Raw genomic sequence first — 123,122 nt, forward strand, 5'->3', positions numbered from 1 at the left:
GAAAGCCGTGGCCTGGGCTCCTGGAAGGCAGGCAAGACTGAGTCACACTTCCAGCACAGCCCTTATGCACCAAAAACTCCAGAAGTATTTGTTAGAATGTCCCTACTCTGGTTTGCCCCAAAGCCTGGAGCTTAAGACTTAGTTGTACTCTTGACACCTCAGTCCTAAAACTATGGAAGCTTAGGTGAGCCAGGAGAATTTATAGAAGAGGCTTAAAGAGATCATGATTTGTTTAAACTGTAGAATAAGGTAAAAAATAAAACCCAGCATTTTAGAGGTCCCAGAAGACCCCCTGCCCAACCTTTCTCTGGGGTATCATGGTTATTGTGAAATAAGGGTGTTGGGGTAGGAAGTGGGGTGAGAACAGCCTGTCAGTTGTTTACAGAGTCCTCTGCTGAGCCTGACCTGAGATCCAGCTTATGGGCTTTATCCAGGTAGGAAGATGATGGGGACATGTGTGGATGGTTTGAAGAGAGGGAAGTCAGGGGACCAGCCCCACAACTTCGGAGAGAAGGTCCAGCCCTCTGAGCAGGGACCAGCCCTGAGGCTTAAGTGAACTTGCATAGACATGTGTATGTGTCTGTGTATGTATGTGTGCGTGTGAGAGAGAAGGAGAGAGGGCGAGAGAGAGAGTGAGAGAATGAGAGAGGGAGAGTGGGATGGGCACTCTGTGGAAAGGGGAACAGTCTCTCATACATGGGTGAGAGGCTGGAACCCTCCAACAAAGCCTAGTGATTCAACATGTTGAAGTGTGGGTTTGGGGGCTGAACATCCTTGGGAAGCCCTGAGGGGCTGCTGAAGCAGGGTTCCTGGTCTCCTCGGAGGCTGGGCCTCCCCTTGATGGGGGCTCACAGAAAGTCAAACAGCCCGAAATTCTTGGCTGCTCCAGGCCCAGGAAAAATTGAGGGAAGAAAAAAGAAAGAAAAGAAATGTTTCAGGCCCAGAGGTGAGATGAGCCTGCTGGTTAGTAGGGTTAGGGGTCGGAAGGAACCAGCACACAGGGTAGGCATGGGGGTGTGGATGTAGGGGTAGAACAGATATGCTTCCTGAAAGCCACTAGCAGCTCAGGCAACTAAGGGGGTCCTTTGGGCCTCTAGTGAAGGCCAGCACAGGCAGGGATCATGTGGATGGTTATTATAAGTGACTATAGCTCTAGGGTGCAGGACTGGGGCAGCGATGGGGGTGGGGTGGGCAGTTAGGAAGAGGAATAAATGGAGCAAATATTTTTTGGTGTCAGTATTGTGGGGGAAAAGTCGAGATTGGCACACATGCTTGAGGAGATGCAGTTAATAGAGGGCTGATGTAGCTGACTGAACAGTGCAAGGTTGCTGCGGGGGGAAAAGGCGGGGAGAAGGGGGTGAGCAGGGCCTCAAGGGCACCACTGGGGTAACTCCTGAAGTGTTTGTGGGGAATAAGGAGCAGCACCAGCAAGTCAGGTCCCAGTGACACGAAGGATCCTGGCAAGTCCTAGGCAGCAGTTAGTCGAGCAGAGGGACAAGCTGGGGCTGATGGCAGGTTAGGGGCCGCAGTGGCGATCGGTGGGTGCACCCCGCCCTCGCTGCGCCCAGCGAGCAGTTAGCGCGCCTGAATTTAGTTCAATTTATTTCCCTTTCAGGTACCAGACAAAGTAAAAAAGACGGACGGATGGAGAGAGGGACGCAACCGCCCAGGGGTGGGAGTGGGATGGACGTGGGGGAGGGGTCCTGTTCACATCACATCCACAAAGAACTCACTGGGGTTTCCCATGGCCATGCGGAAGGACTGTCTGCTGGCTGTCAGTTCGGGGGGCACGGAGGCCAGGTCGCGACCCGGAGGGGCTCCTGGGGGCCCCATGGCCGCGGGCGGAGGGGGCATCATCAGCATGGGGGGACCGTAGAGAGGGGGCACGCCAGGGGGGCCGTAGCTCGGGTGCGTGTGGTGACTGCGCAGGCTGCTGGCCATTGAGTGGTGACTGCGGTGGCTATGCTCGCTGGCGGCAGGACCTGAGCGCTCGCTGGGCGCCCGCTCCCGCGGCCCCCGCAGGCTGCTGCGGGTTGTGTGGTCCGACTCGCTGCCGCTGCCGCCAGACTTTGAGTCCCCCGCCTTCGGGTCCTTCTCCTTCCGTCGGTCACTGCCGCTACGGTTGGAGCCACTGCTCCGGCTGCCTGTAGGGGACAGGCAGGGACAGGATGGGGGATGCTCAGATCTTGCAGAAGCTTGGGGCTCATCTGTGCACCCCCACCCCCAAGCCCCCTGCCTTACCTTCACTGTGCTGACTGCTGGCGCTGCCCCCACCATAGCTGTACCCCAGCTCTGGGAAGCCTGGGTGAGGGTTGTAGGGGTGCGGGGGCGGCGGGTACTGGTAAGGGAAAGCCATGGGCCAAGGGGCTGCCCCTGGGTGTGGCAAAGGGGCCAGCGTGTCCTGGTCAGAGGCGCCGCTGGAGCCATCGTGATCATGGAGGGACAGGTTGGCCATGTCTGCAGAGGGGAGGGGAGGGCCAGATGAGCTGGGTCATGCCCCTAGGTCAGGAGAGAAAGGTCCCCCAGTCTAGGTAGGGTGGGTACATTTGCGATGACACCAACAGCAGTGGTAGTTTGTCCCCCAAATGAGAGGAGGCACAGGTCAGAGATCTCTCACTTCTTCACACCCCCTCTGCCACCCACCTGAGATGGTGGAGAGGGAGACCCTATGGACACAGCCCCAAGGAAAACCCTCCTCAGGAGGGCCCTGAGCCACCACTTCAGATGCTCAGTGCCAAATCCTTACGCTCAACTCCCAGTCTCAGGGAGGCCCCCTTCCAAGTGTTTGACAGTTTCTCCTCCTTCCTTAGTGGGCCACAAGGAGCATAACTTTTAATTGGTAATTTTCTCCTTTGTTCACTTAGACGGTAAAGGTAGGGGAATGTGGGAAGCTGAAATACCAGGCAGGTATTGCATACCTGCGATTCATTAGGCACAATACAAAGCACTTCACCTCATGCAAATGTTATCACATTTTTTCCAGATGAGGAAAGTGAAGTCCAGGGAGGTTAAATGACTGGCCTGAGGTCAATCCAAATTGTAGCCAGAGCAGAAGCTAAGAGTTGCTTCCTTTCTTCTTACCTTTCCAGATGAGTCATTAGTAAGGAGTAGGGAACAGTTTGGGGAAATTTAGGTGAAATTTTGCCCTCTCCTTTCACCTAGGACTAAAAAAAAGTACCCATTATAGGCCAGAAAGAACACAGGCCTTTCAGATTCTCCCCATACAAAAGCCCTTGGCCCAGATAAATTTTCTGGTGCTGCTGGAGAAGGTGGGAAGGGCTCAGAAAGAGAACAACTTAGGTGCCTCCTCTGTGCCCTCCACTCTATTCCCAGGGAGGCCTCATCCTTCACAGCACTCATCTCAATGTATTAATGTGACCTGGTCAGGAGAGGGGGATCTGAGGGGGCTGAGGCAGTCTGTGGAGTCTACCAGCTAAGCCATTGACCTGTTAAGGCCTGCAGCTAGCACAGGGCTGGGGGTGGGGGTTGGTGACAAGCAAGGGCCTGCCTTGGCTCATGCCCCAAGAGCTGCTGACTATTTCAGCCTCCAGGTTGTTGTCCTGAGGGGAGTTAACTGTGGACTCCTGGGGCTGGCTAGCCAGGTCACCAACTCTTTCCTTTGAGTCTGCCACATTCCCAGCTGAGGAGACCTTGGCCAGTGAGAAGAGAAAGACCTCTGTTAGCATATCCCTGAACTGGCCCTCTGGGGGCCTTGGCCCATGGGTAGAAAGAAGACCCAGGAGGCCCAGGGATAGAACAACATCTCTTGAGCAAAAACCACAGCTGTCTTGAGAAGCTTTAGGTGTCCCTAGACGTTTGGGGCTAGGCCTCACTTCTGCTAATGATGGTAATAATAACCATATAGAATTGAGTCTAAGAAGCCATTAATTTTAAGGTGTTCCCCAACTTTAGAGATATTGCAATGTGAAAAAAATGTTCACCTTAGAATCAATTAAATATATGAAAAATGGAGAACTTTTTTTAAGAGCACTTACAGTGGGCCAAACATGGTGCTAAAAGCATTATACACATTGTCTTAACCTCAAAACAGCTCTAAAATAGGTTCTACTATTACCTCCAAATTACAGATCAAGGAATTGAGACAATGAGGGGCAGTGTCACTTACTCATGTCTACATAGTCAGGGCGGAGTTAGGATTTGAACTCAGAGCTATCCAACTCTAAAACCCTATGCATCCACCACAGACTTGTGCTCTGCAGCAACAGCCTTTCTAATCCTAGAACCTAATCTGAAGCATTTTAAAAGTTAGCTTTTGGGGGCACCTGGGTGTCTCAGTCAGTTAAACATCTGACTCTCGGCTTCAGCTCAGGTCATGATCTTGCAGTTTGTGGGTTTGAGCCCTACATCGGGCTCTGCGCTGATAGTGCGGAGCCTGCTTGGGATTTTCTCTCTCCCTCTCTCTCTGCCCTTCCCCTACTGTTCTCTCTCACTCTCTCCCAAAAGAAATAAATAAACTTAAAAAAAACAAAAATAAAAAACAACATACAAAGGTTAGCTTTTGGACTTCAGCCAGCAAGCACCCTTGGCTGACAAAAGGCTCCCTGAGGCAGAGGTGGCTGCTGGGAATGCTCCAAGTCCTGAAATGTCCTGTTTTAAGAACTCCCCTTCCTTCCCAAGGTGTGTCTATGTGCTCAGGAGGAGAAGTGGGGGGGGGGGGGGTGTTCCCTGAGACCTCTCCTCCTTAAAAACCCTCACTGGCTTTGCACTCTCTCAGGATCAAGTCCAAACTGCTCAATGCAGCTTGCAGAGTCCTCTACAAGCTGGCCCTGACAGCTTTTCCAGTTTTGTCCCAAGGTCCAGCCTAGCCTCAAGGGTATGAGGAGGCTGGGGATGTGGGGCCTCAGGGCAGCCCTAGGTCTTGCCCTGGTGGAACCTGCTTGATGCTTAGAGGCTGATCGGGGGCCAACAGGAGGATCTGCGTTTGACTTTGCTAAGACAATGTTTCTGCAAACACACCTAGGTAGCCCCAGATGGTGGTAAGAATGAGGACTCTGGAGCCAGAAAGACCTGGATCCCCAAGGCCTAACTCTGCTTCTGGCTGTGAGAATGGGTGGACTATCTAACATCTCTAAGTCTCGGTTTCCTCAGCTAAAATAGGGATAGTGATCCACCTCACCCAAGGGTAAGGAGGTGGAGGTTGTGAGGACTGAGAGTGATATGCTGCTTAGAAACAACCAGCATGGTGCCAGAAACACATCAGGCACTTAGAAAATGCCAGCCCCAAGAGGGGACGCAGAGAAGGTGAAAAGGCCTGACTTGGCTCTGCTTCTACTAGAGAGGGAGGCCTGTGTCAGGCCTTGAGTTGGGCCCCCAGCTCAGCTGCCTGCTCACGCTTTGTGTGGGTTCCCTGGAGTCTGCTGCCACATCCCTGGGCACCTCCCCACTCCCAGCCAGGAGACAGAGCAAGGAGGTGGGGGAGGCACATACTGCCACAGAGGTCACCGAAGATGTAGTAGCACTGCTCGGAGAAGGTGATCTTGTTGACAGTGTGGCGGATGAAGCCGGCTTTCAGCAGGTTGCTGGCATATTTGCGGGCCTCTCGCCGGTCAGTGAAGCCTTCCACGTTGTGGTACAGCCAGTCCACCACATCTGAGCCTGGAGGCAAGGCAGCCACTTGATGGGGAGGCCCACCTGACTTGGGCTCATCCGACCTCACAAGAGCCATGAGGCTGGGGCTGTTTCTAGCTCAAAGGAGTGGCCTGAGGGCCACTTTAGCCCCCAGCCTGCCCTGCACCATCACTCCCCACCCCGGCCTTCATCCCACCATGGGGCCCTCTCACCGATGAAAGCGTTGGGGATGGTAATCTTGAGCCACATGCGGTCACGGACCTCCAGCCCAGATTCAGGGGAGGCCATGGCTTTTACGATGGCGGCCATGTCACTGTGGATGGATAGGTGGAAGTCGTCTAGGCCTAGGGGTGGGAGGCAGAATGGTGAGGCAGAAAGGGGTTACAGAGTTAGGTAGAGAAGAATTTGCATCGCAGCTCTACCATCTAATAATTGTGGACCAATGTTTGGCACATTACTGATTTCTAGGACACTCAGTTTCCTCTGTAAAAATAGGGACTTTAATATCTATTTCGAGAGTATATCTGAAGAGAGAAATAATATAAATGAAGATGCTTAGCATAGAATATGTGTATTATAATGAAAACAGCAGTCATTTATTGAGTGCTTACTTCATGCCACATATTGTGATTGAGGCTTCACTTATATTCTCTCATTAAACCCCCAGGAACCTGGTAGACTATGTATCATTAGTCCTGTTTTACTAGAGGAAACAGGCTCACTGGATGCTCAATACAGGTCCAGAAGCAAACACTGTTTAGTGAGGGTTAGGTGTCCACTGAAGGAAGCTGCAGTGTGAGGTAGCTAGGATGAACTCCCAGCTCCCTCTCACTTTTAAGCAAGAGTTTCCACGTGGGCCTTCATCAGTCCCTCCCACCTTGCCCCGTCTGGCTGGGCCTAGGGGGCAGGGCTGGACACTCACGTTCTGTATCAGGGATGGAGCTGGTGATGGAAGAGCTGGTGGAGGTGATGGTGCTCAGGGAGGGGCTCATGCCATAGGCAGGGAAGGTGCCGGTCATGGCTGCAGTGTGGGAGACCCAGGCTGCAGGGTCAATGGGCCGGATGGGCTCGCCTGCAAGGAGGATGAGAGGTCAGGGGCCGCCTACCCTGTCCACTGCCAGGCCCAACAGGGTAGGTATGAGGGCTCAAGGCAACACAGAAGGAAGGAGAGACATGGCTCATGTATGCCAAGCACCAGCTTTAGGGCTGAGTACCCATCCACTTACTCCTGGGCAGTGTGAAGCAACCACGTGGACTTGGGTCCCAGCACTTGGCTACAGTCAGGGTGATGGGCCTGAAAGCAAGGATGACCCTAGTGAGGGCAGGATGCGTGGAGGCCAGACCAACCCCCTTGCTTGATAATCAGAAATGCCTGCCCCCTCCTTCCCAACATCCCATCCCATCCGTACCCCGGTTTGTGCACAATCTCCCGCAGTACCCGGACTGCGTCGTCATTACTCATGTTCTCAAAGTTGATCTCGTTTACCTGGGAGAGAGGGCCAGGAGTGGGATAAGCAGCTGGGTTGGGGAGGTGGGTAGGGAAGCAGAGCTTGGTGGATCAGGAGGTCTTCCCCCTACCAAGAAGTGGCCTCTAAATGAGCAGGGTACAGAGGGTAGGAATATCTCCCTTCTCCCCACCCACACCGCCACGCCGGGTGGGCAGTGGTACCTGTAACAGCATATCTCCTGGCTCGATGCGTCCATCTGCAGCCACAGCCCCACCCTTCATGATAGAGCCGATGTAGATGCCTCCATCACCACGCTCGTTGCTTTGGCCCACAATGGAGATGCCCAAAAAGTTGTACTTTTCTATAGAGAGTAATAAGACCTTAAAAGGGGAACAAGGTTCCTACCTAAATTCCAAGTCCTTTATCAGTCAAGGGTGGAAAGGGATGGGAACTAACATTCATTGAACCTGAATCAGGTCCTGAATTCAGGATGGTCAAGAATATTTCCATTTAATCCTTGTTAGTTCTGCCACAGGGACTCTTAGTCCCATTTTACAAAACAGGCAAATGAGGTTCAGAGAGCTTCAATGACTTTTCTAAGCCATTAAGTGGCAGGATTCGAACTCAGGCTTAAATTCCAAGGTTGGGGCTCTTTTCACTATAGCCAGTTATTTCCTAAAGAGAGTGCCTATGACAGACATCAGAGAGCAACAAGCAATGGCTGAAAAATGGGAAGGGGGATAAGAATCAGAAATCACTTCCTCCAGGAAGCCTTCCTTGCCATTCTCTGCTTCTACAACTCTCTGTGCTGATCTCTGTCATGGCCCTGATCATGAGATACTGAAACGATCGGTTTATGTACCAGTTTATGTTTATGAGAGAGAGCTCCTCGGGGGCAGGGAATGTATCTTATGCCTCTCTGACCTCCTCAAGTTTGCCCAGTGTCTGGTATATAAATGTTCAAGAGTTGTTTCACCAGACTCACCCATGTTGAGAGTGACTGTGATGATGTTGAGTGACATGGTGGAGTCCGTGATGCTGCTGAAGGACGAGGACTGGAATAGATAGAGGCCTTGAGCAGCAGGTAGGGGTCCCAAGAACTCACTGCTCCCACCTAGCTCTTCCTCAAGGGGAGCCTTCATTACCCCCTCCCCTCTAAGGCTCTAAGGCTGGCCCAATAGGAGGGGGTCTAAGGAAGCACACACCCTGGATCTGCCTGGACAGGGCTCAGTCTGCCCCCACCCATCCCTGGCATCTCAGGCCCCATACCCGCTCAATCCGCGAAACCTTCTGCTTCCTCCGCCGCCGCTTATGTCTTCTCATCAGGCGTGAGGCGCTGCTCTGCTCTGTGGAGCTGCTGAACCTGGGGGGCCCACAGTCGTTCCCCACCAGGCTGGCCCAGCCCTGCCCCACAAGAGGCACTGCAGGGCCCAAGTCCCCCACGCAAAGCCCACAGCCCTCCCGGGGTCCCAGCATCCTTAGGGGTCAGGGCTCTTGGAGGGGCGGTTACCTGCCCCATAGTACCAATGAAACCAAAGCCCCACCTGCTGGTGGAGTCATCCTCATCCGAATCAAAGAAGCTGGTGGTCTCTAACTCGCTGCTCATAAGGGTAGATGAGCTATCGTAACCCCCTGGCTCTCGCCGCCGCTCCCCCTTTGCAGTTCCATTTAGCCGGGTTGCTGTAGGGAATAGAGGCAGCTGGGTTCACAGTGTCAACGCAGGAGGGAAGGACAGACACAGGGAGGGGCTAGGGGCTGCACCGGGGCTAGGCATATCCAGAGCTCAGAACAGGGCTGAGGGCAGCTGAATGGAGGAGTGGAGAAGGCGTCTGTGTAGGGAAGACGCACTGTGTTCTGGGCCGTCCCTCCTGCGTGGCCGCTCACGCTGGGCTGACACCAAGGAGTCCGTCTCTGTGTCATTGTCCAAGTTCTCCTGGCTGCCTCCACCAGCATGAGGGCTGCAGGGAAGAGAAGACTTGGTGGGAGAGGGGGCAGGGCTGGGGGCTCCCTCCCCCAGCCCTGGGCTGAGCTGATGCGGCCCTTCCCCAAGGGCCCTCTCTACTCTGAGGTCACACTCACTGGAAGGATGGGGGCCGGGAGTCCCCAATGCCTCCTGTGCGTTCCATGGGTGGTGGCAGTTCCGATGGGTTGTCAGCACAGAAGGGAGCAGGCTCTGGGTGTGAGCCCTCAGCAGACACCAACTGATGGGGAAAGAATGGGTGGGTAGTAGGTACAGGGGCGCCTGGGAAATAGCAGATGGATTCTGGAAGGGCAAGCAGACTTGGGGAGAATGAAGCAGGGGACATGGAGGAAGAAGAGACAGGACTGTGCAAGGTCAGCTGAGGCAAGGAATGGACTCCAGCACTGATGGGGGGATGGGAGGCATGGGCTGTTGGAAGTGTCATGGGGGCAGGGAACAAGGGTCAGTGGTCCAAAAGAGAGGTTGGCTGGAATCTGAGGCAAAGTACTTCAAAAGGCATAGGAGACATTGTCCTACAATGTCCCACATTTCCCCCTACCCCCGGCCAACTAACCTTGCACCAAGGCTACATAATCTGAGGGGAGAAACAGTTCAGGTAGAAAACTCAAGAAAGATTCAGATATTGAAGCATAAAACCACCAGCTACAATCTTAGCAATGCTTTTCCTCTGTCCAGCCCACCATAGGAATATAGGAGGAGGGGGTGCTGAGGAGAGCTCCTTACCCAGGACACCACCCGGCCATTGAAGCAGGGCAGCTTGGCATTGTCGTCAGAGATTTCCTCCTTCACCACTCTGCAGGGAAAGGGTGGGGGTGTCAGAATGAGCTTTCTGGGGTGGAAATGGAAGTGTCCTCAGAATCCTAACTCAGGGGGTCCTCCACCCTAACCTGGGAATCAAACCACCAGCCTAAGCCTTTCAAATGGGAGCAGAAGTGGGGGTCACCCAAGGACAGCTCTTTAGCACCACCAGGAAGACACCAGCCCTGCCCAGGCCAGCTGCTGCCCTAGAGTGTCCTCTCAGTCATCAGGTGATTGCAAATTACACCTGACAAATTGCTGTCCCCCCTAGTGTGGCCATTCCCTAAAATCTCGAAAGGGCTTTACCTAGCCCCAACATAGCTCTTTTGGGCTAGACCTATTCTTTCCCTCTGACCCTAAACTAGGAAAAAGTACACCCTTATTTCTCTTTCCCTTCTTAGTTGGGAATCCTGAAATTCTTCTGGAAGGTGTGGATGAGGAGTTTAAGGAAATTAGGAAAGAGAAGGGAAAAAGGTATTTACTGAACATCCTCCACTGCCACTATGGTAATAGCAACAAACTGCTCTCATTTACTGGGCATGTATCATGGGCCAAGCACTAAGCTAAGCACTTTGCTTATTTCATTTCATTTAATACTCACTGCAATGCTGAGATAGATACAGATGGGGAAATTAAGACTTAGTAGGTTCAGAAATTCACTGACAGTCACATCACCAAGAAGAGCTGGAATTTGAATCTTGGTCAGCCTGACTCTTTAGCCTTTATTCTTACCTATTACACCATCTTATCTCCCTATAGTTAGAATGTATAATCTTCACATCACCTTCATTGTGTGGACAATATCCTCTTTTTATGGGTAAAGAAATGGAGAAACATTTAGTAACTTGCCCAGGGCCACAGAGCAGAAAGACATCAGAACTAAAATTCAACCCCAAGCTTGCCTGACTCTAAAACCCATGCTCTTCCCATGGTACTTCGCATTCTTTCCTGTACAGTGAGAGGTGATGTGGATCTGTGGTGGGTAAGGGTTGGGGAGACAGGGATGTGGGGCATGGCAGGGGTGGGATGTGTATACAGGCATGTAGTCTGGCTTGAGGGGTGCATCAAGGCGAGAAGTCAGACTATGACTACAGTTTGGGGACCCCTAGACTGTGTCAAACACCCTAGGAGTACAGAGTTGGAAAGATGCCATCAATGGCAAGAAGAAGACATGTGCCTGGGATTGTGAGCAGAGAGAGAAGATAGCAAGGAAGGAGGCTGGGAAGCCTAGTCCTTCCTTGTTCTTGGAGCAGCTTCTGCCTAGAGCTGGGAACATGCCTGGCTCCTTGTGATGCTCACATTCTTGGACTCATAGCCAAGTTTGAAGACTGAGCCTGCCCTTCTCCCTCCCATCCAGCTCTGGCTCCTACACCATTTCCGACCCCACAAAGACCCCAAGAAAGCATCACAAGTCAGGCCCGTGATGCCAGAAAGCCTAGAGACAGAACATGCTGAAAAGAAGGGACATGGAAGTAGCTCAGACTCACCAGCCAGTCTGGCTATAGGGTACCCTAAACTTGCAGCCCACAAGGGGAACTGGGACTCACAGGAAAATGGGGTATGTGGGCCAAATGGCAGAGACTATGACCTGCTCTGGAGAGGGTCTCCCTGTAGTGGGAAACTGCTGCTGAGTCCCCACCACTCACTCCCCCAGCAGGCCCCACCACACAGCTCCACGCTACAGATGTTTCCTCTCTTTCTAGGGGTCACCGACAGGTCGCCAAGGCTCTGCTGACTCACAAGGATCAGCTGATCTTCAGCAGCAGCCTTGGGGGACCTCAGACAAGCCTCCCCCTCACACCACGGAGATGAATGGTTCAGAGTTCCATGCCACACACGCGCACGCACACACACACACACACACACACACACACACTCCAAGCAGAGTTGGACAAATCTGGGTTCTAATTCTGCCACTTATTAGCCCTCCTATCTCAGAGAAGTTTCTTAACTTTTCCAAGCCTTTTCTTGTCCTAGTAAGTGGGATTTGTAAACGCCTGGCATGGTCTAGGATTACAATAAAAGCTAATTACTAACTGTGTCAATTTTTAGCAGGGTCTATTCTCTCTTTCCAACTATGTGTAAATTTCTAAGGGCAGGGACCAAACAAATCTGCTCACTGTTGTCCATTCAATTAAAAAGCCTTTGCTAAGAGCCCAGCAGGTTTTAAATCCTATGCTGGCCATTGTATAAAACCTCAAGAAGCATCAGACCAGGAGCCTGCCTTGTCCTTGGAGGTTATGGCCCAATGGACAATTCACACAAGTATATGGCAAGTGGGAAGTAGTCAGAACCACAAGAGCAGCAGATGTGTTCATTGGACAGATGTCTGTTGAGTAGGTGTCTTTGGTGTCATGTCCTGGCTAGGAGCTGGGTTGGTATAAGGGTAAACAGGATAAAGTGTCATAACTTTAAAAACTAAACCCAGAGGATGGGAAAATTTGGCCCCGGGAAGACAAGAGGAGTGTGCTCTCAGTACCAAGTGCAGAGGCAAGGCAGTGTGTGACATGGAGTGGACAGGAACATAGTGGCCCAACTTCCCATGTTGCTCCTACCTACAGCTCAAGGCCACTCTAATATTCATCCACCATCTCCCTCAGTGGTGAAAATGTTTATTCTTCCTCCATTATCCAAGTAATTTAAGAGGGTTGGGCCTACCCTAGCTTGACAAATACTTCTGGAGACCAGATGGGAGTTGGGGAGTCCTCAGGCCTTATAAGCCAGAACCTTAGAGGCTGAGCCTGGAGAGCAGCCTTCCTCCTCTGACCCACTCTCCATCTGTCAGCAGAGGTTGCTGGTCTCTGCCTGACACTGGTCTCATGGGGCTAGGATAAGTGGCAACCCTATCATCTCTACAGTTTGCCAAGGCTCAGCATCTCCTTTGGAGAGGATGTGTCTGTTAAATAGTGATAATAATACCTACAATTGTGTGATTAAGGTCTTAGACTTTGGAGCCAGATTCCTGATGTAAAATCAAGCTCTGCCACTTACCAGCTATGTGACCTTGGGTAAATTACTTAAGTTTTCTGTGTTCTAGTTTTTTCATGTAAAAACTGAGAATATTACTACTTATTTCATAGATAGGGCTGTTAAGATGATTGAATGAATAAAGATTTGAAAAGCATTTAGATCAGTGCATGTATACCAAAGTACCATAAAAAGAATTTGTTAAATACATGAAATAAATATATACTTCTTAGCTACTAGTCCTGTGACAAGACAGCCCTACCACGTCTCCTGCTCATTAATCCTTCTGGGGATAAAAACAAAACCAATCTCCTCCTTTAGCTTTGTTCTCAACTCTGTTAAAACAGTCTACTATAACATTTTGCAAACGATGGTTCAAGTACCACTAATGTATGCAAGATCACTTCAGGTGTACCTGATGAATATTTAATGCAATAGTTAAGTATTTTTTTTTAACATATTTTAGAAAGAAATACAAATAGAAAATCAGACCTGTGATTTCATATTACTGACTGGGTCAAGCTAAGAAGGAGTGAGTGGGCTGACAGTGGATTTAAAGAATAGTATTAAGTCAACAGTGAGCAGATGTAACTATGATTGTAGTTAGGCCTGGCTTGATAGCAGCCCGGGTGGAGTGGGAGGCAGCCCAGAGAGGTCTAGGTTTAGGAGGTGGGAGCTAAGCCCAGTGGGTTCAGGGGTGAGTTGGGAGTGGAGACACAGGCCTACCCTAGTCCCTTAAGGCAAATGACCCCAGCACACTGGACTCTAACTGATTTCCCCTATCCCATACCCTGTGGCAGCATCTTGGTCTCTTCCAGCTTTGTTTTTCTCTTACCAGACCAAAGCATCTGCCCCCTCACTCTCACCCCTTGCAGATCGATCGATCCCTCTTCAGAATCTTCCAATCAGGAGTGTCTGTCCCTGGACTAAAGCCAGACAATGATTACTACACTACAAGTACCTCACCCCAGGGTAGGAACAACAACAGAAACGGGACTGGTCAGAAGCTGCATAGCACTTCCCACTGCACAAAGCGTTCTCACACATAGGAGCTCATGGGCTCATCAAACCCTGAGTTCCATGGGGAAAGGTGACAGCAAAACATGCTAGTCAGAAGAGAGAGAAGATGCTTGCTTTCCAGGGCCAGGAGGGCAGGGGTCTTGGAAGAGAAGCCAGAAATATCAACACCGGGGAAGAGAACATCTCCCCTCACTCAGCTCTGGGGCCTCAGCTCTAAAGAGCAGTGCAGGCCTCAGGCTAGGGCAGGAGAGACAGCCTTTAGGCCTAGAGGGCCCCGGGAAGGCCTTCCCTACAGGCCTCCAGGCCCAGTGCCCAGTTAGTGTGGGGCAGGCAAGCCTGGGGGCCTCCCCTTCCCCCAGTCCCCTGGGAGTTATGGGGGGGGGGGGTTGTGAGGGGATGGGCCAGGCTCCCCCTCCCAGGCCAGCTGCTACAGAACCTTCCGGCTCCAACATTCCATCCCCTCTTAAAGGGAAAGTCGCTGCTTCCAAACTCAGCTTGTCCAAAGCCCTGCAGCTGGGTGGAGAAGACCCCGCCAGAGAGGGGAAGATGAAGAACACTAAAAGACTCTTTCTGGCCCTCCCATCCAGGCTCTGAGGCCCTTTCCAAGGTCTCCCCCTTGGCCACCATCAGGAGGAAAAAGGCCCCAGTTCTGAAGGGAAATCAGTACCTAGGCTAGTGGGGACTTCTCAGGGGTCAGGCACTCTGATTCTCTGACAACATCCCGAACACCCCACAAGGGAGGGGAGACAGCTAAATAAACATTAGGTTTGCTGACCTTAGCTTGCAGCCTTAGTCCCTGAGCCCCCCCAACTCCCCCTCCCTCCAGTTCAAAGTCCCCAGCAAAGCCCCTGGAAGCACTACTCCAAATATGGCTCTGAGTCGTGGAGCTGAAAAGATGGAGAAGGAGAAGGCCGAGTGCCAAACATCCTAAGTCTATGCTAAAAGGTGGCTCCCATGGCAGGAGGAAGGTTAGGGACTCTGGCTCTGGAATCGGGTGGAGGGGGGTGTGTGTGTAAGTGGGCCGCTGGTCTCTGAGGAGGTGAGGAGGCTCGGAACTCCGGTTGCTCTTGGGGAGTTGGTCGTCCTCCTAAACTAGGGGGGCCTAGGTCCCCCATAAGAGGCAAAAGGAGAATCCCTAAAGAGGCTGGAACTCCAGCTGAAAGAGGCGGCCCAAATGGCCAAGTCGCCCCTGGAATCCTTAGTACGTCTAGAAGCCAGTGTAGCAAGGGGAGTCCAAACTGGCTGAGTGGGCCGCGAGAAGCCGGAGGGGCCCGGGTCCCCCAGAGGTGAGGCGGGGGCCATCCTCACCCGAAATCGTCGTCCATAGACTTGAAGAAGAACTTATAGCTGGGTCGCTGCAGAACGCCCTTAAAGTCCGCCAAGGTGACGCGCTCGGCGGGCAGGGGCAGCTTCACCAGGTACGGCGTCTCCTGCCCGTCCAGGTGGTAGATGATCTTGGTCTCGCCCATGGCTCCAGCCTCGGGCCCCGGGGCCCGCGCGCGGCCTGCTCCGGCGGCCGGGCCGGGCCTTTCGGGCGGCGACGGCGCTCGGCGCGGCCCAGCGGTTCAGCCTCGCTCGGCAGCCGGCCGCGGCGCCAGCTCCCTTGTTCTCCGGCCGCTCCCGGGTCCCAGCGCCGCCTGCCGCTGCCGCGGCCGCCGCTTCCGCTCCCCACTCTCCCGGCTCGGCTGGCGACTACGACTCTTCCGGTGGCCGCGGCCCTCCGGGTTCTGGGCTGCGGCTGGGCCCGCTCCCCTCCCCCGACCCGGGCGCTGCCCCGCCCCAGCACGAGCCCCGCCCCCGTCCGCCGCCGAGCCGCGCTGGCCTCACCGCAGATGGCCCTGCGGACACCCAGCCTACCCGCCGAGCTGCAAGCTTGGCCTCAGGCGCTCAGGTCCCAGCCCGCGGGGAGATTGGCGGCAGTCGCCTAGGCCCCCAGAAAGGAAGGGTAGATCTCACCAGGGTGGCTACGTTCCCGGACTCACCAAGGCCCCGGCTCTGGACCCAGGGGGGATCTATCGGCTGTTCCTCAGCAGCCTGGGACGGGTGTAACACAGGGGTCACTTTGGTCCCCAGAGTTGGGGGGGGGGGGGAATGTGTGATTCTGACCAGGTATCAATGGAGGAAAGTGACCTCCACATGGCCCTTTAGGGTCTTTTGAAAAGCATAGCTGCTGTCACTGAGTCTGTCAAACTGAGTTCCTTGAGGACAGAATGGGATCGAGTTCTGATTTCTTCTTATAACTTCAATACAATACCTAGGTGCAAAACAGTGGCTTAATAAATGGATTGATGCAGAACGAGTGCAAGAATGAAAATGAGTGCATGAGTGGGACAGTAAGTCTCAAACCAGAACTAGGTGTAATCGGTCCCTAATAGATTTTCTCACCCCTTAGCTTTTAATTCATTCAATAAAGTGTCCATTTAGGTGCAAGGCATACTGTAGGGAATAAAGCAAAACAAGACAGGTAAGACTACTCTCAGGACTTTCACTGATCTGAAAAGAAGCACACAAGCTTGTAATAAATAACTTCAGAGTGACAAATGCTATGAAAAAGATAAAATGGAGCAATGTGATAGTAAAAGGGAGAAGAGAATTATGGGTGCTTGGGGAAGGCCTCTTCCCTTTGAGCTAAGACAGAATGGAAGCAGCAGCAGCTATAAGAGGGTCTGGTGTGGGGGGAAAGCATTCCAAGCAGAGGGCATGGGCAAATATAAAGACTCAAGGCACAAATAACTCTCTCCCAATTTGAGGAACAAGGAGGCCATTGTGACTTTAGTGATAGTGGTAGATGAGGCTGGAAACATAGGCTGGGACTAGACCACATAGGTCTTTTAAGGCCACAGTAACAAGTGTGGGCTCCTCCCACTCTATTTTGTATCGTTGTCTAATTAGCATTTTCAGAGTAAGTACCTCTTCCACACAACTCTTCTGCTCAGGAACCTCTCGACATTCCCCCAGTGCCTTCCAAATATTCTTAGCACTGTATTCAAAACTCTCCATAATCTAAACTGCCAACCTCTACAGCTTTTTGTTTCATAATATGCTGGCTATATTTTTTACTTCAGCAAATCAACCTAATTGCTAGTACCTGCACATATCTTGTGCATTTTCACTTCATACCCTTTTTTAAAAATTGAATATATGTGCATGTTAAGCTCTTAAGAGCATTTCTCTGTCCCATTTTTCTCCCTACCCCAGTATACTTTTAAAGCTTATACTATTTCTTGATCTATACATTCTAGATATTGCATATTACTTCCAATTTTCATTGATGGATTTATTTTTCTTCCACCTTCCCCCTAGCCTCTTAAAATAGTAAAATTATCCTTTTTGGTTAAATCAGTATAGTTTTTAGTATTGACATTTTCACTGAGTAAATGCTTCCTTCACAACTTTTTGTTTCTGCTGGCATTAATCATAGCCCTCCTTTTTCATTTGCTTTTTTATATATCTACCATTAAGTCTTACTACATAATCTAAGTTTCTCAATACATATTGTTTACATAGTCAAATATATTAGATTATCCAACCATTTTCTCCCTTGGAACCTTCCACTCTCTTGCTCTGGTTGGCACTGTTGGCTGTCTCAGCCTATGCACAGCTCTCACCCTGGGACTTCTCTGCATCATGTTCTGAATTACCTCTCCTCTGTGTTGGATCCCCATTTCCTGGATACTTTTTACTCCTTTGCTTTGGTAAAGCACACCCTTTGGTGGCTTACTTTGAGAGTATGGGAAATAAAACCCCTTTTGAGAACTTGCAAATCTGAAAACATGATTGAGTTGAAAGCAATTTTCCTTCAGAATTTTGAAGGTATCACTACATTGTCTTCCAGCTTCCAGTGTTGCTATTAAGCAGTTAGATCTCTATTTTTCCCTAAGGCTTTGCACATGACTTGTTTTTACTCTTTCTGTAAGTTTTTAGAAGTTCCCTTTATTCCTGAGGTTCTGAAATTTCATGGCGATATATCTTGGTGCTTATTCACTGTGCTAGGCACTTAGTGAGTCCTTTCCATCGAGAAATTCAACAATATTTCCTTACTTAGTAACATCACTACTATTTTCCCCATACTTTTTACAACTTGTTAGATGTTGGACCTTCTGGATTCTTCCTTTATCAACCATTCCCTTTTATTTTTGAATGACTGCATCTTTTTGCAAGATTTTCTTAACATTATTTCCAACCTTTCCCCTATCCAATTGGATAGGTAAAATGTCACAACTCAAAATTCAACTACATAAGGATGGATAACATATCCATCCTATTCAGTTCTCTAGTCCTCCAATTCTCAGTAGGAAACAATTTACTTAATTTCTAAAAACTTGTTTGAAAAAAATTTTTGTTATCTAGTTCTCCCTTTTCATAGTACTTTCTTCAGACACAATATTTTTTGAGAATAATTATAGCTCTCCCCCCTCCCTGAGGTTTTCAAATAACTCCCTACTTTGTCATGGTTTTCTCGGTTTCAATTTTGTTTTGGTCTCTGCCTTTCATGTTCAAAGTTTCCTCAAATGTTTGATAACCATTGGCAGTCTATTCACATTTAAGAGTGAAATACTAAAAAGCTGATTGGAAGCTCTGTCGAGGTACAGGGCTTTTTAACTAACAGGATTCACTGTACGATGATCAAATAGGGTAAAGATGGTTTTTTGTTTTGAGAAAACAAAAAGTATAAGTATTGAAAGGCTTTTTTCCCCCTGCACTTATTTCAGCTTGTTTTTGCCTGGTGTGTGCTGATATTCAGAGCCCTACCACTCATAACACTTTCACTTAATCCCTCATTTCCAATCTAGCCCCTCACCCCTATCCCCATGTCTGCTCTTGAGTCCAGAGGCTCTAATATCTTTTCTTTAAAGTTCTGAAATTTCATGGGGCTATTTCATTCATTCTACTGGGCACTCATGAGCTGTTAGTCTGAAAAGTCCTGCCTTTTGGGTTTAAGAAAACTTCATAAATATTTCTTTTATAATTTCCTCTCCATTTTCTTCAGACTGAATCTCCCATTTCTTGCAGGACAGTTGGGGTAATTACCTGGCTAAACCAGATGAGGTAGAAACCTGGGGGGCCTTTTCTTATACAGATCTTTGATTCTCCTGCACCCACCCCATTCTCAGCCCCAATCCTTATCCCCTTTGCTGAACCTCTTCTGGGTTCAAAAGGGCACATTGGGTTTGCTTCTTGTTAATAACCACCTCAGCAGAGAGAACCCATCTCATTCTGCTCTGTTAAATCAACTTTCACTCTTTGATTTATTTTTCATTTTCCAAAATGTTAATGTCTCTTATTCATTGTGATCACCTCTGGTTTTCCTTATTGAGTCATGTGCCTTTTTTGAAGAATTTCATTACTGGCATTTGAATGGGGTTTTTGAAAAAGTAAAACAAAAAACAAAACAAAACAAAACCCCATGTGTTTAGTATACCACATTTAAATGGAAATCCTTTGCTTTGTTTTTAATATCCCCTTCTACCCTTTCCTACTTTTGGGCCACTCAAGTGTCACAATCCTCTAATCCTTCCCTAATTACTCTTCTGGAAGGAATCTCTTCCTTCTAAAAAGTTCTATAGGCCACCTCTAATCTCTGCTACCCATTAGGTACAAATCAGAGATGCCCTAAAGTTATTTGTATTTAACAGCTCCTAGTAGTCCATGCCATAACCTTCATATGCCCTCTAGGCACTAGTTCCTACATATGAAAAAGCAGAAACTGAGATTTACTGAACAAGAAAAGTAAATTAAGCCAAATCCTGTTTTTTTACTCTTTAGAAATACTCGGTACTGCCCATTCACACCCTTGAATACAATTCAGTTTTCTTTTCCTCAGCTTACTCCTTTTTACCCAACTAAAATGAATAATGGCAACCATTTTCTGTGATGTCCAGGAGGATCACTGGTTACCAGTAACATTTGCCACAGTTTAAGTGTCAATAGGGTAAAGGTTTTAGGACAGCAAAAAAGAGCTTAAAAAGATGAAACAGAAGAGCATGTCTCATAGTTGAAGTTAAAGGGGACAAAAGAGCAAAATGGCAAATTCCAGCTTTATCAATGACCAGTTATGGGACCTCTCTGAAATTTAGGTTCTTCATCTGAAAATGGGGATATGACCTATTGTCTACTGTGAAGTTTAAACACATGAAAAGTATTTAGCAAAATGCTTACCATACAGTAAGCCATTTCATAGGATCTTTCTCTGTTCTTAGGATACTCATTGCTGGCTTGGGGTTATATTTGCCTCTGGAGGCAATTTCCCTTCACTGAGACACTGAATATGCTGAAACATAAAGAATTCTAGATTATGAGATTCAAGCCCTTAGCTTTGCTCCTCAAGAGTCTTGAGACCTTAAGCAAACTTCCTTATCTTTAAGATGCTGAATATCCCAGTTTCCCTGATAATTGTACTGGATCTATTGCACAAAGCATGGCAGTTGGTCAATGGACTTTACATATGTTTGGATCATCACCCTCTGGCAGGAAAGTGTTTGCATTAGGACTCTCTATGGAAATAGGCTCAGGAATACTACTCCAGGACCACAAATTGGTCCACAGAGGCTGGAAAAGAATCTAGGCCTTTCACTACCCTTGAGCCAAGGCAATGGTCAATTAGCAAGGCACCACAGTACCACCTAGTGGCAGTAACACCCTTCCTCTCCCTCTCTCCCAGGTGTTAAGGAAAAGCTGCCAGGTTCAGAACTCTTTGGTCACCTATTTTAAGAGCTGATCAGTCAGAGTTGGAGAGAAACCAAATACATCCCCCTCTCTCTCTCTTTTTTTTAATATTAACAAATACAAGCAGCAGAAAGGGCCAGTTGCTCTCTGCTGTTCCCTGAGGGAAAGCCAGAGCACAAAACTATTCCTCTGGGCTTCCTCTAACTGCAGGGCTTGCCTTGCTCCTCTTTAGGCAGAGCTTTGTTCCAGCCCAACTTCCCTTTTCCCAACTCCCCAGTCAGGATGGGAGGCACATGGTTACTGGCGGTGGGAAGAATACTGTAGTTCCAGCCTCTGCTCCTTTAAGTCTCAGCTTGGATGGTGATCACTCATCCTTCTGCAACTAGCCTCTCATTTGCTCTGGTCCAGAAGCCGGGAGGGCTATCAACACACCCGTAGGAGCAGGCGGTGTGACTTCAGTCATCTTCAGATGATTCCTCTTCTGCCTCTTTTAGCCACTGGATGAACCTCTGCAGCTGTAAGGAAGCAGAGTGGAAAGCTATTGAGGAAGGGGAATATAACCCTTCTGTTCTCCTTAGCAGATAAACAGCTTGAGCAGCCAGAGTCCCAGGGACCAACCACTCTGGAATCTATGACCAAGAGCGAGGGACCAGACAACCATTGTGGTCACAGGAGGGCAGCCTGACTCACCTGTTGGTTCTTGCGCAATTGCTGCCCCTTATCAGTCATATCCCTTTGGCTGAACCAGCTCAGGATTGTTTCCTCAGCCAGGATCTCTAGCTGGTAGAAAGCCATCAGCACCTGCAGAAGGCCAGCAGAGGAGATCTCAGGGACCTCAAAGAATCCAGCAAGATATAATAGATAACAGAGAAAGAGGAAGCGAGATCTTAGCACCTCTTTCCACCAAACTATCAGCTTCCTTTTAAACACCAAGCAGTTGCTTTAAAAATAGACAAGAATGAGCTGTTCACTCTGCTACTGGGATAGGTTTAACTTCTGGAACTTTTGTTTGGTTTCTGGGATAATCACCAAATGGTTGCCTTACTAGCCTAGCTCCAAGCTGTACATCCTAGCAAACAGCATGATAATAGGGGTAGATGGTGCTATTAATCAAACCCCATACTGGATTCATGTCAGCCTGTTTTGTGTCTCCATGAAGGCAGCCAAGGTCTGTTTCAAAGCAAATGCAGGACTAGGGGGCTTGAGGTATTCACCTTGGCCAGGGAAGTACTAAGAGCTTCATGCTCCAGGAAGAAGTCCTCAATGGCTGCCAATGCTTCCAAATGATCAGCTGCACGCTTTATGTAGTTCCTAAAAACAGGACTCCAGGCTTTGAGAAGCTATGGAAGAAAGGAGAAGGGAACTGCAATATATTCCTGAGCATGCACCTACATCTAGATAGCAAAGAAAGTCAATATCGATAACAGAGGACTATCAGGATATGGGAAAACAAGCGGGAGATGATACAGGCCTGAGGAATCATGTCAGAGGGACTTGGGAGTTGCTGGCAGTCAGGGTTGGTGAAAAAGAAAAGATTTCCCAGAGAAGGTAAAAGGGGGTCAGATGCTACAGGCTGCCTCAACATACCTATTGCCAGCCTAAAGGTTGATCTCATTCTGTGCTAAATCATTTCAGTCAGAGAGTATAAAAGTCTAGGACTATTCTGGATATATCTTTGGGCTGCTCTTGTACCCAATCTATACCCAGAGGCAAGGAGAAAGGAACCACAAGTAACACATATCCCACAGTAAGACCTTCTACTCCCTATTTCCTTTAAAGTGAAACACAGCAAGAACGATGATCTGCCACCACCCAATCTCTTATCTCCAGCCCATCTTTACTCACGGGAAGCAGCAGGGCGCAGTAACGGTTTGGGTCCAGCAGGGAATCCATCTGTTGGAAGGGGAACTCCAGGACCACGTGGCTCAATACTTGCATCACCTCCTTTAGACTTATGTTGTAGGCGTATCTGTGGGAAGACTGGGGTGACACCAGGGCCTTCACTGGCCCTTTCAGCTTGCTTGTAGGACCATGACTTTGACAGGACACTGGGGGAGTAGTCAGATGGAACAACATGCAAGGGGAAGACTTTGGAAGAGGGAAGTCTATGCTGAGCCCAGAACCTAACATTCTCCTTGAATCATCCTAATTCTCTACTAGCCTTGCTCACTTGGGACGTTGAGGGAATCAGTTCCTATCTGGGAAAGAAACAGGAGAGAACTTCTACCTGCCTGGGATTACCCAGCAGACAGGAGCAGAGGGAAGGGCTGCTCTTACTTGAGAGAGTTGATCTCTAGGACTAGATTGTCACAAGAAATGTTCTCCTCCTTGCCCCGCTGTAGTGTTCCCAGGACTTCATTCTGGAATACTAAAATCAAATGAAAAAGTTCATGAGCCAACATCACTCCAGAATGCTTTAAGTTCTCTACTCCTGACCTTATCATTTATTTATTTTAAATATTTATTTATTTTGAGAGAGAGAGAGAGAGAGAGCGAGCATGAGTGGGGGAGAGACAGAGAGAGAGGGAGAGAAAGAATCCCAAGCAGGCTCTGCACTGTTAGCACAGTGCCCAACGTGGGGCTTGAACTCATAAACTGGGAGATCACGACCTGAGCCGAAATTAAGAGTTGGATGCTTAACCGACTGAGCCCACCCCAGCACCCTATGGGCCTGATTTTATACCAAACCCCTTCTGGGAGAAACACAAGTCTCTGGCTAGTCGATCCAGACAAAGAATGAACTGGAAGTTTTCCTCTTTTGTCCCAGGACACCGCTCCCCTGGCCACTCACCTTTGAAGTCATCCATCTGTGGGGAGCCCGTTCGGCTGTCTAGCTCCTCAGCATCCATACTCTGCTCACTCTCAGTTTCACTCTCTTCTTCCACATTGATTGTGAGTCCTGAGAACCCATTAAGGGTGAGAAACAAGAAAAGGAAAGAGCCATCGACACAGAGTAATCTATCTACCCTGTCTGAGTGAATAAAGTAATAAACAAGTGGTCTGATTCTGAAGTATTCACTCTCCTTCAAAATATTCCAACTTAGGAGTGTGTGTGTGTGTGTGTGTGTGTGTGGGGTGGGGGGGTGACAGGAATAAGGCCTAGCTCACCCCATAGATTCTGCCGTAGTTCTTCTTCCTCTTCCACATTCATGTCTGCAGCTTTCCAGAGGTAGCCCTGGCCAGCAACTCCGACTTCTGCTGGATTGTAACCTGGAAAAGCATTGATCTTTAGTGAAGGCACGTGAGAAGCACAATCACTCTAGGAGGAAATACTGGTTTTCCCACGGGGCAAAGAGACACACAGATGCCCCACACCTGCTAAGCCTCACACCTTTCAGCTTCACTTTCTCCTTTTCTTGGTTAGCCCCAGAATCGTCACTGAACTGGCCATCATCCTCATCTTCCTCTGCATCTGGAGGGTGCAAAGAGATCACCGAGCCCTCAGGCAGCGTGATGTCTGGGCCCACTACCACCTAGGGGACCAAAAAAGAGTAGGTGGCACAGATCCATCAGTGTGTTGGGAAAAGGTACATCCTGACAATGAGCAACTATTTTTACTAAGCTAAGTAGAAGATAAATGAATCCATTGGATTTGCTCTCTCTCCCCCTGTCTCTGCCCCGTGTGCTCACTCTCTTTCTCAGAATAAATAGTTTTCAATTAGCAATAATCGTGCCTCGGATAAACCTCATTGGCTACGATACTGCCACTGCACAAAGCTTCTCTCAGAATAAATAAATAAGCATTAAAAACAAGGGGGGCTGCCTGGTGGCTCAGTCAGTTAAGCCTCCAACTCTTGATTTCGGCTTGGGTCATGATCTCACATGGGATCGAGTCCTGCGTCCAGCTCTACGCTGACAGTGTGGAGCCTGCTTGGGATTCTCTCTCCCTCTCTCTCTGTCCGTCCCCTACTTGTGCGTGTGCAAGCACACGTGCTCTCTCTCAAAAAAAAAAAAAAAGAAAAAAAAAAGAATCCACTGGATTGGGACTCTCAATTCAGGCTGGAACATGGGTGGACATAAGGCCCCTCTGGCTCAACATGACCACCAACCAGTTTGGGGCTTGTGTGCAGTATGGAGATGGTCTTACCTGGGAAGTAAGGACACAGCGTGGCTTCAGTGTAACTTGTTCCTTGACTTCAGCATTGTCACAGAGCAGAGATTGATGGATCTGTGCTCCAGCAGCCACTCGGACACCCTGCCACAGGTAGGCCTGGTCCAGCACCACGTTATCACCTGGCTCAGGACAGGAAGCATTCCTGGTCACTCAGGGCTCCAGACCAGGGCCATTCCTAGAGGACAGGGCTGACTGATAGCAGCACAACTCCCACCCAGCTCTGATACTGCATCCCTAATTCACCAGAAACACCCTCTCCCCTTCTAAGCTCCAGCCTGAGAATAGAAGTGTTTACCACGACCATCCTCCACTAGGTTTGCAACAATCACAGACTATATACTGCACTTAAGTACCTGAGAAACTTCAAGATATCTGGGGACCCCTTTGAACTCAAGATCCTTGTTAGAATCATATCGACATCTAGAAGTAGAACTCAATTTTTCCATCTCTTCTTGTACATTTCAATTTTTAAAAAAGATTTTAAGGGGCGCCTTGGTGGCTCAGTCGGTTGAGCATCCGACTTGGAGTCAGGTCATGATCTCCCACTCATGGGTTCGAGCCCCACATCGGGCTCTGTGCTGACAGCTCAGAGCCTGGAGCCTTGCTTCAGATTCTGTGTGTGTCTCTCTCTCTCAAAATAAATAAACATAATAATAAAAAAATTAAAAAAAAAAAAAAGATTTTAAGTAATCTCTACACCCAGTGCAGGGCTTGAACTCACAACCCCGAGATCAAGAGTCCCGTACTCTGTCGACTAAGCCAGCCAGATGCCTGCTCCTCTTCTTGTACATTTTATTGTTCATTTTATTCAAATTTTATTGTTGTTCTTTTAAAGGGCCAGTTCCATTAAAAGCATCACATTCCTGGGGCGCCTGGGTGGCGCAGTCGGTTAAGCGTCCGACTTCAGCCAGGTCACGATCTCGCGGTCTGTGAGTTTGAGCCCCGCGTCGGGCTCTGGGCTGATGGCTCAGAGCCTGGAGCCTGTTTCCGATTCTGTGTCTCCCTCTCTCTCTGCCCCTCCCCCGTTCATGCTCTGTCTCTCTCTGTCCCAAAAATAAATAAACGTTGAAAAAAAAAAAAAAAAAAAAGCATCACATTCCTATAACCAAAGTGACTTATCAAGAAGCAACCAGATAGTAATGGTAGAGTAAAAAGAATGCTGTACTGCATTCTTCTTGAAACTAGAACAAGCAATCTTAAAATTCATATGGAACCACAAAAGGCCCCGAATAGCCAAAGTAATTTTGAAGAAGACCAAAGCAGGAGGCATCACAATCCCAGACTTTAGCCTCTACTACAAAGCTGTCATCATCAAGACAGCATGGTATTGGCACAAAAACAGACACATAGACCAATGGAATAGAATAGAAACCCCAGAACTAGACCCACAAACGTATGGCCAACTCATCTTTGACAAAGCAGGAAAGAATATCCAATGGAAAAAAGACAGCCTCTTTAACAAATGGTGCTGGGAGAACTGGACAGCAACATGCAGAAGGTTGAAACTAGACCACTTTCTCACACCATTCACAAAAATAAACTCAAAATGGATAAAGGACCTGAATGTGAGACAGGAAACCATCAAAACCTTAGAGGAGAAAGCAGGAAAAGACCTCTCTGACCTCAGCCGTAGCAATCTCTTACTCGACACATCCCCAAAGGCAAGGGAATTAAAAGCAAAAGTGAATTACTGGGACCTTATGAAGATAAAAAGCTTCTGCACAGCAAAGGAAACAACCAACAAAACTAAAAGTAACCAACGGAATGGGAAGAGATATTTGCAAATGACATATCGGACAAAGGGCTAGTATCCAAAATCTATAAAGAGCTCACCAAACTCCCCACCCGAAAAACAAATAACCCAGTGAAGAAATGGGCAGAAAACATGAATAGACACTTCTCTAAAGAAGACATCCGGATGGCCAACAGGCACATGAAAAGATGTTCAGCGTCGCTCCTTATCAGGGAAATACAAATCAAAACCACACTCAGGTATCACCTCACGCCAGTCAGAGTGGCCAAAATGAACAAATCAGGAGACTATAGATGCTGGACAGGATGTGGAGAAACGGGAACCCTCTTGCACTGTTGGTGGGAATGCAAATTGGTGCAGCCGCTCTGGAAAGCAGTGTGGAGGTTCCTCAGAAAATTAAAAATAGACCTACCCTATGACCCAGCAATAGCACTGCTAGGAATTTACCCAAGGGATACAGGAGTACTGATGCATAGGGGCACTTGTAGCCCAATGTTCATAGCAGCACTCTCAACAATAGCCAAATTATGGAAAGAGCCTAAATGTCCATCAACTGATGAATGGATAAAGAAGTGTGGTTTATATACACAATGGAATACTATGTGGCAATGAGAAAAAATGAAATATGGCCTTTTGTAGCAACGTGGATGGAACTGGAGAGTGTGATGCTAAGTGAAATAAGCCGTATAGAGAAAGACAGATACCATATGGTTTCACTCTTATGTGGATCCTGAGAAACTTAACAGGAACCCATGGGGGAGGGGGAGGAAAAAAGAAAAAAAAAAAAAAAAAAAAGAGGTTAGAGTGGGAGAGAGCCAAAGCATAAGAGACTGTTAAAAACTGAGAACAAACTGAGGGTTGATGGGGGGTGGGAGGGAGGAGAGGGTGGGTGATGGGTATTGAGGAGGGCACCTTTTGGGATGAGCACTGGGTGTTGTATGGAAACCAATTTGACAATAAATTTCATATAATAAAAAAAAAAAAAAAAAAAAAAAAAAAAGAATGCTGTACTTAGAATACTCACATCCAAGTCCTAGCACTGCCTCTCATTAGCTAATAACCCTGAGGGAGATAAACCTCTTTGAGCCTGTTTGCTTGGCTATAAACTGAGAATAAATAATACTCACTTCACAAGGTTTTTGTGAGGATAAATGAAATGATGCACGCAAAACCCCTTTGTAAAACTGCAATGCACCAAACAGATGTTATTATTGCATGTTAATTATCCACTTGGTCCTGAATGTGAATAAGGTACTCTGGAATGTGAAGGGTCACCCAATAAGAGGCTCACAGGCCACAAATTAAAGGCCACAAATTTCACATCCCTATTCTGTCCTTTACTAAGGTAGCCACACTAGTTCCTCCTTCTCAGGAAAGATCCCTCTCTTTCTCTGAAGACATGGGGCTCCCCACGTTCCTGCTCCTAGGGTGACCAGTTTGATTTCCCCACCTGTGCTCACCAATGCGGCAGCCAGGGCCAATGACACTGTTGGTAATAGAGCAATTGCTGCCAATGACAGTGCCAGAGCCCAGAAGCACATTTTCCTCCAGGACGCTGCCATGGCCTAGGCTGACTTCAGGCCCTCGGTAAATGTTATGCCGGGAATGAGTGCAGTTCTGGGTTGTGCTGTCAGTGAAGTTTGCCTCTGGCGTGAGTGGGTAGACCCATCGGCGGATGACATCAGCACAGACAGCCGCATACATGTGTAGGTTGGAGACCCGGGCGCCATATTCCCTAGTTGTCACGTGCATGTGGATCTGGTTCCCTAGGATCTGAAAGGGGACAAGGAAAGGGCGGTCACCCAAGTAAGTAAGAGAGGAAGAACACAACGAGGTACAATTCTTTCCTAACTTTAAGTTCCCCTCTGCCTTTCAATGTCCTAGCCAAATGGTCAAGATGTTTCTTTGTCTGTTGCTTCCCTCTCCCCCCCGCCCCACCCCCTAGTTCTTTTCCTTACTCCTAAGGCTCAATAAAACACAAAAGAGGACCAAAAATTATCAGCATGGGATAAAATCACAGCCCTCTTCTAAAGAGGCATGGGAACCTTTTCTTACCTCCTCATTCACTAACAGGCCTCGCACAAAGTCATCTCGAGTTTGGTAGTCAAAGTTGTCTGTAAAGAGTTGAGCCACCTGTGGGGGGGATGTTGGGTGGCACCATGGTAAGTGCTATTCTCTGGAAGCAAAGATAAGCCTCTAGAGACCTATCAGACCCTATGACAGTTGGACAAGGGCCAGAATCCCAAAAAGGCTCCCAGTGGGATCCTGGGGTCAAGATGAAGCACCCGTTTACTGTGGAACTGATAAGAGAAAAAGGGAGAAGAAATATACCCTGGACTTCTAAAGGAGCAATAACATACCTCAGAGTTTTACTCTTTGGATATGCAGCTCTGGCCCTGAAAAGCTCACCTGAGGAGAGCAGATGCTGATGTGACAGTCCAGTAAATCATAGCGAATCTCTACACCATCTCCACTGCCCTGGAACAAACTCTGTAGGGAGAAGTTACAAGCACTTCAACGTGTCTCCTGCTAAAGCCTGTCACTTTCCCATCTCAAGGACCCCAGATAACCACATACCAGAGGAAAAGAAAACCGTCGAAGACCTTGGGTCTTCTGGAAATGAAGAACCCGGTTTGTGGCACTATCCACAGCCACTACCACATTGTCCTCATGGCAACGAGTTGGGTGGCTAGGGGATGACTCTTTGAAGATCATTGTCATCACAGATACATTTTTTTCTAGCTTCCGCCTCAATCTATAAAGGATAGGAAGGAGAGAGCAGCAAAATAGCAGTCTTTGGGCTCTGCTGGTTCCAAACCCTTTGTCCTTACCATCTTCCCATCCTGACCTGTGTTCTTCCAGGGCTTTGGTAATATTGATGTTTGAGATGACATCCCCATACACCAGAAGGAAGTCAGAGCGCACCAAGGCCTTGGCATCAACATCACGGAGAACATCCCCCAGTGATCGATATAATTCTGATGTAATTATTCGAACCACGTTGAGGGATGTAGGGCGGCACCACTTGGATTTCCTAAAGGAAGGCGGATGAGGGGAACGAGCAAATCAAGCATAAAGATTGCGTAGAGCTTCCCTATTTTTCTCCCCCATTCAACATTCACACACCTTCTCTACAGCTTTTCTGGGTTCCTGCCAGCATCCTCTACTTCAAAGAGATTTATGAACTATAATGAATGGTTTCAGCATCCTGTGTCACCAGTCTTGTTTTATGGGTTAGAGAAACATAGTTATTTCTTCTCCATACCCTGACACCTGTCCCCAAACATGGATCTGAATTCAAAATCCTGCTGAGACTTAAGAGTATACAAAGTATCCTGGGAACACACTTTCCATGCCACTTCTCTACTTGCAAAGTCCAAACCAAATTTAGGAGCTGTCTAAAGGACACCATGCTAATATCCTAGTCTTTATTCCCTAAACTTCCATAAATCCTAAGATTCACTCTTTTTCAAGAAGATTTCACCAAACATTTGTTAAGTGTTTATTTACTACGTGCTTTGTACTAAGCTAGGCACTGTGAATACAAAGATGAGGAAGAGCTCAATATTTAGAAGCTCAGTGGCAAAACAAAGATGTTTCTCTCATGACTTCCATATTGGAGCCTTTAAATAAAAGCAAAATCAACACGATCAAACTTTATAAATGAGATTTAGAAAAAATCCAAATGTTATTCTTTAATCTTTGTCACAACTTCAGCTGCTCACCTCCTGATAGGTGAAGAGAATGCCCTTAGTCCTTATGATGGAATCCAAACAGACACATTTTTCCCCCTCACAATTTCTCCTTACTTAGTTACAACCATCCTAAGGAAACTGGAAAAAATGGTGAAATATGGAAAGAAAAGTTGCAGAGTCTTACAGTAAATGTTCCTTGATTTGAGCAGCCTTCCAGCAACAAAAAACAAAGGTTTCCTGTACACCTGTGGCGGTCAGAAATTCCAGAGTGTAGTCAATTAGTGCCACATTGGCCAGGGGCAAGAGGACCTGGAGGGCAGGAGATGAAAAAAGTCTTAATTTTTGAATCCAGAAAGGTCCGCTGGGCACTATTCTTTCCTCCACTTAACCACAATTTTCACTCCCCTACCAGTGTTCCCAAACGCTATCGTTTTACTTTATCTTCTAAAGTTAAAAGAAATCAGGCCCCTACCTTTGATGTTCATGGCATGCTCTAAGCATGAGAACCTAGGATGAGAATGTAACAGCAAGCATGGAATCTGCTTGCCTAGCAACGGACACACAGCTTCTACAGGACAACAGGCCACTCTGGCAAAGGATAATACTAAAACTCAATCTTATCTCCAGAAACGTAAGCAGTGATAAGGCCCTTTCCTCCATAAAATTTCCTTCCAGATCTCTTTCTGGCCATCCCAATCATTTGTCCAAAATGAACAGCCATTAGGCTTTTTGGGAGGTGTGGGAAGTTAGGATTTTTTCTTATCCGAATGCAGCTGTCTCTGAACTAGGGACTGCTGAGTGACCCTGCAATCCCTAAGACTAGCTCAGTCCAATTCCCCAGTATCTAGACAATACGGGGTCTGCTGGCAACAGGCCACTAAACCAGTCCTGTCTTCCTTTTGACAGATGGCACCGTCTGTCATTAAAACCTGGAAAGAAAAAAAGGACACCCTCCGGGATTCAAGACAGCTCTTACTATGCGATCAGACTGTTACCGGTCTGCTCTTTTTTCAGGCATATGACCTCCCTTTTTGCAGGCAAAAGGAAGTGCTGTTCCCATTCACCTAAGGATCTCTTTTTCCATTGCACGGTTAAAGGCAGCACAGCCTCCTCCTGGGGCATTGAATCCCCGTGTGAAGACTTCTCACAAGCACTACTTCTACATTGAGCCCTATACAAGCCTTTCAAACCTGAGGTGGTCAGCATGAGTGCCCATCTGCCAGAGCACTCCCCACTAGGCAGCCGAAAGGATAACCTGCTGTAGCCCGGCCACCTTCGGGCCCTTTGGCTGCTTCCGCGCGCGGTGCTCACCCGAGGCTGGTCCTTAGAGATGGGGAAGAAGCGGCGATTGAAGCTATCTGCCACCAGAACTGCTTGTAGGGGCGGCGGCGGTTCCTCCTCCGACCCTTTGGCTCCCGCGCCGCTGCCGCTTCCCGGCCCAGGGCCGCTGCGCTTGTTGGCCCGACTAGCCACCGCACCAGGCGACGCCACCACAGTCGCCGCCATCTTCTTCCCTCACGGCCACCGCTTCCGCACGGAAGCTGACACCGCTCGGAGTAGGGGACAAAAAGGACCCAGCGCTCGAAACGCGAAGAACCAACGAAAGGAAGGAGGGAGGAGACAAGGAGAGAGCAGTGCGCAGGCGTGTTCCCTAGACGCCGGCCCCTGGGAGGAGCAAGTCGTGGGCCGCCTTTGGGCTCAGCGGATGGAGGCGCGGGGTGGGGTGGAGTCCTAAAGCGCACAGACTCGAATTGCAGGTATGGTAGGCCTTCTTTTATACACGAACTGGCTGAGATTTCTCGAGGGATGATGCGACTTGGGGTCTCTGCTTGATCCATGCGGAATATGTAATCTTCCTCGGCCGGAGCATTTAAAAAATTGCAGTCTTCCATCTACGTTCTAGTCACTTAAATATGACCCAGCACCTTGGGGAGTTCGGAACCCAAACATCTCCTTCCTCAGGGAACTCACAGTCCACCTAAATAAATGCAGAACATGGTATATAGTAGGGAGAGTAGTAATTCTGTGGAGCCTTGATGGTGGCCAGAGGACGATACAAGCATTATCTCATTTAATTTTTCACACATCTTATTCATTCGCTCAACAAACGTTTTTTGAACACTCAGAGGAGCGAACTTCACCCAGCAGCTACTAAGTGGAAGAACTGGTATTGGAACCCGATCTGTCTGACTTCAGAGTTCCACATCTTTCTGCCAGGTTACGTGAGGATAAAAGTTACTATTTTATGATTTCTTCATTTCTTCATTCATTCGGCCTATCAGCATTTCTTGAAACCCTACTGTGTCTTAGAGCGGAGTTGACGTCGATCTAAGGTTGAGTGGGACTGGAGTTAAAGCTTTGAGGCGGAAGGAACTAAGCAGCCCTAGGCTCGAGAGGCAGAGCATGATTGGGGGGAAAGGCGGTGGCTGCAGGGAGAAAACCAGTCCTGCGGAGGAGTCAGACCTTGGGGACGCGGGGGAAGCCAGGTAGCGCTGCTTGGCGGTTATTTGGAAGACTAGTTTTCCAGCAAGGCTCAGCGCCCTTTCTACACAGAACTGTGCGAAATCCATGATCCGCTTATCCGGCAAAGTTTCTGCAAACCTTGTTCTCACCATTGCTGGCCTTGCACGTTGCCATTTGGGGTTCAGAAGGCTTAGATTTGTTGTTTCCACGTGGTCATTGCGGTTTGACTAGAGGTACTCAGGCGCTCCCCTCCTAGGACCACGGAGTCTTTCATTTCTTCCCCATACTGGTTAATGATAGTGCTGAGCAAAAACCATTTCTTAAGGATTTGGGAAAATTTAGGCTGGAGAAGGAAAGGGAGAAGGCATCTCAGTAGAAGTTTCCACTTAAATATATGTGCACTGTAAAGGATGCTGTTCTACTGTCCTACAAATCCATGGGCAGAAAGAGAAAAAAAAAAAAAAAAGGCTGATTAAATTGGATTAGTGATTTGCAGGTGTTGGAGCAGTGGTGGTGGTAGTGAAGCATATGGAAAGTAGGTCCAATTTTAGGGAAAAAATTTATTTATTTATTTTGAGAGAGTGTGTGCATGCAAGCGAGCGGGGGAGCAGCAGAGAGAGAGGAAGAGAAAGAATCCCAAGCTGGCTCTGAGCTGTCAGTGCAGAGCCCAGCTGGGGGCTTGATCCCATAAACAGTGAGATCATGACCTGAGCTGAAATCAAGAGTCAGACATTTAATGGACTGAGCCACCCAGGCACCCGCAATTTTAGAAACTTTTAAATAACTCTTGTGATCCAGGAAAGTGGTGAGTGAAAAGTCTAGAGTCATGAAATTCTGTATACGGATAGCTGGGTATAAGGTTTTTAATGGAGGGGCTCAGGGAGGATGTATGTTTCAAAATTTACTCGACTCAGTAACAACAACAACAACAACAACAAAAATCCAAACAAAAATGGGTCAAATTTCTTGAATAAACATTTCTCAAAAAAAGATCTACAAATGGCCAATAAAGCACATGAAAATATGCTCAATATCACTAAACAATAAGGAATTACAGGTCAAAAGTACAATGAAATATCACCTCACATCCACTGGGATGGCTACTATCAAAAAAACAAAACAGGAGTGCCTGGGTGGCTCAGTCGGTTGGGCATCTAGTTCTTGGTTCGGCTCAGGTTGTGATCTCACAGTTTTGTGGGTTTGAGCCCCGTGTCAGGCTCTGCACTGGTGGTGTGGAGCCTGCTTGTTCCCTCTCTCTGTGCCCTTCCCCCACACTTGCGCTCTGTCTCTCTCAAAATAAATAAACTTAAAAAATATTAAAATAAAACACAGAAAATAACAAGTGTTAGTGAGGAAGTGGAGAAATTGGAATCTTTGTACCCTGTTGGTGAGAATGTAAACCAGTACAGCCACTGTGGAAAAACAGGACAGTGGTTCTTCAAAAAGATTAAACATAGAATTACCATATGATCCAGCAATTCTACTTCTGGATAAATATCCCCAAAAAGTGAAAGCTGGGACTCAGATGTTCGTACACCTATATTCATAGAAGCATTATTCACAATAGCTAAAACATGGAAGCAACCCAAGTGTCCATTGAGGAATAAATGGATAAGCAAAATGTGATATATATGTATAACAGAATATTATTCAGCCTGAAAAAGGAAGGCTATTTTGACATAAGCTATAGCAGAGATGAACCTTGAGGAATTATGCTAAGTGAAATAAACCAGTAACAAAAAGACAAATACTGTATGATTCCATTTATAGGAGGTACCATATTCATATAGACAGATAGTAATACTGTGGTTGCCATGGGCTGGCCAAGAGGAGGAAATGGGGAGTTGTTGTTTAATGTGTACAGAGTTTCGGTTTTATAACACAAAGAGTTCTGTGGATGGAGGGTGGTGATGGTTGCACAACAATGTGAATGTACTTAATGCCACTGAAATGTACAGTTAAAAATGGTTAAAGTAGTAAATTTTATGTTATATATAGATTTTCCCGCAGTAAAAAAAAAGTTGAAAAAAAGCTTACTGGAAAGATCCTAAAATCCACAAGTACATAATCACACATACACACAAGCAAAATTAGTGAAAATCCTTTCCCCTATTTCTGTCATCCTACCCAACCTTGAGAATTATAACCATTATTAATAATTCGGTAGGTAATCTTTCCACTTCTCCCCTAAGTTTATATGTCTAGGTCTGGAGATACATTATATGATTAAACACACAGACACAGACACCCACAAACATACACCATATACATATATTCATACATACATGATATACGTATATTTGCACATACCCAAGCATAGAATTATGTTTAGAGACAGTATGCTATATGATGGTACTCCAGGGTCAGAGAATCTGGGTTCCATTACAGGCTCCAGTCATTTACTAGCTGTTTAACCTTGGGCAGATTACTCATTTTCTCTATGCCTGGACTTCTTCATCTTTGAAATGGGATAATAATAGTATTTACCTCATAAGATTGTTGTGAGGATTAAATGAGATAACATATAAAAAGTTCCCCACCAGGGCATCTGGGTGGCTCAGTCAGTTAAGCATCCAACTTTTGGTTTCAGCTCAGGTCATGATCTTGCCATTTGTGGTTCTAACCTCACATCGGGCTCTGCACTGACAGTGCGAAGCCTGCTTGGGATTCTCTCTCTTCCTTTCTCTCTGCCCCTCCCCTGCTCTCTCTCCCTCTCTCTCAAAATAAATAAATAAACTTAGGGAAAAAAAATCCCTATACCTATTGTGGTGAGCACTGAGTAATGTATAGAATTGTTGAATCATATTGTACCTTGAAACTAATATAACACTGTATGCTAATTATATTTCAATAAAAATATGAAAGGCCTTTAGAACCCTGTGTGACACACTGTCAATGCAATTTGAATATTTGCTAATGATGATACATTTTTGTCTGCAACTTAATTTTTATTTAATATACTGTAGAATGTAGACAAACCTAGCTATTTTCAATGATTCCATAATATTCTGTAGTATGAATATACCATAATTTGCCCAACCATTTCTTTAAAATTTTTTTTTAAAAAATGTTTATTTGTTATTGAGAGACAGAGTGTGAGCATGGGAGGGGCAGAGAGAGGGGGAGACACAGAATCTGAAGCAGGCTCCAGGCTCTGGGCTGCCGGCACAGAGCCCAATATGGGGCTGGAACTCACAAACCTCTGAGATCATGACCTGAGTCAAAGTCAGACGCTTAACTGACTGAGCCACCCAGGTGCCCTGACATCTTACCCATTTTTAAGTGCACAGTTCAGTAGTGTTAAAGACATACACGTTGTTGTGCTACTATCACCACCATCCATCCATAGAACTCTTCTCGTGTTGCAGAACTAAAGCTCTGTCCTCATTCAACAATAACTCTTCATTTCTTTCTCCCCTTAGCTCTGACAATCACCATTCTACAATTTGTCTCTAAGCATTGACTACCCTAGATACCTATGTAAGTGGAATCATGCAATATTTGTTCTTTTGTGACTAGTTTATTTCACTTAGCATAATATCTTCTTTTTAAAGTCTTTTTTAAAGTTTATTTTTGAGAGAGACAGAGCGCAAGTGGGGGAGGGGTAGGGAGAGAGGGAGACAAAATCTTGAAGCTGTCAGCACAGAGCCCAAGCGGGGCTCGAACCCACGGCCCAAACTGAACTGTGGGATCATGACCTGAGTTGAAATCGGACGCTTAACCGACTGAGTCATCCAGGCGCCCCACTTAGCATAATATCTTCAAGGCTCATGCCTGTTGTACCATATGTCAGAATTTCCTTCCTTTTTAAGGCTGAATAACATTCCATTGTATGTATACACCATATTTGTTTATCCATTCATCTTGACACTTAATAGACACTTGGGTTCATTCCCTGTTTTCGCTATTGTGAATAATGCTCCTATGAATATGGGTGTATAAATATCTGTTTGAGTCCTTGCTTTCACTTTTTTTTGGGTATGTATCCAGAAGTGAAATTTCTGTATAATATGATAATTCTATGTTTAATTTTTTTGAAGAACCGCCTTCCTGTTTTCCACAGCAGCTGTACCACTTTGCATTCTCACCAACAGTGCACAAGGTTCTAATTTCTCCACATTCTTACCAACACTTGTTATTTTTTTATAAAGCTTTATTTTATAATCATCATCATAATAAGTATGAAGTGGTGTCTCATTGTGGTTTTTTTTTTCCTTTTTAAAAAGTTTTTATTTATTTTTGAGAGACAGAGAGAGACAGAGCATGAGCGGGGGAGGAGTAGAGAGAGAGAGAGAGAGGGAGATACAGAATCCGAAGCAGGCTCCAGGTGCCAAGCTATCAGCACAGCTGACCCTGATCCTGACTCAGGGCTTAAACCCATGAGCCCGTGAGATCTTGACCTGAGCTGAAGTCAGACCCTCAACCGACTGAGCCACCTAGGTCAAAACCTCACTGTGGTTTTGATTTTCATCTCTCTAATAACTAGTGATATTAAGTATCTTTTCACATGCATAATTATTGGCCATTTGTGTATCTTTTGAGAAATGTCTATATAAGTCCTTTGCCCATTTTTAAATAGTTTTTTTTTTTAAGTTGTAGGAGTTCTTTACATGTTCTGGATAGCAATCTCTTACCTGATAATATCATTTGCAAATATTTTCTCCAATTCCATGGGTTGTCTCTTTACTCTGTTGATAATGTCCTTTGATGCACAAAAGTTTTTACTTTTGATGACGTCCAACTTATCTATTTTTCTTTTGTTACCTGTACTTTTGGTGTCATATCTAAGAAATCGTTGCCAAAATCCAGTGTCAAGAGGTTTTTCTCCTGTGTTTTCTTTTAACTTTTAAATGGCACTTTTTTTTTTTGTCTTCAGGTTCTACTATAAAGATGTCAAAATAATGTAGGATCTGTCCCCTGCAGGGTACCCTTGATACATGCACAAGAGCAGGCCATTTCTAGGCAGTGCTAAAGAGGACTTGGGGATTGCATGCATCAGCTGGTGGATTAGAGCATTTTGACAGGAAATCTTAGAGCCTTTTGTGCTTCTCATCTGGGCTCACTGGTGGCTTAGTAATCCGAGCTGATTGTTCACTGCCACAAGTGTTGTTGTTTATTTTCTAGTTACTTTTGGATCTGGAGTTGTTCTGAAAGCGTTCTAAATATGTTATAGGATAGCTGAAATGTTTACTGTTCATGTCCTAGCTTGCTAGAAAATGAAAGAATAAGTAAAGTTCTGAGTTCTCTCCCATTCTGTTTTCTTTTCTTTTCTTTTCTTTTCTTTTCTTTTCTTTTCTTTTCTTTCCTTTTCTTTTCTTTTCTTTTTTTTTCTGGAATCTTCACTATTATCTCCAGTGATAAAACTAGTTTCTGTAGGTATAACAATCATCTTTGTCTTCCAGGATGAGCTGAGGAAGAAATATCCTCTAAACTTTCTATAGCTCAGGCAAAGCATGCTGGGATTATTCAAAAGAAACTTCACTCAAAAACTTAAGGGAAGGGGTGCTTGGGTGGCTCAGTTGGTTAAGGATCCGACATCAGCTCAGGTCATGATCTCACAGTTCGTGGGTTCAAGCCCTGAGTCGGGATCTGGGTCAGCTGTGCTGACAGCTCTGAGCCTGGAGCCTGCTTCGGATTCCGTGTCTCCCTCTCTCTCTGCCCCTCCCCCGCCTGTTCTCTCTCTCTCTCTCTCAAATAAACACTAAAAAAATTTTTTTTAAAACTTAAGAGAAGAGAAGGGAGAAAAGAGGGAAAACAGTCACTAACACACATAATACTCTGCTTGGGCTGGGCCTTAATAAGGTGCTGGAGGGTGGCTTGGGGAGTTGGGCACCACCACCCTCTGGAGGTCATTGCTGTGTTGTGCACGAACCTATTCTGCAATTATTGTAGACTTACTTAGGTACCTTTTGACAGAGTGTTCCAAAATTGTAAAGAAGGAGCCCAGCCATATCCACAATGTACTTTGAGCCCAGGACCTGGGCTACTCTGTGACCAGTTTTCTTGAAAACAGCTTGAGCTTTGTGGCTGGGGAGAGAGCCATCTCTCTGAGAGTCAATAAGGTTCCTGAGACAGCATTGCCAAGAGAAAAAAAAAGTATGGCTAACGTATCAGCTTGAACATCAGAGTCTTGAATCCTGATGGAGCAGGGATTATAGGAACAGAGGGACACTATACTTGACCTGCTTTTTATCCAGCCTCCCACAAGGGGACATGTGTGCGTGAGGAGGGGCAGAGCTGTGGTATAAAAGAGAGAAAGTAGGTAGGGTGACCAACTGTCCTTGTTATCCAGGACTATGCCAGTTTTAGCACTGAAAGTCCTGCATCCTGGACTCAAGGAAACTCTCAGTCCTTGGCAAACTGGAATGTTTGGTTACCATAGAGGCAGGTCAGTAGGTGCCAAGAATTTTGTTGGCAACTCCCTCCTAAAGAGTCTACCTGGAGAAATAACCAGAGCTTTCCCAATACCTGGACAAGAAGGGGATCCTGAGTCTGGCGGGCCAGAGGATATTAACAACACTGTGGTGCTTACAGGTGGCAGAACTGCAAAACACCAAAGGAAAAAAATTAAAGGCAGCCAGAGGAATATATATTACCTAAAGGGGAACAGGGGCACCTGAGTGGCTCAGTTGGTTCAGCATCCGACTTCAACTCAGGTCATGATCTCGAAGTTCGTGAGTTTGAGCCCCATATTGGGCTTGCTGCTGTCAGCCTGTTGGGGCAAAGACTGCTTCTGATCCTCAGTCCCCTTCTCTCTGCTCCTCCTCCGCTTGTGCTCTCCCAAAAATGAATAAATATTTTAAAAAAATAAAGGGGAATAAAAATTAGATTGACTTCACTAGAGCAAAAATGCAAGCCAGGGGCACCTGGGTGGCTCAGTTGGTTGAGCATCTGACTTTTGCTGAGCTCATGATCACACAGTTTGTGAGTTCGAGCCCCATGAGACCCATGTCAGCTCTGGCTGACAGCCCAGAGCCTGGAGCCTGGAGCCTGCTTTGGATTCTTCATCTCCCTCTCTCTCTACCCCTCCCCCTCTTGCACTCTGTCTCTGTCTCTCTCTCTCAAAAGTAAATAAACATTAAAAAATTATTTTAAAAAATGGAAGCCAGAAAATAATAATAGCATAACATCTTTAAAGTGTTAAGAGAAAATATCGTCAGCCTAGAATTCTCTTCCCAGAGAAATTATCTTTCAAGAACAAGGGTGAAATACATTTTCAGATCAACAAAAACATGCACTTAATCATCAAAAGTCCTTTATTAATGGCACTTCTAAAGTTCTACTGTCCAGTGCAGTAGCCACTAGCCACATATGGCTATTTAAATTAAAATTATAAAACAAATTCAGTAATGAGTCACATTGCCACATTTCAAGTGCTCCATAACCACATGTGGCTAGTGGCTGGTTTATTAGACAGTGCAGATATTGATTATTTCCAACATTTTGAACTGCATATTGAATAGCACAGTTAAAAGATATACCTCAAAGCAGAAGATTCCAGAACAAAGGTTTGAGATGCACAGTGAAAGATCTAGTAAACAAAACAAAACAAAACAAAACAAAACCCTGTAAAACTGTAAATGTGTGAGTTAATCTAAATAAATATTGGTGATATAAAATAATATTAATGTCTGAATTGGGGAGTTAAGAAAAGAACGTGCTAAATTACTTGTAAATATAAGTCAGAAAGGAGATGATTAGAGTTAAAACATTCTAAGATCTTTCTTATTATTCATGTAAAAACTGGGTCAAAAACTAAAATTCAGCAATATCTGTTTACAAATAACACACCTAAACATAAGGACTCAGAATAGCTGAAAGTAAAAAGATGGAAAAAGGTGCACAAGGCAAATACTGTTCAAAACAAATCTGTTAGGAAGTTTTACTAGAAATTGAAATGGTCACTTTATAATGATAAAGCTTTAATTCGCCAGGAAGAGAAAATATTTCAAATTCTGTGCACCTAAAAATGAAACTTCAGAGCATATGAAGTAAAAATTAACAAAACTATGAGAAACAATTGACAAATCCATCATCGTAGGAAGATTTTAAATATATTTCTCTCAGTGTTTGGTAGATCAAAGAAATACATGAATAAGGATACAGAAGACTTGAATATCACAAGTATCCATTTGATTTAATAGATATTTACAGCACACCATTCAATAAGCGGATTATACACATTAGTTCTAGATGCCTGTGGAATGTTTGTGAGCATTAACTATACATAAATTAAATCTCAATAGATATCAGGGAATTGGACTCCTGGGTGTCTTGGTCCGTTAAAACTCCAACTTCGGCTCAGGTGATGATCTCACGCTTCATGAGTTTGAGCCCCACGATGGGCTCTGTGCTGACAGCTCAGAGCCTGGAGTCTGCTTCAGATTCTATGTCTCCCTCTCTCTGCCGCTACCCTGCCCACATTCTGTCTCTGTCTCTCAAAAATAAAATAAACATTAAAAAAATTTTTTTAATTAAGAAAATCTCAATAGATATTAGGGAATTGGTGTTACACGGACCCTTTCCATGAAAAGTATGGTCCATAGAGCAACAGCAGAATCATGTGAAAGCCTGTTAGAAATGTATAAGCTCAGGGGTGGCTGGCCAGCTCAATCAGTAGAGCATGTGACTCTTGATCTCAGGGTTGTGAGTTTGAGCCCCACGTTGAATGTGGAACCTACTTAGAAAAAAAAAAAAGTAAAAGCTCAGGCCCCTCTCCAGACCTCCTGGGTCAGAACCTGCATTTTGACAAGATCCCCAGAGCATTCCATGTGCACATTAAAGTTTGACATGCATTGACAAAGCATGTTTTCTAACCACAGTGGAGTTTAGAAATCAATAACATGAAGATAATTAAGAAAACTCCATGCATTTGGAAATTAAAAACACCTCTGAAGATAGTTATACATACAAATATATATCAACTCACATATGATCATATAAATATATATTTGTATATATGATAATGCTTATGTCATTTATAGACTATACTTGTATATTTGTCAACCCTATAGATTGGTTCCCTGAGTCCATAACCCTAAAACAGAAATAATGCCTCAAACTTTGTGTCATAATACTAATTTAATTGTAGATAATATTTTGAGAGCCAGTAATGTGCTTTTCTTCCTTATCTTTCTGAATACATGACATCATCATAGTTGGTTTGAAGCCTGCATCTGCCTGAGAAGAGATTAGGATTTATAACAAAAAGGAAAGAAACAAGCAGGTTTTTGTTAAAACTCATTTATTTTGAGAGAGAGAGAGAGAGAGAACATACAGGTGGGGCAGAGAGAGAAGGGGAGAGAGAATTCCAAGCAGGCTCCGAACTGGCAGTGCAGAGCCTGATGTCAGGCTTGAACTCACCAACCAGGAGATCATGACCTGAGCCAGAATCAAGAATCGACATTTAACTGACTGAGCCACCCAGGTGCCCCAAGAAACAGTTTTAAAAACATTTTAGAATGAAGTTTAAACATATACAAAACTAGAGAAAGTAGTATAATGAATCCTTGTGTACCCATCACCATGTGACATGATTAACTCAAATCTTATTCCATTTGTATTTCACCTCTGCCCCCCACCCCCAGCCATTTCTCTCTTTCCCTTTGGATTATTTTTTTTTAAATTTTTTTTACATTTATTTATTTTTGATAGAGAGAGACAGAGCACAAGTGGGGAAGGGGCAGCGAGAGAAGGAGACACAGAATCTGAAGCAGGCTCCAGGCTCCGAGCTGTCAGCCCAGAGCCTGACTTGGGGCTCGAACTCACAAACCGTGAGATCATGACCTGAGCCGAAGTCGGATGCTTAACTGACTGAGCCACCCAGGCGCCCCTCCCTTTGGATTATTTTAAAGCAAATGCTAGACATTTTATCATTTCATCTGTAAATATTCCAGCACTTATCTCTAAAAAAAGGACTGTTTATGGGGCGCCTGGGTGGCGCAGTCGGTTAAGCGTCCGACTTCAGCCAGGTCACGATCTCGCGGTCCGTGAGTTCGAGCCCCGCGTCGGGCTCTGGGCTGATGGCTCAGAGCCTGGAGCCTGTTTCCGATTCTGTGTCTCCCTCTCTCTCTGCCCCTCCCCCGTTCATGCTCTGTCTCTCTCTGTCCCAAAAATAAATAAAAAAAAAAAAAACGTTGAAAAAAAAAAAGGACTGTTTAACAAAAAGAGCCATAATGTCACTATTCTACTGAAAAATAACAATAATTTTTTGATATTAAATATCTACTCAGTGCTCAAGTTTCCCTAATTATCTCATAAGGTGCCTTTTCTTTTAATAGTTTATTGTTTCATAGGGCCAAAAGAAAGTTTATATATTGGAATTTATTGAAATGTCTCCCAAATTTCTCTCTTAAAAAAAATATTCATGGGGACACCAGGCTGGCTCAGTGGGTAAAGCCTGGGACTCTTGATCTCAGGGTTGTGAATTCAAGCCCCAACTTGGGTGTGCAACCTATTTAAAATTTAAAAAAATTAAAAGAAATGTTAAAAAAAAAAGGCATATATGGAGAGAAGACAGCCTGAGTCTTTTTAGGGGCACCTGGGTGGCTCATTTGGTTAAGCATCTGACTCTTGGTTTCAACTAACATGATCTCACAGTTTCATGAGTTCGAGCCCCATATGGGGCTCTGTGCTGGTGGTGCAGGGTGTGCTTTGGATTCTCTTCCTCTCTCTCTGCCCTTCCCTGACTTGTGCTGTCTCTCTCTCTCTCTCTCAAAATAAATAAATGAAACTTGAAAAAAAAATATTCACTTTGAAATAATTTTAGATTTATAGAAAAATTGCAAAATAGTATAGAGTTTCCTAATATTCTTCCCCCAATGTTAACAATTTACATGACCGTAGTACAATTATGAAAGCCAGGAACTGGTACAATATTATTAAGTAAGCTACAGAGTTTATTAGAATTTCAACAATTTTGCTGTTCAATATCATTTTTTTCTGTTCTAGGATTCTACCAAGATCCCCCATTGCATTGCATTTGTTTTCACTTCCCCTTAGTCTCCTCCAATCTGTGACAATTCTTCAGTGTGTCCTTGTCTTTCAAGACTTTAACTTTTGGTAAGTACTGGTCAGTTATTTTGTAGAATGTCACTCAATTTAATTTACTTAGCAGCTTTCTAATTACATACCGTATAGTTCACTCATCTAATGTGTACATTTCAATGTTTTTAGTATATTTAACAGAGATGTGCAACTATCACCATAATCTAATTTTGGTACACTTTCATCATCCCATAAAGAAATTTTATACCCATCGGTAGTAAGTCCCCTTTCCTCCCAACCCAATGCTGTCTCCTCCTCCATCAGGCTAAGTCAGCTCCTTGTCTACTTTGTATGTCTATGGATTCTCTATGGATGTGCCTATTTTGAACATTTCATATAAATGGTATGACACAATATGGCCTTTTGTGTATTTCACTTAGCATTTCACTGTCCTCAAGGTTCATCCATGCTCTGGTATGTATAATTCTTTTTTTATGGCCAAATAATATTACATCACATGTATATACCACATTTTATTTATCCATCATCAGTGGATGGACATTGGCTTGTCTCCTTTTCTTAGCAATTGTGAATAATGCTGCTATGAACATTTCTGTACAGGTCTTTGTGTGGACATATGTTTTTATTTATCTTGGTCACCTACCTTGGAGTAGAATTGTTGGGTCATATGGTAACTCTAGGTTAACATTTTGAGGATCCATCAAACCATTTTCCAAAGAGGCTACACCATTTTACATTCCCATCAACAAAGTATTCAGTTTCAAAGTTTCATAGTCAAAGGTTTCAATTTCTCCATGTCCTCACCAATACTTGTTATTATTATTATGTGTGCTGCTGAAGTGAGCACACCAATACTTGTTATTGTCTTCTTAATTATAGCCATCCTTTTTAGTGTGAAGTGATATGTTATTGTGATTTTGATTTGTATTTTCCTAATGACTAAGACACTGAGCATCTTTTCATGTGTTTGTTGGCCACTTATATATCTGTTTTGATAAAATCTTTAATGCACATTCTCTGCTCTATTTTAAAAAATTGATCATCTACCTATTGTTGAATTCTAAGAATTCTTTATGTATTCTGGATACAAGTCCTTTGTCAGATATATGACCTTCAAATATTTTTCACCCATCTGTGGGGTTTTTTTCCCCCACTTTTAAAAAAGATTTTATTTACTTGAAAAGATTTTTTTGATGTTTATTTTAATTTTGAGAGAGAGAGAGCATGAGCAGGGGAGGGGAAGAGAGAGAGACACACACAGAATCTGAAGCAGGCTCCAGGCTCTGAGCTGTCAGCACAGAGCCTGACGCAGGGCTTGAACTCTTGCACCGTGAGATCATGACCTGAGTCCAAGTTGGACGCTTAACCAACTGAGCCACCCATGTACCCCTTAAGATTTTATTTTTAAGTAATCTCTTTCCCTGATGTGGGGCTCAAACCCACAACCCTGAGATTGAGTCACATGCTCCGCTGACTGAGCCAGCCAGGTACCCCTCCCACTTTTTTTTCTTTTTAAAATTATTTTAGAGAGTGAGGGAGGGTGGGGGTGGAGGGGTAAGAGAGGGGCAGAGGGAGAAAGAGAAAGGATCTTAAGCAGACTCTGGGCTCAAGGAAGAACCTAATGCAGGGCTCAATACCACGACCCTGGGATCATGACCTGAGCTGAAATCAAGAGTCAGGCATTCAACCCACTGAGTACCCGGTTGCCCTGCCTCTCCCACTTTCTTGATGGTTTCTTTAAGCACAAAAGTTTTAAATTCTGATGAAGTCCAATTTATCTACCTTTTATCATTTGTGCTTTTATTATTGTATCTAAGAAACCATTAACCAATCCAAGATCATGAAGATTTACTCCTATGTTTTTTTCTAAGAGTTTTAGCTTTTATATCGAGGTGTGTGATCTACTTGAAGTTAATTTTTGCATATGGTGTGATTTGGGGATCCAAAGGCATTATTTTTGCATATTGAAATCTAGTTATTATACTGCCATTTGCTGGAAAAGTTAGTCTTTTTCCATATTGAATTGTCTTGGTCCCTTTGTAAAAAATGAATTAATCATAAATGTTTATGAACTCTCAATTCTATATCATTGATCTATATGTCTATTCTTATGTCAGCAAAACACTATCTTGATTATTGTGGCTTGTAATAAGTTTTGAAATCAGGAAGTGTAGGACTACCAACTGTGCTCTCTTCCATGAAGAGAGTTATTTGAGTTATTCTTTAAGTATATTTTTTTTAAATTAATTTATTTATTTTTGAGAAGGAGAGAGAGAGAGAGAGAGAGAGAGAGAAACAGCAAGGGAGGGGCAGAGAGTGGGGGACAGAGGGTCCGAAGCAGGCTCTGTGATGACAGCAGAGAGCCCGGTTCGGGGCTCGAACTCACAAACTGTGAGATCATGACCTGAGCTGAAGTCAGACGCTTCACCGACTGAGCCACTTGGGCTCCCCTATTTTGGTGATTCTGAGTCTCTTGCATATCCATATGAATTTTAGAATCAGCTAGTCAATTTCTGCAAAAAAAGGCAGCTAGGACTTTGATAGGGACTGTGTTGAATCTATAGGTTAATTTGGTAAATATTGCCATCTTCACAATATTAAGTTTTCCAAATGTAGAACATGATATGTGTTTCCATTTATTTACATCCTCTTTAATTTTTTTCAGCAGTGTTTTGTAGTTTCCAGTATACAAGTCTTGTACTTCTTTTGTTAAGTTTATTCCTAAATGTCTTATATTTTATGATTCCTAATTTTAATTTCAGGTTGTTTATTGTAAATATATATAAATTAATGCTTCTTGTATATTGATTTTGCATCCTCTAATCTTGCTGAACTCATTTACAGTTATATCTCATTTTATTGCACTTTATCACACTTCACAGATATTTTGTTTTTACAAATTGAAGGTTTGTAAAAGGCCCCGAATAGCCAAAGTAATTTTGAAGAAGAAGACCAAAGCAGGAGGCATCACAATCCCAGACTTTAGCCTCTACTACAAAGCTGTAATCATCAAGACAGCATGGTATTGGCACAAAAACAGACACATAGACCAATGGAATAGAATAGAAACCCCAGAACTAGACCCACAAATGTATGGCCAACTAATCTTTGACAAAGTAGGAAAGAATATCCAATGGAAAAAAGATAGTCTCTTTAACAAATGATGCTGGGAGAACTGGACAGCAACATGCAGAAGGTTGAAACTAGACCACTTTCTCATACCATTCACAAAAATAAACTCAAAATGGATAAAGGACCTGAATGTGAGATAGGAAACCATCAAAACCCTAGAGGAGAAAGCAGGAAAAGACCTCTCTGACCTCAGCCATAGCAATTTCTTACTTCACACATCCCCAAAGGCAAGGGAATTAAAAGCAAAAATGAACTACTGGGACCTTATGAAGATAAAAAGCTTCTGCACAGCAAAGGAAACAACCAACAAAACTAAAAGGCAATCAACGGAATGGGAAAAGATATTTGCAAATGACATATCGGACAAAGGGCTAGTATCCAAAATCTATAAAGAGCTCACCAAACTCCCCACCCGAAAAACAAATAACCCAGTGAAGAAATGGGCAGAAAACATGAATAGACACTTCTCTAAAGAAGACATCCAGATGGCCAACAGGCACATGAAAAGATGCTCAACGTCGCTGCTCATCAGGGAAATACAAATCAAAACCACACTCAGATATCACCTCACGCCAGTCAGAGTGGCTAAAATGAACAAATCAGGAGACATAGATGCTGGAGAGGATGTGGAGAAACAGGAACCCTCTTGCACTGTTGGTGGGAATGCAAATTGGTGCAGCCACTCTGGAAAGCAGTGTGGAGGTTCCTCAAAAAATTAAAAATAGACTTACCCTATGACCCAGCAATAGCACTGCTAGGAATTTACCCAAGGGATACAGGAGTGCTGATGCATAGGGGCACTTGTACCCCGATATTTATAGCAGCACTCTCAACAATAGCCAAATTATGGAAAGAGCCTAAATGTCCATCAACTGATGAATGGATAAAGAAATTGTGGTTTATATACACAATGGAATACTACGTGGCAATGAGAAAGAATGAAATATGGCCCTTTGTAGCAACATGGATGGAATTGGAGAGTGTGATGCTATGTGAAATAAGCCATACAGAGAAAGACAGATACCATATGTTTTCACTCTTATGTGGATCCTGAGAAACTTAACAGAAACCCATGGGGGAGGGGAAGGAAAAAAAAAAAAAAAGAGGTTAGAGTGGGAGAGAGCCAAAGCATAAGAGACTCTTAAAAACTGAGAACAAACTGAGGGTTGATGGGGGGTGGGAGGGAGGGGAGGGTGGGTGATGGGTATTGAGGAGGGCACCTGTTGGGATGAGCACTGGGTGTTGTATGGAAACCAATTTGACAATAAACTTCATATATTGAAAAAAAAAATTGAAGGTTTGTGGCAGCCCTGCATCAAGCAAGTCTATCAACACTATTTTATTTTTTTTATTAAAAAAATATTTAATGTTTATTTATTTTTTGAGAGAGAGAGGGAGACTGCAAGTGGGGAGGGGCAGAGAGAGAGGGAGGGACAGAATCAGAAACAGTCTCCAGGCTCTGAGCTGTCAGCACAGAGCCTATGCAGGGCTCAAACCCACAGACCATGAGATCATGACCTGAGCTGAATTTGGACACTCAACCAACTGAGCCACCCAGGCACCCCAGATCAACACCATTTTCAAACAGCATTTGCTCATTTCATGGCTCTGTGTCACATTTTGGTAATTCTCTCAATATTTCAAGCTTTTTTATTATATTTTTTTATGGTGATCTGTGATTAGTGATCTTTGATGTTGATGTTATAATTAGTGATCTTTGATGTTGTGGGTGCCACAAACTGTGCCCATATAAGATGGCAAACTTAATAAATGTGTGTGTTCCACCAACTGGCTATTCCCCCATCTTTCTCCCTTTCCTCAGTCTTCCCTATTATGTCAGACACGACAATATTGAAATTAGGCCAGTTAATAACCCTACAATGGCTTCTAAGTGTTCAAGTGAAAGGAAGAGTCACACGTCTCTCACTTTAGACCAAAAGCTAGAAATGATTCAGCTTAGTGAGGAAGGCATGTCAATAGCTGAGACTTGCCAAAATATGGGCCTTTTGCACCAGTTGTTCAAATTGTGAATGCAAAGGAAAAGTGCTTAAAGGAAATTAAAAGTGCTACTCCAGTGAATACATGAATGATAAGAAAGTAAAACAGCCTTATTGCTGATATGGAGCAAGTTTAGTGGTCTGGATAGAAGATCAAATCAGCCACAGCATTCCTTTAAGCCAAAGCCTAATCCAGAGCAAGCCCCTAACTCTCCTCAATTCTATGCAGCCTGAGAGAGGTGAGGAGGCTGCAGCAGAAAAGCGTGAGGCTGGCAGAGGTTGCTTCATGAGGTTTAAGGAAAGAAGACGTCTCCATAACATAAACATATAAGGTGAAGCAGCAAGTACTGATGTAAAAGCTGCAGTAAGTTATCCAGAAGATCTAGCTAAGATAATTAATGAAGGTGACTACACTAAACAGCATGTTCTCAAGGTAGAGGAAACAACATCATATCAGAAGAAGATGCTATCTAGGACTCTCATGGCTAGAGAGGAAAAGTCAATGCCTGGCTTCAAAGAATAGACTGACTCTCTTATTAGAGGCTAATGCAGCTGGTAACTTTAAGTTGAGGCCAATGCTCATTTACCATTCCAAAAATCCTAGGGCCTTTAAGAATTATGCTAAATTTACTGTACTTGTGCTCTGTAAATGGAAAAACAAAGCCTGGATGACAGCACATCTATTTATCTATTGTGGTTTACTGAATGTTTTAAGCCCACCCTTGAGACCTACTGCTCAGAAAACAATATTTCTTTCAAAATGTTACTGCTCATTGATAATACATGTGGTCATCCAAGAGCTCTAATGAGATTGATATTGTATTCTTGCCTGGTAACACAACATCCATTCTTCAGCCCATGGATCAAAGACTAACTTTGACTTTCAAGCCATATTATTTAAGAGATACATCTCATAAAGCTATAGCTGCTATGGAAATGATTGCTCTGATGGATCTGGGCAAAGTAAATAGAAAACCTTCTGGAAAGAATTCACCATTCTGGATGCCATTAAGAATATTTGTGATTCATGGGAAGAGGTCAAAATACATTACTTCCTAACAACAGTTTGAAAGAGGTTGATTCCAACACTTATGGTTGACATTGTGGGGTTCAAGACTTCAGTGGAGGAAGTAACTGCAGGTGTAGTGGAAATAGCAAGAGAACTAGAATTACAAGTGGAGCCTGAAGATGGGACTAAATTGCTGTGATCTCATGATATAACCAACTGATGAGGAGTTGCTTCTTACTAATGAGCAGAGAAAGTGTTTTCTTGAAATGGAATCTACTGCTGGTGAAGATGCTGTGAAGATTGTGGAGATGACAACAAAGAATTTAGAATATTACATAAACTCAGGATTTGAGAGGACTGACTCCAATTTTGAAAGAAGTTCCACTGGGGGCTAAATGCTATCAAACAGTATTGTGTGCTACCGAGAAATTGTTGTGAAAGGAAGAGTCAATTGATGTGGCAAACTTCATTATTGTCTTTAAGAAATTGCCGCATCTATCACAGCCTTCAGCAACCACCACCCCGAGTAGTCAGCAGCCCTCAACTTGGAGGCAAGACCCTCCAAAGCCAAAAGATTACAACTTGCTGAAAGCTGAGGATGGTTAGCATTTTTTAGTAATAAAGTATTTTTATTTTTTAAATGTTTATTTACCTGTTTTGAAAGAGAGAGAGAGAGAGTGTGAGTGAGGGGAGGGGCAGAGAGGGAGGGAGAGAGAGAAATCCCAAGCAGACTCCGGGCTGTCAGCACAGAGCCTGATGCAGAGCTTGAACCCACTAACCATGAGATCGTGACCTGAGCCAAAATCAAGAGTCGAATGCTCAACTGGCTGAACCACCCAGGTGCACCAGCAATAAAGTATTTTTAAATTAAAGTATGTACATGTTTTTTAGATATAATGCTGTTCCACACTCAATAGACTACAATATAGTGTAAACATAACTTTTATATCTACTGGGAAACCAAAAAATTCATTGACTCATTTTATTGTGACATTTGCTTTATTGTGGTGGTCTGGAACCTAACCTGCAATATCTCTGCAGAGCTCCTGTACAATAATGAAAAAGATGAATAAAAGAGTCTACAAGTAAGACATATGTCTTTAAAAATGTCCAAGAAAATTAAAACTTTCCAGACAGGACAACTGTCACGTTGGACTTGAAGGTAAGAGGATCGTCCGTTGTGAGATCAAAATGCTGTCACAGGCAGAGGGATGCACAGGTGATATTTTGAAACTATCAGTTATGAATAGTTAAGTTTCTACCTCAAAACATGACAAAGAACCAGAGGTCTCTGAAGAATGATTTATTGGGACAAGTAAGGAAGCAGAGGAGGTGGGACTGCTATGCAGAAGACATAAGGGGATCGTAGAACTTCATGAGAGGACTAAGGGGAGCCAACAGAATACAGATACAAGAGGAAAATGTCTAGAGTTGGGTTGAAACTGATCAGTGGGGCTGGATTGAGATGCATGGAATGCAGCAGGGAATGGGTCATCTTTGGGCTGTGATAGTCGATACTCAACAAAGGGTAAAGACCTGGCTGGTCTCTGGAAGCCAGAAGCAGCTCTGGGTGGGATCTGCAGGAGCAAATAGATATCATGCCTAGGTGTTCCAGAGGACGATGACTGTGACCACGGAGGTGGTCATGAAGAGCAGGTAGAGGCGGAAGAGCAGGGTGTCCATCATGTGGCTGAACTGCACCCACAGGTCGACCAAGTGCTGCTTCTGAGTCTCATCTTCCTGCTGGGCCTTTGTTGACCCAGGACACCCATTTAACTCTGTCTCTCTGGGACCTGGCATCTTCCCCACTAACTCCACTGGCTCCTTCACACCTACAGAGAGATAGAGACTCAGCATAGGCCATGAAGTTCACCTGGGGTGGAAGGAATAGGGAAGGAGATAGGAGCAGATAAATGGCTATGTGGGAAGAGGAAATGTGGGCAGTGCTGAATCTCCTTACCAGGCAGGTGGGCAGGGGGGAGGCCCGTGGCTTTATTTCTCTTCTGGAGTGCAGTGGGGCAGCATTTTGTTGGGCTGGTGCAGTAGAGGATCAGAGAATGGAGCCACTGAGGCATGGGTGGGGGCTGGCTGGTAGCCAGGTGCAGCAAGTAGGTGATGAAAATGGTCTCCAGCAGGCTGACCACCATCAGGGACAGACACAGGGCAAAGTAGACACCTGCAGGGAAGGTAGGCCTACATGTGGGTCAGAGGCACCACCTAGGGCTTCTCTCTTCCAATCCCACCCTGGCAGGCTTAGGGCCTCATTTTCCCAGTATATCTCTCTCCCTTGAGCTAGTTCAGTCAATCCTCCCCACCCTTATTTTCCCTAAGGCTGGAGATGCCATACTGATGAGGGGGGTGCCATTGGTGGGTAGTAACTCATTCATCATGAGCAGGAAGACATTGTAGCCCAGCAGAAGGGTTATCTTGAATGGCGCACGATTTCCACTTTCTGCTGGCAGGTAGAAGCTGAGGGCATCGATGGCAACCAGAAAGCCACTGGGCACCAGAAGGTTTATGATGTAGAGTCTGGGCCTGCGCCTGATGGCCACCTTGGGGGAGGAAAGAAAGGGAAGCGGATAAGGGATTTGGAAGCTGCCAGTAATAGTAGTGATTGTTTATGTCTCTGCCTTCCTTTTTGGTCTGATATCACCCTGAGATATATAGCTGTGTAGAATGCAGCTTCATAAGTAAGTATAGAGACTGCCAGTGACAAGTTAGGCCAGAGCAGTGAGCTTTAGGAAAAAGAATGTGGCTGGGCAGCCAAGAGGAAAGGTTTGAATCTGGCAGAAGTAAAACTGAGAAACCCTGAAACTTGAGAAATACCCATTTGGTGGAGATTCTAGGCAAGGGTAGAAGCAAGAAAGAAAGGAAAAATCAAGGACCTCTGAACTCACGTAGAACATGATCTGATCGTATAGGCTGGTGCCCACGGACATCTTTGGGGTGGCCTTGTTGATGCCTAGGAGCTCCCACTCTCCATGGGTTTGAACGATATCCCGGGATGTGTCTGCTATTTCCCACACTTCTTTCTCCATGCCCAGCAACATATTCTCTACTGAAAGGGAGATCCAGATCATTTCCCAAGGATACGGTTTCCTGTTGATTCAACTACATTCTCTTTTTTCATCTTCATTCAACATGTATTTTTCAGTACCTACTATTATGGCAGAAAGTTTGCAAGAGCTAGGAATGGTAATCAACAAGACAGGCTTGGATTTTCCCTTTATGGAAAATATTTAAACATCCATAAGAGCCCTAATTTTTGCTCTACCCATACACCTTAGTCACCATTTATTCATAATTTCTTTATATTTTATTTTCTGTTGTTTAATAGGTTGCTCTCATTCACCCACATCCCTGAGCCCCCACAGCAACTCACCTGTGTAAAGGAATGAACTAAAGGTGAGAGTGCAGTTCTGCTGGTCAAAAGGGAAGTAGAAGATGTCCAGGTTACAGATGCTGGTCACCTTCATGGGTTTCTTATATCTGATGCGACCTTCATTACTCACATATGCTGTGAGGCCTTTTGGGGTCTTATCCACATTCATGCTGTAAGAGAGATGAAGTGGGATGCAGGTGCTTTGTTTTTCTTTTTACCTTTCTGGTTATTTCTCATCCATCTAATACTTTTAGTGTCTCCAATGGCAGATTGTAAATTCTACTGATTCCAGAAAATGGGGCTTCCCTCTGGCTATTCCCAGCCCTTAATACGTACAACTCAACGATGAAAATGTCTGGGAGCCACAGGTTCTTGGTTGCCACACTGATCTTCGTGATGCCCTCACACTCCTCTGGGTTCCATCTGATAAATGGGTTATCCCAGACCTAGAGTCCAGGTGGAGGAGAGGTGAGAGAGCCTGATAGAAATTAAGGCTATTTTTTTCTGTCCTTTGATTTTTCTTAAAAAAAGTTATGAAATATTTCAAGCACATAAAAAAGTATATAAAATAATAAACAGGTTTCTATCACTCAACTTTGTGGAGTCAATATTTTGATAAATTTACTTTGGCTTTTTTTTTTTTTTAAGAAATAAGAATTACAAATAGACTTGAAGCTCTCTGTGTTCATTTCTTCATAAACTTTGATTCCTTTCTTTCTCCATTTCTGTGAGAAATTACTGGTGATTAGAGAAACACTATTTTTTCTTCAGTAGGAATGAGATTTAGAGGTGAAAGATCAGTAACTTAGCCTCTCTGAGCTAGAATTTCCTTAGTGTAAAATAAGGGGATTAGTAGGTATCAAATGAAATAAAGCATATCAATGAATTTTGAAACTGTAATGTTCATAGGTATTATGTATTAGTATCTAGCATGCTTTCAACTGTCTCCCAGACCCCTTTCACCAGTCTTTATTGCAAGGAGACCTTGGACAAGCTCTTGGGTTCTTTGAAGCAAGAGACTTCATGGTCTTCCTTTTGTTGGCAGGTGCCAGGTACCACCTTCTCTTGTCTTTGGGATGACCTTTCCAAACCCTCTTTTCCAAGTTTGGCAACCTTCTTTGGGAACCATTTTCAAGGATTGTCCAATTCTGGGTGGGCTTGTCTAGTCTCAGGGTACTTTCAACAGCAACTGCAGTTTGTAGAACCACAGCCAGAACGGAAGGGAGGTTCTATGCACATTAAATAAAACTTTGTACTAGATCAGTGCTTCCCAAGTCTTGCTTTGCATATAAAACACCTGGGGATCATATTGAACTACATAGATTCTGATTCAGTAGGTGGTGTGACTAACTCATCCTGATTTGCCCAGCATTTTGCTGGTTTTAGCATTGAAAATTCCATGTCCTGAGAATTCCTCAGTCTTGGGTATGCTGGGATGGTTGGTTACGCTGGGTGGGACCCAAGATTATGTGCATTTCTAGGTTTCCAGGTGGTGCAATCAACTGGTGCTGCCCATCTGGGAACTGCACTTTGAGAGCAAGATTAGGTGATTATTAGTATTATTCCCCTCCTCTCTCCTTCTCTTTAACCAAGCTTTTCAAATTGGAAACTTAATTCATTTACTTTCATTTTTTCCCCTCTTGTTTTCTTATTAATACACTTAAGATACAAAATTTCCACTGAGTTATACTTTGGCTATATTCATAGATTTTCATGTGTAGGCTCTTTGTTTCTAATTATTTTGCAATTTCTATTTAATTGTTTTATTTTTACTTTAGCCCAAAGTATTTGGAAGCTTAATTTGGGGGGGAAGTTTAGTTTTAAATTCCCAAGAAATAAGGCTTTCTGGGGGGAGGGCTGTCTTTTCCCAGTTAGTTTCATTTTCTTGTATCGTGATCAGATTGTGGTCTAGATAATTTCTGCTTTTTTGAGTTTGTTGAGATCTTCATCAGTGTGGGAAAATATTGCATTTGTATCAGAAAAGATTATGCATTTTCGTTGGTACAAAGTTTGATGTTTATTAAATCAAGTTTCCTAATTGTGCTGTTAAAAATCACAATGTTTTTTATTCTTTTTCTACTTGATTTTTGAAACCAGTATATTGAAGCCTCTCACCATGATTGTAGATTTTTCCATTTCTCCCTCATGTGTTTCAAAGATATGTTGTTAGGTACGTAAAGGTCATAATTATATCTTTGTTTAAAATCCTTTCTGAATGTAAATGAAGGGAGAGAATAAACGGTATTAGCCATACCATTTCCAGCCACAGGAATGATGACAAGAGCTGTAGATGTTCATCCTGCCAAAAGAATTTCCTGTTTCTAGTATGATGTGGGTAAGAAGTCTGTCCATCCCTCCCACTCCTCATTTTTTTTTTAAAGTTTATTTATTTTGGAGATAGAAAAAGAGTGAGTGCCTGCGAGCGGGGGGGGTGGGGGGGTGGGGGTGGGGGCGGGGAGGGACAGAGACAGTGGGAGAGAGAGGATTCCAAGAAGGCTCTGCACTGATAGTACAGAACCAGACACCAGCCTTGAACCCACAAACCGTGAGATCGTGACCTGAGCCAAAATCAAAAGTCCGCAGCCTAACCAACTGAGCCACCCAGGTGCCCCTCCTACTCCTCATTTTTGTTTACCAACTCCCAATGTATGTAAAAGTGGTGCTGTGATCAAGGTCAACATGTAGGTCAAGGACAAAAGCTTAATTGAAACAGCTTAATTGAAAAGCTTAATTCTCCCATGTGTGGGAGAATTCACAACAGGGCTGGATTAGAGTAGTGCTTCTCAATCTTGGCTGTATCTTAGAATCACTTGAGGAGCTTAAAACTACTGAAGTCTAGGTTCCATCCAATGAGAATCTCTGGGAGTGGAGACTGAACAGTGGTATATGGCCAGGGTAGAGAATCACTGGGTGAGAAAGAAAAGAAATTCTCTTCTATGTGCTGTTGCACCACATCCTGTTAAACCAGACAGAGCTTCTTTGAGATCCCCACTGGGCAAATGACATTTAGCAGTGATGGAGGAAGGTGCAATGTGGACAAGGGCTTTTGGGGTTCCCTTGCCAGGTTGGGAAAAAATTAAGGGCTAGGGGTCAGCACTCACCACATCTAGGATGGCAGACATAGTAAAGGAGATGTTGACTAGGGTGGGGATGCTGAAGTTGGTGACTGGACGGAAGGCCTTCCGCTCAAACACTGAATCCAGAACAGTGGGATACCCTCCATGCTGGCCGAACCCTGAGCAGTTGATGATGAAAGTACTGCCCCTTCCTGTAGAGGACATAGGATGTGTGAGGAGAGGGAGAGAACTCTCCTGTTGCCTATGTGAGAGGGCCCCATGATAGGATCTTGGGGGTAGTCTGTGATAATAACGATAGCTAAGACTTATTGAGCATTGATTATGTGCCAGGTATACTCTAAGCCCTTCAGAGGAAGTCCCTCACTTAATCCTCCCAAGCCCCTATCAAGGAGAAATTATTTTTGTCCTTATGTAATAAATGAGTCAACTGAGATCCAGTAAGAGGAATTAAATCCCTGAGGTCAAATATATAAGAGGCAAAAACTGGACTTGCTCTGAACCCTGGTTTGTTTGATGCTGCTGTAGTATATTCCCCCAATGATGAGATGGAGACTGGGAAAGGAGGATCACCAAGAGGATCACCAGATGCTGGGTGCCTCCCTCCAAGGCCAGGGAGGATGGGTTGGGCTGGAAGGCAAATGATGGAAGCTAATGTGGTAAGCTGAGTTAGGGCTCTGGCTGCCCTTTTAATGTTTCTGTTTCCATGCAAAGCATGCCCAAATCTATATGCAAACTGCCCCTGGGACAGTGATAGCCATCAGATAGGATTCCATTCCCAGGACCCCAAAGAGAACACACCGATTTCACCTTCACTGCCCCAAACTTCCTTCTCCCTATTTTGCTGCTCAACCTCTATCACTTTTCCAGTTTGAGGATTTTGAAGTGTTGCCTTCCCCTTTTTTCTACCCTCTCTAATTGTAGCAATTTGTTAGAGGAACAACAGCCTGGAATGAGAGAGATTGTTGTATGCTAAGGACATCAAGCCTTATCCATTCCCAAAGTCACAGTGCTGTCCAGACAAATCCTTGGATCATTCTATGAACAATGAATATTCATTTGTTGATCATGGCCAGTGAGTGGCCAGAGGAGCATCTCTAGTGTTCTCTACTGAGTAGTTAGTACAATTTGTTCCTCTTCCTTATACTGACCTCTAAAGCTGACTCTGGTTTAGCCCTACCTATGCTCTCTTATCCAGAAGTTATATGACAACCTAAGGGGGAGAGACGACATTTATTGATACCTATCATATGCCAGGCAGGCACTATGCTACTAACTTTCTCTCATTGAATCCTCACAACTCTGCAAGGCATGCCCTATTTTACAGATGAAGAAACTGGAGCTCAGGGAAGTCAAGCAATTTGCCCAAGGTTGCATAAGGTGCAAAGTGAGGGATCAAGATTCAAACCCAGGTCTGTCTGTCTCCAAATCCCATGTTCTTTCCACTATACTATATTAACTTCCTGAAAGAGAAGCATACTCTATTTTCACTCTCCATTTGCTACCCTCTGGCATCTTACCTAACCTAAAGCACTTGGATCCTGAAGGTGGATGGGGAAGTTATGGCTAAAAGTGAGTACTTTGCTACAATGGAGTGGGTTTCATAGCTGCAGAGAAAAAGAATTATACTTGTGTGTAGAAAGATGGATAGACATTAAGTCTAAATAGAAGAGAAGACAATTAGGGATGGGTCCTGGGAAGAAAAATAGTTCCTGTATGATGCATCACTGGAAAGATATATTTTTTTTAGTTTATTTTTGAGAGAGAGAGAAGAGGGAGAGAGAGGGGAAGAGAGAGAGAGAGAGGGGCAGAAGATGGCAGAGAGAGAGGGAGAGAGAGAATTGCAAGCAGGCTCTGCATGGACAGCACAAAGCCCAATGCGTGGCTCGAACTCATGAACTTTGAGATCATGACCTGAGCCAAAATCAAGAGTCATTAACTGACTGAACCACCCAGGTGCCCCTGGAAGGATATTTTCTGTCTTCCAGAGAAGGAAAGTCTATTCAGGCATTATTATAACAAAGTTATGAAATAACAATACCCATTTTAGATCATCTCTGGGAGTTGGAAATTTGAAAGAAGTTTCTAGGTGTTTAACTAGAGACAGTTTCTGCCTCTTTCCCTGTTGTTGCCCTTTTCTTACCTTGAAGTAGAAGACCGAGAGCAAGGAATAAGAGGAATCTCTCTTTGTGGAACCAGCTTCCTTCCATCTTCTTTGTCTAAATTCTTCTCCAGGAGTGTACCAGCACCGAGGAATCCCTAGATTAAAGGAGCACAGGCCACACCTAGAGTCTGATTTTGAATACTGATGGCATTAGTTGACCACTGACATTTGTTACCTTCCTGGAAAGAGAGTTTTGGTTGTCTTTCTTGCCCATGCTGGAGGTTCCATTTGCTCTTAAGACTTTCTCATATATTTCACTACAATGTGTATGGTTGTGGATTAGTTGATATGTATTACATTAAGACCTTTGTGTGATCTCTCAGTCTGAAGAGTCATCTCTTCAATTCTGGAAAATTCTCAGCCATTTAAAAGTATTATATTCTACCTTTTCTCTTATTAGACTTATGTTGGATTGTTTCCTTTTTTAACCTCTCATATTAGTTTCCTACTGCTGTTGTAACAAATCATAAACTTAGTTGGCTTTAAAAAATCACAGATTTACAGGGGCACCTGAGTGGCTCAGTTGGTTGAGCATCCGACTTTGGCTCAGGTCATGATCTCATGGTTTGTGGGTTCAAGCCCCGTGTCAGGCTCTGTGCTGACAGTTCAGAGCCTGGGACCTGCTTTAGATTCTGTGTCTCCCCTGCTCTCTGCCCCTCCCTTGCTCGCATTCTGTCTCTCTCTCAAAAATAAGACATTTTTTAAAAATTTAAGAAGCACAAACTTATTATTTTACAGTTCTGTAGGCCAGAAGTCTGAAATGAGTCTCACTGGGCTAAAATCAATGTTTTGCTAGGGCTGCATCCCTTCTGGAGTCTCTATGAGCAAATTCATTATCTTTTCCAGTTTTAGAGGCTGCCTGCATTTCGTGGTTCATGGTCCCATTTTTCCATCTTTGAAGCCAGCAACATTGGCAAGTCTTTCTCACACTACCATCTCTGCTTCTCATGCTCTTCTCTCCTCTTCCACTTTTAAGAACCCCTGTGAGTGGCGCCCGGGTGGCTCAGTCGGTTAAGCGTCCGACTTCAGCTCAGGTCACGATCTCCCCGTCCATGAGTTCGAGCCCCGCGTCCGGCTCTGGGCTGATGGCTCAGAGCCTGGAGCCTGCTTCCGATTCTGTGTCTCCCTCTCTCTCTGCCCCTACCCGTTCATGCTCTGTCTCTCTCTGTCTCAAAAATAAATAAACGTTAATAAAAATAAATAATTATTAAAAAAAAAAGAACCCCTGTGATTACAGAGGGCCCACCTGGATAATCAGGACACTCTCCCTATCTCAGGGTTAGCCAATTAGCCAATTTAATTCCATCTGTGACCTTAATTCCCCCTTTTCTGTATAACATATTCACAGGTGCCAGCAATTAGGATGTGGACATCCTTGGAGGATGATTTTTCTGCCTAACATATCCCTCTTTCATATTTTGCACCCCTTTATCTGTGTCCCTAGTAATTCTTTCACACTACTTTCCAGGTAGCAGATTTCCTTCTCTATTGTATTTGTTTTTTAATTTTATTTTTTTAAATGTTTATTTATTTTTGAGAGAGAGAAAGAGAGCATGAGCAGGGGAGGGGCAGAGAGAGGGGGTGACACAGAATCCGAAGCAGGCCCCAGGCTCCGAGCTGTCGGCACAGAGCCAGACGTGGGCTTGTACTCACGAACCAGAGATCATGACCTGAGCTGAAGTCGGACACTTAGCCTAGAGACGCCCAGGCATCCTTCTCTATTGTATTTAAACTATCCTCTAATTTTCCACTGAGTTTTCAATTTCAGTGACATATTTTTTGTTTCTATAAGTTGTTTCTGGTTCTTTTAAGAAACCAATCTATTTGGTTCTTTTCTCTCTTTCGCTGCCTCCTTCTTCCTTCCTTCCTTTCTCCCCTTTCCTTCTTCCCTCCCTTCCTCCCTTTCTTTCTTTAAAAAAAATTTTTTTTAAACATTTTTATTTATTTTTGAGAGACAGAGACAGAGCATGAGCGGGGGAGGGGCAGAGAGAGAGGGAGACACAGAATCTGAGGCAGGCTCCAGGCCCTGAGCTGTCAGCACAGAGCCCAATGCGGGACTTGAACCCACGAACTGCGAGATCATGACCCGAGCCAAAGTCGGATGCTTAACCAACTGAGCCACCCAGGCACCCCCCTTTCTTCCTTCCTTCCTTCCTTCCTTTCTTCCTTCCTTCCTTCCTTCCTTCTTTATACTGTTCTTCATTGTGGCTTCTGATATTTCTTTAATCTTTTATTATTTGGAACTGCTAAAGCAAAACCAAAATGGAGACCACAGTTTGGATATACTCCTAGACCAAAAACTCATAATCATGCAACCAAAACCTGAAACTGTCCTGCTTCCCCCAGATACTTACTCTGACCTTAAACAAAAGTTAAGATTTCTTCATGTCAGCATGACCTTAAAGCCTCTTAGCCATGGGGTGCCTGGATGGCTCAGTTGGTGGAGCATGGAACTCTTGATCTTGGGATGGTGAGTTCAAGCCCCACATTGGGCACAGAGCTTACTTTAAAAAAAGAAAAAGCTTCATAGCTAATCAGCTACAAAGTAAACTTGCAATAAAAAAGAATGTAAGTTTCTAGTAACCAATCCACAATAGAAAATGCACTTCTGCATTTATGCTTTATAAACTGAGCTGTAACTGCTGAGAGTTGAGTTTCTTAACCACTTTGGTGGTTTGTTCAGTTTGTTCCTTGCTCAGTATAATATGCATATCAACTAGAGCTCTCTGAATTTCTTTTGACAGAATATATTTATTTTACATTTCCTTTCAGATTGTTTTATTACATCTAGTTCTTGGTATGCTAACAATTTTGCTGACTTTGTCTCAATGAGGTTTATTTCCTTATATGATTTGTTAACTCTGTTGATTGGAAACTCATCTTTAGTAGGAGGTTACTTCAGTGGGAGTTTCATGTGCTTGGGTTGCAAATTTTCCCTACAAAGAACGTTGTCATTTGCCTCTGCCATAGCCTTTGGATTTTAACCAAGTCTAGTTACTGTGTGTGTGTGTGTGTGTGTGTGTGTGTGTGTGTGTGTTTGAATTTTTAAAAATCTTACATCATATGGATGGTGTAAATTCAGACTCAATACCAGTATGTGACACAGGCTTAGTGTTTCAATTCCTTCCTGGCCTCAAGTCTTTGGCTACATTTTGTACTCTGAGATAGAGGGACTAGTGGATGGCCAGCTCAGAGACATGTCAGTCTGCAGTCTACTTGCTAATGATGTCAGAAGACAAATGATAAAAACCTCATTTGGGGGAAAAAAAGGTAAGAATTAAATTTTAAATGTGTCTTAAATTTTTTTTATTAAAAATATTTTTTAAATGTTTATTTATTTTTGAGAGACAGAAAGAGACAGAGCACGAGCAGGGGAGGAGCAGAGAGAGAAGGAGACACAGAATCTGAAGCAGGCTTCAGGCTCTGAGATGTCAGCACAGATCCTGATGTGGGGCTTGAACCCACAAACTACGAGATCATGACCTGAGCCAAAGTTAGAGGCTTAACTGACTGAGCCACCCAGGTGCTCTGTGTCTTAAATTTTTTAAAAATGTTTATTTAATTATTTTGAGAGAATGAGAGAGAGAGAGAGAGAGAGAGAGAAAGAGAGAGAGAGAGAGTATGTGTGTGAGGAGGGGAAGGGCAGAGAGGGAGAGAGAGAATCCCAAGCAGGCTCCACACCATCAGCACAGAGCCCAACTTAGGGCTCAGTCCTACGGACTGTGAGATCATGATGCAAGCCAAAGTCAAGAGTCAGATGCTCAACTGAGCCACCCAGGCACCTCTTCTCCTTCCTTACATTTGTTGGTATTCAACTCTTTTGGTCATTTATGTTTATCTCCAATTGGCTTAATTTTCCTACCTAATGGAAAAGATAAAAATCTCTTCCCCAAGGATGACTCTTTCTCTTTATATGTATTCTATTCTGAATATATCAGGACATTATGGTGGGAAGAGTATTGACTTTAGAATTGGAAGACATGGATTCAAATCCTGGCTCCATCACACGCCGACTATTTCATTCTGGGAGAAGTTTAATTTCTGAGTATTTGATCTCATCTCCAAAGTGGGGATAATAATATCCACTTTATAGGTTTTGGATGGTGATTTAAAGAGATGGCGTTTGAAAAAAGTTATTTCAGTGCTGGGTATTTCCTAGGTACTGAGTAGATGTTCTCCATCCTCATTTTGGCATTATTCTCAAGCACTCACTTATTCTGGCCATTAGCTTTCCTTTACTGTTCTTACAAGTTCATGCTACTCTTTTGTTTGTGTTCTTGTTTCTGAGTTCCTTCTTCTCTTGTTTGCATTAATCTACAGGAGTATTTTATCTGTAAAGCACTGGGGGCACAGTGCATAGAGTCCAAGAGATTCCTAGCAGCCTATTAAATGGTTGAGATTTGGGGAAAGGTTATTGGCTCCAAAATATAAAAAGAAAATTGAAAAAATAAAAATTAATAAACATTTAGTTAAATGTCAAATAATATGAACATTGTTGGTAGCCTATTGAACTCTTACATTGTTATAAGTAGGCCCCCAAGTGTTTACCCACAATTCTAGAATGCAGAAAGTTCTGAAAATAAATATTTTTTTTTGTTAGTTTGGGGTGAACTGATTTGGCACCACAACATAACCTGAACTAATATGAAGCTGTTTATGATCTATGTTTATTCCTCTTAGTGTGAATATTCATACATTTTTTTTTCTGCAGAAATAGAGATGTGTTTGATTATGGGAATGCTGTCCCAAGCCCCTGTGGAAGAATTATGTAATATATGGTATATGCAATGTATTCTCATTCTAAAATCTGAGAAGTTCTGAATTCCAACAGCATATCTGCCCAAGAGAATTAGATCAAGGATTTCATTCTTATGTAAATAATATGTGAGATAGGAGTGAGTTTTCATATGTTTACTATAATGTGTGCGTGTGCGTGTGTGTGTGTGTATGTAATTCTAACATTGAGTGAGATGCTCTAAGTATCTCACAGTGGAGGGTGAGGGAAAAGGCAAGAGAACCAGCAGGAGCATGAGCAAGCATGGCCAGTACCCTTAAGAAAATCACATTCTTTGGGGGGCGCCTGGGTGGCGCAGTCGGTTAAGCGTCCGACTTCAGCCAGGTCACGATCTCACGGTCTGTGAGTTCGAGCCCCGCGTCGGGCTCTTGGCTGATGGCTCAGAGCCTGGAGCCTGTTTCCGATTCTGTGTCTCCCTCTCTCTCTGCCCCTCGCCCGTTCATGCTCTGTCTCTCTCTGTCCCAAAAATAAATAAACGTTGAAAAAAAAAAATTAAAAAAAAAAAAAAAAGAAAAAAAAAAAAAGAAAATCACATTCTTTTAAAAGGACTTCTGACTAATAAGTACATAGGGGGCTCCTGGGTGGCTCAGACAGTTAAGCGTCCAACTTCTGCTCAGGTAATGATCTCAAGGTTTGTAGGTTGAGCCCCGCGTCGGGCTCCACACTGTCAGTGCAGAGCCTGCTTGGGATTCTCTCTCTCTGCCCCTCCCTGACTCACACTTTCTCTCTCTTTCAAAATAAATAAGCTTAAAAAAATAAAAAAAGATGCTCAACATCCATAGTCATCAGAGAAATGCAAATTGAGACCACGAGATACCAGATTCTAGATAACATACTAGAAGATGTTGTATCTTCTAGAATGGTTACAATAAATAAGGCATGTAACCAATGTGTGTGAGGACATGGAGAAGCTGAGAACCTTACACACAGTGAGAATGTAAAATGGTAAAATTACTTTGAAAAACAGTTTAAAATTTCCCCAAAAAGCTAAAGGTAAAATTATTAGACTACCTAGGAATTCCATTCCTAGGCAGTTGCCCAAGAGAGATTAAAGCATATCCACAGAAAGACTTGCACATGGATGTTCATAGAAAGATTATTCATAATAGCCAAAATTTGGAAACAGCCTAAATGTCCATCAACAGTGAATGGATAGATAAATGTGATATCCATATGATGAACAGTCATACTGTTATTCACAGACTCCTATTCACAGTCAAAGGAGATAAACTATGGACACATGCTACGTCATGAATGAATCTCAAAAACACTGTGTTCAGTGCAAGAAGCCAAACACAATAGACTATATACTGTATCATTCCATTTATGTGAAATGTTTAGGAAAGGCAAATCTATACATGCATAAAGTAGATTGGTTTTCTGGGTCTGGGTGTGGAACATGGATTAGCTGTAAATGGATGTGAGGCATTTTATTGGATGAAAATGTTCTAAAGCTGACTTACAGTAATGGTTATACTATGGTGAAGTTTACTAACAATCACTGAATTGTACACTTGAAATAGGTGAATTTTATGGTATATAAAATACCTCAATAAAGTGTTTTTTTTTTTTAAGTGGCTCTTAGCCAAAGAGATATAAGCAATTAAAAGCTACAAGGTCTTTCCTTAAACCCTCTAGCCTCAGTTTCCTAATCTGCAAAATATTCTCTTTCAAAAAAAAAATTTTTTTTTTAAGTAGGCTTCATGTCCAACCCGGAGCCCAATGTAGGGCTTGAACTCAAGATCCTGAGATCAAGACCTGAGCTGAAATCAAGAGTCGGGCACATAAGTGAGTGAGCCACATAGGTGCCCCCCAGTCTGCAAAATATTCTTGCTCAGGGGCCATGCTAATCTTCTCTGTATAATTCCAGTTTTTTTAAAAAAAAATTTAATGTTTATTCATTTTTGAGAGAGAGAGAGAGAGAGAGAGAGAGAGAGAGAGAGAGAGAGAGAGTGTGAGCAGGGGGAGGGACAGAGAGAGAGGGAGACACAGAATCTGAAGCAGGCTCCAGGCTGTCAGCACAGAGCCTGACGCAGGGTTCGAACCCACAAACTGCGAGATTATGACTTGAGCCAAAGTCAGATGTTCAACCAACTGAGACACCAAGGTGCCCCTCCGGTTTGAATATATATGCTGCCAGAGCAAGTACAAAATATTCTTAATAATAGTACCTACCTCGGGGCACCTGGGTGGCTCAGTCGGCTAAGCGTCTGACTTTGGCTCAGGTCATGACCTCACAGTTCATGAGTTCAAGCCCCGCATCGGGCTCTGGGCTGACAGCTCAGAGCCCGGAGCCTGATTTGGATTCTGTGTCTCCCTCTCTCTCCTCCTTTTCTTCTACTCGCACGCTCTGTCTCTCAAAAATAAGCATCAAAAAATTAAAAAAAAAATAGTACCTACCTCTCCAAGTTAGTGTGATGATTAAATGAGATAAGCTTGTGATGCATTTAGCACAATTCCTGGCACAAAGTAAGCAATAAAGATTAGCTGTTGAAAAAGTTTTGTGTTTTTTAAAATTTTTTAAATGTTTTTTTTTTTTTTTTAATTTATTTTTGAGAGACAGAGTATGAGTGGGGAAGGGGCAGAGAGAGAAGGAGACACAGAATCCGAAGCAGGCTTCAGGCTCTGAGCTGTCAGTGCAGAGCCCGACATGGGGCTCGACCTCTTGAACCACGAGATCATGACCTGAGCTGAAGTCGGCCATTTAACCAACTGAGCCACCCAAGCACCCCGAAAAAGTTTTGTGTTTTAATGGAAAATTATGCATCACATATAGCACACCCTTCAGGGCTCTCTGATTCTAGCTGTGTTTCTTGACTTTCAGCAATTTTATCACTCTTGAAAGTTGTAGATTGCTGAAACATAGGTGAATTTTGTCCTGTCTGGTAAAAATGCAACTAACTTCCTTCCTCCTTGTGGAAAAATTAATTTTGTCTCTCCTTACAACTCATCTCACCACCCCTTTATTCCATATAAATTTGTGTTCTTTTGATTTTTCCTTTGAACTAGTTATAACATCCGCTTGGTTCCCTCATATAAGGAAAATAAAAATCTTAGCACATGTTCATTTTTATATCTGTATGAAATTCATGATTTTCCTTTTTTCCAAAGTTATCTTTTATCACTTTTGGAAGTTCCACCAAGATGCCCAAGGGATTCACCTTACAGAGCCAGGTAACATTCATCAGTCTCACGGGTGGCATAAACCTGGGCACATCTTTTCTTGGCTTCCAGAAGTAAATCCAAAGAGTCGATAGTATTTTTGTGACTCTCTGTTTCTCCAAATTTTAATTTTGTTTTCAATTTGTTTTAGCTGGTAAATTATTCCCAATTGGAAATTTGGTTTTATGGTCCGACCATTTGATGATTTCTGTAAATGGATTAATGGTTTATAGATATCTTGTCCCTGTTGGGTGAAAAATGTCAGAGACTGGTTTGTTAATCTTTTCTGTTTGTGTGTTTGCCTATTTTGAGTTCAAATCAATGAAGAATTTATATCTGCTGTGGATAGAACAGGTCTTTTATATGGACCATGGAGTTTTGTAATTTTGTGTCTACTCTTGACCTATGGATGAAATTTTAAAATTTAAGCTCGAAGTTCTATTTGCACTTGTTTGTCTGTTGTTACATCTGTAGTTCAGAAGGTTTTCTCATTGTGTGAAAGTGAAATATTTTCTACCTCCGGATGGCATTACTAAATTGATTATAAAGTCTCTTTAAGGATCTCTATCCTGATTGGCTTATAGAAATAAATAAGCACTTATTATAAACTGAATATTCTCTACTTAAAAAAAATCAGGGAGTTGAACTGGTAATACTTTCAATGTGCTATACTTAAAGAGTATTCTTACAGAAATTCTGACACAGAATTGTTAGGAATTCAAGTTCACTTGATTTAGGTAATTTTTTGGCAAATGAGACTGATTCAGTAACTTTGGCTAATAAAAAGAGCAATGTAGGGTCCCTCGGTGGCTCAGTTGGTTAAGCAGTCTCTGGGTTTCGGCTAGGGTCATGATCTCACGGTTTGTGAGTTCAAGCTTCGCGTCGGGCTCTGTGCTAACAGTGCGGAACCCGCTTGGGATTCTCTCTCTCCTCTTACTCTGCCCCTCCCCTGCTCACTCTCTATCTCTTTCTCTCTCAAAATAAATAAACTTAAAAAAAATAAAAATAGCAATGTTTCCTGTGATTTATCAATCTTAAGTATAGTATAAGCTTATGTTTTTATTCTATTTAGATAAGTTCTTCCTAAATGCATGCAGATTTACTCATCAAATAGGTTGCATTACTTCTACTAAATTTTTAAGGTTATGAAAAGTATAGATTTGTGTTTAACCAAATTGATTCATTATTCTGACAGTAATTATTTTATTATTTTGTTTATTGAAAATTGTATTTCAATAGTAACTGTGTTTTGTAGTATGTCAGCTTGAAGAGGATTTGGAAGGTAGTTAGGTAACCTAAAGCTTTGGACTGACAGTAAATTGAGATAATGGATATTTATTGGATGTTTAGATCATTTCTAAACTCAAGCACTGATTACTAAACATAATTTTGAGTTTACATATTTTTGCTTCTTCATTTTTGTTTGGTAATAATAGCTAACATTTATTGAGTGCATGGTTCCATAACATTTATGAGAATTATTTAATTTAATCCACAAAACAGCCTTATGAAACTGCAACTGTTAGTCTTCCACTGTTTAGTTAGTCTTCCCACTGTTTCCTCTTCCAGGAAACAGAGGCTCAGGGTTGCTAAGAAACTTGCCCACGGTCACATAGCCAGTAGGAAGCCCAGAGGTGCAAGGTGAACCCGGGTAGTCTGGCTCCAAAGAATGTGATCTTCATCACAAAGCTATACTTTCTCTGTTTGGGCAGTACTGCTACTGGTTAGGCTCTTGAAACCCCTTCGTAAGTTCCTCCCCTGATTTGTTAAGGTAAGCCATATATTTGTTTCTGTTTGTTTGTGTGTTTTGCTTTTATTGAGATATAATTGACATATTATATTAGTTACAGGTGCACAACAAAATGATTTGATATTTGATATATTGCAAAATCATCACCACCATAAGTCTAGTTAACATGTCACCATACAGGGGTGCCTGGGTGACTCAGTCAGCTGAGCGAGTTTTAAATAAACTTTAAAAAAATAATAAAATAAAACAAAACACGTTACCAAATATAGTTACAAATTTTTTTCTTGTGATGGGAACTTTTAAGACCTACTCTCTTGGGAACTTTTAAGATCTACTCTCTTAGGAACTCACTACTAACTGTAGTGACCATGCTGTACATTACATCCCCATGATTTATTTGTTTTATAACTGGAAGTTTTTGCCTTTTGACCCCCTTCATCCATTTCATCCTCTCTTCTTATTTTATATGCTATAAAGAGGCAATATAAACATGTTCATTTTTGCCACTTAGAGAAGGTATAAAGTTAGTGATGCATATGGCTGTAGAAAGCTGTATTAAGAACTGTGGTAATCCAATAAAATGCTGGAGTGTGACACTGCACAATCACCCACTCCCCACTCTTCACATTGTGAGAAAGAAATAAGAAGCAGCCTCTGATGTCCAGAAGTGATCTGACACTCACAGGCCATTTGTTCATTTGTAAACAGTCTTACAGAATACCAACCTCAGACATGATTATCCTGAGACCGTGACAGAATGAGACAAAACAAGGTTACTTCATACTTTTGTCTATTCACATACAAAAATAACTATGTAAAACCACAAAATACCAAATATTTCCCCTCTTGCTAAATGAATGACTATTACTTTTTATGCAATCATACCCCTGATTTCTGACAGCATTCAATTTTGAACAAATCTTTCCTTCTTTTAAAAAAAATTTTTTTTGGGGCGCCTGGGTGGCGCAGTCGGTTAAGCGTCCGACTTCAGCCAGGTCACGATCTCGCGGTCCGCGAGTTCGAGCCCCGCGTCAGGCTCTGGGCTGATGGCTCAGAGCCTGGAGCCTGTTTCTGATCCTGTTTCTCCCTCTCTCTGATTCTGTGTCTCCCTCTCTCTCTGCCCCTCCCCTGTTCATGCTCGCTCTCTCTCTGCCCCAAAAATAAATAAACGTTGAAAAAAATAAATAAATAAAGCAGCCCTTTAAAAAAAAAATTTTTTTTTAATGTTCATTTATTTTTGAGACAGAGAGAGACAGAGCATGAACGGGGGAGGGTCAGAGAGAGAGGGAGACACAGAATCCGAAGCAGGCTCCAGGCTCTGAGCTGTCAGCACAGAGCCCAATGCGGGGCTCGAACCCACGGACCGCGAGATCATGACCTGAGCCGAAGCCAGATGCTCAACTGACTGAGCCACCCAGGCGCCCCCAAATCCTTCCTTCTTTATGCTCTCCCTAAATCACCCAAAGGGAAGACCAAATCCTAGAACAGGTTCTTCTAATACTCTTGTACTGAAATACCCCATGGTTATCTATGGTTTGTGTTCTCCCTTGTTGCAATGAGCAGTAAAGCCAACTTGTTTAACTACACGTATGTTTCTGGTGGTCTTTGGCAGAAGGGCATTGACAAATGAAGTGGACATTTCCCCTACATTCCTGTCACTGCCATATTGTCAACTACTGCTTTCTTCTTTGTTGGTCTAGAGTAAGTTCAAGCAATTGAGCATCAAAATAAATATCAATAATAGTGGATTTAATTTTTTGAATAACATGATCCATGAGTATGTATTTTTAAAGTTTTTATTTATTTTTATTTTGGGGGAGGAGGGGCAGAGGGAGCAGGAGAGAGAGAATCCCAAGCAGGCTCCATACCCAGCACGGAGCTGGTGGCAGGACTAGATCCCATGACCATGAGATCATGACCTAAGCCAAAATGGAGTTGGATGCTCAACAGACTGAGCCACGCAGGCACCCCCATGAATATGTACTGATATAAATGAGTAAAATAAAAGATAAAGCTCTACTTTACATTAGAGTGCCAGTGAATAAATGTAGAAGAAATGATGGAAATAGAAAATAACGATTTGGTGGGGCGCCTGGGTGGCGCAGTCGGTTAAGCGCCGACTTCAGCCAGGTCACGATCTCGCCGTCCGGGAGTTCGAGCCCCGCGTCGGGCTCTGGGCTAATGGCTCAGAGCCTGGAGCCTGTTTCTGATTCTGTGTCTCCCTCTCTCTCTGCCCCTCCCCCGTTCATGCTCTGTCTCTCTCTGTCCCAAAAATAAATATAAATGTTGAAAAAAAAATTAGAAAATAACGATTTGGTAAAGATCCTCGAGTAAGTAATTCGTACAAGAATCACTATGGTGAGGAATGGGATAACTACATAGTCTAAAAACATCTTTCTGAAAAACTCTTATTAATTACTTATTAGTAAACATACCACACTTGATAATTATCTTTAGTTACTAATTAACTACTAATTTAATTAACTACTAGTCAACTGATTCGTTTAACTACTAGTTAACAGTTAATATCACTAAAGGGACAAATTGACATTGTGTATTTCCCTTGATGCACTGAGAAGAACCCAGCATCACTTCTGGGGTATTCCTGCAAAAAATGCATAAATTATAAGTAAATGTTAGACAAATACAATTGAGGAGCAATCTAGAAAATAACTGGCCGTACTTTTCACAAATGTCAAGATCATGAAAGACAAAGAGACTGAGAAACTGTTCTAGATTGAGGGAGAGAGGAGACTGAAGCTAAATGCAGTGTTTATTTCTGGGCTGAATACTGCACCTTATAAGACATTATTGGAAAAAGAGGCAAAATTCAAATAGGGCTTATAGATTAGATGATAATCTTGGATTGATGTTAATTTTCTGATTATGATGGTTATACTGTGGTTGTATGGAAGAGTGTCCTAGTTTTTAGGAAATATGCACTGAAATATTCAGGGTTAAGGAGTCATCAGTTCTGCAACTGTTTCTCAATGGTTTGGAAATATCCATGATTTTTTTTTTTTAATTTTTTTTTTCCGTTTATTTATTTTTGGGACAGAGAGAGACAGAGCATGAACGGGGGAGGGGCAGAGAGAGAGGGAGACACAGAATCGGAAACAGGCTCCAGGCTCTGAGCCATCAGCCCAGAGCCTGACGCGGGGCTCGAACTCCCGGACCGCGAGATCGTGACCTGGCTGAAGTCGGACGCTTAACCGACTGCGCCACCCAGGCGCCCCGGAAATATCCATGATTGAGGAATCCTGGTGAAGGGTACACGGGCACTCTTTGTAGTATTTTTAGAAATTTTATGTGAATTTAGGATCCTTTTTTAAGAGGAAGAAAGGAAGAAAAAAGCAAAAGTAAGTCTAGTAGTTTTGCATGTGTCCGTTTTCCTTTGAGCCAGAACTGAGTCATGGGGTATTGGCCTCCAGGAGAGGGCAGCAGATCTCTTGGTCATGTGGCTGGAGCCTTTGGTCATAATTTCAGTTACTATTTCTTTTTAATATTGACATCACATTTTTACTTCTTAAATTTGAATCTAGCATCTTCTGGGCTTCAACTGGGGATCACTGATCACTGATAGTTTAATATACAGATGTTTAGGACTTACTGAAGACTTACTGAATCTCTTGACATCCTTGATATGTTCTTGGTATATTCTTACAATAAGCTTGGTCTATGCATGATATATAAAGTTAGGATTATTATATGGTAGGTCTCACTATTTTTTCTTTGTTAAAAGCATGTTCATCCATTTTTATAAATTAGATGGAATGTTCAGTCTTCTTTGAAAATAGAGTTAATCATGTTTATAATTGTTTTTTCTAAGGTTTTTTTTTTGATTGACTTTATTATATTGTTTTGCATACCATAGAAACAACCAAATTTCCTTATCATTTTGCATAATTCTTATAATGAATTCTTACAAGGTCTTTCAGTTTTGAAAATTATCAATAATAAACTAGTAAGCTAACTAAAACCATTTAAATCTTCTGTCATGTACAGATATTTTTTTTTCTTTGATGCTTCCCTGAAAGTTTTTAATCAACTACAGGCCAGTGTACTTTATATTCAACAAAGGAATGTTTCAGAATTCTATGGAAAAGGACTATTCCATATACTTTGGAGTACAGGTTTCTGATAGCATTGCTTAAACAATTTTGAAACCATACTAGTGGACTCAGTCAGGATTTATAGAACTCTAGAGAAGCCAATGAGTTCATGACACCACTAGCCCAAGATCCACTGAAGCAAGAATTAGTTACATAGGACTGATGAATTGTTGAGGGATGATTACTGTTTTTGTTTAAACTATTGTTGATATTTTTGTAATGTTCTATTTTGTGGATATTTAAGTTATCTAAACTTATCTTAAACTATCTTAAACTCTAAACTCTTAAGCTGTCTATAACTCATAGCAATTTAATAATTATAACTCTGCTTTTTTTTAGACTCTGCTTTTGTACACCAAAATGAAACATTTGTGAATGATAGCTTTTTCTCCTTCCCTGAGCCCTCTAGAATTTGTAAACTCTTATTAAATAATCTTAATTTCATGACAATATAATTATCACATTTTCATAACAATATAGTTATTGGCATAGATTCAGTAAGAATCTGTCCTCCTTTTTACCAGGACATAATTGGAAACACTGCTTATGCAACCAAGGCCTCGCCTGGAGTGTTATATTTGGGAATAACACTCCTTTAATCAAATATGACCAGACACATCTAAGGAGCTAGGTTAACTTTATGGAGCCAATGCTTACAAACCCTTCCAGGAAAATTGGTTGGTACTTAGCTTACAAGGTTCCCAGCTTCTGGGTGGGTAAGGTCACTTTCTTGCCAGACCCAGGAATCTTAGGATATTTGGGGAGATTTAAGAAGAGACAAATTTACCCAATGGGTACTGTAGCTGAAATCTGGTGTTGAGTTCTTGGTGTACCTAGATTCAAGAGGCTTTTATTTTATTATTTTATTTTATGTTTTGGTTTATTTATTTATTTACTTATTTCACACCCAACACAACCCACCGTGGGGCTTGAACTCATGACCCTGAGATCAAGACCTAAGCTGAGATCAAGACCTGAGTTGAGATCAAGAGTCAGATGCTTAACCAGCTGAGCCACCCAGGCACCCATCAAGAGGCTTTTAAAAGTCAAATTTGACGTTTTGGGGGAAAACGTTCAACAAAGCAAGTTTAAGAAGGCCTAAGTGGCAAATTATCACTCTTGTTGCACCTGTATAACTAGTGAAGTTAGAGACCAGCCTTATTTGTGATAAAAAATAATCTTCCTTTGAGATTATTTTTGATCAAAAGGGTGGAAATTATAGAAAAAAATGTGTAATTCAATGAGAAATTATGCCTTGTCTATAGTAATGGTTCCCAGCTTTCGTATAACAATCCTTTCATTATCTCTGTGCTATATGTCACCTCTTTAAATTGCAGGTAACTGGTGAATATTGTCAATGACAAAAACCAAACAATTAAGAAGACGGATTTTACTTAGGCTGTTGCAGTAGGGAGATCACCCATATCCATAGATCAGCGTGTGTAAGCAGGGTGGTTTTGCCCTAGACTTTTTATAGGGAAAAGTAAGCAGGTTGTAGGTGGAATGATTTACAACTGGGCTTGTTTCCCAATCGGGGGAAGTCTCAGTCAGTTAAATAGGAAATGTTTACCTTTGTTTCTATCTAGTTTTTGGAGATAAACAGCTCTAATCTCAGTTAATCATTCATATGACAAAGAGACGGGAGTTAGAAGATCTGTGTTTTGCCTTGCCAGTGAATTCAGGCAAAAGGGGAAAAGTCTGTGTTTGGTCTTGTCACAGGTAAACAAGGGAGGCACCTGTGAATCCTACAGGAGTCATGAGAGAATGGACAGTGAGTGAGTCATTTGGGGAAAGGCGGTTCTTTTCTGAAACAAAAAAGGGTGAAGGGATTTCAGAAAGCAAAGAATTGGGAAAATTTCTTAGCCATTGGTGTTTTCTGGGAACACAGGGCTCAGGTAAAGTAACATTCAACATTATCAATATGCAACTCTGTCTTGTCCTATAGAGTTCCAGTGGACTTCCCTCCTCCTGTGGAAAAATTACCTCTATTTGCAATTCAGTATCTTTACTCTGTATAAATTTGTGCTTCTTGACTTTTCCTTTGAACCAGTTATAACACCTGTCTGCTTCTCTCATATTGTATGAGTTCAATCCATTCTTCAATATGTATTCCCTTTTATACGAGAGTCATGATTTTGCCTTTTCCTGAAAATTGTCTTTAAATGGTATAATCCATATAGCTTATTCAGATATCACCAGTTATGCATGCATTCATGTGTGTGTGTGTGTGTGTGTGTGTGTGTGTGTGTGTGTGTATGTGTGTGTGTGTGAACAAGCCAGTTTCTAAGGGTCCCAGTAAGAGTAAGAGGCCAGGGAATCATAACAGCTGTGGAAAGCCCAAAGGCCAATGGTGGCTACAGTGAAGACTGACACCCAGAGACTAAGAGTTATCAAATAGAGTGAGGTGGGATAAATCCTTTGGTAGAGATCATTCTGGATTCAGAGTCTAATGCTTAGTTTTTCATATTCAAGAATTATTATTTCTGCATTCCTTGGCAATGACCTACATGTGTTAAAACATAGGATTAAGAGTTATACATAATTGGGTTCAAAATGGTTCTATCATTTACTTGCTGTGTGACCCTGGGGAAGGATTCTAACTTCCTTCTACCTTGGCGTCCTTATCTGAAAACTGGGAATAATGTTAACACCTACCTTATAGAAGTGTTGTGAGGATAAAACAAGATAATGGATGTGATAGACTTGGCATATAGAAAGTACTCAGTAAGTGATGGCTATCATTTTTTAAAGACTTTTAAAAAATGTTTTTTTATTTATTTTGAGAGAGAGACAGAGAGAGACTGAGTGTGAGGAGGGGAGGGACAGAGAGAAAGGGAGAGGGAGAGAATCCCAAGCAGGCTTTGCACTGTCAGTGCGGAGACCGACACAGGATTTGATCTTACAAACCGTGAGATCATGACCTGAACTGAAATCAAGAGTAGGGTGCTTAAAAGACATGAATAGACACTTTTCCAAAGAAGACATAGAGATGGCTAACAGACACATGAAAAAATGCTCCACATCACTCATCATCAGGGCAATACAAATCAAAACCACAATGAGATCCCACCTTACACCTGTCAGAATGGCTAACATTAACTCAGGCAACAACTGATGTCGGCGAGGATGCAGAGAAAGAGGAACACTTTTGCACTGCTGGTGGGAATGCAAACTGGTGCAGCCACTTTGGAAAACAATCTGAAGGTTCCTCAAAAAATTTAAAATAGAACTATCCAATGACCCAGCGATTGTACTACTAGGTATCTATCCAAAGGATACAGGTGTGTTGTTTTGAAGGGGTACACGCACCCCAATGTTTATAGCAGCCCTATCAACAATAGCCAAAGTATGGAAAGAGCCCAAATGTCCATCGATGGATGAATGGATAAAGAAGATGTGGTATATATACACAATGGAGTATTACTCGGCAATCAAAAAGAATGAAATCTTGCCATTTGCAACAACGTGGATGGAACTAGAGTGTATTATGCAAAGCAAAATTAGACAAAGACAAATATGTATCTTTACTCATATGTGGAATTTAAGATGCAAAACAGATGAACATAAGGGAAATTATAGATAATTCTATATTATCACCCCCCCCCCCTTCCATGAAAACTGTACAAGCCACCATGTCTCTATTTTACTTCGGACTCCTTAATATTCAAATAAGCAGAGTGCTTGCTCAACAAAGGCAGGTGGAATAATAGTTCATCTACTTGTCAACTTCAACAGTAGGTCAATGATGAAAACCACAGGTGCGTGTTGATATGCATTCTTTGTTATTTTTGCTTTGTTTTGTTTTTTTGCAGATTTCATATTTCTTTTCATGTAACTTTTTTTTTTAATTTTTTTTTTCAACGTTTATTTATTTTTGGGACAGAGAGAGACAGAGCATGAACGGGGGAGGGGCAGAGAGAGAGGGAGACACAGAATCGGAAACAGGCTCCAGGCTCTGAGCCATCAGCCCAGAGCCCGACGCGGGGCTCGAACTCACGGACAGCAAGATCGTGACCTGGCTGAAGTCGGATGCTTAACCGACTGCGCCACCCAGGCGCCCCTTCATGTAACTTTTTTAATAAAGGCAATTCATTAAGTCTATGAATGTAATTTTCTTTATAGGTTTTTATACGTCTGTTCACATAAATGATTTTACAACTCATCTTACACGTTTGTCCAAATTTTAGTCGGGAAAATATGGATACACTCTGCATGTTACGCTCTTGCATACCTAAGGTTACCAACGATCTCAGACAAGGTCTGGGTAGGGTCCCCACTAGAGGGCGGTATAGACCTCCCAAAGGGCCGGCAGACACCAATTCTTTTCTTTGCCTCTTCCTTTCAGCTTTGCCCTTCTCCGAGGATCTGCTAATTCAGGATTGAGAAAAATTAGGCATTTGTAATCTAAAAATCTCACATTGCTCGATATCTTCAAGATTCAGATTTGCCATTCTACTGAGATCCTGCACACTGCAGGATGGCAAAGCTCCCTCCTGAAGGCAAACATGCAGACTGTTGGAGTTCTTTCAAGATGCAGGGCTTTTTGTTATCAGTACATCAGCAGCATTGATCTGAGGTGGTCGAGTTGCTATTCACGCTCTTTAATAAACTGCTAGCTTTGTTTCCTCGTCTATTCAACATCACTTGGTTTGTTCCATTACCCCTTTCAGGGTGTTGTGATGCATTTGCATTAAGTCATTTCACTTTGTGTTTCAGGTATCTATGGACATATACAAATCTGCCTTTGTAGTGACATTGCATTGGTGATCTTCTTTCAGAGACTAGTAGTTTGTTAAATAACTTGTAATATAATATCAAGACAAATGTTGTAAAACCTATTTTAAAGTTTACAGGGCGTTGTTTTATAATTAAATGGGTAAACTCATAGTACATATATAGTAAGTAATTCTAGCAATAACTTTAATGCAGCTTTTAATTTTGTTCTTTTTTAATTCTATATTATCACCCCCTTTTTTTTGAGGAAGGCAGTATGCATGGGTGAGTGAAATAGTTTCTGTGATCAAAACCATTTGAAAAATTCTGTTCTAAACCCTTTGAGTGGATTGTAAATGTTTACCCTTACAATTCCTAAACATACAATAGCATCAAAATAATCAATATGGGACTCTCTTTCCAATTTCTCACCTTGCTCATCCAAAGATCCTGGCTACCCAGATTTACTTCTATAAATGCCGTGCCTATCATGTTTCATCCCAACCTCCCCTTAGGACTAGATCAGTATGAATCCCAGGACACATCTCATCATTATATGATCATCTATTTCTCAGCTAACACAGATGTCACTTTCTCAGAGAGGCCTTCCTGGAACATCCTGTTAATCTGTGTGTCACTCTCTGTCCTGTTACACTCTTTATTTTCTTCAGAGCAATTATCAGTATATGAAATCATCAGTTTGTTACTTTAGAAGATTAGCCTTCTCTTGTCTGTTTTACTTGTTTATCCCCAGAACTTAAAGTATCTATTACATAAATAAGCACTTAATAAAGATTGAATAAATGAATGAATGAATGAACGCTTTACTCCATTCATTCCATGTTACTCTTCTGGGCACCAGATGACTAGATGGTCCATAGAGGTAGAAGCTCTCATTTGAGCCTGATAGCATGCCCCATGTACAGGAGCTCCACCTGCCAGGTGACCAACAGGGGTTATCAGCTACCCCAGCCTTGTGTTTTCATCTTTAATTGCAGAGAGTGAAGCAGGGCTGCTATATTCTTCATTGCAAGAATCCTCCATGGGTAATAGTCCGAGGTTCTGAGAACTATTTATCTTAGGTATAATGTCTCATTTCCCATCTCCTATCAAGGATCTCGGAGTTTATCTGACTGGTAAATGTTTCATATCGTTAGAGATGGTGGAAACTGTGTCTGACTTGAAGTTGTGGGCGATTTCCAACTCAAGGAAGCATGCAAAGCTGACAGGTGAGTGGGGAGCTGCAGTCCGTGGGTCCCTGGTGAGTCATATGATGGTGGAGGAAGATCAGGGACAGACATTGATGAAAACTGAATATATGGAGTCAGGAGTCAGAGAGTCAGGGAGATGACAGCAGGGAGCAGGGGGATGAGAGAGTAAGCAGGAGAGAAGTGATGGGCACAGATAATTTTGTGGTGGGGTTATTTATTTTTTGTTATTGTTTAGCAATTTTATTGATATATAATTTACATACCATCAAATTCACCTATTTAAAGTGTACAGTTCAATGTTTTTTTAGTATATTTATGGAGTTAGGCAGTCATCACCAGTCTACTCTTAGGACATTTTTATCATCCCCCAAAGAAATATTGTACCCATTAGTGTCCTTCTTTGTTCACCTGCCCCTTTCTCCACCAAGTCCTAGGCAACCACTAACCTACTTCCTGTCTCTATAGATTAGCATATTCTGGACATTTCACTTAAGTGGGATTATATAATATGTGGTCTTTTGTGACTGACTTTTCTCTTACTTAACATAATGTTTTCAAGGTTTATCCATGTTGTAGCATGTCTGAGTGTTTCATTCCTTTTTATAACCAAATAACAATAGTATTCCATTGTGTGGATATACGAAATTTACTTATCTATTCGTTGGTTAATGGACATTTGGGTTGTTTTAACCATTTTGAATAATGTTGCTATGAACATTGTATACAAGTTTTTGTGTGGACATATGTTTTCATTTCTCTTGGGCATGTATCTAGGAGTGGAATTGCTGGGTTATAGGGTAATTCTATGTTCAATACTTGGAGGAGCTGCTGAATTGTTTTTTGAAATGCCTGAACTATTTTGCATTCTAATGTGGGGCTATTTCTGGTAGACGATTTTATGAGTTTGTTCTGGACACTTGAGCCTTCTGAGTACCATGAGAATGAGTGTGTCGTGATTCTGCCTGGATCCCACCGTTCAACTACTGCTGCACAAACACCTGGGCCCCTGAGGCCCAACCTGCTTTGATTCTGCCCAAATGTAACTCCAGAGGTGCATTGTAATTAGACCCAGCAAGTCCTCCATCTGTTCATATATTAGTCATCCTTCAGAGTCCAAGTCAACACTGCCTCCTCCACTAGCTCAGTGGTTTCAACGCTGGCTGCACATTAGAATCTCACGGGCAGCTTCCAAGTATACCAAATCCAGGATCCACACCAAAGGTTCTGATTTCTTTGGTCTGGGATAAGCCCTGGGGGCTAGGATTATTTAAAAGTCTTTTCAGATGATTCCAATGCGCAGACAGGATCGAGAACCATTGCCCCGGCTAGAAGAATCTTTTCTCCTCTGAACTGTACAGCAGTTTCTTTATTTCTTTTTTTTAATCTTTATCTCATTTATTTATTTATTTTGAGAGAGAAAGAGAGCATGTGTGCAAGCAGGGGAGGGGCAGAGAGAGGGAGAGAGAGAGAATCCCAAGCAGACTCTGCACTGTCAGCTCAGAGCCCGATGTGGGGCTTGATCTCATGAACTGCAAGGTCATGACTTTTGACTTGATACCAAGAGTCAGATGCTTAACTGTCTGAGCCACCCAGGCTCCCCTACAGCACTTTCTTTTTAATAGCACTCACCAAAACTTTCAAAACACATTCTATATTTAATTGAAATTATTTCACATATACATTTTATTTCTCCAGCTGGGCCATAAGCCCTTGGAGGACAGAGCTCTGTTTGAGTCATCCTCAAGTCTTCATTTGTCAAGGGACATTTGTTTATAGCACCACCTGTGCCCCACCTGGTTCTTTTATGGAATAACAGCATAGGAGCCAGCCAGGCAGGAAGTTATCATGAAGCCTCCCCTGGCCACCCACCTAAACTTTCAATCTCCTCCCCCATTTCCCATTCTTCCTTCCCTAATTTGATTTTCCCTCTTGGCACTTAGCACATACTCCATGTTTCGCATATTTATCCCCTTTATTGTCAGTCTCCACCTACCCTCAATGTAAGCTCTGTGAGCGCAGAGATTTTTGTCAGTTTGGCTCACTGCTGTATCCTCAGCACTCAAAACAGTGCCTAGCACATGGTAGGTGCTCAATAAATATTTATTAAAAGAATAAGTAACTATGTTAGCCTATATTTAAAAAGAATTTTAACCCCTTTCCTCTATACCAGTCGATGAGTTATTATAAAGTATTCCTTTTCCAGTGAAAATTATATTTCTAACATAAACATGTATATTCTGAATTCATTATGTTTTAGAAATATAGTCCTATTTCTGAGAGAGTCTGCAGAGGTTCTATTTAAGCCCCGGAGCAGGGATTCTGGCATATTTGGGACCGTGTATGCAGATTGGAGCAGAGGAATGGGGTCTGGGATGGTCAGTTGACGCTGAGAGAACTTGAACACTGGGTTGCTCTTGCACCATTAGACTTCAGCTCCTAGGTGTTCCATAGAACGATGACCGTGATAATGGAGGAGGCCAAGAAGATCAGATAGAGGCGGAAGAGGAAGGTGTCCATCATGTGGCTGAACTGCATCCACAGGTCAGCTAGCTGGGTGCTTGTCAATCCTGAGCCCCCATTCAGCTCTGCCTCTCTGGATCCCAGCTCCTTCCCTACCAACTGTCCTGGCTCCTTCAGTCCTGTGGAGAAGACAGAGACTCAGCTATGAAGTGGGAAGGAGACAGGTTTGGGGAAGTGGGAGACTGGGGACTCTACACCCAGTGTAGAGAATAGGGGCAGTGCAGACTTTCCTTACCAGGCAGGTGAGTGGACATGAGGCCTGGACCTGTATTCTCATTCCAGAGTGCAACAGGGCAGCACTTCCCTGGGCTGGTGCAAAGGAAGAGCAGAGAGTAGAGCCACGGAGGCATGGGTGGGGGCTGGGTGGTGGCCATGTGCAGCAGGTAGGTGATGAAGATGGTCTCCAGCAGGCTGACCACCATCAGGGACAGACACAGGGCAAAGTAGACACCTGGGATAGGGGTAAGGAACATGTGTGATTGAGGCCCAGAAGAACCACCAATCCCCCCTTTTCTGTGTCTCACACAGAAAGCCCTTTCTGAGATGACTGCTTTTTCCTTTCTGCCTTAGCTGCCTTGGCAGGTCGAGCCAGTGCACCTGTCTACCCTGCCTCCTTTCCCTGTCCCCTACTTTCCAACAGTGAGGAGGTGGGCATACTGATGAGCGGGGTGCCACTAGCAGGAAGTAGTTTATTCATCATGAGCAGGAAGACGTTGTAGCCCAGCAAAAGTGTTATCTTGAATGGGGCACGATTCTCGCTTTCTGCTGGCAGGTAGAAGCTGAGGGCATCAATGGAAATCAGAAAGCTGCTGGGTACCAGAAGGTTTATGATGTAGAGGCTGGGCCTGCGCCTGATGGCCACCTGTGTGGGGGGAGGAGAGAGCAGAGAACCAGGTGAAGCTAGGACTGAGGGGAAATAGGGATGATTCCAGCCCCTTCCTTCCTTGATGTTCTCAACCCAACAGGGGCTCTTTCTGGGGCTGGATGAAGAAGCAGCTTTCACAAAAGAAAACCTGTGCCAGTGCTAGCAGGCTCAGAAAGGGGGGTTGATTTTGGGGACTTGGGAGAGAGGAAGGACTAAGTGTTGTGGCACCCAGCGGTTTTCTGGTCACAGGACAAGAAGTGAGAAGCTCTGTGACTTAGGAAGGTCTGATGAGGGAGGTAAGGGGGACAGACACATCTCACAGTCTCTGGGCTTACATAGAACATGATCTGGTCAAAAAGACTGGAGCCCACAGACATCTTTGGGGTGGCCTTGTTGATGCCCAGGAGCTCCCATTCCCCTTGTGTGCGGACGATGTCACGTGACGTGTCTGCTATCTCCCACACCTCCTTTTCCATGCCCAGCAACATGTTTTCCACTGCAGGGGAGACAAACATTCATTCAACACTCTGTTTAGCACCTGCTCTGTGCAGGGCTCAGAGAGATGAACTAGCAAACTGCTTTAGCGACCTCTTTCTGGTTGCCCCATAACACAGCTTCCTTGCTCCTCAGTTGCCTCTTTTCAATTTTGGGCTTTCTCAGAAGTCTTATCTCCTCCTAAGTTCAACTCCCCCACCCCACCACCCCCACACTCTCCTTTTTAGGCATTAGAAAGAATAAATTTGCCTGTGTGTGCTGTTTTGTTGTCCCATTGGTTGATCTCATTTTACCCCATCCCAGAACCCCCACTGCAACTCACCTGTGTAGAGGAAAGAGCTAAAGGTGAGTGTGCAGTTCTGCTGGTCAAAGGGGAAGTAGAAGATGTCCAGGCTACAGATGCTGGTCACCCGCATTGGTTTGTTATACACAATGTGACCGTCATTAGTCACATATGCAGAGAGGCCTTCTGGGGTCTGATCCACATCCATGCTAAGTGGCAGAAGGGGAGAGAGGCAGATGCTCTGGGTTTCACATCAGCTTAAGTTTCTCTCTTTTTTTAAAGTAGGTTCCATGCTCAGCATGGAGCCCAATGTAGGGCTCGATCTCATGACCTCGGGATCATTACCTGAGCTGAAATCAAGAGTGGAAAGCTTAACAGATTGAGCCACCCAACCCCCCAGCTTAAGTGTCTCTCTTAAGGTGGGGCTTCCCAATGTTGCTCATTGTGGCCACTCTGCCATCTTTCCTGCCCACCACTTTTTCATTTCTGTGGGAGAAGTTGGTGAGCCGTGATTGTGCTCCTCTCTGAAATAAGTTTTGGTGGCCCCAACTTAATGGGTTTGCCCTATACTGCCCTGGCCTGCTCCTTGCAAAAGGATCTCCACTCCAGTATTCCTTAGTCCTGGTACCCACGATTCCACGATGAAGATGTCTGGGAGCCACAGGTTCTCAGTCGTCACAGTGAATTTACTGATAGCACCACATTTTTCTGGATCCCAGCTGATGAATGGGTTAGTCCAGATCTAGAGCACAGAGCACAGAAGGTTGGTTATGGCTGACACCTGGAGCTAGTTTATGTCAGCATCTACCCTTCTGTTCCTTACCTATATATATATTCACATGTATGTATTTTTTCCTAAATGTATGTACTACAGGCATAGGATAAAACTTTAACCATTCCAGAAAGTATAATATAAAAAACAAGCTTCTCCTTTCTCAATTCACTCCAAATCAGTTCATATCCCCATCTCAATCTCCTTTTTAACAGCTTCTTGGTATCTTTCCAGAAAATAAATTAATACATATTCCAGCATTCATTTTTATTTACACAGATAAACTCATACTTTGCACATTGTTATGCATGTCGCTTCTTAAAAAAAACTTCATTGCTTTTAAACTCTGATTCCTCTTCTCTTCCTGGTAATAAGTTCCCCCTTCTCTAGCTAACAAAGTCTTATTGGCCTTACACTTCCCACTCAAGGGAAATCTTTTTTTTTTTAATTTATTTTTGAGAGAGAGCGTGAGAGAGCGAGGGGCGGAGGGGGGGTGGAGAGAGAGAATTCCACTAGGTGCAGAGACAGAGGGAGAGAGAGGGTGGAGCCTGGAGTGGGGCTTGAGCTCATGAACCAAACCGTGAGATCATGACTTGAGCCTAAGGCAGATGCTTAACCGACTGAACCACCCAAGCGCACCGCCCCCCCCTTCCTGTCCCCCCCCACACACACATTCAAGAGAAATCTTAAGCTGGGTGCTGGATACCTTTGGGCCCTGGAGCTTAGTTAGGGGTTCCCAACTGCACCACCCACCCTTCTTCCTATATTTTCCATTGATGTCTTTCAAAGTTCTTTGGCAGCTCAAAAAGCTATTTGTCATCAGTATGGGCCCTATTTTGGTTGGATTTGTCTATTCGCTCTGGCACTGCCAATGTCAACAAATGTGCTTTTTGCAAACAAGACCAGAAAAAAAAGGAAAGAGAAACAAAAGAGAACAAAACTGGACCTACATACCATCTTTAACCACAGAAATGATGTCAGCAGCTGAAGTTGTGCATCCTGACAAAAAAAGTCCCCGTTTAGGATGATTAATGCCTTGAGATCAGGTCCCATTCTATTTCTTGCCTTTGTTTCCTACGTGGTCCTGTGTGTCAGCTTTCAGTCACTGGTCTCGAAAGGTAGGTCCAAAAAATGTAGGTTGTATGGCAAACGTAGGGGAAAAAACCAGCATGGGGCCCACTGGAAATATGTTTTTTTTATCTGCCTACAGGGGCAGAACTCAGGACAAATGTTCCCTTTAGAAACATCATGGCAGTGTTCTCCTTCGTGTCTCTCCAGCCCATAGGATGGACATCTAACCTGTAGGGCATTTGAAGACTGGTTGCTCGCCACTAGACCAGTGCAAGGTTGGGTTATTAGGGTGAAGACTCCTTGTTCCCTACTGGCAGCCTATGGAAAGAATATAGAACTCACCACATCCAGGATGGCAGACAAAGTGAAGGAGATGTTGACCTGAGTGGGGATGCTGTAGTTGATGACTGGACGGAAGTCCTTCTGGTTAAATATAGTCTGGAAGACAGCAGGGTCCACCCCATGTCGGTCAAAGCCTGAGCAATTGATGGTGAAAGTGTTTGACCTTCCTGTAGAGAGCAGAGGCCCCGTGAGGTGGGAATAGGGCTTTCATGTTTCCTAAGCGAGAGGAGTACCAGGGTTGAGGCCTGAGAACCTCTCTGCAGAGAAAGAAAATGTGGACATGGGTTGAGGCACGTGAGCCCCTCCTTCTGGGCCAAGACTTCTGAAGGCCAACTCCTTCCTGCCAGGCTGGAGAGGATGGGCTGGTCTGGTAGGCAAATGGTGGAAGTTGATGTGGTAAGCTGAACCTGGTCTCAGCCCTTTCTTCCTGTGCTTTGCTCCCATATAAAGCCTATTCAAATTCATATGCAAACAGCCTCTCGGGGGAGTCCTATTTCTTCTGTAGTCCCAACCCTGAAGTTTTGGCTTTTGTCTGACCATACATTTTTCTTTCTAGCTCTGTTATGATTCATTCTTATAGTCACTGAACAAAATTTCCCGAAAACTTTGTTTCTTAATTTCCTCTTCCCACTTTTACGTTTCCCCATGTCCTGGAAGGAAAAGTTTAGAAAAAAGTAAATCATGAGTACATCGTAAGTGTGATGTAAAATATGTGGGAACTTAATGTTGCACTAATGTGAATTTATCAACTACCTACTATGTGCTGTGCTCTGTGCCCTTCTCAAATTCAGTGACTTCCTCAAAGATCTGTGGGAGCCATTTTCATTATCACCATTTTGAGACTATTTCATTGATCATCTACCGTGTGCTTGGTGGAGATGTACAATGAAATGTAAAAGCCCGTTGGCCCCCTTCACCCACATCCCAGCCCCAGATGACTGTGGTTATTCCTGTAACTGCGGCCCAGCAAGTTCTTTCTCGTACCTCATCCATTACCTCCCCATATCAGCTGACTCTTCAGGTACATTGCCAAACTAAGGAGAAACTTATCCCAGAGGAAGAAAACATTTCCCTTTCCCCTCCACATCACCTCCTCTGCAATATCTTCCTGAGTGAGATGGGAAAGGAGCTATGTTATTGCCAACAGGACCCAGATCACCCTGTTCATAGTTACTATATCTTGGTAGAAAGGAAAAGTTGGACACTATAAAGGGGTGGGATTGCAGAGGTGGTAAATGGAAGGACAAACAGTTTAGTAGATGCCTAGGCAGGCAAATGAAAGGGGGGTTGTGTGTACTGATCAGTGAAATGGGTTTTTCATCTGTTTCCAAGGAAGTCAAAACATAGATATTACAGAGAAAGGAAATATTTAACCCAGTTATTTTAGATGCTCCTAGTTCTGGAGAATGAGAGGATTTCTGGATTTTGCCCAGAACAGCATTCCCATCTTGTCCTGTTCTTGCCCCATCTTACCTGGAAGCAGAAGGTTGACAGTGAGGCAGAGGAGGAATGCCCCCCCAGAAGGCCACCCCCCTTCCATCCTCCTCTTCTGGACTCTTCTCTGGGGACTCACCAGGAGCCCCCAAACCCTTGAGCTTAAAGGAGCTCAGACCACACCTTGGTTCCTGGTTTTGAATAGTGTGCATGACAGGTGACCACTCCCTGGTGAGAGGCTGTGGCCAGAGAGGTCACAGCAGAGTGTCCTGCTTTGCCCCTGTGTAAGTATGCCTTCCGGGCCCCAGGCAAGGGGAAGTAAGGCCTAAACCAGGGGAAAAGCACATGTTTAGCAGGATGAGTTTGAAATCTGAGTTCCAAGTACGCTTCAGAAAAAATGGGGGACTTGGGAGATTGGGCAGGTAAGGCCATGGATAAAGGTCTCATCAGGTCCTCCTGGAACTAACTTGTGCCTCAGGGAAAGTGCATGGACTACATAGAAGGGGTGTGGTAGAGACACCTGCTAATCTTGGGGGGCAAGAACATGTAATTATTTTGTTGCATACTTGGAAATGTATTCTTTATCCACTTGTGGACATTTGGGATTATTGTCAATATTGAGCTAAAAATATGGAGAGAGTAAGTTTCTTTCTCTGGGACAGAATCCGGGCTGACAGATGTCTGTCCCCATGGCCAGCACAGCTAGCATGATCTGCATCATCCCTTGTTTGCACTATTGGGGCAGCTTCTTCAGAAGGTTTCCTCTACCTGTTTTACCCCCAGTCTAATCCTCCATTTTGCCATTCTCCTAAAACAGACCTCTCCTACTCGTGCTTCCTTACCCTAATGTCTCTAAAGGCCTACAGCTCTGGGGCCATGTAGGAATGTGTGAGCAAAAAATCATTTGATGAACTTTTTGAAAATATCTGCACTCCCACCCATCCACCCCTACGGAAGGTATGTGTATATTTATAAAATTTTTTTTAATGTTTATTTTTGAGAGAGAGAGAACGAGAGCGTGTGTGCGCACAAGTGGGGGAGGGGCAGAGAGAAAGGGAGAGACAGAATCCAAAGCAGGCTCCAGGCGCTGAGCTGTTCAGCAGAGAGTCCCATGCGGGCCTCAAACCCACAAACCATGAGATCATGAACTGAGCGGAGGTTGAAGCTTAATCACCTGAACCACCCAGGTGCCCCAGAGAATGTGTATATTTAAAAGCTCCCCAAATGGTTCTGATTCACACTCACTTCACTGGAAACCTTTGGGCTGGGCTGTGTTACCATACTACAAACAGGATACTGATATCAATATAGTCAAGATATGGAACTTTGACACCAGGATCCTTATGTTGTCCTTTTTTTTTTTTTTTTTTTTAAGTTTTATTTATTTATTTTGAGAGACAGAGAGGCAGAGAGAGAGGATCCCAAGCAGGCTCCATTCTGTCAGGGCTGAACCCCACAATGTGGGGCTCAATCTCACAAATTGTAAGATCATCACTTGAGCTGAAATCAAGAGTCAGACACTTAACCGACTGGCCACCCAGGCTTCCCCTTATGTTGTCCTTTTATAGCCACAACCACCTTCCTTCCTCCCTATGTCCCCCTACCCCGCTAACTGGCAACCATGAATTTGTTCTCCATTTCTATAATCTTGTCATTTCAAGAATTTTATAGAAATAAAATCGCACAGTATAAATCTTTTGGGACTGGCTTTTTTTCACTCAATGTAATTCTCTGGAGATCCTCCCAGATTGTGATGGGTATCATTATGCACTCCTCTTTACTTCCCACTGGTATTCTATGGTAGGAATGTCCCACAGTTTGTTCAACCACTCACTTGTTGAAGGACTTTGAGTTTTAAGGGAAAACACTTATTTCTACTTTACTCACAACACTTCTGACACCAAATTGTCGGCTTTTTCCTCACACCGAGTAATTCTGACATTAACTGCCCAGAGTTAGTGCACACCCCTTGGATTGAGGGCTCATTCCCACAAGACTGACCCCCACTTCAGGTGCCAATCGCAAGTCAGGGCCTCCTGTACTTCTGACCGACAATAAATTGGGGATTCCCATAGCCCCCTCCTCAGATTCAATAATTTGCTATAACAGCTCACAGAACTCATGGAAATATTTACTTCTCTTTACAGTCTGAAAAGGATGCAATAAAGGATACAGATGAACAGCCAGAGGAAAAGGTACACAGGGTGAGATCTGGAAGGGTTGTAAGGGCAGGAGATTCTGTCCCTGTAGAATTCCAGCATGTAGATGTGTCACCAATCTGGAAGCTCCCCAAACCCCATAGTTTAAGGATTTTTTAGGGAGGCTTCATCATGTAGGCATGATCAATTTAACTCAATCTCCAGTCCCTTTCCCCTCCCTAAAGGATGGGAATTGGGGCTGAGAGTTCCAAGCTTCTAATCATGGCTGGGTCTTCCTGATGACCAGTCCCCATCCTGAAGCTACCCAGGAGGCCACCAAGAGTCACCTTATTAGAGAGATGCTCCTGTTATTTAGGAAATTGCAAGGGATTTATAAACTCTGTGTCAGGAACTGGGACCAGAGACCAAATACCTATTTCTTCACAGAATTGTTTACAATTATTTGTCTATTACATATAAAGCTGTTATAAACATTTGTCTACAGGTTTTTGCATGAACATAAGTCTTGTGGAATAAATACTCAGAAGTACAATTGCTAGACTGTAAGGTATTTGCATGTATAGTTTTTAAAGAAATTGCAATACTCATTTTCAGAGTGGCAGAACCATTTTACATTCCTGCCCACAACATATGAGCAATCCAGTTTCTCTGCATTTTTAAGGATTTAACACTTTGGATAAGGAAGGATTTCTTAAAATAAGACCCTAAAATCACAAACATAAAGGAAAAGTGATAAATTCAGCAATTTAAAAAATCTTAAACTTATTTTCAATAAAGGGCACTAAATGTGAAAAGTCAAATCATAAACTGGGAAAATATCTTTGCAACACATATATAACTGAAAAAAAATAGTAGAAAATATACAAAACATACCTATAAATGCATAACAGTGACAAAAAAAACCCTATCAGAAAAATCGACTAAAGACATAAATTGACACTTTATAGAAGAGGAAACACAAATAGCCAACAAACGATGAGAAGAAGATATTCACATAAATACAGGGAACAAACTGCTGGTTGCCAAAGGGGGTAGGTATGGGGGAATGGGCAAAATGGGTGATGGGGAGTGGAAGGCACAGCCTTCAGGGTGGAATGACTAAGTCACAGGGATGAAAGGCACCGCGTAGGGAATACAGTATTTCAACAGTGTTGTCTGGTTCCAGATGGTAGCTACACTAGTGGTGAGCGTAGCATAATGTGTAGAGGTGTCAAATTACTATGTGGCACACCTGAAACTGGTGTAACCGTGTGTGTCAGCTATGCTTGAGTTAAAAAACAAATAAGGGGCACCTGGGTGGCTCAGGCAGTTGAGCATTCGACTTCGGCTCAGGTCACAATCTCAAGGTCTGTGGGTTTGAGCCCCGCGTCAGGCTCTGGGCTGACAGCTCGGAGCCCGGAACGTGCTTCGGATTCTGTGTCTCCCTCTCTCTCTGCCCCTCCCTTGCTTGAGCTCTGGCTCTCTCTGTCTCTCAAAAATAAATCAACATTAAAAAAAAAAAAGAAAGAAAGAAGAAGATAACACTGAGATGTGAGAAGTTTGTGAGGATACCCCTAGATACTGCTAATAGAAAATACTGCTAGTAGAAATGACAATCTGAGAAGTTAGAAGCATAATCAAACATTGGAGGTGAGTAGTAATCTAGGGCCAATGGTCTGTTTTTTACACACAGTTCATACATTTCCAATGCATACTCTTTTTTTTTTTTTTAACGTTTATTTATTTTTGAGACAGAGAGAGACAGAGCATGAACGGGGGAGGGTCAGAGAGAGAGGGAGACCCAGAATCTGAAACAGGCTCCAGGCTCTGAGCTGTCAGCACAGAGCCCGACGCGGGGCTCAAACTCACGGCCGGCGAGATCATGACCTGAGCCAAAGTCGGAAGCTCAACCGACTAAGCCCCTCAGGCGCCCCATCCAATGCATACTCTTAACAGAGGTTTACAATAGAAACTGGAGGAAAATGAAATAAAGGTATTATCACAAAGGCTGCTGTTTGTATATATCTTAAGTGGGAGAAAGGATGTCAGAAACCAGAAGCACCCCGTCTGAAATTGTGAAATACTCCTAACGTTCCTGATGGCATGTCTAGGCTAGTACTGGCTTAAAATATTTCGCTTCATTTTTAGGTCATGTTTTAGACCACAAGTCTCGCCTCAACTCTAACATACGAATAGGATGTTCTTTTGCAAAGGATATTGTCAATCATAATGGTCTTGGCACTGAAAACTAAAGTCACATTTCTGTGAGGTGGAAGAACATTGCAAAATGACATCTAAAGAAATACAATGTGGAGGGGCGCCTGGGTGGCGCAGTCGGTTAAGCGTCCGGACTTCAGCCCGGTCACGATCTCGCGGTCCATGAGTTCGAGCCCCGCGTCAGGCTCTGGGCTGATGGCTCAGAGCCTGGAGCCTGTTTCCGATTCTGTGTCTCCCTCTCTCTCTGCCCCTCCCCCGTTCATGCTCTGTCTCTCTCTGTCCCAAAAATAAATAAATGTTGAAAAAAAAATTAAAAAAAAAATACAATGTGGATATGGGAAAGGAAAAAGAAATGATGCAAAAGTCATCTTAAGAAATTGGAAATTCCTCAAAGATGTGGCAGACACTCTCCATTTTACATTATTGACAAAAGTCAAGGACAGTTTCTGAGTGAGAAATATGTTCGAAGTAATGGAAAGAAGGAAACACAAGACAATCTGCCACCAGAAATGTCTCTGCTGGTGCCTCTAATTAATGTCTCTAAGAACCCAAAGATAGCTGATGCCTAACAATGGGTAGCTTATTTCCCACGTTAGATATGGAAAAATAAAATATACCAGGATGGGATAAAGAGATTACACCTAGAGGTAGTAAAATACTAATTCTTGGTTGGCTGGCATTCACTCATACGTTTAATCATTCAGCAAGTCTATGTTAAGCACCTGTGGTATGTCAGGCATAATGCCTGATACTGAGTTAAAAAAATGAATGAGACACTGTACCTGACTTTCACGAAGACACATTCTCTTAGGGGAGGCAGAAATGTAAATAAATCTCCGAAACGTCCTCACCTAATTGGAATATAATTCAGAAATATGTCTTTGGTATTCTTTTGCCTCCATCTTCAATTTCTGTCTCTCCTCAGGGCCAGCTGTTAGAATCTTCCCCAGGATCATATCTGCCTACGAAGGTGTGAAGTACTATTAGTAAGGGGCACTTAAGAAAATAGGGGCTTGGAGTGCCTGGTGTCTCAGTCGGCTAAGTGTCTGACTTCAGGTCAGGTCATGATCTCACAGTTAGTGGGTTTAAGCCCCGTGTCCGGCTCTGCACCGACAGCTCAGAGTCTGGAGCCTGCTTCGGATTCTGTGTCCCTCTCTTTCTCCCCGCCCCCCACAACGCTCGTGCTCTGCCTCTGTCTCTCTTAAAAATAAGTAAACAGGGGCGCCTGGGTGGCTCAGTCAGTTAAGCGTCCGACTTCAGCTCAGGTCACGATCTCAGGTTCCGTGGGTTCGAGCCCCGCGTCGGGCTCTGGGCTGATGGCTCAGAGCCTGGAGCCTGCTTCCGGTTCTGTGTCTCCCTCTCTCTCTGCCCCTCCCCCGTTCATGCTCTGTCTCTCTCTCTGTCTCAAAATAAATAAATGTTAAAAAAAATTAAAAAAAAATAAGTAAACATTAATTTTTTTTTTAATTGGGGCTTTTTTGGATAGTAGAAATAATATATGCTCATTGAAAACAATTAAGAAAACACAGATGAAAGGGTACCTGGGTAACTCAGTCAGTTAAGCGTCTGACTTTGGCTCAGGCCATGATCTCTCAGTTTGTGAGTTTGAGCCCCACATTGGACTTCGCACTGACAGCGTGGAGCCTGCTTGGGATTCTCTCTTTCTCCCCCCCTATCATTTCCCCTCCTCCACTTGTTCATGTGAGTGCATGCACACACTCTGTCTTTCAAAATAAATAAACTTAAAAGGAAACACAAATGAAGATATAAAAGAAAATAGTAAACACTTCTAATTCCCTAATCCAAGACAAAGTTTGCTTATGATGTTTTGGTCTCTAGCCATCCATACCTTTTTCTCTGCCCTTCTCTCCAGCCCTCCTTTTTTTTTTTTAACAGAAATTATGTGTAATAACTTGTTTTTCCCACTTTATATATCATGGTCCTGTTTCTATGGTATGAGCATAGATCTACCTTCTTACTTTAAATGGCTACAAAACAACTAATTATGTGGCTATAGGATAATTGAACCACCCCCTTGGGGTTTTTTTGTTCTGTTTTGTTTTGTTTTGTTTTGAGAGAGAGACAGAGAGAGAGAGGCAGAAGGAAGCTTTAATCAGTCTCCATACCCCACAGCTCTATTCCACGAACTGTGAGTTCATGACCTAGCAAAAATGAAGAGTCAGACACTTAACCAACTAGCTACCCAGGCGCTCCTAACCTGAACCCTTAGTCTTCCCAGCCCTCCTCCAAACGTATATTTTCAGAAGGCCCTCTCTGATTTTGTGAATTCAGAGGGGGGGAAAAAGGACACAATATATAATTTATTTCAAAAAGCAATTTCAGGAATGAGAGAGAAGGCAAGTGAAGTGAAAGTAGTTGATACAAGAAACATTTTCCTGTTGTAAATATTTTATAGTAACTTTTTACAAATGAGACTTGACCTTTTCTTTCTTTTCAAATTCTGAAAGTGTCTTCAAATCAAATCAGATTACAGCTGTTTAAGTGAACTATCAAGTCCTCTGCAAGAGGACTCTACGTCCCAGTGTTTGTGGACCTATTACAAATGTACTGAGGAGCCAGTGCTTCCTGAAAAGTTGCGTTTGGGGGACAATCAAGGAGAGACTCTGCTGACCCTCAGCTCCACTGATAAGAGAGTCAGAAGTTATGTGTGGCTAAGGAACTCTTAAAGTGTGTGGGAATGACATACGAGAAATCAGGAAATTGTTTGGGGCTATTCTGAACCTGCTTGGTACAGTTGTGTTGGAGTTTGGGGAGTATAGATGGGGACATGGTAGTCACTGGGGTTAAGTGGCTAAGATCAGGAATGGGGCCCAGGACTGGCTGGCTCTAAGACCAAGAGAAACTCCAGGCTGTGGTTTGCAGGGACAAGTGGATATGCATGCCTGCCTAGGTGTTCCAGAGGACGATGACTGTGATGATGGAGGTGGCCGTGAAGAGCAGGTAGAGGCGGAAGAGCAGGGTGTCCATCATGTGGCTGAACTGCACCCACAGGTCGACCAAGTGCTGCTTCTGAGCCTCATCTTCCTGTTGAGCCCTTGTTGACCCAGGACACCCATTTAACCCTGTCCCTCTGGCACCTGGCACCTTCTCCACTAACTCCACGGGCTTCTTCATACCTACAGAGAGACAGAGACCCAGCCATGGGCCATGGAGTTCACCTGGGGAGCAAGGGAGGCAGGGAGGAAAGAAAGAGTAAAAGAGTGGAGGTGTGGGAAGAGAAAGTGTAGGCGGTGCTGACTCCCCTTACCGTGCAGGTGGGTGAGGGTGAGGCCGAAGCCCTTATTTCCCTTCCCAGGTGCAGTGGTGCAGCACTTCCTTGGGCTTGCACAGTTGAGGAGCAGAGAGTGGAGCCACCAAGGCATAGGTGGGGGCTGTGTGGTAGCCATGTGCGACAGGTGGATGATGAAGATGGTTTCTAGCAGGCTGATCACCATCAGGGACAGACACAGGGCAAAGTAGACACCTTAGGACAAAGCAAATTCTAAGTAAACTAGGGCAGATTCTTTTCTACACTTGTCTTAATACTCTCCAAATCCAATCTTTCCTCAGAACCCCTTCCCTCCTTAAGTGGAGAGGCAGCAGTTCTCCTGTTTCCCTCCCTGTGCCCTGCTGCCTTTGCTTCCCTGGAAAGTGGGAGGGACCATACTGATGAGAGGGGTGCCAGTTGCAGGGAGTAAGTCATTCATCATGAGCAGGAAGACGTTGTAGCCCAGCAGAAGTGTTATCTTGAATGGGGCACGAGTCTCACTTTCTGCCGGCAGGTAGAAGCTGAGGGCATCAATGGCAACCAGAAAGCCACTGGGCACCAGAAGGTTTATGATGTAGAGGCTGGGCCTGCGCCTGATGGCCACCTGTGGGGAGGATTTGTGGAGAATGTGGCAAATAAACTGATGTCAGAGAGCTCGACTTGTATATTTGACTATCTAATCCTTGCTGATGTGTTGAGGCTGGCTGTGGGAGGATCACTTTAGGTACCACATGCATTTAATTGTGCCCTCTACAGAAGTACCCACTTTGTTGTCTAATTTTCACTTGTAAATATGTCCAACCTGCTGGGAACACAACAATTGTAGACATCTAGGGACAAGTAGGGCCCTTTGGACCATCACAGAGGTGGCTGCTCCATTCTGAGCAGTAGAGCTTGTTACAGCCAAGCCCAGCCTCCTCTCTGCAGGGTGGGGAGGGGAAAGAGGTGATGGGAAGAGGTGGGGTGGGGGGGAGCCCTGGGGATCATTCTTCAGGGCAGTTAGGATAGAGGGTGGAGTGGGGAATAGGTGCTTAACCCCCCGGGAATTCTTTTTTACATTCTAAAGTGCCTTAGATTAAGAGGAAAATCAAAGAGCAACTGGGATCAGAAGTCAAACAGGGGCCCCTGGACTTACATAGAACATGATCTGGTCATATAGGTTGCTGCCCACCAACATCTTTGGGGTGGCTTTGTTGATGCCCAGGAGCTCCCACTCTCCCTGGGTCTGGATGAGGTTGCGAGATGTATCTGTTATCTCCCACACTTCCTTGTCCATGCCCAGTAGCATGCTGTCCACTGCAAGGGAGGCCAAAGGCAGTTTGGTCCAGAAGTTCTCCCAGCTTCCTGCCCCCAGACTCAATTCCTCTCCTGTTGAGCTTCTTCAACAAATTTTCCTCTCTGTTCCTTTAAGGTAAGGCATCCAAGTTTTCTCAAAAATGGATTACAGGACCACAGTTCATGGGTGTGCAGGCTGCAGCATTGATTTTTTTTTCTTTTTGGTTGAAAACAAGAATGAGTCAAAGTTGTTATGGGAATGTTGGATATGACTCAAACATGAGTCAAGAACTTCTGCAATCATTCCTATTTCCCTTCTCCATTCCCCAGTTTTATGATGTTGTTTTGGTGGAATCAAACATGAACAGCTCAACCTTTTTATAATTACATGCATGCCCATTATAATGATTAATTTATCTAAATCTGCCACATGACACCTGGTGGCATTCAATGTGTTTACTGGTAAAGTGTGTTAGCTCTCAAAATTAAAAGGTTTTAGCTACGGGTGCCTGGGTGGCTCAGTTGGTTAGGGTCTGACTCTTGATTTCGGCTCAGGTCATGATCTCCCCCCTCGTCAGGCTCTGCACTGACAGTGTGGAGCCTGCTTAAGACTCTCTCTCCCTCTCTCTGCCCTTCCCCCACTTGTGTGTGCTCTTGCTCTCTCACTCAAAGTAAAGAAATAAACATTTTTAAAAAATAAAAAAATAAAAGGTTTCAGCTAAAAATTGTGGAGGTGCAGTAGCTCAGGGTCAGATGAACCTCATTTGGCACAAGGGCCATCCAAGATATCAAGCAGTAATTCTTTTTTTTTATTTTTAGTTTTTAATGTTTATTTATTTTGAGAGACAGGGAGAGAGGCAGAGCGTGTGCGGGGGAGGGGCAGAGAGAGAGGGAGACACAGAATCCTAAGCAGGCTCCAGCCTCCAAGCTGTCAGCACAGAGCCTGACGCAGGGCTTGAACCCATGAACCATGAGATCATGAACTGAGCTGAATTTGGATGCTTAACCGAGCTACCCAGGCACCGCCTAAGTTTATTATTATTATTTTTTAGTAATCTCTACACCCAACGTGGGGCTTGAACTCACAATTTGGAGATCAAGAGTTGCATGCTCTTCTGACTCAGCCAGCGAGGCACCCCTGTAGTTCTTTTTTATAAACTTCATTGAGGAATTAAAGCAGTAATTCTTTTTTTTTTTTAATTTTTTGAATGTTTATTTGTTTTTAAGAGAGACACAGAGTCGAGTGGGGGAGGGACAGAGAGAGGGAGACACAAAATCTGAAGCAGGTTGTCAACACAGAGGCCGATATGGGGCTTGAACTCATGAACCATGAGGTCATGACTTGAGCCAAAGTCAGACACTTAGCTGACTGAACCACCAGGCACCCCTAAAGCAGTAATTCTTAATCCTGTCTGCACATTAACATCAGCTGATGACATATAAGAACTAACAGTACCTGGCGCCCCACCTGGAACAATTAAATTGGAATCTCTGGAGTGATGCATAGTCATTGGTATTTTTAAAAAGGTTTAGTGGGTGGCCACAGTTGAGAAACACTGATCTAAAACCTTCTCTAATCATGCCTATACCACTTAAATATCTTCCCCAAATCTTGAATAACAACCAACACATGTCTTGCTCACCTGTATAGAGGAAGGAGCTGAAGGTGAAGGTGCAGTTCTGTTGGTCGAAAGGGAAGTAGAAGATGTCTAGATTACAGATGCTGGTCACCCGCACTGGCCGGTCGTAGGTCATTTGACCTTCACTGCTGACGAATACAGTGAGACCTGGAGGTGCTCGATCCACATCCATGCTGCTTGTGAGAGGGAGGGAGAGGGTGCTGTGGTGCCTTCATTAGTTTTGTTTCCCTTCCCAAGTCTTCCTCTCCTATGCTCTCCAGTTGGGTTCTTTCTCTACTGTCACTCTATCTTGTCTCTCGTACTCCTTATAGTGTTTTGTGGGAGTCAATTAATTGACACTGTGCCCCGTCTGACTCTTTTGATGTCCCTGTGCCTTGCACTACCCCTAGGCTGTTTTTTGCAGATGGGCTTCCTACTGGCTTTCCCCAGCCCAGATACGCACGATTCCACAATGAAGATGTCTGGGAGCCACAGGTTTTCAGCTGATACAGTGAGTTTATTGATGCTGGCACACTCTTCTGGGTTCCAGCTGATGAAGGCATTGTCCCACATCTGTAGCCAGGGCAGTGAGCCAGGAAACAGGTGAGCAATGGTGGAGCTTATGCAATCAGCCTCTCCTGCCCCTACTATTCTTCCTTGAGCTCTGATCCTCTTTCTCCCACTTGTGTCCCTAATGACCACAGCCTGTATCCCCCCTCGTCATATAGCCAAGTGTCACTGGTACAGTCCCCTGTAGTGGCCTTTTTTCCAGGCAGACCTTAAATATAGGCTAAAATTCCTTGGTCCCAGGAGCACACCAATATATTGGCCTGTAACCATTTGGCCATTTTCTTGCATCACCACTTCCACCTTCATAAGCTACCCAGAGAGATTTGTGTCCCCAAGGCCAGTCCAGTTCTAGATGGAGTTATTTGGTCACAGAAAGATTTATACATTGAGTAGAGGTTTGGACTAGGAAACCTTTGAGTCACTCCTCAAATTTAAAATTATAAATTATAATTATATAATTATAAATTATAATTATATAATTATATAATTATAAATTATAAATGGAACTGGGAGGGAGATAGTTGAAGCTGCCTTACCAAATTCATCCACAGGAATGACGTCAGAAGCTGGAGCTGTGCATTCTGGTAAAGAAATTCCCATCCAGGGTTGTTAGTACAAAAAGACTTGACCTATGCCCACCTCATATTCGTATATTTAATAATTTATTGGGCCAGGCATAGTTCTAGATGCTGGACTGTCTTTTCCTTACTTGTCTCCCCTCATAGCTAGGGACAAATCAGTTTTAATTGACAGACCGCTCTTTTTTTCTGGAGCATTCTAGAAAGGACAGGGCTCAAGAACAAATCCTGAAAAAATATTACGGTAGCATTATTCTTTATGTCTCCCCATCCCATAGGAAAATCCTCTAATTTGTACAGAATCCATTCAGAGGACTGAATGTTCACCACTGGGCAAGTACAATGTTGGGTTGACAGGGCAGAGAATCCTTGTTCCTTATTAGAATCTATGGAAAGTGGGGACCATGTCTCACCACTTCCAGGATGGCAGACAGGGTGAAGGAGATGTTGACACGAGTGGGGATGCTGTCGTTGACGACTGGACGGAAGGCCTTTCTGTCAAACACTGCTTGGAAGGCAGCAGGATCCACCCCATGCTGGTCAAAGCCTGAGCAATTGATGGTGAAAGTGTCACCTTTTCCTGTAGTGAGCAGAGACCCTATAAGAGAGAGCCTCTATTGCCAGGGCTGAAGTCTCTCTGCAGAGAGAAAACAGGTGACATACTGGGAGGGATGGTGAGCCCTCCTCCCTGGGCCAAGATTTCCCAAGGCCAAAGCCCTTCCTGCCAGGCCAGAGAGGATGGGCTGGTCAAGTAGGCAAATGGTGGAAGTTGGTGTGGTAAGCTGAGTCAGGGCTCTATTCTCATTCCTATTGTTTCATCCTCATGCAAAATCTGCCCAAATCTATATGCAAACTTGGTCTCACTTCAACAAGTCCTCAAATGTATGTCACAGGCTTCTTGGGTCTACCTAGTAGCAACTCTCAGCACCGTCCTAACACTTGTCATCTGGGTCACTTAGAAATCTGCTATAATGTATTTTCCTCATTCTCAGGGACTTCTGTTTACTGAAGCCAAGAACTGATTTGTCAAAAAAAATAAGGGAAGTAAATAAATGTACTTCCTAGGTAGATATGGATAACATGTAGTAGGTATTCTGAATGGGTATGTACCTTGGTGCTATGCATTTATTTTTCCTTCTCAGATTTAGTGACCTCAGATATCTTGGGTTTTATTTCCAGCATTGGGATAACTAGGCAATATCACTGAGCTTGTACCATATGCCAATAGTATAGTGAGGCCTGTGTAGGTGTTGTGTTTTGGCCATGACCAGGGAGCCATCTTGGTAGTACCTGAGCAGAGTCTTAGCCCCATTTCCAGCTTTGTATGATCTTTTGCTCTGCTTGCTCCTCTACAACTCCATCTCTTTTCATAATATTTAAGGTATATATCCAGGCTAGGAACAAATATTCCCTCATGGAAGCAAATTATCTACTCCTACCTCAGATTGATTCCTACCTTTCCTCAGTGTTTTACCTACTCCTTGATGACATGTTTAAAATCAGTGGCTACCCTTCTCACAGATACTAAGTCAAGGGAAGAAGACAAGAAGAGTGGGATGAGGGTGTAGGGGGAGGGGCATCGGAAGTGGGTGAAAAGGTGTAATTGGAAGGTGGTGAAGTGGGACAGTTTGGCAGATCCCTATGCAGACAGGAATAGAGAAGTCAGTGTATACTGATCAGCAAAATGTCTTTCTATCTGATACACACACACACACACACACACACACAAATACACACACTCAAGACACAGATATTAGGGAAGAAATATTTAACATGTTAATTCTGAATGTCCTCCAAGTGCTGCAGAGAAGTTTCTAGATGTCCTTCAGAACCACTCTGGTCTTCTCTTGTTGTCCCATCTTACCTGGAAGCAGAAGGTTGACAGTGAGGTAGAGGAGGAATCCCCCCCCAGCAGGCCACCCCCCTTCCATTCTCTTCTTCTGGACTCTTCTCTGGGGACTCACCAGGAGCCCCCAAACCCTTGAGCTTAAAGGAGCTCAGACCACACCTTGGTTCCTGGTTTTGAATAATGTGTATGGCAGGTGACCACTTCCTGGTGAGAGGCTGTGGCCAGAGAGGTCACAGCAGAGTGTCCTGTTTTGCCCTTGTGCAGGTATGCCTTCCGGGCTCCAGGCAGGGAGGAAGGTAAGCCAAGACTAAGGGCAAAGCACCTGTTTGACAGCTCTGTGCTGAGATCAATAATAAAATAACTTGCCTTAGTGAGAGGGTGTGGGCTGGGGAAGTAAGAATTAAATTCTTTTAAGGCCAGGGAATTTGCAGATTTGGAAAGGTGACAATATATAGTGATTTGGTTATGTATTCATTAGAGGTAACTGCAAGCATCAAATTATAAAGCTCTGTTCATGTCCTCATCATCTGTGGTCTATATTTTTCCAACAGCCCCTAACTAGATTTCCTCCTTTCAATCTCTCTGCCTTTCTGATTCATTTTACCTAAACCAAGTTTTCTATACATTTTTTACTTTGTGCATTGATTTCATGATAATAGAAGTTATAAAATTAAGGTAGCATAGCCTTTTTAATGTCTTTGTGTTGTCAGTAGTGTTATACATTATCATAAACTAGTAATCTCCGATAACATCAATATTAATGGCATGTATCAATATTATGTCTTATGTGACATCTCTATAGAAAACACAATTGGACCGAATGAATAAATTGGAGCATTGTTATATTAAGTATCTTAGTTACATTTCCAGAAAGACTTGGAAATTTTTTTTTTTTCTTGCAGAAAGGGGAAAGGATCAGACCTAGAGTACAAAAGAAACCTTGTTTAGATGGAAGATCATGACAGCCCTAAATAGAAAGTGCTGAGGAAGACAGGAATGACCAAGGGGCCCAAAGTAGGAAAGCACAGGAGAGAGATATTTTCTGTCTAAGGTTTGAAATATCTGCAGTGCTTCAGCCCCACTAGCTCTGTAAGGCATTTCTTCCCTGTTTTAGAAACTTGGCCAGAGGATTGGGTCATGATGCCATGTAGGACCAAAGTATTACTGTGTCTATAGACACACCTGTGGGGCACTGGGCTCCTGGAATGGCTAAGAGTGAAGGTCTTTCAAGTACACCTTAGTTCCACAGGGAGGCTGGGCTACCAGACCTTGGGTCTAGGAAATGAGGGTTAACTTTAAGCCTTAATGAAAGACAGCTGATGACAATTGTGCACCTTGCTTTTATCAAGGTTGGCTGAAAAACTGGACCTAAATATATAGGTTGACTTAAAAGTAGGTTTGGCTTCTAGGAAGTGGATATGATAGAGGCAGGAGAGATAGAGCAGGCATCTCCTCTCCTGCTCTATAACCTCCTGGAAAGCAGAAAGCACATCTTGTCCTTCTCCCCACCACACTCCCCAACTCTGCCCAGTGTGTGGCATATAGTAGTTAGCAATCAATAAATGTTAGTTAAATATCTGGCCCATCAGTTCACTATGGATGGAGAGAGACACACAAACCTTGGACAGATGTAAGAAAGGTGGTTGGGAACCTAATGGGGATCCTGAGGCCAAATCAGAGAAGTTACTTGCTGCTCCCATGGTGTAGCTAAGGTGTGGGTTCCATCTTGGATGCAGTATGGTAGAGATGGGGGTTGGTGAAAGTAGCAGGTCGGATACAGAGGGCTGGAGCCAGGGCCCAGCCTTTTATTTCTGACTGCCCCCCTCTAAGTTTCCAATAAAGGTCTAACCAGAATGACTATTTATTGAGTTTGTGTCATGTGCCCTACACTGGTGTTAGACACTTTACTTATAGTCTTTTTTTTTTTTTAATGTTTATGTATTTGTTTTGAGAGAGAGAGCATGAGTGCAAGTGGGGAAGGGGCAGAGAGAGAGAGGGAGAGAGAGAATCCCAAGCAGGCTCCATGCTGTCAGCACAGAGCCTGATGCGGGGCTTGATTTCACAAACTGTGAGAAACCTGAGCTGAAATCAAGAGTTGGACGCTTAACCAACAGAGCCACCTAGTATTCTTATCCTCACAACTGCTTTATGAGGTCAGTGGAATTTCTCCCATTTTACAGATTAGAAAACTGAGGTGCAAAAGGTCAAAATATCTTGCTCAATGTCCAACCAGGTAGAAATAGGTAGAATCCAGATTCAAACCCAGGTTTGATTCCATTGTTCTTTCCTTGCTCTTTTTATTACTCCATAGCTTGGAAGTCTTATGGCCTGGATTATTAGGACCCTAGTTTCCCACAAGTGAAATCCCTAGGCCTAGACAATGCTTGGATTCAGAGGTAAACAGTGGGGACAGGAGCTGTAACTTTGCAAGTCACAGACACCAATAACTTTCTCCTTAACTTATTCCAAGTAGGATCATGCTGCATGGTCCCACTCATCTGGTTTGGGAATATAGCTGTAACCTGGCAAGGGCAGAATTAAATGGTGGAAGGGGGAAATGAGGGCCATTGTTTTGCAGCACTGATGGATGGCAGTCACACACAGAGGCCATTGGCCAAAGCTAAGGATCCAGGAGTACAGAGGCAGTTGAAACATCCAAACTGCAGAGTGGGTCACTAGCTGGGGGTCAGGCTGGGTATGATGCCTGAAGCAGAAGAGAAGGAAGGTCCTGGGACTCTGAAATGCACCTAGGAAAAGAGTCCCATGGACAAGCATTCACCTTTGACAGGTTCAGGCTCTGATCCTGGGCTCTCTTAAAGTCTGACAACCCCACACTTACCACTTCCTTTTCCTCCACTTCATTTTTCTCACCTAAAAAATGAGTGGGTTGAACTAGAAAGTCAGTAATTCTTTATGTCTACTGCCTCTCACCCACAAGTCGATTTTGCACACTCTCAGTCTGCATGATAAATAGATGTTCTCTGGTGCGTCACGTTTGGTTTTCTAGTTTCTGTAAGCTTGTAAATGATTTTTAAATCCATATTTTAAAAAATAATTTCATCTGTGCTGTTAGCTCAGCAACACAAATGGAATTTAAACATAAAGGGTGAAGCCACTTGTATAAGGTTTTATCCAACAAGTAATGCAGTCAGATTAGAACCCAAGGTTGCCAGATTCCAAAGTCTCTCTGCTATACTATTTTCGTACTTGCCATTTGGAAGAAGCAGTACTAATGAGTGACCCAATAAGAGAGGTTACCAAAGGGAGGATCAGAAATTGGAGAGGAGGAAAAGGATGGGCTTGAAATGAAGTCTGTGACTTCACATCCTAGAGTAGACCTGAAGGAAGAGGAGAGAGAGCAAAGATAGTAAGGAGATAATAAATTTTAATGTCAGGTTAATGTGGAGCCAAGAGAAAATGTATAAAAGTTGGAGAAACACTGCTTCTAATAGTTTAGAGAAAAAGGGAGTGAGCACAAATGCGTGGAAGAACCACAGGTAGCACTGCAGGTGAATGGCCAAGGTGAAGAGTGATCATCCAGACACAAGCCATCAGATGCAAGATAGCCCAAGCAGGAACAGTTGCCTATCATCAGATTTTTCTAAAGATTTTCCTAAATTTTTCTAAGTTACCTTGCAAAGCCTTTCAGTGGATTGCTCCATAACAAGAGGAAAGTCATTAGCACTAAGCGTGCCTATAGGATTCTGTTATAGGTGGAATAGAAAGGCAGAAACCATATCTGTAAATTTTCTGGTAGAGTTCTGGTTTTAAGGTTCCTCATGATTATCGTTTGTGTATTAATATCGTGTGTTCATATTTTGCTTGTGGAGAAGATAAAATCACCATATCATGCCTTCTCTTGCTGAAAAGAGATCTAGCCTCCTAATTCACATTTCAAAAAAAATAAATTGTGTATCTTCTATTCAAATAAAACATAAAGTTATGTGTTAGAAAGCACGTGAAGAAAATAAGCAGAATAATATGTACCATGAAGATGGGTGGGAAAATCAAAATGCCACAAATTGATCTTAAAGAATTTCAGAACTTTGCAAAAGCTGGGTAAATGGGCTGTTTAGCAAAGTCAAGGATGAGTTTCCAGGTGAGATGACTATCCTGGAATAAGGCATAGGAGTAGATATCCAAAAAAATATCATAGAATATGTATCAGCAGCAAAAATCTAAATCCATAGAGAATACAAAGGGAAGGTGGATTTCCCAGGTGAGATCTGGGGAAATGCATGCTACAGAAAGGAGTGGAAAAAGTGCAAGTAGTGAACTTGGCCGGCTGTGGAGGGGGTGGAGGGGAGAGAGGAGGAGTGGGGAAGGCTGAGGGAGGGAGTTAAAAGAAATGTAAAAGAAAGTTTGTCTTTGGGACCCTGATCAGAGCCTTGCTTTTTCTGTTCTAATTCTCCTAAGGTGTTAGCCTGACACGGGACTCCATCCCATGACCCTGGGATCATGACCTGAGCTGAAATCAAGAGTCAGATGCTCAACTAACTGAGCCACCCAGGTGCCCCTCTTCCTCAGTTTGGAGGGCAGTGTGGCAGGAGCTGAGAGGCTGGTGTCTGGAGTCAGCTGCCCCACAGAACTCTCATGTAACTAGCCCAGAACACTGGGAGCCCACTCAGTGGCTGTCCCTTCACCTCTCTGTGCTTCATTTGCTTCATTTATTTTATCCCTTTTATTTGAATCTATAAAATGGGGATAATAATACAAAACCACAGTACTAAAACTTAAAGAACTTTGAAAAACAAATGATTTTTCACAAATTATTTGGTGGCAAAAGATGACCTGGACTGATGAGAGTCTATCCACGGTTTTGTTTCTGCTCCCTACTATGAATATTCATAGATCTCACTGCAGAAATAGTAATGTGTTTGATTTCAGGGTGCTGCCCCCTGCCCCATACAGTATGTGCATAAATATTTCCTTTTTAAAATCTGAAAAATTCTAACTTCCAAAACGCATTTGACTCCAAGGGTTTGTGGATCTACAGTTCCCACTTCATAGAGATACTGTAAGGATTAAATGTGGTTATTTATCTAAGACACTTAGGAGAGTGCCTGCCACATATTCATAACTTAATAAGTGTTGGTATTATTATTAGTATACTGCATCCTTTCTAAGGCCCCACATTGTAGCAAGCTGTGAGTTGAGGAGTTGCAGAGATAATAACAGATACACTAATTTATTTAGGTGAATGTCAGGGCTCCTGATATGAGCCTAGATTGTGTAGATGCTAGGTTTTGGACATTCCCGGAAGATTGGTGTTGGTGAGGAGGTGCTTGACAGGGCCCTAGAAGCTGAGAAACCGAAGACCTTTCTGGAAAAGAAAAATGCAGAGAAAAGAAAAGGAGAATTAAGGAACACAACTTGAGTTAGAAGACCATGGGCATGTGCAAGGAGTGATTTGTAGTTTAGCAGGGTGTTTCTGCCTCAGTGCCCCCAGATTCTCATGAACTCCTGTCTGAGTCCTTGTGGAAGGAGACTGCAAGGAAAGAACAAGTGATATCTGGTCCTGGTGACTCAGCATTCAGCTGGGGATATCTGCCCCTGCTGGCTTGGTCTCCTGCAGCAAACACTGGGGAAGGACCCTGGCCTGCACCACCAACAGCAACCTTTCTAGTGAGCATTGGTGGTCTTGCCACTCTTTAGGCATCTACAGTGACCAGAGGGAGCCAAAGAAGTTTGAGGAAGAGCAGTGGAGAGGAGGAACCAGGGAAATATTGTTCAGTAAAGACCACCATTAATCTCTTAGGCTTACAATAGAAAGTAGTAGAAGAGACAAAAGAAAAGAAATGATTGCTAAAAATAAAAGACTTTGTATGAGTTGTAATTAATTTGCTCTCACATTTGTGCTTTTCTGAACCTGGGGTGTCCAACAAATCATGTCACGGCTCCATGGAACCTCTACCTCCCCCAGACAGCTAGTGGGAGAGATGGGCCAAAAGACAAACACTTGCAAAATCAGAAGGCAAGTTCCAGGAAGGGGAATTTTCCAGTTCATATGGGGGCATTTGTGTTATTCTCAAGTAAGGCAGATGCCATTTTCAAATGTGCTTTCCTTGGCTTCTGCTCTTTCCTTTGCATGATTAAGGGCAGTCAACTTTGATTACAGTGCAGACAGTTAACGGTAATTCAGGATTACGTTAACATCTAGATGCTTAAGGATGAATGAGTCATATGTCAGGCTGTGATGAAATGTTTCACTCTTTAAGTAAGAGATGCCTGATTCTGGCACATTATTAATTTCTAAAGCTTAAATCGGAAAATTGGATTTAGGAGATTTAGCTCTATTTTCTTATAATTCCTTGTAATGGGTTTTGAGCCCTTCTCTCCCCTCTCCTCACTTTCCTAAGTTGCGTAATAGTCTTATAAAATCCTTTTTACTTTGTTAATGAGTAGTTTCTGCAAGAAGACTCTCAATCCAAGATTTCTGACACTGTAATATAAGGTAGGGAAGAGCCAATGCTTTCTGCAAAGGGGTTTATTGGGGATGATTCAAATCAAGAAAGTATTCCAGGAACTTGAATCCTGATGAGGCAGGCAGCCATCACTTATGGGAGTGCTGACGGAAGCTGATGGAGTGCAGGAGCAAGGACCTAATCCTGGGAGGCATAGGCAATCATCCAGGTCTGGTCTGAAACCGGACAGAAGGATTGAGCAGAAAACAAGGTGGTTGCCAGGCCTGTGAGGCTGGGACTTGGACACACATGGGAGCTTGGATGGTTTCCAGAGGCAAGAGAAGCTCCAGACTGGAGCTTGCAGATGGGCATTTGCCTAGGTGTTCCAGAGGACAATGACTGTGATGATGGAGGTGGCCATGAAGAGCAGGTAGAGGCGGAAGAGCAGGGTGTCCATCATGTGGCTGAACTCTATCCACAGGTTGACCAAGTGCCGCTTCTGAGCCTCATATTCTTGTTGGGCCCTTGTTGACCCAGGGCACCCATTTAACTCTGCCTCTCTGGGACCTGGCACCTTCCCCACCAACTCCACAGGCTCCTTCACACCTACAGAGATAGAGACTTAGCCATGGGCCATGAAGTTTACCTGGGGAGTGAAGGGAACAGGGAAGGAGGCAGGAGCAGAGGAGTGGAGGTGTGGAAAGAGAATGTGTGGGCAGTGCTGACTCCCCTTACCAGGCAGATGGGTGGGGGTGAGGCCTAGGCCCTTATTTCCCTTCTGGGGTGCAGTGGGGCAGCATTTTGTTGGGCTGGTACAGTAGAGAAGGAGAGAATGGAGCCACTGAGGCATGGGTGGGGGCTGGGTGGTGGCCAGGTGCAACAGGTAGGTGATGAAGATGGTCTCTAGTAGGCTGACCACCATCAGGGACAGACACAGGGCAAAGTAGACACCTGGAGGGAAGATGGGTCAATGTAAGGGCCAGAGGTACCTCCTAGGACTTTGTGTTTCCTCTTTCCCCAGAGGGTCCTTTTCCAGGATCCCTTTTCTGACCAGGTTCCACTGGTCTGTCTCCCTACCCCACGCCCACTTTGCTTTCATTCTCCTGATGGAGGAGGGGACCATACTGATGAGGGGGGTGCCAGTTGCAGGGAGTAAGTCATTCATCATGAGCAGGAAGACGTTGTAGCCCAGCAGAAGTGTCATCTTGAATGGGGCACGATTCTCACTTTCTATTGGCAGGTAGAAGCTGAGGGCATCAATGGCAACCAGAAAGCCACTGGGCACCAGAAGGTTTATAACATAGAGTCTGGGCCTGCGCCTGATGGCAACCTGGGGGAAGGAGAGAGGGGCGCAAGTGAGGAGTAGGCTGGGAGGCTGCTGAGCCAGTTAAGAGCAAGAGTTAAGATATGTCCCAGACCACACTGTCTAGGAAGGAAATGTTGCCTCAAGTCCCTTTCACTGTCCTGTCTTTCAACAAAGTCATCTTAATCACCACTGTCTGCCTTTCCAGAGTTTGATTCTGCCATGCTGCCTACCACTGAAATGTATCTCATTCCTTCTTGACCCAAGGTGTCAACTTTCTCCACTTCCACTTTTAGCCCTACCAATGTGCTCTTAGCAGGACTGTGGGACCAGATTCTTAGGTATCATGTGCTTTTTATCTCTGTATTTCTGCTTGCTTTCTCATCAAGGTCTAATCGCTAGTGACTCTGCTGGTGTCCATTCAAAACCAGTGGAGGGAAGGCAAGACAGTGGCAGATAATTTTGAGGTCACCAAGATTTGAAAGCATAATATCCCTAAGACAGTGTTTCATAACTTTTACACCATCTTTTTTTAAAAATAAACTTAAAAACCCTTGCCTTCCATAGAGTTCTGATAGCCATGGGAGATGGAAAGCTCACTCTCACTATGAGTCACTGCCATAGGACCTTTGTTTTTTTCCCCAAGGAGGATTTATTCAATCAATATTTACTGAGTGCCAGGTACTGTCCTAGGTAGTGGAAATTTATCAGTGAAAAAAGTGATAAACATATCCACCCTCACGGAGCTTACTTTCTAGCGGGAGAGCTTACATTCTGGTGGAGGACATAAGTTATGCATCTTAGAGAAGATCACAGCCATGGCCCCTGAGCTCACATAGAAAATGATTTGGTCATACTGGTTGGTGCCCACAGTCATCTTCATCATTCTCTGGTGGATATCCAGAAGTACCCACTCCCCCTTGCTCCGAATGAGGTCCTGTGATGTGTTCGAAATCTCCTGCACTTTCTTCTCCATGCCCAGGAGCATGTTCTCCACTGCAAAAGAGACCCAGACAACTCAGCCTCCCAAATGTTCCCAAACCCCTTACCCAGACTTGCATTTCTTACCACTTAGCTTCCACGCCCCTTTAGGGGAAATCCCCTCACCATTCCCAGCTTCCTGGCCTCTTCTTTCTCAAAACACTTTCTCTGCCTCTCAATCAGCTACTATACAGAGTCTCACTTACCTGTGTAGATGAATGAGCTGAAGGTGAGTGTGCAGTTCTGTTCATCAAAGGGGAAATAGAAGATGTCCAGGTTACAGATGCTGACCACCCGCATTGGCTTATCATATTTGATGAGACCTTCACTGTTGACATAAACCATGAGACCTGTAGCTGTCTGATCCATATCCATACTGTATGTGAGAAGAATGGGAAGGTGGGTACTGTGAGCTCTCTATCAGTCTTGGCCTTCTTTCTCTCTCAGATCACACCATTCCTGTGCTCTAACCCCACTCACCTGACTTCCCCCTTCCACCTGTCACTGTGTTCTGGGGGTTTTATAAACTCAATTCAGACACTGCTCCTTCTAAACTGAGTCTTTATGTGCCCCCTATTGGTTATATCATCTCATTCCTTGGAGATAGCATTTCCTTCCTGCTGTTTTCTCAGTGCGGATACTCACAACTCCTCGATGAAGATATCCGGAAGCCAAAGATTCTCAGCTGCTATGCTGATCTTCCTGATGCCCCCACATTCCTCTGGGTTCCATGTGATGAATGGATTGTACCAGAACTATAGGAAAACATGGTGTGAGACCAATAGGGTGGGAACTTGTTTTAGTCACACTCTGTCTCTTGCACTTTGTATTTCCTTTTTCTCTCATTTCTTCACTCTCCTACCTCCTCTCTGGTGACAGATATCACAGTGCACTAACAAAGTCTTTCTTCTACTTCTCCCTTGATTCTTTCAAGGGAGACCTTGACCTCAACTTTGGAGTCCCTGGGATGGAGCCACTTAGGTATCATCTTCCATGACCTTGGTTTATGCTACCTTCTCCCTATGCCCCAAGCTGACAGAATAATCAGGAAATTTTGTGTTTTCATTGTTGGTCTGCTTCCATTTGAATTTGTCTAATTTGTGGGTATTCTAAGCTTTATCCATTGTAAAATGCAAAGTTGGACCCAGCAGTGGGAAAAGGGAGGTACCACAGTAAAGGGGAAAAAGTCTATCATACCATGTTTAGCCATAGGAAAGATGTCATCAGTTGAAGTTGTGCGTCCTGAAAAAACAATTTTCACCTGGGATCATTGCCTCCATGAAGTCAAGTCCAATGCCACCATCCACCTCTTTCTCATTTCCATGGCTGTTCTATGTCACAATTATGATTTTTAATCATAAACCACTGAAAAATGTAGGTCAAATACTCCAGAGTACATGGAAAACATAGTTTTAAAAAAAGGCAGTATAAAAGTAAATTGGGGTCATGTTTCTTATGGAATAGTCCGAAAAGGGACAGATTTTACCTGCTATGATGTCACTGAAGCATGCCCTGTCATATCTTCCCACCTCATGGAATGAGATTTTCATTTTACAAAAATCAAGTGAGGAACCCACCACCGCTTGCCACTTGCCATTGCACATTGCAATGTTGAGCCAGGACTCACCACTTCCACAATGGCTGACATAGTGAAGGAGATGTTGACACGAGTGGGGATGCTATAGTTGATGACTGGACGGAAGGCCTTTCTGTCAAACACTGCTTGGAAGGCGACAGGATCCACTCCATGCCGGTCAAAGCCTGAGCAATTGATGGTGAATGTGTCTCCTCTTCCTGAAGAGAGCAGAGACCCTGTAAGAAGAGTGTCAGGGCTGGGGGCTAGGTAGCATTTCTGCACAAAGAAAACAGGGGGCATGGGAGAAGTATGTGAGCTCCTCCTTCCTGGACCAGGGAGTGTGGGCTGGGCTGGTAGGCAAATGGTGGAAGTTGATGAGGTGAGCTGAGTCAGGGCTCCATCCTCAATTCCTTTGTTTCTGTCCACATGCAAAATTTTTCCAAACATGTAGGCAAACTCAGCCTTGACCACCACTTTTCAGTGTCCTGCTGAATCTCACCACAAACTTCTCCACCTTCACTCAGTGTCCTTCCATTGCTCATCTCTGTCCTTGAGCCATCTGGGTGATGTCAGTGACAATATTTGCAATCACAGTTCTCCTCACTATATTAATGCGCATAGATAATCATAAATTAATGATGAAGGCAATAATCAGGTAGGTAGTAGGAGGTACGTGGGACCCTAAGGAAGGAACTCAGTTTTTCAAGTTAATAAGGATTTACTGTATCTCTACTATGTGCTGTGATTGTTCTCGTCTAAAACACAGTGGTTATCACCAGTGAGACTACCTTAAAGAGAGTTCCTTGATTCCCATCTTACACCTAACCCTTTTCTAGGGTTAGAACTACTTTGTGATGCAGAAATAGAGAATTATGTGATAACATCTTCTGGTAGAGCCTATTCATATCTATCTCTGATATTGTACTAACCCTTATCGTTCATTTTTTCTAGTTTATTTATTTTGAGAGAGAGAATGAGTGAGAGAGAGAGAGAGGGAGAGAGAGAGAACCAGAAGGGGGAGGGGCAGAGAGAAGACAGAGGATCCAAAGCAGGCTCTGTGCTGACAGCCGAAAGCCTGATGCGGGGCTCAAACTCATAAGCTGTGAGATCATGACCTGAGCCAAAGTCAAATGCTTAATGGACTGAGCCACCCAGGTACTCCCTCATCATTCGTTTTCAATAATGAATGAGAAAAATAATCTACACTGAAAAATTTTACTAAAAATATTTCCCTTTTTCATGACAGACCTTCTCATCACCTTCTTCCCTTTAGAATTTTCTCTGTTCCATTTAATTTGATTCAAGAGAGCTGAGAAAGAATCTTCTTCTTTTTAACATTAGTTGATACTCAGAAACCATGTGGTTAGATTATATGCCTGGAAAGAGAAAGACATGAGAAAAGAGAAGAGGCCCAATAGAAACATAGGGACAGAAGGATCTTACAAAGAGGTACAAAGCTATCAGTGTCTTGAGTTTTCATTTTTACCTGGATGAACATCCAGACATTGACTATCTAGGAATAATAAAAATTAGTCTGGTTGGTCTGTTTCTTAGAAGTTGTATGTTTGCTTTGTTCTTGTTCTTGTCCCTTCTTACCTTGAAGCAGCAGGTGGAGAATGAGACAAAGGAAGAATCCGTGTTCATGGAGCCAACCTCTTTCCATCTTCTTCTCTTTGGCGCTTCTCTGAGATAATGTTGATCTCTGGGGACTTAGTGATGATGTTGACCTTAAAAGACCACAGGCCACACCTTGAACCCTAGTTTTGAATAATACATGTATCAGGTGGCATTAGCCGTCTCTCTAACAAGCACCACTGACAAGAGAGTGTCACAGAGGACTAGCCCACCCTGTGCCCTAACTGGGCCTGAATCTCATCTCCAAAAGTAATCCGGAAAATCAGTTAGGAGAGGGGGAAGAAAAAATATCTGGTCACTGAAGCAGTGCTAATAGTCTCCTCATACTTTAGAATCACTGTGACCTGCAATGCATCATAGACCAGGCACATAATAATTGCCATTGCTTTCAAGTGGCACATGCACTTTTTTTTTTTTAATTTTGTTTTTTTAACTTTTATTTATTTTTGAGACAGAGAGAGACAGAGCATGAATGGGGGAGGGGCAGAGAGAGAGGGAGACACAGAATCGGAAGCAGGCTTCAGGCTCTGGGCCATCAGCCCAGAGCCCGACGCGGGGCTCGAACTCACGGACCGTGAGATCGTGACCTGAGCTGAAGTCGGACGCTTAACCGACTGAGCCACCCAGGCGCCCCCACATGCACTTATTTTAACCTTGCTACCATCTTTCAGAAAAACTGGGGCCTCTTTTTTATAATCAACTTCAGACTTTGAGGTTTTAAACATGACTTCAGTACTGGCTAGTCTCAGCTTTTGATTTTGTGAGCGTGTCAAAAGCAACCCAGATCTCCTGGATGGAAGGAGTGATCAGTGAGGTAGAGGGGAGGTGGTAGAGACAATGCTATTTTTAGTAGAAGTTGACTGATGAGAACATGAAAGGAAAGCTTGCAAATTCATGTTGTTTAGACCCTGCTGTTTTTTATAAGAAATTAGTTAGTTGTCGACATATTAAAAATTGGGAGATTTCGTGCAAGACCTATATTTCTGGCTTCATTTAAAAAGTAAGATCAACCAATACTGGGCTCATGTTTTTGCTTGGCAACAATTTGCCAAAGCTAATGGTTATGCTGTTTGGATGGAACATTCTTTCTAGATCATCACAGTCTCTGTCACCAACTATTGATTATTCCTGACCAGCTCCCCTCATGTATGTTACCTGCTTATCCTCTGTAGGTGTTTGAATTTGCCTCTGAGTGTTAAGATTTACTTTCTCGTGTAGTCTTAAAAGAGCCTTGGGAAGTAATTTCAACATACCATGCCATGCCTAGGTGATCACAGGTCTTGTCAGATTTAGCATGTACAAATATTTGATTCATGGTGGAAACCAGACATGTTATGGTTAAGTGGGCCAAAGTCATCAGAGGGTTTAACCTCTTTTATTCTGGAATTAATTCCATTAGAGAAGGCTCCAGAGAGAGTAATGAGTGGCGTAGAGAGCAAAGAGAGCAATTGCTTCAGTGAAGAAGTTTATGGCCTGAGCTGGAACAATAAGGTAGCAAAGGTTTCCTTATCTCTAATATTGGGGTTTTATGTGGTTAGGGATAATGTTTGTGTGTTACCTTTTCTGTTCTAAGCAATTACTGAATTGAAACAGAAATAACAGTAAAAATGGCAATAATAATAGCTGTTATTGTTACCCTGGCTCTCTTGAGATTGTTCAGGTTGTTTCAGCCTGAATGGAATCTTCTGGATTCCAAATGTCTGGGTTGACTGAAGCAACCCTGGCTGCTGTGGGCATCAGTCTTTTCTCTCAGCCTCACTCAGCTGTAGGTTACCATAAAGGTCGTCCCTCACTCCGTAGGAGCCCTCTTCATCATTTGAGGATCCTTCTCCTTTGGGAAGTATCTTTTTTCTTTCTTTCTTTTTTTTTAAGATGGCTTTATTTGTTTGTTTGTTTGTTTGTTTGTTTGTTTGTTTAAGAGAGAGGGCACAGTGAGCAAGGGACAGAGAGAATCCCACAAGGGGCAGAAAGGGAGAGAGAGAGAGAGAAGCGGGGGCTCACCCGGAGCGAGGCTCATGCTCACCTGATGTGGGACTCTGACTCACGACCGTGAGATCATGATGTGAGCCGAAGTCCGATGCTTAACGACTGAGCCACCCAGGCACCCCTTTAGATCAGTATTTCTCAAAACATTTTCTTGCAGAACACTAGTTCCACTGGATGTTAAATTCTTTTCTAAAAAAATTATTTTTGTTATTTAAACTTCAAAGAGGTCTGAGAAACAATGAATTAAATAAGGCTAAGCAGAGTTTTTTTTTGTTTTTTGTTTTTTGTTTTTTTTACTATAGGATTCCTCAGAGTATTTAGCTAAAATGTTAATGTGACTTGAATATCATATATATAATTTCCCAGACTTAGTTGACTTTGAGAATTTCTTTTTCTCAGAATATCTTGCAGGAGTAGTACTTCATCTACTATTTTGAGGAAACAATGCTTTAGGTGAATAGAGTAAATGTAGAAGAAAAAAACTTGAAAATTCTATAGATATGGTATAGAATGCAAGCAACATATGTATAAATCAATCAGGAAATTAAAGAAATAAACTAGATGAGTGTTTTCAAAAGTTTTTAAGTCTTTATTTATTTTTGAGAAAGAGAGAGAGAGAGTGAGAGCAAGTGGGGGAGGAACAGAGAAAGAGAGGGAGACGCAGAATCCAAAGCAGGCTCCAGGCTCTGAGCTGTCAGCACAGAGTCCAGCCCGGGGCTCAAACTCATGAATCATGAGTTCATGACCTAAGCTGAAGTTGGACGCTTAATGGAGTAAGCCACCCAGATGCCCCAATAAGTATATTTTAGGTAAGTATTCTAAACATTTTTTTAATGCTTATTTATTTTTGAAGGAGAAAGAGAGCATGAGCAGAGAAGGGACAGAGAAGGAGACACAGAATCTGAAGCAGGCTCCAAGCTTTGAGCTGTCAGCACAGAGACCCATGTGGGACTTCAACTCACAAACTGTGAGATCATGACCTGAGCCGAAGTCGGACACTTAACCAATGGAGCCAGCCAGGTGCCCCTTAGGTAAGTATACTAAAACGTGAAGTTTGATTAGAACTGTAAGAACCTACAAGCAAATAGGAAGTAAAATAGATAAAATTTTAAGCTGTTTCTGATTCCATTAGCAGTATAAACTTGACTGACTTGAAAAGGAATCTTTTTCTTTCTTTTCCTTTAGATCAATTACCTACCAGCTGTAGATCACATGTCATTCGCCTAGATCCAATTTTAGAATGAGAGTTTAAAAACATATTTTGGGGGGCAGTTGGTGGGCTCAGTCAGTTGAGCATATAACTCTTGATCTCAGGATTGTGAGTTCAAGCTTCATGTTGGGTGTAGAGATTACTTAAAAAATAAAATAAAGTATTAAAAAATAAATTAATTAAATAGATAAAATGTCTTGGTATTGTTACTTCTCAAATGTGCTCAGACAGTAACATTTTATTTTTTATTTGATTTATTATTATTATTTTTTTTATTTTAGAGAGAGTGAACAAGCGGTGGAGAGGAGCAGAGGGACAGAGAGAGAGAATCTTGAGCAAGCTTTACGCTCAGTGCAAAGCCTGATGTGGGGCTTGACCTCACAACCCCAGGATCATGGCCTGAGCCAAAATGAAGAATCGGTCGTTCAACCAACTGAGCCATTCAGACACCCCCAAAGTAACATTTTAATAGCTAAAAAGCAATACTAATTTTTCTCATTGGTGGTCTTATAATCAATCAAGTATATAATTTGTGTTTTAAGAGTACATACTTTTTCCTCATGGTATTCAATAGATGAGTTACTTTGAGTGAAAAATAAATACAGCCTTCACAGATTTCTAGTTTTCCTAAACAAATATTCATGCCAAAAATGTTATCACAAACAGACTGAAGTGGTTTATCTCGTCTCATCAGAAGCCCATATTTACAAAGCAAGAACATGCAAGAAGTTTTGGGGAGTGACTGGGAGTGATTCCTGCAGCCTGTGACAGCCTGTTTTAGAAAGAAGGCTCCATTTTGGCTGCACTCTTTATTAGTTTGGCTCTTCTGGTTTAGTGGGACCCTGTTTAGTGGGGCCTCCTACGTTGGTGTCTGACAGGTGCCCACTCCATACTTCTCAATAATGTGGGAGAATCTCCCCTGCACATCTAACCAGGAGAGGCATCAGACATGCTGTCTGATTTTATTCAGTTGAGTAAGTAACCATTAGCTGTCATTCTGGGAGGTTTACAATCCCAACGCTGGTCTATGGGCTGTGATGCTTATTTTAGTTGAATAGATTTAGGTGGTTGTTCCAGGTGGAAGGAACAGCTTAAGTAAAAACATGGAAATCACAGTGTTGTGAGGACCTCAGATTTGAGTAGGAGAGTAACAGGAAATGAAGCTGTGGTATTATATGGTGCCAGATCACGGAAGGCTTTGTATACCTAGCTGAAATTTGGTTTTATTCTATCACTCAGTGGTTCCCAAAGTTGAATAAGATTCAGACCTCTTTTAAGAGAAACAAGGGGCGCCTTGATGGCTCAGTTGGTTGAGCATCTGACTTCAGCTCAGGTCATGATCTCATGGTCTGTGAGTTTGAGCTCCCCCCCAGGCCCTGTGCTGACAGCTAGCCTGCTTCAGATTCTGTGTCTCCCTCTCTTCCTGCCCCTCCCCTGCTCACGCTGCCTCTCTCTCTCAAAGTAAATAAACATTAAAAAAAAATTTTTTTTAAAGAGAAACAAAACTCCTAAACTCCTGATGTTAACTTGAATTATTTATAATATCACTTAAATATTTATAATCATAAAATCATGTATAAAGTCCTTATACTTATAGCTCTTATAAGATAAAATTATATATTAGATATTCTACAAATTAGAATTTTTTATTTGATTTATAAAAAATAAAATGTTACTGTCTGAGAACATTTGAGAAGTAACAATTCTAAAAATTAGATATTCTATAAATTAGAATAAATTTATAAATTATGTACATACAAGACTGTAGAATCAACAGAACATTAATGTGGTAGATAATATTGTTTTATTAAAATTAGATAACTGCTGTCCATTTCCCTATCTTTTTTACAAGGAGCTAGTTTTTGAACACCTATCTGTTATTTTATTGGGTCAATATGATAGTGCATGTCAATATAACTGTACTTAAAGCTTTTTTAAAGCAATTCTTCATTTCTTTCTCACTACTACCTTTACTGCTAATTACTTGAGGTGTTATTACTACGAAGGTGAGAAGTGTGTAATTCTTTCCTTCATAAAGTGGCTATGTGATATGACTTACCATAACGTGCCTCTACTGCTGTGTACTGTATGAACACTCAGCTTCACCCATTGCAGTTCTCTATTGAAAATACTGTGAAATCTTTGTCTATATAATATGCAATGTCATTTGGCTTTCATCTGGCATTGTTGACATCTTTTTTTTTTTTTAGTTTATTAAAAAAATTTTTTTTCAATTCCAGTATAATTAACATATTAGTTTTAGGCTATATTAGTCTTAGGCTATGTTGTGATTTGACAATTCTATATATTATTACTCAGTGCTCATCATGATAAGCATGCCCTTAATCCCCTTGACCTATTGCACCCACCCCCCTCCCACACCTACCACCCCTCTGGCAACCACCAGTTCTCCATATTTAAGAGTCTGTTGTTTTGAGGGGGTGTCTGGGTGGCTCAGTCAGTTAAATGTCCTACTCTTGGTCTTGGCTCAGGTCATGATCTTACAGTTCATGAGTTTGAACCCCACATCCGACACCATGCTGACAGTGTGGCGCCTGCTTGGGATTCTCTTTCCCTCTCTCTTGCCTCCCCCCTGCTTGCTCTCTCTGTCTTTCTCAAAATAAATAAGTAAACTTGAAAAAAAAGGAGTCTGGTGTTTTGGGGCCACCTGGGTGGCTTAGTTGGTTAAACAACCTACTCTTGATATCAGTTCAGGTCAAGATCTCCCTATTGTGTGATTGAGCCGCGCATGGGGCTCTGCACTGAGTGTGCAGCCTGCTTGGGATTCTCTCTCTCCCTCTTTCTCTGCCCATCTCCCACTTGTGAGCATGCTTTCTCTCTCTGTGTCAGAATAAAAAACTAAACATTAAAAAAAAAATATGACTTTTGGTGGTCTCTTTTTTCTTTGTTCATTTGTTTCTTAAATTCCACATATGAATGAAATCATATGGTATTTGTCTTTCTCTGATTGACTCATGTCATTTAGCATTATACCCTCTAGATCCATCCATGTTGTTGTAAATGGCAAGATTTCATGCTTTTTTTATGGCTGAGCAATATTCCTTTATATATATACACCTATGTGTATATATGTATATATATGTGTATATATATGTATATGTATATATATGTATATGTGTATATGTATATATATGTATATGTGTATATGTATATGTATGTATATTTGCATATATAATCTTCTATATAAATCTGTATGTATATATAGTTATAATCTTCTATATTTATATTTATATTCTATATTTATATTTTATATAAAATATAAAATCTTCTTTATGCATTCATTTATGGATGGACACTTGGGTTGTTTCCATATCCTGACTATTGTAAAAAGTGCTACAATAAACATAGGGGTGTATATATCTTTTTGAATTGGTGTTTCCATTTTCTTTGGGTAAATACCCCGTAGTGGAATTAATGAATAATAATGTAACTTTATTTTTAATTTTTTTAATGTTTATTTTTGAGAGAGAGTGTGTGTGCAAACAGGAGAGAGGCAGGGAGAGAGAGAGGGAGACAGACTGGGAGACAGACTCTGAAACAGGCTCCAGGCTCTGAACTGTCAGCACAAAGCCTGACATGGGGCACAAACTCATGAACCATGAGATCATGACCTAAGCTGGAGTCAGAAGCTCAACTGAGCCATCCAGGCGCTCCTGCTTTTAATTTTTTGAGGAAACTCCATACTGTTTTCCACAGTGGCTGCACCAATTTTGGAATTGTTGATATGTGAAATCCTTTTCTCTTTTCCAAGTTGCCAAGGGGGCACCTGGATGGCTCAGTGGCTCAGGCCATGATCTCACAGTTGTGACTCTGAGCCCTGCATCAGGCTTGCTGCTGTCAGTGTGGAGCTTGCTTCGGATCCTCTGTCCACCCCCTCTCTCTGCCCTCCCCTGGCTCTCTCTCTCTCTCTCTTTCTCTCAAAACATAAACATTTAGGGGCGCCTGGGTGGCCCAGTCAGTAGGCGTCCAACTTCGGCTCAGATCATTCCAACTTCGGCTCAGATCATGATCTCATGGTTCGTGGGTTTGAGCCCCACGTTGGGCTCTGTGCTGACAGCTCAGAGACTGGAGCCTGTTTCAGGTTCTCTATCTCCCTCTCTCTCTCTGTCCTTACCCCGCTCCCTCTCTGTCTCTCTGTCTCTCTCTCAAAAATAAATAAACATTAAAAAAAAAAAAAAAAGAATTCTCCAGGTGCCTGGGTGGCTTAGTCGGTTAAGTGACCAACTTCAGGTCAGGTCATGATCTTTCAGTCTGTGAGTTCGAGCCCTTCATCCAGCTCTGTGCTGACAGCATAGAGCCTGGAGTCTGCTTCAGATTCTGTGTCTCCCTCTCTCTCTCTTCCCTTCCCCTGCTCACGCTCTGTCTCTCTGTCTCTCTCTCAAAAATAAATAAACGTTAAAAAAAAAAATTTAAGTTGCCAGACACCGTTAAAGAGGTTTATTATTCTCTCCCACTGTTGTTTCTGTGATGGCAAGTAAAATATTCACTTTATTAGCTAACTTGAAAAAAAAGTCTTATTTCTTGAAAATGACTTTCATTGTAAAATTGATCTGCAAAAGTGAAATTTTGTCTTCATAAGAATTCAACTGCGAATGCCACAGCAGATGTGGAGTGATCATTGCCATTTGGCATTAGGTCCTGGTAACCTGGGTAGAGGAAGCTACTGCAATAAAACACTTCTGTCAATGAGCAGCAGTACCACCATCCACCCAGTTCTGCAACCAGAAACCTAGGTGGTACCCTTGACACCTTTCTTTCTCACACCACTTTACCTACTCCATCACCAAGGTCTGCTGATTGTCTTCCCTTCTAGATACTTCTAACTCTTTCTCCAGTCTACCAGCCACAGTGCAGTTTTCAAAATGCAAATTTGATTTCTCAACCCTTAACCTACTCACCATTAAAAACCTTGTCGTGGTTGCCATTTGCTCTTCCTCTGAGACCTGTAACATGGTCTACGAGGCCTTTGGAGATGTTCCCTTCCTTTTCCTTCTGCTTGGTCTTTGTTGTTCCCTCTGCTTGGAGTGCTCTCTGCTCTGCCCACCTCCACATGTTCACCTTACTAACTCCCACTGTCCTTCAGGCACAACTCATACCTTCCTTGTCTAGTACCTACTCCAGTTATAATTTAAATATGGACTCAAGTTTATTTGGAACTCCAAGCCCCATAAGGACAGGAAACTTCTCTGTTTTCGCTCCATTATATCTCCATCATATATTGAATGAATATTTTTAGTGGATTACACAAAATAAGTATTATTTTTAAAATACGTACAAGTGTGGGTTTACATAGATTCTCTACTCTAGCCCCTTGCCTGAGGATTGGAGAATATCACTCCCCCAAACATCTCACAACACAAAATCATTTTAAGGAGGGGATGCTTTGCAATCAGTATCATGTAAATAAGTAGAAGTCTAATTACACTTATAAGTAAGTATAAGTTAAGTACGATTCTTTGGCCCAGGCTATCTCTGGACAGACAGAGATAAGACCTTAGGGTATTGAGGCTTGGCACCAGGTCTGCGCAATGGTCGTCTATTATTGTTTTGTTTTGTTTTTTTCTTTTAGCCTATGATCGATATATTTGGAGTATTTCAGGGAGATTTTTAGAAGCTTTTGATTTTCTGTTAAAGTATCAGACTTGCAGCTTTGGGGTTCTACGGTGTTTGAGGCATGGTAGGAAGTGCTAGTATACCTCAGCAAGGTGGCTTGAGGTGTGCTGAGGAGGTTTATCTTATGCAACCAGATGGCCACAGGCGCTTCAGGAATTCTCATCAGCAGATATAGATATAGAGACCTGCAAGATTCTTTGGCTCAAGTGCATATAGTCCCAGTGAGAGGAGATATGATTTGTTCCTATGACACTAAAACATTTTTATTATGAAATACTTAAAGCCACCAAAACGTACAGCAAATGATATTAGAAGGACCTGTGTACCCACTCCAAACCTCGTTAAAATGAACATTTATAAGTCATTAAGTTTTTTTAATGTATATTCATTTTTTAAGAGAGCGAGAGAGACAGAGCATGAGCAGGGGAGGGGCAGAGAGAGGGGGAGACACAGAATCTGAAGCAGGCTCCAGGCTCTGAGCTGTCAGCACAGAGCCTGACACGGGGCTCCATCCATGAACCGCAAGATCATGACCTGAGCTGAAGTCGGATGCTCAACCAAAAGAGCCACCCAGGCGCCCCTATAAATCATTTTAAAAAGAAATAAAATATTACAGAAACAGATGAAGCTCCTGTGTCTCCCTCTCTGATCTTATTCTTGTGCCTCCAACACCAGCTATATCTCCAAATACACCTTGAAATTGTTGTTCATCATGCCCAGGTATTTTTTATATTTTTAAGTACATATATGTGTATTCATAAACAACATATCACATTTTTACATATTTACAAAATAAATACAAATTGGGGTTATACAATTTGAGTCTTTTTGTAACTTATTTGTGCTCAACATTGTTTTTGAAACTTATACATAGTGATACATTATAGCCCATGTTCTTTAACTGCGGTATAGTAGCTCATTATAGAAATACCATAATCTAGTTATCTGTTCTCTTGTTAATGGAATTTAGATTCTTTCCACTACTACAGACAATGCACAATGAATATATCTCCTTGTGTATTATGTGGGAGGCCCTTTAGGGCATCTTTTCTCAGCTAATAGCATTAAGCCCTGATGCCCTAAAGCATTCACTGTGTGTAATGGATTAACTTCTCTCTTGGACATCTAGAATGATACTAGATATGTGTTATCCTTGGGAGAATTGAGAAAATAATCACTCAAATAATTCTTTTTAGGGCTTAATTCACTTGCAGAAGCCTCATTGAGAAAGGCTACCCTACAGCATATATGTAGAAGTGGAATTTCTGGGTTCAAGGATAGGCATATGAGGTGGAAACCATTAGTTTCCACTGAAATCTGTTCTTTCCTTCTGCCATTGTAATGGAATTGTAGGTGGCTCATAGCTTCCCAGCTGAGGATTGCACTTCCCAGTTTCCCTCTCACTTAGATGTGCCCAGATGATTAAATTGTCACTAGTAGAATGTGAATGGAAATGATGTATATTGCTTCCCTGCTGGTGCCTCAAGATCAGGTCACACATCTCCATATTCTTCCTTCCTTCCACCCGGGTGACTCGTAATAGCAATGAGTAGAAAAATTTTGGAGCCATATGTTGAACCTGACAGAGCCACCATACCCTTGGTCTCTGACTGCCTGCAGGAAGCAGGACTACACTACTGATCTGGGATACTTACCTGAGACTTTTATTTATGAGAGAAATAAACTTCTTGACTCCGAGCCACTAAATTTTAGGTGTCTGCCAGGGATCTAACAATACTGCCCTATATATAGCCCTTTTCCAATCTACTAAATATGGCCAAACTGCTCTTTAATATGGTCCTATCAGTTTTATACACTGCCAGCAATGTGCAAAATATCCTGTTTTTCCAGATCCTTGACAATAGTCGGTGTTGTCAGGTTTTTATGTTTTCCCACGAGAAGGGCATAAAACAGTATCTCATTGCTATTTTAACTTGAATTTCCCTGTTTTTTTCTTTTTTTTTTTTTTTCCTGATTGAGTGTCTTTGCATGCTTGAATGGTTGTTCAGGTTTCCTTTACAGTGTGTTCACTGTCTGTTCATATCATTTGCCTATTTTCCGACTGAGTGATTTGCCCTTTCTTATTGAGTTGTAGAAACTATTTGTATATTTTGTATCCAAAATTTTGTTGGTTATAACTTGTGGTTTTGCTTTTCAATTTATGGCTCTTGTACAGAAATTTAAATTTAAATATAGTAAGAATGTATCAATCTTTCCTTTATTTTTTGTGTTTGCAACTTGTTTAAGAGGTTCTTCTCTACTCCCAAGGTCATGAAGTTATTTCACATTTTCTTCCCAACATTTTAAAGTTTTCCCTTTCACAGGTCGGTCTTTGATCTACCTGAAATCGATTTTTCTGTGTGGGCTGAAGTAGTAATCCCTGAGTTTTTAAAAATACAGATGACCTATTGTCCCAGCACTATTTATCCAAACTTCTTCCTTTCCCTACTGATCTGTAATGTTTTCTCAGTCACAGATCGTGTTTACATATATGCATGAGTCTGTTCCCAGCCTCTTTGTAGTGTTGCATAGTCCTATTAATCCATCCTCACTCAGGAACATCGTGTTAATTAATTATGATACCTTGGTGTCTTCACACTAGCTAGTTGTATAAAGATGAACAAGTCACTTTACCTTTTTAAAAATAATCTCTGAAATGGAAAAGATATACCTACAGTGTGGTTGTGGAGATTGAAAGAAACAAGAATTTCATGTAAAGCACCACGTACAGAGTAGGTAGGCACTCAACAGAGAGTAGTGATGTTACGATCATGTTGAAGGTACAGATGAAACACAAAGAGAAATACTGTGATCAGTCTCTTTGGGAACCTCAGTTTGATTTACAAAAAGGAGTGAGTTGGTACATCGTTTCCAAGGCTCTTGCTACCGTAGAAATTGTGATCCTGGCGTTTCATTATCTAGAAACCAGGCAGCACAAGGTTATGTGACGGGCAATGGGATAAAACTGATAAAGGTGGTATCAGCGCAGGATGCAGGTCGAATACTGAGCGAACAATCGTAAAATGTTAACTGCCATAAAAGACCCGAGTTGGGGCTAGTTGATAGCTGATGACCTTCATGATATTTTCTGGTGC

At 43.3% G+C, this 123,122-nt stretch overlaps 6 protein-coding genes, 1 long non-coding RNA gene and 2 pseudogenes across 10 annotated transcripts; 1 reads left to right on the forward strand and 8 right to left on the reverse strand.

The window, feature by feature from the left end:
• Positions 1-597: 597 nt before the first annotated feature.
• On the reverse strand, positions 598-15,546 carry DVL3 (dishevelled segment polarity protein 3). Of its 3 annotated transcripts, XM_045502789.1 has the most exons (16): positions 15,112-15,544; positions 9,742-9,811; positions 9,117-9,238; positions 8,886-8,995; positions 8,582-8,717; positions 8,307-8,400; positions 8,023-8,092; positions 7,259-7,398; positions 6,999-7,075; positions 6,816-6,883; positions 6,512-6,661; positions 5,802-5,933; positions 5,449-5,616; positions 2,242-2,457; positions 1,734-2,144; positions 598-880 (listed from the first exon to the last, which is right to left on the reverse strand). In XM_045502789.1, the coding sequence occupies exons 1-16, from the start codon at positions 15,270-15,272 to the stop codon at positions 849-851; spliced, it is 2,157 nt and encodes a 718-aa protein (XP_045358745.1). In that variant the 5' UTR covers positions 15,273-15,544; the 3' UTR covers positions 598-848. The 3 variants fall into 3 exon arrangements, with proteins under 3 accessions (XP_045358745.1, XP_045358747.1, XP_045358746.1); XM_045502791.1 differs by lacking the exon at positions 2,242-2,457 and having other exon boundaries at positions 15,112-15,546; XM_045502790.1 differs by lacking the exon at positions 598-880 and having other exon boundaries at positions 1,586-2,144.
• Positions 15,547-20,557: 5,011 nt separating this feature from the next.
• Positions 20,558-31,633, reverse strand: EIF2B5 (eukaryotic translation initiation factor 2B subunit epsilon). Of its 2 annotated transcripts, XM_045502788.1 has the most exons (16): positions 31,343-31,633; positions 30,216-30,340; positions 29,185-29,370; positions 28,914-29,091; positions 28,746-28,826; positions 28,392-28,469; positions 27,797-28,109; positions 24,557-24,702; positions 23,801-23,942; positions 23,578-23,679; positions 23,261-23,368; positions 22,747-22,837; positions 22,315-22,438; positions 21,684-21,809; positions 21,160-21,270; positions 20,558-20,984 (listed from the first exon to the last, which is right to left on the reverse strand). In XM_045502788.1, exons 1-16 carry the CDS (start codon positions 31,535-31,537, stop codon positions 20,925-20,927), a joined length of 2,166 nt encoding a protein of 721 aa, XP_045358744.1. In that variant the 5' UTR covers positions 31,538-31,633; the 3' UTR covers positions 20,558-20,924. The 2 variants fall into 2 exon arrangements, with proteins under 2 accessions (XP_045358744.1, XP_045358743.1); XM_045502787.1 differs by having other exon boundaries at positions 28,914-29,370.
• LOC123576344 lies at positions 24,103-24,188 on the reverse strand (annotated as a pseudogene).
• Positions 31,634-31,653: 20 nt separating the features above from the next.
• On the forward strand, positions 31,654-68,067 carry LOC123611179. Its single transcript, XR_006718480.1, has 4 exons — positions 31,654-31,788; positions 43,445-43,555; positions 66,166-66,228; positions 67,786-68,067. It is a non-coding gene; the product is annotated as an uncharacterized LOC123611179 (long non-coding RNA).
• On the reverse strand, positions 50,814-58,630 carry LOC123611178 (5-hydroxytryptamine receptor 3E-like). The gene is made up of 8 exons (XM_045502796.1): positions 58,239-58,630; positions 56,123-56,289; positions 53,358-53,467; positions 53,022-53,191; positions 52,537-52,697; positions 51,987-52,191; positions 51,600-51,815; positions 50,814-51,471 (listed from the first exon to the last, which is right to left on the reverse strand). The coding sequence occupies exons 1-8, from the start codon at positions 58,303-58,305 to the stop codon at positions 51,242-51,244; spliced, it is 1,326 nt and encodes a 441-aa protein (XP_045358752.1). The 5' UTR covers positions 58,306-58,630; the 3' UTR covers positions 50,814-51,241.
• On the reverse strand, positions 64,854-64,950 carry LOC123576264 (annotated as a pseudogene).
• Positions 68,068-80,136: 12,069 nt separating the features above from the next.
• Positions 80,137-82,373, reverse strand: LOC123610349 (5-hydroxytryptamine receptor 3C-like). Its single transcript, XM_045500987.1, has 5 exons — positions 82,205-82,373; positions 81,708-81,883; positions 81,128-81,546; positions 80,749-81,035; positions 80,137-80,659 (listed from the first exon to the last, which is right to left on the reverse strand). The coding sequence occupies exons 1-5, from the start codon at positions 82,371-82,373 to the stop codon at positions 80,439-80,441; spliced, it is 1,272 nt and encodes a 423-aa protein (XP_045356943.1). The 3' UTR covers positions 80,137-80,438.
• Positions 82,374-92,852: 10,479 nt separating this feature from the next.
• Positions 92,853-99,380, reverse strand: HTR3C (5-hydroxytryptamine receptor 3C). Its single transcript, XM_045502797.1, has 9 exons — positions 99,314-99,380; positions 97,863-98,029; positions 97,408-97,452; positions 96,765-96,874; positions 96,326-96,495; positions 94,543-94,703; positions 93,807-94,011; positions 93,408-93,623; positions 92,853-93,276 (listed from the first exon to the last, which is right to left on the reverse strand). The coding sequence occupies exons 1-9, from the start codon at positions 99,378-99,380 to the stop codon at positions 93,047-93,049; spliced, it is 1,371 nt and encodes a 456-aa protein (XP_045358753.1). The 3' UTR covers positions 92,853-93,046.
• A 6,408-nt stretch (positions 99,381-105,788) lies between these two features.
• On the reverse strand, positions 105,789-111,225 carry HTR3D (5-hydroxytryptamine receptor 3D). The gene is given in 11 exon segments (XM_045502798.1): positions 105,789-106,308; positions 106,438-106,653; positions 106,791-106,834; positions 106,836-107,032; positions 107,841-107,923; positions 107,926-107,996; positions 108,179-108,325; positions 108,327-108,362; positions 108,632-108,741; positions 109,184-109,233; positions 111,165-111,225. Coding segments are annotated over 11 exon segments (1,245 nt in total). The 3' UTR covers positions 105,789-106,078.
• Between the last annotated feature and the right edge of the window lie 11,897 nt (positions 111,226-123,122).

This window comes from Leopardus geoffroyi, chromosome C2 (genome assembly GCF_018350155.1).
Source record: "Leopardus geoffroyi isolate Oge1 chromosome C2, O.geoffroyi_Oge1_pat1.0, whole genome shotgun sequence".
NCBI lineage: Eukaryota > Metazoa > Chordata > Mammalia > Carnivora > Felidae > Leopardus > Leopardus geoffroyi.

Bases quoted from the DNA above. Each gene is read 5' to 3' on its own strand.
- LOC123611178 (XM_045502796.1), bottom strand. From the start codon at position 58,305: ATGGAAGGAAGCTGGTTCCACAAAGAGAGATTCCTCTTATTCCTTGCT. The intron at 56,290-58,238 runs GTAAGAAAAGGG...TGTCCTCTACAG, and splicing joins TCTCGGTCTTCTACTTCAAG to GAAGGGGCAGTACTTTCATC. The intron at 52,192-52,536 runs GTGAGTTCAGAG...TCCTCCCCCAAG, and splicing joins ACGATCAGATCATGTTCTAC to GTGGCCATCAGGCGCAGGCC.
- EIF2B5 (XM_045502787.1), bottom strand. From the start codon at position 31,537: ATGGCGGCGACTGTGGTGGCGTCGCCTGGTGCGGTGGCTAGTCGGGCC. The intron at 24,703-27,796 runs GTGAGCACAGGT...GTCCTGAGCCAG, and splicing joins TGGCCCTGGCTGCCGCATTG to GTGATAACGTGGTGCTGGAC. The intron at 21,271-21,683 runs GTGAATACCTCA...GGCCTTCTGCAG, and splicing joins TTAGTACTTCCCTGGCCAAG to GTGCTGATGGCTTTCTACCA.
- HTR3C (XM_045502797.1), bottom strand. From the start codon at position 99,380: ATGGAAGGGGGGTGGCCTGCTGGGGGGGGATTCCTCCTCTACCTCACT. The intron at 97,453-97,862 runs GTGAGACATGGT...TTTCTTTACCAG, and splicing joins TGTCTGCCATCCTGGAAGTG to AATGCACAGCTCCAGCTTCT. The intron at 93,624-93,806 runs GTATGGTCCCTC...CTTTGTCCTAAG, and splicing joins AACTGGCACCCCTCTCATCA to GTGTCTACTTTGCCCTGTGT.
- LOC123610349 (XM_045500987.1), bottom strand. From the start codon at position 82,373: ATGGATGTGGATCAGACCCCAGAAGGCCTCTCTGCATATGTGACTAAT. The intron at 81,036-81,127 runs GTAGACAGGTGC...TGTGAGACACAG, and splicing joins GGACAGGGAAAGGAGGCAGG to AAAAGGGGGGATTGGTGGTT. The intron at 80,660-80,748 runs GTCTGCACTGCC...TTCATAGCTGAG, and splicing joins TCACCTGCCTGGTAAGGAAA to TCTCTGTCTTCTCCACAGGA.
- DVL3 (XM_045502789.1), bottom strand. From the start codon at position 15,272: ATGGGCGAGACCAAGATCATCTACCACCTGGACGGGCAGGAGACGCCG. The intron at 8,718-8,885 runs GTGCGTCTTCCC...TATTCCCTACAG, and splicing joins GAGGGACGGCCCAGAACACA to CAACCCGGCTAAATGGAACT. The intron at 7,399-8,022 runs GTGAGTCTGGTG...TACTCTCTATAG, and splicing joins CACAGTCACTCTCAACATGG to AAAAGTACAACTTTTTGGGC.